The sequence below is a fragment of the Pipistrellus hanaki genome (genome assembly GCF_964339955.1).
Source record: "Pipistrellus hanaki genome assembly, chromosome: 12".
In the NCBI taxonomy this organism is placed as follows: Eukaryota; Metazoa; Chordata; class Mammalia; order Chiroptera; family Vespertilionidae; genus Pipistrellus; species Pipistrellus hanaki.
The window spans coordinates 58483535-58627713 of NC_140514.1; the positions used below are offsets into that span (position 1 = coordinate 58483535).

Here is a 144179-nt window from a genome sequence, read left to right on the forward strand (position 1 = left end):
AAAGAGGCCTCTTGCCAAATAGTGACGTCAGTATCTGGGGTACAGAGGCACACCTGTGTGTGCGTACAGTAAGATTGCTGTGTCCTTGCTTTTGCACCTACGTGTGGCCACTTGGCCTTGAACGTCCAGCATACTCTGATTAGGGTTCCCACACATGAAATACCCAAAATGAACCTAATGCAGTAAATGCGTTCTGCTGCAGACCAGGCCTGGCCCTGTGGGTCCGCGTTGGGCTTGCTCTGTGCTTGGGGCGGAGGCCCAGGCCAATGTGTCCTGGAGGCCGACTTCGGGCAGTGCCAGGTGCTGATGTCAGGGTCAGGGTGAGCATTTTCTCCTGCCCCACCCCCACCCCAAAGCACATTCATGTGCCATTCCTGCCACAGGACTTAGCTAGGTGTCTGAGAGGCAGATACAGTAAATGGTTGTGATCAGGCGACCCTAAAGATTGGTGGGTTGGCACACAGCTCCGCATGATCTTAAAACTCATCAGCAGGACAGTGTGGGCATTATCCTGCCTTTTGTGGTTGGCTAGAGAAGGCAGCGTTAGCCCTTCAGAGCACACATTATCTTCCACCCAAGCGTTCCCCTACCTGTGGAGAAGTTAGGGCCAGTTGTAATTTTTATGCCTCTGATGAGGTTTTCTAACACAGTAATAGTGTCAACCTCATTTTAGATGTGAGTATTTGAGATGAAAAGAATAAAAATGTATAATTCTTTTCAAGTCTTACCTTTCACTTCCAGCCATCATGACTCCATGAGAGTGGTTTTGATGCATAACTAAAAAATTGGAATTTCTGGGACTGTCCTGGTTTCATGTTACATATTATTTTCTCCAAAAGTTATCAATTGCATATCCCCATGTGAGTAAGATTTGAACTTTTGTACATTTCACAAGAACCAGGAAAAACCCTTGTCAGTGTAAATACATGAAATCCACTTGGCAAGCTGAACCGCCGTGTGTGGGGTCAGGGAGCCTCGTGCACATTTTGAATGTAGTGACCACTTGCAACCAAGATGCAACTGGACCCAACTCAGTAAAAAAAAGAGGGAACTTTTGAATGTTTAGTTCAAGTTATTTTGTTACAAGAGTGAAAGTCAGAAAGATCATCTGGTGAGCTGGGCTCTGTCCGCTGAGCTTCTCCTGAGGAGACATGGCTGGGAGGGTCACGGCCCTCCGTGAGGGACGTACTGAGTCCTGGCTGGGCTCGGGAATTCCGATAACAGGCTCTCTCTCTGAAAAGTCGATAACCTGTTCATATGCCACGTGTGAACTCTGCACAGAAAACCCAGTCTCTGACCATGCAGGTGAGAGACTGACTCACAAATTATTGTTTACACTTAAAGGCAGTAAAATACAATTTTATTTGAATAAAAGAAAAAAATTAGAAAATGAAACAAAAGGGATCAGGAAACTGTGCCCATGAAACATTTAAGACTTTGGAAATGAACCACGTGGGGTTTGTCTGCCCCATGGAGGCCGGCCCTCTGAGGACGGCAGCCACAGCCATGGGAGCGGGTGGCGTTGGAAAGGCATTTGCAGGGAAGCGTCATTTCTCTGGGCAGAGTTAACCAGATGAAGCCTCCTTGTCTGACCAGTGAGCTGAGGAAAGGGCCTGGTTAAAATGTGGGGAATAAAGTTCCAGCAAGCTACATGTTTTGTCCCCAAAAAATAACCCATTCCCCCAGAACACCAGGCTCCTGAGCCTGACCTTTCTTTTTCAGGTTAAGGAACAGAACATTAGTGCTCACTGTCCGGCTAGCGTAAGTCAGTGGTTGAGCATCGACCCATGAACCCCAGTCAGGGCACAAGCCCAGGATGTGGGCTCAATCCCCAGTGCAGAAGGCAGCCAATCAATGATTCTCTTTTATCATTGATATTTCTATCTCTTTCCCTCTCCCTCTCTCTGAAATCAATAAAACATTTTTTTAAATCAGTGTTCAGGCCTCAGCAGTTCATGCCAACAGCTCCTTCAACTGCACACAAAAATCTCTTCAATCACTCACTTAAGAACAGTCAAGTGTATACAGTGAAGTAACAATACTACAGATCTCACAATTAACTATGAAATGCTAGTTTTCACGTAAGTATAATTTGGGCAGTGCAAGAAATGCAGGCCACACTGAGACACATAATAAGTAGCTGTACTTCTTTAGGCTTTTTACATACATACACACACATACCACACACACACACACACACACACACACACACACACCACACACACACACACACACCACACACACACACCACACACACACACACACACACACACCACACACACACACACCACACACACCACACACACACACACACACACACACCACACACACACACACACACACACCACACACACACACACACACACACAACAGGCAGAATGGCGTGCCCCTACTACAAAGTTTAGCAAAAACCAAAGGAAATTTCAGCCAAGTATCAGGTTCCGCAGGTCAATTTCTAGTTGTTTGCTAACTGGCTTAACTGTTTCCAATCGTTGGCCCTTAGAATTATACATGAAGAAATAAGTCCTGAGTTTTCACTCATAGGCAGTAAAAATCAAATTTGTTGCAAAAATCACAGACTCATGACCATTCTATAGTCACATTGAACTTCGGTTGGACCAAGTGTTCCAACAAAGGGAGTTATTATCAAAGGCTGAGGCTCTCTCTGTATTACAAAAATGTAGGTTATCATATTTAAATGGTTTCAACTCCATACTCTCCCCGTCATTAGTATATAGACTTCAACAATTTTATTAAAAAGAAGAAAGTATATAAAAAAAGCTAAATGAAGTCAAATTTATTTTTCATTGATTTAATCAACAAAAGAAAAATATACTGAGAATAAAGATAAAATGATGTATCCCTTTGTCAAAACTTACACAATGTCATGAAATTTCTTTATCTGATTTTTAATACAGGAAAACTGAATTTGGTCTACCTACTTAAGAAGTAGTGTTACTAAGAAATTTCATTTCTCCTTCAGTTTCAGATTAAAAATTATTAATTAACACCAGGAAAAATCAAGAAATTTCTAAGGCCATTTTTCATTTCAGCTCTCCTTTCCAAATATCATAAACTAACTTCTTAAAATTTACTCTTGGAAGTCTCAAAAACATACATCACATCTCTTGAATCATATTCCTATAATGAAATTCCAAAGTAAATCAGTTTTACAACACAAAAAGGTATGCTGCTATTTAAGTGCTCAGAACTGAACGTTTCTGCAGATCTTGTGGTATAGGCATAAAGGTGAAATTTAGACAGGTTTCTTTCTGTTAATCTAATCAAGCGTGCTGGTAGCTGTGCATTACCAGTATGAAAGCTACTATAGACCTGACCTACACGGAGGCTTGCCCAGGGCACGGGACCGGTAAGGAAAGGGTGGTGTGAACACAGCCTTCTCCTCCAAGCCCGGGCCTGGCACCTCCCCAGGGAGCTGGTGAGGGCAGCATGAGGCGTCGGCGTGCGGGAGTGCGGGGATACAGGTGTGCTTGCTCTCTGTCTGGCTGGGGATTTCTCTCATTGAAATTTTCACCCTTCCGATGTCAGGTTGTCCAAGGCAGAGACAGTGCTCCTTCATTGCCAGTTGCCTCATGGGACTTTGAGTCACCTGTCACTCTTCGCCCGCTGCATGATTTGCTCCTTCCCAAGTCCTCTGCCCAGGTTCCTGTCCTGCGGCCAGCTTTCTCCAGCCTGGAGTCTCCAGGCACTTGCCCCTTGGCTGAACGTGGGATCTCCATAATGCAGTTCCCCAAACACCCTGATATGTAAAGGGAAGAAACATAGGTGTCTTATTGGAAGTCAATGGTTTACATAGGCCTTCTCTGTCCTGTACACAAGCATGTCAAACTCACGGCCCATGTGCTGCATGCGGCCCACAATGAATATTTTTGTGGCCCAGCCAATGTAACGGATGTAAGAAATGTTTTAAAAAAAAATATTTGTAACTTAATTTTCACAATATCCTGTTACACATAATTATTAATAATGAACCACAATGTTCGCTAATGCTGATTACTATAACCGTGTTTCCTTCATTTCCCTTACGCGCAGGCGCACCATTTCTCTCCACTAACACCAGTAGCGAATATTTTAACAGCCGATGGCCACATCATTAGTCTGGGACTGACTTGTTTGGTGTGCGCAACAGGAAATATTTCCGCTTTGGGAGAACAACAAAAATAAGTTTATTTGCATTACGCTAATTTGTGCAGTTATTATTAAGTGTCTGGTAAGTTAATGTTTAAGAAAAAATATTAATTTTTATTAAAATGTCCTATTATTTAATGTTAACGATGACTCATTCATTTCAGCCCTTTGTAGTCAGCATGTCTCTATGGAAATAAACATCCTTTTCTATGAAAATTGAGGCTTTTGTTTTTTTGAGACCCACGTAAACTTCAACCTTGTTTCTTTGGCCCGTGTTAGCCTTTGAGTTGGCCAAGCTCATCCTAGCTCCTCTGGGACCCACTGTCCACATGTTTCCAGAGCAGGTCCTATGCCTCCCCCTAGTGGAGGCTGGAATTAACCCCGGCATTTGGGCGGCGCAGGGCAGGACAGGTGGATCCATCACAGCCTCCCCAGGTCAGGTGCGTCTGGAGGACTCAGCCTCATACCCACATCAGAACAATGTCCCCTAAGCCTGAGGCTCGGTGGTTACAATAGACAACCTACGGAAGCCAGGCCTGTAAAAAACACTCCCATATTAGGAGTGGAAAAGCAAATGGTGAATGGAGGCTAGTTCGGGATTTACAACTAGTAAATGAAGGGGTGATGCCCATTCACCCAGGTGCCCCTAGCCCTTACACTTTGCTGACTCGGATTCTGGAGGACACAGAGTGGTTCACTGTACTAGACCGCAAGGATGCCTCTCTCTGTGTCCCCCTGTTTCCTGGTTCACAGCCTATGTGCCTTTGAGGACCCCAGTAACCAAGCAGTCAGCTGGCATGGAGAGGGCTGCCCCGGGTTCTGGGATAGCCCTCCTTTATTCGGGGGGTCTTATCGAAAGGCCTCGGGCAGTTTGCTTTCCCAGCACTAAGGGCCTCCGATATGGAGGTGACCTCTTACTTTGTGCCCCATCGGAGGAAATCTCCGAGAAAGGAACTAAGGCTTTACCAAACTTCCTGGCAGAAAGGCTATAAGGTCTCCAAAGTTAAGGCCCAGTTGAGTTTCCGCTCCCATTCCCGTTAAATACCTAGGCCTTAGTCATTCAAAGGGAGCATGAGCTTTAGGAGGGACGGGATAGGCCCTACTCCCAGCTTCCCTCAGCCCTGGACCCCACAGCAACTGAGAGCTCCCTGGCATCACTGGACCCTGCAGGCTCTGGACCAGCGATGGAGAATGGGCACGCCAGCTAGTTAAAGGGGCACAGAGGACGGCCTCTCCATTTTAGTCTGGGAGCCTGATGCCAGACAGGCCTTTAACAACTCAGAAAGGCCTTTACAGGCACGGGTTTATGCCTCCCTACAGGCCAGGAATTCAACCTCTATATAACAGAAAGGGGGGAGCCGTGGGAGTCCTGACCCAACCCAGAGGACAGAGCCCCAGCCAGTAGGATGTCTGAGAAGGAAGCTGATGCAGTGGCTCAGGGCTGGCCCGTGGGCATTGGCAGGGCCGCTCTCCTGACCCTGAGGCAGTCAGCTACCGTGGAACAGGACTGGGCAGTGTGCACTCCCCTCCTGTGAACACCAGGGGAAGCCAGGGCTTTAGGTAACCGACTGTGAAGAGACCAGGCCCTCCTGCTTGAGGCCTGGCTGTTCAGATCGTGACCGGCGCTGCCTTGAACCCTGCCTCGCCTTTCTCTGAGGAGAGTCGGAGCCTCTGCATGATTGTGAGCAGACTCTAAAGGATCCTGACCTGGTTCTGTGCACTGATGGCAGCTCTTCTGCTGAGGAGGAGTCAGAAAAGCCGGACATGCATTCATTTCTTTGAATGACAGTGTTGAGAGCCAGCTGCTCCCCTGGGACTAGGCACAACTGGCCGAATTAGTTGCTTTCACCAGAGCCCTAGAGTTAAGCCAGGGAAACGAGTTAACCTCTCCACTGATTCCAAATATGCCTTCCTAGTGCTCTGTGCCATGCAGCCAACTGGAAGGAGAGGAGTGATTAGCCATCTGGAGGGAGGGACTGCTAATGGTAAGGAAATTAGCCGCCTCCTATCGACCATTTTTCAGCTGGCAGAGGTCGTGGTCATACATTCAGGGGCCATCAAAAAGGAGCAGATGGAATACAGCAGGAAATCATCCGGCAGATGTGGCAGCCACGACTGCTGGCCCAGAGCCTGGAAAACGGCAGGAGTCCCCTGGTCCGGGAGACACCCTGTGGGATGTAAGCCTTACTGCGCCCAGAAGGAAAGGAATGGCTGACTCCCAAGGGTGCAGTACACCCCTTCCTAAAGCCAACCAGTGGAAGGTTATTGGGGCACTGCACCAGCATTTCATTAGGGGAGAACAGACCTATCGAATGACAATTATTTACAGGAAAGGCTCTCATGAAGACCACCCAGCAAGCACTCAGATCTGTGAGGCCTGCCAAAGGAACAATCTAGCAACCAGGACTTGGTATTACCCGGTCTTCAAGGGGAAGACTGGCAGATAGGCTTTACCCACATGCCCACTGCTAAAGGACTTCTCCGCCTCTTCCCGAGGGTAGACACCTTCCCTAATTGCGTGGAGGCCTTCCTCTGTAAGACTGAGAAGGCACAGACACAGTCAGAGCTCTAATTTCAGAAATTATTCTCCACTTGGGATTGCCACGCTCTCTTCATTCCGGGCCCCGGTCTCTCAAGGGGTCTCAGGGCCCTAGGAATAAAATACCGCCTCCATTGTGCCTGGAGGCCTCAATCCTCAGGAAAGTAGAAAAGTGACAGCCTAAAAAGACACCTTCACAAGCTAGTCCAGGAGGCTCACCTCTCCTAGTGTTGCCTATAGAACTAGAAATTCTCCCCGAAATTCAGGCTTAGCCCCTGCGAGATGTTATATGGCCAACCTTTCCTTACTAAGGACTTCCTCGTAGACAAGGAAACCACACATTAGTACAGATATTACAGTACTGGCCCAATTCCAGCAATCAGCCAAGCCCAGGGCTCCCCAAGTTCCATCCCTAGCACCAGGGGATCTAGTACCCACTAAGGCTCTACCTGCCTCTCTGCCACTAGGAGACCACGATGGGAGGGTTCCTATCCCATAATGTTATCCACCCCTACTGCGATCAAGATCATTGGAGTCAACTCCTAGATCCATTTATCTCGAAAGCCCTGGATGCCAGCACAGGAGGAGAATGAAGCTGCGTTGCCACATCTGACTCACCGGACTCCTACTCCTGTGAACCTTTCCAGGACCTGAAACTTCTCTTTCAAAAGGATCCTGGAGGGTCGACAAGTGCCAGCTAAGTAACATGCTCTGGTATTTCTGGATACTCGTTTTTATCTTCCTGATAGTACTTATTCTGTATTTTTTTTTATGAGCATCACCAAAACTATAGGCTAGTACCTGGGGAGACTATTTCTTCCCTTATTGGGGCACAGAAACACCATAAAATGTTCCTGCTTATTGCCCTTCTCTGTATCGCCTGCACAACAGAGGACTGAGGTGGAGATCTTTTAGTGAACTTCTCTCCCCACAGCCTTAAGGCCCTCACCTAATACTAACGGGAGCCGATTACTCTTATCTTCTCAGTTATGGCTATTTGCAGGGTTAACTGTAGGAGTCACCTATAATGCTGTCACTACCACCAACATGACCAGAGCTGTCTCTCACGTCTCTGAGGACTCTGGCCAAAACTTTAGGGACATTCAAAAGTCTATGGGTTCCCTAGCTCATATGGTCCTCACTCACAGAGAAGCCCTAGGTCATCTGCTAGCTGAACAAGGAGGAGTCTGTGCCATGAGCCATCTATAGAAACAGCTCTGAGGAGGGAGAGGAGCAAACCACTCAACTCCTCTAACAGGCAGCCTGGCTAAAAGACAGGGCCTCCCCACCTCTCCCCAGAGGGTTGGGAGCAGATTAGGGGAATGGCGCCATCCCTAAGAAGCTGGGGGGGGGGCCCTTCCCTTGGCCCTCAGTGTGTACTATTCTTATTACCCATCCTTGGCCCTTGCCTGTCTGGCCTTTTGGTATGTTTCCTATCCTCTCACTTAGAAACCCTGAAGCTACAAATGATCCTGCAAATGGAACCGCAGATGGAAACCACGGGTTCCTTCTTCTGTGGACCCCTAGATCGCCCACCTCCAATGGAACCCTGGCTGCTGCCCCAATTACTGTCCCTGTCCAGCAGGACGTAGCCAGATGATCAATGCCCCTGTCCCAATGGCAGAGAGGTTTCCTAATCAGAGGGGGGCCTCATAAGGACTAGTTAGCGACTTTAACTAGGTGGACAGGAAGTGGGGGCGGGTCCAGAGAGGATAGAGGCATCTCTGGCCTGAGCAATTAAAACAGCCATAAACCAAGGATAGAAGTGTCTGTGGCCTGAGCAATTACAGTGACCATAAGTTAGATCAGAAGCAGCCCTGACATGCACAGCTGGGAGAGAACCGTATGGAATAATAAAACATTTTCGGCCAGGACAACTAGGAGCAAGCCATCAACAGCAATGCCAACCTGAACAGATAAGATGATCAAAAGCAGGAGAAGTGTGAATGTGAGGGAGGGAGGAACTGATTACAAGGCTAAGGTCCCACAGTAGAAAAGACACAATAAGGCAGAGGGGGATCTCCAGGCAGTATAATACCTCAGACAAAGCGAGCAGTGGCCACTTCCTTAGGCAGTCCCTCTGTCTCTCCGTGCCAGGAGAGAAAGAGTCGTAGGGTTAGAAACTTAATTAGAAGTTTTAGAGGCAGTGTCTGCTTGCAGCAAAGCTTCTGTATTTCTCACCTTCCACCTCTTGTCCATGGCTTCATTCTTTGAATCCGTCTGGACAAGAACCCGGGAAGAAGTACCCTTGCACTAAGAGATTCAATCAGAAATGTTCTCACCACAAAAAAAGAAGTTATGATCATGTGACATGGTAGAGGTATGAGATGATGCTACAGTGGTAACCATATTGCATTATATAAATGAATCAAATCAACACCTTAAATTTACATACAGTTCTATGTCAATAATTAGGTCACAGTAAAAAAAAAAACAAAAAACAACGTATCTTAGCTACATGCAAAACACATATATTAGCTTTGACTACAACAAGTTTTTCAGTTAAAGCTCTCAACTTAATAAAACCAGGGTACAAATCAAATATTAAGTCAGTCAGCAAAGGACCAGACACTATTTCCTATTTTAAGATGGAGACAGGCACCACATAGTGCAGGCCATCCTAAGCCATATTAAATATTTTATTTTTCTTCATGAAAGAGTTTAAATTATTGAATCCCAGGATCTGATTTGGCGTTTGAAAGATTACTTCAGCTACTGGATTCAGGATAAATTCAAGGTGATAAAGAATAGATTATGAATATTAGTTGGGGCAGCTGTAGTGTGTGTTCTCAGATAAATAATAATTGAATATGTGAAAACTCTTACACATATCTATCAATTTTTTATCTATCTATCTATCTATCTATCTATCATCTATTCATCTACCTGTCTGCTTTTTAAACAACTAGAGGCCTGGTCCATAAAATTTGTGCACAGGGGTGTGTGTCCCTCAGCCCAGCCTGCACCCTTTCCAATCTGGAACCCTCAAGGGATGTCTGACTGCCTGTTTAGGCCTGATCCCAGTAGGATCTGGCCAAAACGGGCAGTTGGACATCCCTCTCACAATCCAGGACTGCTGGCTCCCAACTGCTTGCCTGCCTGCCTTCCTGATTGCCCCTAATCACTTCTGCCTGCCAGCCTGATCACCCCCTGACAGCCTGATTTATGCCTAACTGCTCCCCTGCCACTCTGTTTGCCCCTAACTGCCATCCCCTGCAGGCCTGGTCCCCCCCAACTGTCCTTCCCTGCAGGCCCTATTGCCCCCAACTTCCCTCCTCTGCCAGCCTGGTCATCCCTAACTCCTCTCCCCTGCAGGCCTAAATAACCACAGCTGCCCTCCCTTGTGGACCTGGCCCCTCCCAACTGTCCTCCCATACTTGTCATCTTGTAGCAGCCATCTTGTGTCCACATGGGGACAGCCATCTTTGACCACATGGGAGTAGCCATCTTGTGTGTTGGAGTGATGGTCAATTTGCATATTACTCTTTTATTAGATAGGATAGAGGCCTGGTGCATGGGTGGGGGCCAGCTGGTTTGCCCAGAAGGGTGCCCCAGATCAGGGTGGGGGGTTCCCTTGGAGCTTGGGGCTGTCTGGATGAGGGGCCTGTGGTTGTTTGCAGGCAAGCCACGTCCCCTGGCAACCCAAGCAGAGCCCCTGGGATCTGGGATTTATTTATCTTCTATAATTGAAACTTTGTAGCCTGGAGTGGAGGCCTGGGCTGGCCAGGGTGTGTAGAAAGCTTGGCTTCCTCCATTGCCAGGGAAACCCAAGCCTCCTGCTCACTCCATGGCTACAGCCATCTTGGTAGGGTTTATTTGCATACTTGTTTCTGATTGGGTGGTGGGCGTGGCTTGTGTATGTAGCAGACTGGGGTTAATTTACATATTACTCTTTTATTAGATATTATATGTATTATATATACAACTGTCTTGTATGCCAAATGAAGCTCTGAAAATGCAGAGGCCAGGCCAGTCCAGTCCACTCCTGCAGTCTACTGACTTGCATTCCTCGCCTGTTGGGCCTGAATGGTGCTTGGCCCTTGTTTGTGGGAGGGCTTCCTTCTCCTGGACTGTGTCCTCATGTAGGTGCTGGTCAGTGCAGGTCCAGCCTGGCATTCTCCCTGATGCCTTCATGCTCTGGCCAGAGCAGCTCCTGCTTGGCTTGTTTGCTCAGGGCACTGGCGTTGGCCCATCTTTGACTGGTTCAGTCTCTATACTCAGCATTCTCAGGACTCTGGAGGGGAAACACAACATATAACGATGAACTTGGGATGTGAACCTCACACAGGTGAGTCCACGTGGGCTTCAGCGGCTCGTGGAAACTGGTGGGCTGTGGGGTGATCACAAGCCCCATGGTCTGGGAATCTGTGCTTTGATGCTTACTGAGGCTACACTTCATTGCGTAGCTATTTAAGTTATATTTTAATGCTTCAGAAGCTTAAACAGTGCAATGGCTCGGCAGTTCTGAGAAGTAGAGTTTTATAGGAGGAGCTACACATTGGGGTACCACTGAGTGGTGACTCATCCCTCCTCTTCCAGACCCGAGTGACAAGTGTTCTGAGACACTGTTGCCTCGCCCACGCTGGTCACTTGGGCAGAAGCTGCCTCATTGGGCTGCCCAGCATGCTGCACAGATGTCTGTCGTTGCTGTGTGTGGCCACAAAGACAGTCTGCACACATGGCTTCACGGTTCCACCAGCAGGTGCGCTCTGGGCTCTGGATGCACAGGCCCAGCATGACGGCTGCTTCTGGGATGCCTGGGGTGAGAGAATCTCAGATGTTTAGAGAGGCATCCTGGGAATATCCTTCCAGTCACGGCAAGTTCGACTGGCCAAGAACAGGGGAAAAAGCCCATGAAAAAGGAAACATTCCTTTTCTCCTCTTACAATTCCCACTAAGGAGTGGGGTCAGTTGAACCATCTGCAGCCTGAGTTTCATTGTCAGTGTCCCAAGGGTAAGTGACAGTGTCTGACCCACTCTGCGTCCCACAGCGCATTGTCACTCTGATTACAACCACTTCCTTCTCAGAGAACTAATAGGTGTGTTTGCTTGACATGTTTTTCATGCTTTGCGTAAAAAATAACAGAATTTTGAGGCTGGGATAAATCTTATCTAATTTTCTAAAGTGTCACATCCTTTTATAGGTGAGGCAACTGAGGATCAAGAGACTCGCCTGAGGCTCCCTGCTGCATTTGCTGCTCCTGTGTGTGTGTGAAGTGGGGGAGGAGAGATGGGGAGACATTTGCAGCCCCCAAAACCAGCTTGGAGTAGATGCTTCTGGCAGGATTTGATGTCAAGCTCCACATTTTAAATTCAGACGAAGGCGTTGAATCAATGTTCCATTTGAGCTTAAGTGTCTTTTCTTTTAGACAGTTTTTGAGAAAGTGTATTAAAGGAGTCCAGGTCTTTATTGCACACGGCTCTCTCTGGGGGGGTGGGGAGACATTAATTTGAAAACAATAAATAGACTATGCTACATGTGCCTCGAGAAAACTACCATGACTCTTCCCTCCCCAACCTCCCCCCATCCTGGTCCCTCTTTTCTGATAAGAGCTGCCAATTATCCCCCTGGTATTGTAAATATCCCAGACACTTTGTAAATATTCCCAACTCTCATTATAACAATGATAATAATAAACAAGCCTCTTTAACATGGAAATGGAGCTGCCATTCCACAGAAAATGGCTTGAACGTCTTACACGTCTTACTTCTCCAATCTTTGGAATGATAGTCAGAGGAAACGCACCTTGGGTGGACCTATGTGAAGCACACCGCATCCCTGAGAACTGTGTGCGAAGGTGAGAAGAAAGCGAACAGTGCGACTACAGCACAGGAGATGGAGACCAGGGGCTGACAGTCACAGTCGCTACTGAGAATCAGTATCACTCGTTCCTGCACCAATAGAAGTGCCTTCCCTCTTGGAAATGCCACCACCGCCTTGGTCTCCTCATCAGAACTCTATTTGGAATGAATCAGCGCATCTGAACGGCTCTTCTTAATGATCTCAATAGTACTTTTTGCCTCTCACTTTGAAAGTCCTTTTTATTTTTAGGTTAAAACCCCCAATAACCCTATGAGGTAGAAATTATTCTCGTTTTACAGGTAAGAAAACAAAGGGGGGAAAATCACAGTGACTGGTGGCATTTACTGATCTGACTCCAAGGGCATCTGTGCTTCCCACTTCGCGTTGCTGAAGACACCAACATCTCAGGATCTCAGGGCCCTCAAGTTACTGAGCCCACTACCCCTCCCATCCCCTGACCCCTGCCCAGCCTCTCTGCTTTATGCAGAGGACCTGTGTGGGGGCGGCCAAACCCCTGTCTACCTGCAGAACTCTCCTGGGATTCCTGCAGCAGGAGCGATGCCGTGGGGTTCTCCCTCAGATCGGCCCTGCAGAGTCCATAGGTGTCAGGTACAAGAAAGGAATGCCAGTGCTGTTGGTCAAGGGGCCACCACAGAAGGGCAGGCAGCCCCCACATGGCAGTCCTGGCATCTACCAAACACCGGGAAATGGCTTTGTCGGTGCAGGCTGTGGACTGCCCTGAGCTGGGAGCTCAGCTCGTGTCTCTGACTGGGAACTGCAGTGCTGAGATGTGAAGACCATGGCGTCACCAGGGCTCTGACAGGGGTACTTAAGGCACAGTGGCCCCATTCTGCCCATTTACTCAGTGAAGCCTCCTCGTTTCCATAGAGGAGCTTCGCAGTGACCATTTGGTTGGGAGAGATGGCTAGGAGCTTAGTCTTACGCTGTGAGTACATAGCACTTTATCAAATCTGAAGGTACCAGGATTTGGGGAAGGAAATGAAATTTATGAAGGGCTATTAACACCTCTCCCACAGCCCCCTGGAATCTCACTGGCTTCACTGCTTCCCCAAGTTTTAGACAACGTTGGGGACAGGATTTAAATTTTAACTTTGCATCTTACCTAGTCTTTGGACTCCGTGCACTTTCTATTATTGTTTCTTTTCAGGGCCACACCACTTTCTCTTGGATTAGTCATATTTTAGTTTTAATCAATAATACTTCATTGCCCTGGCAGGTTGCTCAGTTGGTTAAATATCGTCCTGATGCGCCAAGGTTTCAGGTTCAATCCCCAGTCAGGGCACAGACAAGAAGCAACCAATGAATGAATGAATAAGTCAAACAACAAATAGATCTTTCTCTCTCTCTCTCAAATCAATTTTTAAAATGTCATTATATAATTCAACAACTTATGGGAAATTGGTTCCTCATCCTTTTAGCTTAAAGGAAGTCACGGCCCTGAGCTGTGCCAGTCTTTGCTCACGGTCTCGGAGAGAGGGAACTGCTCAGACGCACGTCAATGTTTCTCGGTCCTCTCGAGCCTGCCAGGCCCAGCCCCCCCCGGAGCTTCTCCTGTGCAGTGTTCCTCAGTGTGACTGAGCTCGGAACTCAGGGGCTGTCTCTGCCTCTGACAATATTGTGCAGAATTGTGATAAGGGATGGCTTGAATCTTTAAGAAAACAAAATGTTAGAATCCTTCGAAACAGCAATGTCAGTTCACTCACAGATTCTGTTTTTCAGCTCGTTACAAATTGCCTAGCGTGTGCTAGCACACATGGCAGGCACTCGGTAAGTGTTCTGTTAATTCACTGAGTTTGGATTAAATGTCAATATGGGAAGGGGAACTACTAAGGGAGCTAAAGAAAGGGATGACAAAAGTCAAAATATCTTTAATACATTAATACCGAATGTAACTGCTTGAAACCGTCTGTGCTGCAACCGAAGATCAGCTTCCTATTGAAGCCTCCTGTCTTCTTCCTAAGGTGTGTCTAGGAGCCTGAGGTCACTGTCAGACACCGCCTGGTGCCGGGAGAGAGGGGAGAGCATGGCCATAATCAGAACGAGGCTGCCACTGGGTAACATTTTAAGCTACACAGGGCCTGCACACTACCCAGTCAGCCATGTGAATTCCTAGACAAGGACAGCCCAGTGGAGAAGCCGGTGATCTGGCCAGGCTCAGAGCCGGTGAGACCCATGCCTGGGGCAAGAACCTGCTCCCTGGAAATGCTTGGACATCCATACAATAACTTTTTGTCATGAAGTAATAGTTCACATTACTATCCTGTAGAAAACCCCTTCCATCTATCTTAACAGCCATACAGCCCTTTCCGGAGGATGTATGCCTGGGGATGGTAAGCCCACCTCCTTATCCATGCATTTCAGCTTCACGTGGAATCAGGCCTAACAGGTGAGTAAGACAGTTGTGAACTGAACAATAACATCTGCAGTGGATAACAGAGCACTCCAGCATCTACACATTTTGCACATTAAGCGTCCTTTCAGGAAAAAATCCTTGAGTCCCATTTTCTTCTTCTTTTTTTAATGTAAATTGCCGCCAACGCCCAGCCCCCAATGTGGTTCTGTGTAAGTGCCAGGGAAGGTCTGGTGTGTTGGCAGGCCCAGTGAGCGGGGAGGGCTGACAGCCACTGCTCTGTGAGTGAGGCTGTGGTTTCAGGTCTCCGGTCAGGCGCTGGTTAACTGTAACTGGGTCTCTATGCCTATCTCCTGGCTGCGCTTCAGTCCTTATCCGCCCCTTCCCGCCTGCCCCTTTGCCAGGTGAAGGGAAGCACAATCGGGTTCCGGTTCCTACAGGCCAATCCCGCCCCTGGGCACACCTGTAAACCTGGTCCCAGCACTGAGTGGTTGCTAGCATCTCCCTGACCCCTGGGTGCTCCGCCTGAGTGCCAGGCCACTGAGAGGCAGGCACCCTCCAGGGCCTCCTGAGAGCTGGCTCACCTTCTCCTGCGCCTCCGCGGAGGCCGGACAACCTGGCGCTGGCCTGGCCAGGCCGCGGGGGTGCCGGGCACCCAGAGCCGCTCTCGGGCAGGCGGATGGAGAGCATGTAGGGGCGCGGAAGGCGCCCAGGCGGACGGTGCCCACGGGGAGCGGCGGTGCGGGTCTTCCTTGGGCGCCCAGGTCGGTGGAAACTTTGAGTCCTCCAGCAGCGGGGCATCGCCGCCTCAGTGGAGGCGGTCCAGCTCCTCGTCCATCGGGCTGGCGGCGGCCTGGGCACGGGGCTCGGGATCACGGAGCAGCGGCGGTGCCAGCAGGGCCCTGCACCCAGCAGCCAGCGGGAGGGCCCGGGCCGCGTGGCCACTGGCCTGGGCGCACCGACCTCTCGCAGGCGGGGCCCAGCCCTGACCGAGCCGCTCCAGCGCTGGCCAGGGCTGCAGCTCCGGGGTGGCGGGTGCCGGAGCTGGAGCTCGCATAGCCTCCCCGCAGGACTCCTCCGCTGCGGGGATGCCTCCCTAGAAGCCACAGCCACCTGGAGAGATCGAGGCTCATGGAAGACCGGACTGCGCCCCAAAGCTGCAGGCACTGCAGTGGCCACAGCAGAACCCCATCGCGCCAGGTCTGGGATGGGCTCTGGTCCCGCTGTGGGGTTCAGGGGCTGCAGCCAGACAAGTCCTGACTCACTCACCCCTCCACTCTCCTTCCAGTCACTGGGTCTCAGAGAAATACAGCATTTAACTCACAGGGGTGATGGATGGGAGGGTTAAAGGAGTTATATTTGGAGAGGCTTACACCAGCGGTGGCATGGTGCGAGTATTGTATTTTGATAGGACAAAGGTAGAGATTACTATTATTTTATAGAGGAGGAAACTGAGTACAGTGACTGTAAATTAGCACCAAGTGTGTCTGGTGCCAAAGCTCATTCGCTTGCCCGGTAACATCAAGGACCAGCTCACACTTTGCTGGGACAGATGCATTGCGGAATGGTCATCTAAAAGCAAAACGTTGTGTGTGTGTGTTTTTTTTTTCTTTGTCTTTTTAATGTTTTTCCCATGCAAACTGAAATAAAGGCAACCCAGTGCCAGAGAGAATGTGACTAGGACCAAATGGGCAGAGAACTGTGAAAATCCACCACAATTTTTAGTCTCATACTGATGGAAATTGAGGCTGTTTCCAATAGTAAAATTTTATATTATTAATTTTAAATTATTTATGCTTTTAACCTCTGCTTACCCTATATAATAAAGAGCTAATATGCAAATGGTCCTCATGCCCTCACGCCTTCAGCCAAAATGGCTCAGACACTCAACACTAGGGAAAAAGAAATGGGGATCGGCCAGGCTGCAGCCCGGGATAGGAACAAGCCACCTGTCTGGCAGTCACAGGCACCAGTGCCTTCAGCGAAGGCAGGGGATCAGTTAGGGGCCATCAGGCAGGCAGGCAGGCAGAGGTGGTTAGGGGCGATCAGGTAGGCAGGCAGGCAAGAGGTTAGGAGCCAGTGGTCCCAGATTGTGAGAGGCAGTCAGACATCCCCAAGGGATCTCAGATTAGAGAGGGTGCAGGCTGGACTGAGGGACCCCGCGAGGGACCCCGCCCCCCTGCACAAATTTCATACACCAGGCCTCTCATAAGTGTACAAGTTTTTTTCTCTCTCTTCTTGTCCCCCCAATCACACATCAAAGTAGGTCAGTCTGTTCCGTACCTTCAGGTCTTATTTTGTTGCTCAATTCATTTTGTTCATTAGATTCCACAAATAAGTGAGATCACATGATATCTGTCTTTCTCAGTTTGGCTTACTTCACTTAGCATAATAGTCTCCAGGTCCATCCACGCGGTCCCAAAGGGTAATAGACCCCTCATTTTTACAGCTGCATAGTGTTCCATGGTATAAATGTCCCACAGCTTTTTTTATCCAGTTCTGCTGATGGTCACTGGGCTGTTTCCAAACCTTAGCCTTTGTAAATTGTGCTGCTATGAACATAGGGGTGCATGTATCCTTTCTCATTGGTGTTTCTGTTTTCTTGGGATACCGTATTTTCTGGCATATAAGACGACCCCCTAATTTTACAGTTAAAACATAGGTTTAGGCCTATATTCGCTGTATAAGACTACCCCCCACTTCCGAGGCAACACCAGTTCTTTTTTTAATAGACCCAAAGCTACACTGTGTTCTAGTAAAAAGCCTGCTCAGATTGGCCAGAGTCAGAGAGGTGGTCTATTAAAAAAAGAACTGGTGTTGCCTTGGAAGTAGGGGGTAGTCTTATACAGTGAATATAGGCCTAAACCTATGTTTTAACTGTAAAATTTGGGGGTCGTCTTATACGGCGGAAAATACGGTATATTACTAGAAGTGGGTCAAATGGGAGTTCCATTTTTAATTTTTTGAGGAAACTCCATACTGTTTTCCACAGTGGCTGCATAGTCTGTATTCCCACCAGCAGTGAACTAGTGTTCCCTTATCTCCACATCCTTGCCAGCCCTTGTTTGTGGATTTTTTCTTTTTAATGATATACATTCTAACAGATGTGAGGTGTTATCTCATTGTGATTTTCATTTGCATCTCTGTGATGATTGGTGACTTTGAGCATTTTTTCAGGTGTCTCTTGGCCATCTGTATGTCCTTTTTGGAGAAATGACTATTCAGGTCTTTTGCTCATTTTTAATTGGGTTGTCTTTCTTTTGTTGAGTTGTATGAGTGTTTTATATATTTTGGATCTTAACCCTTATCAGATGTATCATTGGCAAATATGTTCTTCCATTCAGTGGGTTTCATTCTCATTTTGATGGTGGTTTCTTCTGCTGTGCAGAAGCTTTTTATTTTGATGTAGTTCCATTTTTTTATTTTCTCCTTAGTTTCTTTGCCCTAAGAGATGTATATGTAAACATATTGCTATGTGAAATGTCTGAGATTTTACTGCCAATGATCTCCTCTAAGATTTTTATGATTTCATTTAAGTCTTTTAGCCACCTTGAGTTTATCCTTGTATATAGTGTAAGGCAGTGGTCTCATTTCATCTTTTGCATGCACCTGACAGCTTTCCCAGCACCATTTGTTGAAGAGACCATCTTTACTCCATTGTATGTTCTTGCCTCCCATGTCAAATATTAATTGACCATAATGGTTTGGGTTAATTTCTGGGTTCTCTGTTCTGATCCATTGGTCTATATGTCTGTTCTTGTGCCAGTACCAGGCTGTTTTGGTTACAATGGCTTTGTAGTATAGATTGATATTTGGTATTGTGATCCCTCCTACTTAATTCTTCTTTTTCAAGATTGCTGCAGTTATTCGGGGTCTTTTATAGTTCCATATAAATTTTGGAGTATTTGTTCTGGTTCTGTGAAGTATACCATTGGTATTTTAATAGGGATTGCATTGAATTTGTAGATTGCTTTGGATAGAAAAGACATTTTAATTAGGTTAATTCTTCCAATCTATGAACATGGTATACACTTCCATTTGGTGTCTTCTTCTCTTTCTTTCCTTTCTTTCTTTCTTTCCTTTTTACTTTCTTTCTTTCTTTTCTTTTCTTTTTTTCTTTTTTTTTTCTTTTTAAAAATGTCCTATAGTTTTTCAAGTACAGGTCTTTTAACTCCTTGGTGCGGGGGCCTGATGTGGCGGGGATCTCCTTTTTCCGCATCCCACATGGAAAGAGAGATGAACGAACCGGTTCTAAGTGGAGGTGGCCAGGGATTGAGAAATAATAGAAATAAAGAGAGAAGACATAGAGATAGATTTTAAGCTGGGAGCTGGGAGGGCCACTGACCTCCTCTGCTGGAGAGACAGACTGACAACCTCCTGAGCCAGGCAGCACATCTATTTATACAATCCAACAAGGGGGTTTCACAGGAAAACAAGGAACCTGGGAGAGCCCAGGTTCCACCCACTCCTTCCTCCTGGACAAACACAAACCAGGAACTAAGAACATCTCTGCACTCCCAGGGCGGGAGTGCAACTGACATGATTCTGCCAATATCCCGGGCCCAGTCAGCAACAATCTAAAGAATGTCCAGGTGTCCTTCCATTTGGCCCTCTACACCTTGGTTAAGTTTATTCCTTTTTTATTGTTGTTGTTGCAATGATAAATGTGATTGCGTTTTTAGTTTCTCTTCCTGAGAGTCAATTTTTGGTATATAAAAATGCCTTGATTTATGGATATTGATTGCTACCTTGCTGAATTCATTTATTAAGTCTAGTAGTTTCCTGGTGGAGTCTTTAGGGATTTCTATGTACAATATCATGCCATCTGCAAATAATGACAATCTTACTTCTTCCTTTCCAATTTGGATGCCTTTTATCTCTTCTTCTTGTCTGATTGATGTGGATAGGACTTCCAGTGCTATGTTGAATAAGAGTGGTGAAAGCAGATATCATTGCCTTGTTCCTGTTCTTAAAAGAAACACTTTTAGCTTTTGTCCATTGACTACTATATTGGCTGTATTTTTGTCATATATGGCCTTTATTATGTTGATATATTATCCCTCTATTCTCACTTTACTGAGAGTTTTTATATAAAAAAAAATGCTGCTTTTTGTCAACTGTTATTTCTGTATATATTGATATGACTGTGTGGTTTTTATCTTTCAAATTACTTATGTGATATATCACATTTATTGATTTGCATATCTTGTACCAGCCTGTATCCCTGGCATAAATCATACTTGATCATGATGTATGATCTTTTAAATATATTGCTGGATCTGATTTGCTAATATTTTGTTGAGGATTTTAGCATCTGTGTTCATCAGGGTTATTGGCCTGTGATTTTCTTTCTTTGTAGTATCTATATCTGGTTTTGTAATTAGGATAATCTGAGTTCATAAAAAGAACTTGGAAGTGTTCTATCCTCTTGAATTTTTTGGAATAGTTTGTGGAGGATAGGTGTTAGTTCCTCTTTGAATGTTTGGTAAATTTTACCAAAAAATCTATCTGGTCCAGGACTTTTGTTTGCTGGAAGTTTTTAAATTACTACTTCAATTTCATAAGTTGTTATTGGTCTACTCAGGTTTTCTGATTCTTCCTGATTCAGTTTTGGAAGATTGTATGTTTCTAGGAATTTGTTCATTTCATCCAGGTTGTCCAGTTTGTTGGCATACAGTTGTTCATAGTATTTGCTTACAATCATTTGTATTTCTGAAATGTCCATTACTATATTGCCTCTTTCATTTCTAATTTTATTTATTTGGGTCCCCTCTTTTTGTTTCTTGATGAGTCTGGCTAGGGGTTCATCGATCTTATTTATCTTTTCAAAGAACTGGCTCTTGGATTTATTGATTTTCGTACTGTTTTTTTAGTCTTCGTGTCATTTATTTAAACTCTGATCATTATTATTCCCTTTCTTCTTCTTCCCCTGGGATTTTGCTGTTCTCTTTATAGTTCATTTAGTGTTAGGGTTAGATGGTTGACTAGCCCTTTTTCTTGTTTCTTGGGGTGGGCCTGTAGTGCTATGAACTTCCCTCTCAGGACTGCTTTCATGATATCTCATAGGTCTTGTGTAGTTGTGTTTTCATTTTCATTTATTTCCATGAAGTTTTTAATTTCTTGCTTAATCTCATTGATAACCCATTCATTGTTTAATAACATGCTATTTAGCCTCCAGGTATTTGAGTGTTTTTGAGTTTTTTATTGTAGTTGATTTCTAACTTCATGCCATTATGATCTGAAAAGATGCTTGGTATTATATCAATCTTTTTGAATTTATATAGAATTGTCTTGTGCCCTAACATGTAGTCTATCTTTGAGAATGTTCCATGTGCAGTTGAGAGAAATGTATATTTTGTTGCTTTGGGGTGAAATGTTTTTTGGTTAGATCCATCTGATGTAGTGTATTTAAGGCCTCTGTTTCCTGGTTAATCTTTTGTCTGGATTGTGTGGATCACAGGGGGGTGTGATATCAGTGGGGTGTTAAAGTCTCCTACTATGACTGTATTGCTGTCAATCTCTCCCTTAAAGTCCATCAAGAGGATTTTTCCCTGATGTAAATATAAAATGGTGCAGCCACCTTGGAAAACAATTTGGCAAATTTTGAAAATGTTAAACATAGAGTTACCATATGAACCAGCAACTTCATTCCTAGGTGTATATATCCTAGAGAATTGAAAACATACATCCACACAAACCTTGTCACAATGTTTATATAGATACCACTCAAGTGGAAATGACAATAGTCATTTTTCCCATTATGTGAAAGCAACCTAATGGTCCATCAAATGATGAATGAATGAATAAATAGTGGTATACCTGTGAAATAGACCATCATTTGTCAGCAACAGAAGTGGATGCCAGGGCCTGGGAGAAAAGGAGCGGAGACAGTGACAGTTATCCTCCTCTGATGTGCTCAGCAACTTCCTAATTCCTGGGGGTCGGGAGGGCAGGAACACCTTACCTCTGACTCACCCTTACTGAAATGTTCAGCCCTTTGGTTGTTCCAATTTATGAAGTCTGCCCCACCCTGGATGGATCCAGTATTTGACTTTTGCCCTAACATTAAGAAAGTCATCAAGCTTGAAGCTCAAAATTGTATGAATCAAAAAGATAGCCTTGGTGCTTAGTTTAGCTGGTTATATTAGATTTTGACCTGGAGATTTTTCTATCTTTTCAGCTTTTTGATGCTTTTATTAAGACATTTTATATATATATTTTTTAAAGATGTATAGTTGTTTTCACCTGATGAATTGGTTCAAATAAATGAGCTTGCCACATTCCTGAAAACCAGGGATTTTAAGGCCCTTAATCATTTAAAAGTCATGGCCATTAACGTCAAGTGGTCATGGGGCTGCCTGGTAGTGCTGCTCACTTCTCTAATTTGCTCTCCCATCTTCTCATTTTTTTCAGATCTCTCTTCAAATTGTGCCTTGTGAGAGAGACCTTGCTTTAAAGCCAGCATCACCCTCACTTTCTATCTCCCTCATTATGTTATTATTATTATTATTATTATTATTATTTTTTACTATTACACTTAGTAATTAACACCTAAGATATTAGGCTTTTATTTGTCAATTGGTTCAGTGTCAGCCTTCCAATTGGAATATAAACTGCCAAAGGGCATGGATTTGCCCAACTGTTCATTGAAGATCCTTAGTGCTTTAAGACTATTCAATAAATGAATAAATACATGACAAATAGTTTTGGAACATTATATTGAGTTGAACTTGATTAGTTGGATTGAAATCAGTGACTGCAGTTGTTTGACATCTCCATCCCATTTACTATGTCCACACCCTCTCTGCTTTGCTTTGGCCAATGGGACAGGAACACACTGTCACAAGCACAAGCATGAGAATGTGCTTGTGTGTTTCCATTTTCACTCTCTTGGGTCCCACCTCTGCCATAGGAGTATGCACGGGCCAGCCTGCTGGAGGGATGTGGGGGTAACACAGGGAAGAGCCAGGTCATTCTAGTGGAGGCCCAAGCTTGTCAGGGGCAGCAGATGGTTGAGCAATCCCAGACGAGGTTAACCAAGTCCACTCCCGATCACCAGAACTGTCCAAGCAACCCATGGGCTGATAAGAAATAATAATAAATTGTGGCTGTTTTAAGTCATTAAAGTGAATTTGTAATGCCACAACAGTGAACTGATAGACGGTACAAACAGACCTGCTCTCTGTGTTATTTATAGCTCTTGGCTAAAAATTCAAGTTTGGGGGAGGGGCTAGAGGAAGTTCCTATTCACATTAATGTTCACTTTTAAATAATAGAAGACTACCAGCTACTTTCAATCATAAAATCTGTCTCTATCAGTAATTAGAATCTCCAGCCCAGTGTAATAATAAAAATGTCAAACTTTATTGAAAATGAATTCTTCTCTCTTCTCTTGGGTGGAAAGTGTGCCAGGGCTTGAGACCTGTGTTTGCTAGGCCTCCCACCTCTAGTCATGAGATGGGAGGGAAAACAAAACACAGGTGACAGTGCTAGTTTCACACCAATGCTTGTTGGCCCTGGCAGCCTATCAACCCAGCTCACTCTCTCTTGGAATCTGTGTGTTTTCTAGCCCTTCTCCCACCAGCAGCCTCCAATACAACCCCATGATGTGTGCAGTGCTTTTCACTTTACAAAATACATCTTAAATTCATAACATATGCAGGAAGGCAATCAAATCATATTGTCAGCTTTGTAACACATTTTCACAAGATGAGCACACTGTCTGACCACCCCTAGATAAGAGCTGGAACCGGGAGGGTCCCAGAAGCCCACCATCTCCTGTTACTGCACAGCTTCACCTCCTCTCCCAACTTCTAACCCCACAATAAACAATTACATTTTCTTTGATAAACCTAGTTGGCTTTTCAAGGATAGAGTGCCTTCTGCTAGCTCTCAGGTAATCAGTTTGCCCCAAAATGTGCCCCCCAAAAAATATGTCACTGTTCCCAGATCGATAATTCTTGTTGTCTTTGTTCCTTGCCTCAGTCCACCACCTGTCTACTTACATGTGAGCAATCAATAATATGCAAATAAACGAACAGTGAGCAAAGGAATATCTCTGAGTTATTCTTTGACAGATAACTCCTCCCAGAGAGCTTATGAAATGAAATAGCATATTAAATGCAGTGGTGAAAGGCCTACAATACTACTTTTAAAACCATAAAGACAAATCATTCTTAATGATTCTAGTGACATATAGTTCTATGTTTCTTTAGAATTTCCAGGCATTTAGGGAAATTTAATTTGTTATGGAATATGAGCTCAGTAAAATATTTTCTCCTTATTTTTATTTATACCAATAACCATGTTAAGCATGAATTGTTAAATTTCTTTTAAATATTATAACCAGTTACATAAAAATGAATCTGGTTTAATAATGGTCTGTTCTTAGTTTCAACATTTTTAGGATTTTGTTACAAAGAGATGAATTAAAAGTGATTCAAAGCAGGATATCCTCATTTGTTGCAGATGTTATTAGATTCAAAATTGTATCTCTTTAAGGAAGCTGTGATGGTGAACCAAAGAAAGTTGGGATGGGTTAATGGACTAGTGAGTAAGTCTAACAGTACTATCACATTTTGTTTTATTCTTCACTGCCTAAGGAGATCTTTCTACAAATTCTGTTTCAATTGCGGCAGGAAAATAATATCACCATTGGCCATTCACTGCTTGTACCAGTTTACATTCTTCAAACTTTACCTTTCTCCGGAAATGTATCTGTGGTAGCAGTTAAACAGAAATGAGCAGAGCAAGGATGCTGGGCCAGATACAGAAGGTCATCAGGGCAGACAGCCACAGGTGCCTAGCAGACAATGTAGGGTGGGACCTCATCCCCAGGGTGAGCTTTCCTCCCCAGCATATCATTGGCCTTACAGTTTGGACCCCTGAACTTCCTCCCAGAGGTAACATCTGGGCCTCAGTTGCAGTTCAGCTCCAGGCCCAGAAGAGCAGCAAAACCAGACAAGTGACTCCTGCCCTGTGCTGACCCCTGCCCTGGTGCTGACCCCTGCCCTGGTGCTGACCCTGCCCTGGTGCTGACCCCTGCCCTGGTGATGACCCCTGCCCTGGTGATGACCCTGCCCTGGTGTTGACCCTGCCCTGGTGCTGACCCCTGCCCTGGTGTTGACCCTGACCTGGTGATGACCATGGTGGAGACCATGACCCTGAAAGGACACACCAGGAAAGCTGCTGACTGTCCTACTGAGATCTTCCCTGGGACCTCCCCAAAGTCTGCTCCCTAAAGCCCTTGGGACGGAGGACCCAGCGCCTCCCTCCAGGGAGCAGGACCCTGCCTCTTCCTCTGCTTCCCCTGGCACTTTCCCCTCCCTTCTCTCCATAGGCGAGTTCACTCTCAAGCTTCTAGAGCCCTTCCTTTGCCTCTATGGCTTATTTCCTCAGCCCATTTTTTCTAAGAACTGTTTTTTCCATCTCTATTATTTTCTAAATAAATGTTGTCTTATAGTTTGAGTCTTGGCTCTGAATTCTTTCCTAGACAGAACCTAAATACCGAGGTTGCCGAACCCAGGCCAGTCTGACCCCCCCCCCCCCCACCACCACCAATGTAACCCCTGGTGCCCTTCCAATGGGCCCACATTATATCAATTTCTGTACTCCCAGCAAGATTTCTCTTCTGTGAAGTCCCCAAATAGAAATGCTTGGAAAGCCTGAAGGAGAAGCAAACAGCTACCAATATTATTCTCCAAATCAGTTTATATGTTTCATCAAAACCAACTCCTTGAAATACACATAAACATAAAATAGACAATACTACACTCTATTATGTACATAAAATCTTTTTTCTTATCAATACAAAGGTTTTAGCATTTCTTATATTTTTAAGAATGAAAATATATGTTTTTCCCCTGTACTATCCAAATAAATACTCTTATTAGCACTGCTTTCCCTGAAGTGAATGTTCCTGGAGCTTTAGGGCACATCTGATATGTGAATCATAAACTTCTGTCCATCATTTAGGGTGATGAGGGCCTCTTGTCCCACAGGGAGGCTGAGTTTGATGGTGCTTTCAGTGGCCATGTCTTCCAACAATACCTGGACCAGCTGCAAGAGGAAAATGTTTAAAAGCAAAAGATTTAAAAAAATGAATTTGAATTCTTCTACCACACCCTCACCCCCACGTTGGGAAGCTTGTGGAATTATTTCTGCCTCAGGAGATCCTAATTTCCCAGGGGAATGCTCAGGATCTGGTGAGGACTTAATGGAAGGAAGGTATCTCCACCCGGATGCTGCCAGAGAGGCCAGGGGAGTGGGAGCAGGTGGGCTCTCTTTAGGAGAAGGAATGGGGCTGCCTGCCATTGTTGGTGAGACACTGGTTAAAAACAACACTCTACAATTAAAGATGTGGGAGAACGAGACTCAAGAGGAAGCTGTGAAATACCCATGGGCTTCCCTGTGGCTGTAGCGCACATCCCTTCGGCTGCCTTCCAGATGGGTACCAATACTGCATTCTTGTCAGTTCTGGGATAACATAATTGGGTCAAGTTCTCACATAGACCCTCCCTCCACCACCTATCAAATATACCAGTAGATATGGAGGAAAAGATCTGTGAGAACAACCATTGGGGAAACTGGCACTCATGGTGCAGTAATAGATTTGAGAGGTTCATGGACTCTGATAGGAACCGAAGTGCCAGCTCTCACATAAGCCATCTGACTTGCCTGAGAGGGTCTTCCCATCAGAAGGAATAGGATAACATGCCATCCTTCCCTTAGCTCATAGGGAGGACAGGCAAATCCTGCACAGGATTACTTTAGAAACCAGCAGTGATATAGTTTCTTGGTCGGATTCCATTAATAAGCCCCCAACAAGCTACTATATTTTGACAAAGTTGTGTACAAGATAACTTTAAATGCAAGGTTCTCACCCTTCCTCTGTAAATTTGATAATAACCATCATCACCCAATGCAAAGATGTTTTCCTTTTCTAAAAAAAATATTGTCTTCACCTTTACCCTACAGCTGAAGTGTCATTTATCATTTTTAATTCTTTGCTATGCTTTAATCCTTGAGTCACAGGACCTACAGTAAAAACTATAAGAATTTTCAAAAGGATATTATGAATACCATATAATAACAGTGTAATTTTTACAGTATTCTTAAAACACCTTCGTGTTTTATTGTTTTGAACATTGCTAGAAGAGTGACAGATGGTGATGGCAATCTGAGTGCTGACCCGGGTTCTCACCACAGGTGCAGGGCAATGCTAATTGTTTAATGAATGCAGCTGACACAGATGTGCAACTGAAAGGGCGTTAGTCATGGCAGATGAGTGCAAACGGGGCACTTTGCTGATGGTGAGTGCAATGCTGAATAATGAATGCAATGAAAATTAAGTGAGCATAACTTTTTGGTATTAAATTAAGTCACTATCACTAATTCAGTGAGCATTCACCAAGAGAAGCAGGTTTAATTAATTTCTAATGCATATTACCTTGGATTATGTGACATTCATCTGCTTTTTAATGTTTTAATACCTTCTTTATTGTTTCTGCCAATTAAATATACAGTCATGCACCTCTTAACTATAGGGATACATTCTGAGAAATTTGTCATTGGGCAATTTCATCATTGTGTGAACCTCATAAAGTGCACCTAGATGGGATAGCCTACTACACAACTAGGTTGTACGGTTAGCTTATTGCTCCTAGGGATAGCTGTACAACATGTTAATGTACAAAACAACACGAGATTAAATAAAATACAAGAGAAAATGGTGCAATAAAGACTGTCTGAGACTGTAGCCAGCGTGACACGGCATGCCGTTGTAGAGCAAATGTTCTTTTAAAGTAGAAAGAGAACACTCCAAAGTAGTGATAAAAGATATAGCATGATAAATACATAAGCCAATAGCAATTGTTAATCATCGCTATCAAGTATTATGTACTATGCATAATGCACATGCTATGCTTTTCTACTACTGGAGGGGCAGTAGGTTTGTTTACACCAGTATCACCACAAACACGTGAGTAATGCATATGTTGTGCTTTGATGTTACCAGGTGATAGTAGTTTTTCCACTTCATTCTAATCTTATAGGACCACTGTTGTACACATGGTACATTGTTGACCAAAATGTTATGTGGCACATGACTGTAGGTAAAACCCCAATACAATGAATTTCAGAATTGCTAGTGGGTTGGGTAGAGAGTGTTAGGAGGTTTTGTTGAAGAAATAATAACAATGATAATTACTATGATCTAGGAGTTTTTTATGTTTTAAGAATGATTAAATTATTTAAACCTCATTCTGGCACCATGGACTTAGAAATTATTATTACTCTTTTGTAGATGAGGAGACTCAGGCCCAGATAGATGAGGCGACTTTTCCAAGATACTCAGTGGAGGATGTAGAGTTTAAACACGGGAAGTTATGTACCAGAAATGCCTACTTATTTCCCCAAATCATCAGACTCATTGATTTTGGAATGAAAACACATGAACATACCCTTTAAGAGAGAGAAAGTGCTAGAAAAGGATAGTCTCAGAAGATTTATTGGGGTTTGAATCCCTGCTCTGCCAATATATTATTGGTGAAGTTACCTTGAGAGCATTACTCATCCCCGTAGGGGCTTCAGTTTTGCTATCTGAGAAATGGGAGCAATGATAACACCATCTTGTTGAGTTGCATTGAAATACCCAATACAGAGAGCCCTTCAGTATCTGATCTCCAGCCACTTCCAACTCTTCCCCAGAGGTGAAAGTTTATTCCCAGTTACCTTGGTGACTAAATTGTCTACCATCCGAGCTCTTGCTCCAGCCAGTGATGAGAGAGATCAGCGCTGTTGGAGCAGAATGCCCAGCACAATGCTTGTCTTGTTAGGGCTGTATGGAATGCTTCAGTGTATTTAGTTGAGCTTCTCACTGGCCAGCCGTGCAGGGCCCTTTGCCAGGTTGGGATATATTCTCTATAGATGGTACAAGGGCCAGGGAGCAGGGAGACATTCTCCTGGGCACAGCACAGCCAACTAGTCCCTTCTTAAGCTTTGACTGGGCCTTTTCTCTGCCAAGAGTCCTGAAACATCAACTGCCTGCTCCAGCTGTTACTCTTCTAAAGAGGAACAGTTACTCCCATCCCCATTCCTTTGCCACTGGGTCCATGATCAAATACCTCATTAGTATGTCTGCTTTATACACATACTCACAAAAGAGGTGAGTTTCTTATTTACAGACACATGTCTGAATCTACTGTACCTAGGTCAGTAGACAGCTGGATACATGAATTAGCCATTGGGAAAGAAGACCAAATACAGACAGAGAATTAATAAAACCGAGAGATGCATTTCCTTCTCTCTGATCATAGTGTTTTTGTAGAGTCCCTTTTGAGCAGTGCTCCATGGCAGCTTGTACAGTTTATTTGCACTCTGGAGAACTTTTGAAGAGGCTTTGTGCTGGAAGGAGAGGGCTCTGGAAGGTTCCAGTTATTTTGGGGATTGTAGGGCATGCACACTTTCAGGCTGTGACTTATCCCTTAGCCAGGACCACAGTTAAACCAGGTCAAGGGCAATGCCCTGCCTATAATGATCTCCTACTAAGCCCTCTCATCTACTCAAAAGAGGAACTCATGGGTGAAGAAGCGATACTATGTAACTGGCTAAATTTCAGAATGTAGGTACAGAAGTTTTAGAAATTAGTACCAAGACAATTGTCAGGATTTTGTAAACTAGCCACTCCCCTCAATCATTGGAAGTGTTTCAGTTGCTTCCTGCATCAGTATGGCTCCTCATTTTGGTTTCCAGCCAGATCTCTGACCTTGATAACCCGTGTTCTACACTTCTCAGGGCATGAATCATGCTCCTAGTGTTGTAGAAGAAGAATGAACTTGAGATCATGCAGGCCAGGGCTCCAATCTCTGTGTCTCAATTTGTTTACCGTATGACTTTGTGCAAGTCACCTAGCTTTTCTGAACCTCCGTTTTCTCATCTATGACATGAAAGTGGTCATAATAGACACTCTGTAGTATTGTATGGCTTCAAGATAATGTATAAAAAGAGTGTACAGTAAGTGTTGGATAAATAACAATCATTAATTTTATGTCTTTCAATTCCATCTTTTCAAATCCTTTCTGTTTAGACCACCCAACTTTTTCTTCCTTGATGCCAGAGGCATTTTCAGTGCATACCACTCAGTGCAGTGTCCAATGGCGATCTATTTTTCAGTTAGCCTGACCATGTCAGGGAAACTCCTGGAAGGCAAGACCCTGTTTTAAAAAGATTTTCTTTAAGAAGAGAGAATAAATTTCTTATATTACTCCAGGCCTTTGGAGCTTTCCAAGAATCATCTCTGTTAAGGCCTTGAAATTTTTACATGGAAAAAAACATCAAACAAATATCTATATACGATTTAAATATTATAATATCTGTTATTATCTATTATTATCTTAAGATATCAATTAGATTTAGACTAGTTTTTGCATAGAAAATTTTTGGTTGAGATCACAGAATTAATCCTCTTTTTTAATTAGACCAATAATAAGCAACTGATTTTGAATTCCTAATCATTAGAGAAAACACATTTTAACTATATAATTTCTCCCCATTTAATTTGCACTTTTAACTTTTAAAGCTGGCAAGTCAAATATATTTTGCATGTCCTAGATTAATAACACTTTACATTTCTAAGAAAAATACAAGACATAATCAATTAAGAGCTTCCATTCTGTCCTTTAGATTTTTTATGAGGCAAATTTAAACTTTATATTTTTATTTATATAATTAAGCCAACTTCCAAAAAATTGTTGTCACAGAAGTTTGGAGGAAGTTTATAGCCATTCAAACGCAAAATACCACATTCCTCAGCTTACTGGGAGAGTGGGCTTCCTGATTGGATCTCCCAAATCCTCCTTGCTCTGGGGGAAGTTTCAGCAGCAATTCTGGCCACATTTTTTCATGCTTAAAAGATAAAGACAGGTCTTAAATTTTTTCTTTCTTTTTTGCTTTCTGAAGTAATAACTGGCACCCAATTTGGCCAAGATCAGCATTTCCCTGCAAATTCTTTTATAACTTTTAAAGAAAACTTTAAGTAATCTCATTGCAGGAGAGCAGATAGCCTTGCCCTCTCCTGCCACCTTTGAATTTCTCCACACCAGAGGCTGTTTCAGCAGTGGAGTTTCACTTCTTATTACAGATTTTAAATTCCAAATACAAACTAATATTTTAACAAGAAAGCACATTCTTTAAGCATACAAACCAAAATTCTATAATAAAATTTACTTTATATTTATAACCTAATTCTTCCCCATTAGCCTGACTAAAAAAGACGTTCCCACCCTACTTATAGTTCTCAACTCTGCAGCTGGCCATGGGCTTTGAGTGCGGTGAATTTCCCTCACCTTTTTCCGGTGAATCTTCCACACCTTTTTCCAGTGAATTTTCTACACCTTTTCTCGGTGAAATTATTTCCTTCCTTCGCTCTTAGGCGAAAACTACCTTCTCCTCCAGAAGTCCCTGTTCGGGCACCAGATATAGGACTCTCTTTCACAGCCCTCGTAGAAAGAGTTCCAATTCAGGGTTCAGCTTCTACTACTCCCTGCTCTGGCCCTGCCATCCCCTTTTATTGAGTTTTGAGTGTTTGTCTCATTCCCATGACATTGCGGAATGATGAGCATTTCTAATGTTATCAGTTGATACAGGGTACAGAGTTGTAAAATAACTAACGATGAAAGATGGGGACACTCAGAAGGGGTGCTAAACCTTTTTGCTCATTTCAAAACCCTTCACTGCAGAGGTCGCCAATCGGTGGTCTGAGGCCACTGGTGGCCCATGAGGTCTGAAAGGTTGGCGACTGCTGCCTTACTTCATATTACTCCTGGATGGCCCTGTGGTGAGGATACTGGTGAGGTGGGATGGCCTGGTCTGATCTGGAATGAGCCTGACTAACCTGTTTAACTTAGAACCTCGGTCCATGTGATGATGAAAAGCCACTGGTGCTAACACTTTGCTCCATGGGGAGGTCCAGAGAAGGTAGTGAGGGCAAAGCAACAAACACAGACTGGTTTTTCCCCATGACTGCACAGGAATCACTGGCACAAAGCAGAGTCCTGTTGAGCACCACTGAAAGGAAGGGCCTCACACAAACGGTTGTCACCTACATGGCAGCTTACAGCGCCGCCCTGGACAGAGCTCAGAGTGTTTGCAAGACTGATCCAGAGTAGCGCCGGCCTGGCCTCCCTGCTGCCCCTGCCCCTGGGAGGCATCGGCAGCCTGCGGAGCGGGCTCCAACCTGCTGAGTGTGCGAGCTCCCAGGGCGAAGACCACCTGGCTGCCACTGCTCTCTGCCCCGTGCCCAGCAAGGTGCCCGGGACTTTGGGGGGCACAATAAGTGTCTATTGAGATGAATGATCCTTTTGTGGACCAAAGGCCACATGCTATCCTGACAAGCTCAGGCGAGGCCTGCGTGGCAGCCTCACAAACTTAAAGACCTACAGTAACCACAGAGGGCAGTCTGAAATTAAACATTAAAGGTAGGTAGTCATGTCCTAGGCCGGTTTTTCCCTGACAAGGTTAATTTTTACCTTACCTGAGCCTATTGTCTTTTTTCATCTACGATAGCATACCTATGAAATGTCAGAGCAAACTTGTAACTTCCCTTCCCCCGCCCCAACCCCTGGGGCACAAGGGCACAACCAAATGAGCCTGGGCACCGAAAGGGAGAGCGTAGATTCTTTCATTATTATTGTTATCCTGTTAATTGTTGACTGTTAACTATCCTGTGTCTACTTAAGTAATGTGTCTATCATTTTACTTCTTACCCAATCCCAGAGCCCCCCTCCCTCCACCACCACCACTTTGCGTTCTCCCGCCTCCCTAATCTATAGACAGTGGATTTCATGTAACCCACTTACGTCCCCTCCCTTGATGTAAAGTATAAAACAAGGTGAACAACCACCATTCTCCTGAGCATTATTCCAATCCAATCCGTTGAGATTCTGCTTCTGGGCAGTTGTTGACAGTTTGGCTCAAATAAACTCACAAAAAATTCTTTTCAGCTCTGAATGCTTTCACGTTAACACTTTTCATGGGACTGGAGGGCTCTATGGTGAGGTTCTGCATCTGAGCCATGGAGGTGACCAATGTGAGCTCTGACAGAGAATGGTCATCTATCCGACCAGAAGGTTTGCAAAATAGATACTACTTCACTCTTCCCACCACCTGCAAACATCGGTGACTTTACCAATTGTTACTTCTTAAAGTTAAATGCCCCAACCACTAATTTTTTCTCCATCTCACTGGCCTGCTTGGGTGCTTTTCTCAAAATGTCCCAAAGCACACTCGTCAAAGCAAGGGCGTGCTTCCTACCCGCCCAACAATGAGGAATGGGAAGCAAAGCGTGGCCAGACTGCTTGGTGGGAACTATTCTCATGTTGCTATTTTCAAAAGTTGCTGAAGTTTTGTACAGCTTTCTGTGTCTGTGTTGTATTTTACATAAAAAGAAAATGGCAATATGAAACATTCTTAAAGGCAGAACAATGTTTTGCATCCTCTGACTCACCAAAGCTGTCCCTGTGGTGGAGAGTCATGGCTTTGCTCACCGTGGTGAGGACGAAGTTCCAGCGCAGCTGGAAGCCGGCAGCCAGTCTGAGGAACTCCTCTTTGCTTCTGGATGGCTATTACATTTTTGCAAGAAAAAAATTCAAGGTTTTATGACAAAATGAAAGAGGATACGTTTTGAAATGCACACAGTTGCCAGATACTTATGTTCAAGGGGTCCGATGGGAAGAGAAAGAAGAAATAAGGTGAGAAGGGAGCAGTGACCCACCAACCTTTTTCTCATTTTGATCCATCTCCTCAGAAATGGTTCCAGGGCAGAACCCCTGGTGTTGGTGGAGAGAAGGAAGGAGGTGGAAAGCTGGCCTTTTTTTCTTTCTTAAAAGTTATACACAAGGTTTAGAATGAGCTCACTTGTGAATCCTGTCAAAGAAGTCTTTCAGGGACAGCCTCACCAAACCCGTTTGGCAGTTGCTATCCAGAGGGTCGGTGGGACATTTAGTCCTTGCCAGGTCTGCTACTGTGAAAAAGTGGCCGCATCCCATGACCACAAGCAGCATGGTGCTGACTTTGGGAAGCACAGAACTGACTGCTGCACTATGTGAATTATCTGAGGAGGGGAAGGTCCCACCGGTGTGTCTGGTGGAGCGGAGGCCATCTGACAGCCCAAGTGTCACTAAACTGGCAGCGGTGAGATGCTTCTGCATGCAGACAGAGACTCTTCATGTAGATGGAGAGTAGCCTTGGGCCACACTTTAAATGTGCAAGCAACGGAGTCCTGTTAATCTCACAGGCACATATTGGGATGGATGGCCCTGAAGGCCCCCTGAGTCTTATCATATGAATGTGAACTACCCATGGCTCAACCCAAGTCTCTAAAGAGAGGACAGAGAGACTGGTTAGACATGAGGACACCCCCTTTCTCATCTTCCCATCAGCCCCCTCGGGACCCTCCCCGCCCCCGCCAGGTACTGAATGAAGGGTTGTCCTGGGCTTTGGATGCGCGTGGATTTCCTTCAGTAGCAGCACCCTCCCACATGACTGACCGCCTGGGCTGGCGTGTCTCACCGCCTGGTACAGGGCTCCTGGAAGGAACCGTGGGCTCAGCAGGTACAAGGACACTTTACAAAGCACCGCGAGGAGGAGTCTGGCGGTTGGCCCGCTCTGCACTGAGCACTCCTCTGCCAGCACCGGTGTAGCACCTCAGGGTCCTACTGATTCTCTTGGGCCCGACTGCGTGAGATCCAGGAGGAGGAACACGTGACACAGTGACCTTCCCTCTAGCAGGCTGCCAGATGGGAATGGCTGGAGCCATCGGTCACCTCTGCCAAGCCCAAAGATTTACATTTCAGCCGTTTCAGTATTTCATTGGCAGTAGTGTTTTGTTTTGTTTTATCAGCCAAGCTGTTTTACAAGAACAAGCTCTTCGAAGGCAAGTAGGTACCAAATACCATCTTGCTAACATGCCTCATTTGTGAAGATGAATATGTGATGACGACTTGGGAGACACGTGGTGTTACAAGGTTTAGATGGAGCCCGAGCCCGCCCGGGGGCTGCTGGGAGGTAGGGTTGCTCTTAAGGGGCTCAGGGGCACAGCTCGGTGTGTTAGAGGCTGAGCAAGAGGAATGGAAGGTTTGATCAGTGACAACCTTGCCAATGAGTGAACACCTCGGCAGCAGTGCAGCTCCAGACACGTTACCGCTGCTACCAAGAAGCTCTGCCAGAGATCGCCAAGGACCATGCATACCGCTCAGAATCTGCATGGTGGCTTCCAAAAAGCAAAGCAGACACAGACACAGGCCCAGAGTGTGAGCCAGCTTTCCCAGAGAGCGTTCTGGTTCATCTCAATGAGGTTTTCACCCAGTGCCCCTACAGTCTTTATGAATGTGCCAGTCATCGCCTCTGCCCTTTCTCATGGGCTGGGCAGACAGGCATACGGGCAAGGCCAGATGGGGAGGGGCGGGAGAGAAAGAAATGTGACCGAGGCTTAAAGGAGGGAGCTCCCAAGCCCAGCTCCCAGGGCCGCGCCTCCAGGCTTGTCTGCTCCCGGATGTCCTCTTCTTCGCCACACAGGCCTCCGCGCTCCGCACGCTCACTGCCCCGGCGCATGGCCTCCTCTCGGGGATGGCGTCTTGTTATGTTAGTTTCACCCTGTCTGCTTTTCTTGTCCCAATTTAAACCGCCTCCTCATCAGGCCCTTCTAACTGCTCAGCCTGCAGAGGGCACTGCTCAGGCGGGAGGCCTGCTGCCTTGGTTTGGTCTCCAATCAATGCACAGTCCCAGCCCCACCCCCCTAACCCCATGCGCCCACAGGCCAGGGGTGCTGTGGCTTTCTCTGATGCACTTTCAACTCTGCAAGTGTGATTGCTGATGATTGAGCCCAACAAGGACCCTGTTGAAGTAATTCCCAACTTGGTCACCCAGCAGGGCCCAACTCACCCACACTCAGCACCAATTCTCCTATCCTGCAAAACCAAGCCTGATGCTCTACTGGGATATTTCTGCAAAATACACAGACCAGTACTGTTCTCCCCAAACAGAGGAAAACACTCCTCCTATACGTTCACTCACACTCACCCGTGGCCATGCACACACACTCATTTACTTCCCCTGCACATACAGGCCCATCGCACACATACAGTGCACACTGAGCCAGCACGTGTACACACCTGCACACACACCTGCCGGACATACCAGCTTCTAACTAATGCCTGCCGCAAGAGGGAACACTGTTTTCTGTCCTCGGCACCCACACCACACAGGCCAGAGAAACATCCTTTTCATGCCACTAGGCCGTGGGCACTTGGTGCTGTTATGTAGCTAGAGTGATCAACACCCACTTCTTCCCCTAAAAACATGGCTTTGTACGTGGAAGACAAATGTTTGGAGATTCGAAGACAGACAGTTCAGGAATACATAGAGATCTGTGGATGTTCCCAACAGAGAAATTAAACTGCTCAGACCTGTAAAGACACAAATAATCAGAAAGCTTGCCAGCCTCCCGGAGGGCAGCCACTGAGTCTGTGACGCTGCCCCAGGAGCCCCCGCTGTTGCATCCCCCCTTTCCCACTCCCCACTGACACCGATAAAGGCCGTTCAGACTGTTGTGAAATTTTTAAAAGATAAAAAAGACTGCTAGCAACGCAACAGAATTCTGCTGTCGGTATTTGTAGGCTGGGTAACCCAGGGACACCATCTGAGCAATAGTTCAAAAGCACCCCCTGGGCTTCGCACCCAATTTGAACACAAAGGACACATTCTAAGACAGATGTGTCACACCTGTGGTCATTCAGTTCAGAGTTATATGGTCTTGCCTCCTAGGAGGCCGCTGCCACTTGCTGAATTGGAAAGAAATATTTAGAAATAATAACTACACCTTGCAATTAATTCCGCAGACTGGCTCCAGGTGAGCTCATTGCATGATGCAGACATGACCTCGCCTCTTCGTGTCATTTCCATTAAAGTGGTAGTTTACCCGTGTCCCTCACTGAGGGATGCTCAGCGCCTTGCTGGGCTGCAGGCTCCGTGCGGACATGAGGGGCGGAGCCTGAGCACGTATGACGTGGGGACTGGAGTCCGTCAGCTGTGTGGGCAGCACTGAGCGCGATGAGCCAGCCTTGCCCTCCCGCCTCCTGGGTGCTGTTGAGTGCCACACGGAGTTTAGGAAACCTGCTCGGTTGCCTTGGCCCTGGCTGAGGCTGGTCAGGGTGCACCCGACAGACCTTCCAGGCATACTGGGAGCATGTGCCTGCTGGTGGCTACCAGCATGCCAGGTCCCTGCTGGCTCTGTGTCCTCGTGGAAGGACCCCTAGGATGCCAGCAGGCACACAGGAGCCCCGGGCAGGCCCAGGCATCCCGGCAGGCACCGGGGAGAGACCTCATGTCTTCCTGGGGCTCCCTGGAGGCAAGAACAGGGTTTGAGCAACCCCCTGAGATTTTGGGGGGAGCCAGTGCCCAAGAGGGGGCCCTTTGAGTTCCTACAGTCAGCCCTGCTCTCAACAGCTTCACAGCTGCTGGCTTAGGTGCTCACTTTATTTATTTATTTGTTTGTTTGTTTATTTATTTATTTATTTTTAGAGAGAGAGTGGATTGGAAAGGGAGAGATAGAAAGAAACATCAATGTGAGAGAGACACATCTATTGGTTATCTCCCACACATGCCCCAACCAGGGCTAGGGATCAAACCTACAACTGAGGCACATGCCCTTGACCAGAATGAAACTCATGACCCCTCAGTGCGTGGGCTGATCTCTAACCACTGGTGTTCACCATTTGGTTACTGGTGTGGTCCATAGAGGGATCCCTAGGGAGGAGCTAGGATTTGGGATAGTGACAGAGCAGGGAGATGATCGAGGGAGCGGAGGCTGGGGATGATCGAGGGAGCGGAGGCTGGGGTGCGTGAGCAGAGGCTGCTCACCAACAGGCATGGGCCTATTTCAGTGTTTCACTAACTGGTACAACCGACCAAAGTCAGCCCTATGTCAAGGTCAAAGAGGACAGGAGAAGCTGTGCTCTGCACCCTTGCTGAATCCCTGTCCATCAGCTCATGCAATGCTGAAGAGCAGCCATGTGCTGGTGGACAAAGATGAGAAAGACAGCACTGAGCCCTGAGGGCGCGCAGGGAGGGAGGCAGCTTATGCAGGGCTGCATGCACGGTGAGGTTCCGCCCACTGGGAAGAAGCTGCTAGACCTTCCATGGCATCGGGCAGGGTATCTGCAAAGGGCAGAAGAGGGAGCGGAGTGCCCACAGCGTCCTGCAGCGCCCTCCGAAAAAGGCCTAGAGACAGAGACGGGCCTGGAGGCTGGGGAATGGGCACAGGGCCCTGCAGCTCCCAGTGCCCCCCAGCCCCTGGGGGGCAGTGGGGAGAGCCCCTTCTCTGGTCCAGGCTCCTCCAGGACGACTGTCAGCAGCTCGCAGAGCTCTTTGTGGAAGAAATGTTTTTGTTGAAAAATAATTACAATTATCAGATAATAAAAGCAGTGCGATACAGTGAAGGCACATGGTGCGCATTAAGTGACCCTAACGGCTGTGCACAGAACCCGCCGGGCAGAGCTGATGCAGCCCATTCAGACCAGAGAGCAGAGGCGTGTACGGTACCAGTCTGAGCGACCTTCCCCCCGAATGACGCTCCAGGGTGATTTCCAGAAACAGTCTGGACTAGCAGCACTGCTCATCCGCTCATGTATTCACTCAGCAAACACGTGCCAGCACCGACTCTGGGGCCGGCCTCGAAGAGCACTCTGGGGCATTCCCTGCCCCTGCAGGGGAGATGAATTACACAGCAATGCCGGGCCTGTGTTTCTCCTCTCCTCTCCAGAGAAACTGCTGACTGAGCGCAGGCTCTGCGGCCCCATCTCCGCACGGTCCACAGAGGGGGCAGAACGCCACATTTCACGGCCACGCTCTCTGGGCCACCCCTGCTGCTCCGGTGACAGGCCAGGGCTTTTGTGGAAACCGCAGGGATGCCCTGCAGGTCCGACTTCAGGAGGCTGACTCATCTGTTGTTCTCCAATAGCGTCCTCATGGTCTAAGCAGAACTGAAGCAAACTTCACTGGATCCTGTCATTTCACTTCCCTAGGCCCCCATCCCAATCAGCAAGAGGTATTGTTATTGAAAATAAAATTAAGTGAACTAAATTAGAATCCTCAGTGACAGCGAAAAGGCTCCAATTCACATATCCTCTAGCTGCTTTTCTGAAAAATAGCACTTAGAGTGCTACTCCTCATGGTTAAGGCTCTGAGGACTCTGAACTCTTCCTCTCCCTGATCTCCGCACCTCTCCTGGCTCTCCTCTCCTCTCCATACTTTCCTCTCACTGCTCTCCTCTCCTCTCCGCTCCCTGCTCTCCTCCACTCTCCCTGCTCTCCTCTCCCTGCTCTCCTCTCCTCTCCCTGCTTTCCTCCCCTCTCCTCTTCTTCCCTCCCCCTGCCCTCCTCTCCCCTCCCTGCTCTCCTCCTCTCTCCCTCCTCTTCTCTCCTCTTCCTGCTCCCCTTCCCCTCCTCTCCTCCCCTCTCCCTCCTCTCCTCTCCTCTCCCCTCCCCCTCCTCTCCTCTCCCTGCTCTCCTTCCCTCCCCTCACCCTGCTCTCCTTTCCTCTCCATGTTCTCCCTTCTCCCTGCTCTGCTCTCCTCTCCTCCCTTCTCCCTGCTCTCTTCCCCTCTCCTCACTCTGCACTCCTCCCCTTTTCCTGCACTCCTCTCCTCTTAGTGCTCTCCTCTCCTCTCCCTGCTCTCCTCTCCTCTCCTCTCCCTGCTTTCCGCCCCTCTCCTCTTCTTCCCTCCCCCTGCCCTCCTCTCCCCTCCCTGCTCTCCTCCTCTCCCCTCCCCCTCCTCTCCTCTCCTCTCCCCTCCACCTCCTCTCCTCTCCTCTCCCCTCCACCTCCTCTTCTCTCCCTGCTCTCCTCCCCTCCCCCTCCTCTCCCTGCTCTCCTCCCCTCTCTTCTCCCTGCTCTCCTTCATCACCTCACCATGCTCTCCTCTCCCTGCTCTCCTCCCATCCTTCTCTTCTCCTCCCCTCTCCTCTTCTTGCCTCACCCTGCTCTCCTCTCCCTGCTCTCCTTCCCTCTCCCCCTCTCCTCTCCCTGCTCTCCTTCCCTCCCCTCACCCTGCTCTCCTTTCCTCTCCATGTTCTCCTCCCCTCTCCCTGCTCTCCTCTCCCTGCTCTCCTCTCCTCCCTTCTCCCTGCTCTCTTCCCCTCTCCTCACTCTGCACTCCTCCCCTTTTCCTGCACTCCTCTCCTCTTAGTGCTCTCCTCTCCTCTCCCTGCTCTCCTTCCCTCACCTCACCCTGCTCTCCTCTCCCAGCTCTCCTCCCATCCTTCTCCTCTCCTCCCCTCTCCTCTTCTCTCCTCACCCCACTCTCCTCTCCCTGCTCTCCTCCCCTCTTTCTTCTCTCCTCTCCTCACCCTGCACTCCTCTCCTCACTCTGCTCTCCTCCCCCTCCCTCCTCTCCTCTCCTCTCCTCTCCCTGCTCTCCTCCACTCTCCCTCCTCTCCCCTTCTCTCCCTGCTCTCCTCTCCTCTCCCTGTTCTCCTCTCTTCTCCTTGCTCTCCTCCCCTCTCCCTGCTCTCCTCCCTTCTCCCTCCTCTCCTATCCCTGCTCTCCTCTCCTCTCCTTTCCTCTTCTCCCTTCTCTCCTCTCCAGTCTCAATGCATTTAGACCCTGGGAGCTGGTTTCCACAGCTGTCCAATGGGAACAATCCAGTCCCCTACATTTTAGGGCCTGTAGGTTGTCCTCACACCCCTAGATTCCCCTCATCTTGCAGAGGAGAAAGGAAGGGTGCTTGCGGGCATGCAGTAAATCTCCGCAGGTAACAGGCAGTATAAGATGGACCCGAGTTGGCCAGTGAAGGTGCTGCTGCAGAGCCGTCAGCAGCCCAGTGGTTCAGGACTGGAGACAGTGATCCAGAGGCCCAGCTGAGCACCCTGAGCTGAGACCAAGTGGCCATCCTTGGCTCTGTCCTGATGGCACCCATAGGGTTTCCAGCAGATTCCTGAGGCCCACTTCCAGCATCGGTAGCCTTCTCCTCACCTCCCTCTAACACCACGCAACATCATCACTCAGGAGAGGAGGTGGGAGCCCAGGCGCCTGGCAGCCAGGACACACCATGCCCACGGGCCACGTGCAGGAGAAGGGGCTCCATCCGCATCCCAGGCTCTGCCACAGGGCCCATCACCCAGACCGCTGCCGGGTCGACCCCTCCCCCGGTCTCCCCGTGCCTGCTTCTGTCCAATGGGAACAATCCAGTCCCCTACATTTTAGGGCCTGTAGGTTGTCCTCACACCCCTAGAGTCCCCTCATCTTGCAGAGGAGAAAGGAAGGGTGCTCTCTGCCCGGGCAGAGAGCTGGTGAGGGGCCCTCTGAGGAGGGGCGGCGAGCCGGGGCTTCTGTGGCCCAGCAGGCCTGCCAGTCAGGGGCCAGAAGGCCCTCCGGTCTGCCCTCTGGGTGGAGGGAGCACCCGTGCCGTGGACAGACTTGCAGCGTTCACTGCAGAAAGCCGCTCTGTGCCCTCCTGCCTGGCTGGCAGGACCCTACCTTTGCCATGTTGGTTTGTCTTTCTTCTTAGTCTTTTGACAAACACGGTAACTTCTGCTAAGAACAATACATGACCATTACTGATACTGCAGCGCCAGGTTCCCTGTAGGACAGCGGGGATACAGGGCTGCCTCCCTCCCAGGGACGCCTCCACGCAGCCTGGCTCCCCTGCGCCCGGGCTCTCTCCCAAAGGCTGGGAGGTCTTGGCAGGGCGACGTGACTAAAATGCTCCCCATCCACCCCAGAAATATCATGTCATCCCAGCATCTGTCACCCTGCTTAAAGGAGTTCAGGATTTTTGCCTGGAAACCCCGAGTCCCCAAACTTTCTCATTTCCACAGGGCACCTCAGAAAACAGCCAAAGGAAAGCAAAGGATACAAACAGAGAGGAGCATGCTCCCCTCTTAACTTATTCAGTGTTTGCCCTGAGGTGCTGGCCAGCTGTTGGCTGAGTTGTTGGATGAGAGGAGGGCAGCTTCCACCCTCAGGGGCTGAGCCTCTGAAGATGGGTCGCCGGATATGCAGTGACCTGCTCCCTGGCACTCTGCGGGCAGAGAGGAAGACGGTGAGGGGTGAGGGGCGAGGGGCGGGGTGGCCTTGTCTGAGGATGGCATCAGAGATGAATTCACTTAGAAGGTGACACTCAGCAGGGTTTGAACAGGTAAGTTGGAGTTACCCGGGAATGGGGTGGGAGAGGTAGTCCCCCAGGAAAGGCCTTGCTGGGGAGGGCCAGTCTTGTGCTGCTGGAGAGCACCAGCAGGCTTTCTTGGGGAATGGGGACCAGAGGCCAAGCACTGACTGACTTTGCCCAGTGAGTGTGAAACAGTGGACCCTTCAGGGGGCGGGGCCTATGGAAGGCATTTCATTGGTCAAATCGCTGTTTTAGAATAATCATTGGGTCCAGAGAGGAGGTGACTGAGTTGGAGGCAGGATGGTGAACTCACTGGGAAGTTCTGAGTGGGGGAGAGGAGGGAGGAGTGGCACCGAGGGGAGTTAGGTATGTGGTCACGTGGCCCCAGGAAAGGAGCAGGCTTCTTTTGCCTTTCACAGCAAGACTGCACTTCTCTCCTCAGCGCCCCACCTGCTGCCTTGAGGCTGGCACCAGCTTGGCCAGGTGAAAGTTTCCAAGTGGGTCAGCCTGGGATTAAGGTTGCCAGTGTGAGTGCTGAACACAGCCAGGTGCAGGCCTGGTGGGTAACCATTAGACACGGTCCTTTTCTGTGGCCCCTGAGAGGCCAGCACACAATGTGCAGAGTTAGAAAGAGGAGTGCAGTAACTGGGGGGGCGGGTGATGGCATGGCCCGAGGTGGCCCAGGAACTATAGGACTGGGCGGGGACAGGCCAGAGTCCTGCTGAGAGTCCTGCCCCATCTCAAAGATTTTGAATCTACTCTCTCAGAATCTACTTTTCCCACTGAGACCTACCTCTGAGTTTGGAGATGGAGAGAACTCTAGGCAAAGATGGAAAAGGGTCACAGGAGGGGGACGTGGCTGTTTCCAGGACCATAAACATGGCACCCACACAGCAGGCGTGTGCTAGTGTTTAAAGGGAGCCGAGGCTGGCCTTGAACAGACAGGCAGCCTGGTGGAAGGTTACCAGAGACCATACCTGGCAGCCAGACAGAAAGAGAGTATTCTAGAAAGTCAGCAGGGAGAGGAGACCTCAAAGCTGTGAATGCCTTGGTGGTCCATCGTGTGAGGAACTTAGGGATAGGGGGTGCTCTAGGGAGAATCTATGCTCTCTGAAGCCTCTCCGAGAGGTCACGAAGCACAGAGAGGTGGGAGGATGTGGGCCTGAGCCCCAGCCAGCCCTGCCCGAGGGACCAAGGTGAGGATTGCGGTTGCCCAAGTGCCAACACAGGGAAGGTGTGCTGCGGCTGCTGGAGGCAGCAGCCAGGTTCTCTCTCCCCCACTCCCCCCTCCCCCCCCTCGCTGTGACAGGCAGGCAGCTTCTCCACACCTCCAGCCCCTTGCCCTGTCCGAATTCCATGCTATTATTCATTAGGGGAACTGGTAAAAGGGTGTGAGTGGGTCAGCACAGGAATACACACTGGCACTAAAATGCAATCCGGAAGGTCTGAACGGAGGGGCGCGCGGGGTGTAGATGGGAGAGGGAGAGGGGGAGCATTGCATAGCTGAGAGTCCTGCCCCATCTCAAAGATTTTGAATTTACTCTCACAGAATCTACTTTTCCCACTGAGACCTACCTCTGAGTTTGGAGATCTGTAAGAGGGCTGGAAAACCATCCAAAGCATCAAGTAGCCACAGCTTAAATGTCTTACTAAATAGCTGGACAGACTTCAGGTGCTGAATAGAAACGTCTTCCAGAAAGTCACTGAGGAGGACATCCTCAATTCCCTGCAGCGGAGTGGAGACAGCGTGCGGCAGTGCAGGCGTCCTCCAGGCACAAGCGGGCTGAGGCCCGAGGCACAGACCCGGAGAGGAGACCCCCTGTCCGAGGGGCCGCCACGCAGCCCTCGCCCAGCTCACTGTGCGGGAGCAGAATCTGAATTTTTTCAAAGAGCTTAAAATACTGATAACTGATCCAAAATTTTAAGAAACACTGCACAGGCCATACTAGATGGGTCAGACTAGAGTGTTTTCATGGCTGAATCCAGTGCTGGCTTTCATCCTTTGTGTAAAAAACTTAGAAGCACAAAACTGTTTCCCAGAAAGTAAAAAGTAGCCCCAGCCAGGTGGTTCGGTTGGTTGGAGCATTGTCCCATACACCAAAGGGTTGTGGGTCCATCCCCAGCTGGGGTGTATATGGGAGGCAACCGATCAATGTTTCTCACATTGATGTTTCTCTCTCTCTCTCTAAAAATTAATAAAAACATATCCTCAGGTGAAGATTAAAAAAGAAAGAGGCTCATGACTAGCTTAAAAAACAACAACATATTTTCACCACAGAAACTGTAGTGAAAATATAACTGACCTCCAAATTACAATAATCAGTCCAGAGATAAAATATTTTGACTTGGTCTGAAGTTCCCTGGTCACTGAAGCCATAGGTTACCATATACACTGGCTTTTTCTTTACATGAGGCAACTCAGACTGTCACTGAATCCAAAAGAAAAGCTGAGCACTGTTCGCTCCTCAGAGGCCTGAAGCCGGGAACTACGGAGAGGAGGCTGTGGCCCACCGCAGGCTTTGTACAGCCACAAGCCCAGCGTCTTCCTACCTTGTACATCTGTATGTCATAGCATTTACAGAGCTGGCACACCTCCGGCAACGCCATGAGCACCACTGTATCCCGTGGCAGAGCTTTCCAGAAGGAAGTGAGCAAGTCCTGCGCCTGAAGTAAGGAATGGAACAGATCTCCAAAACCTCACTTTGTGCCTGGCGAGACCAGCCCCATATATACTTAACCAGCCCCAGGTGATAACGGGATGAATTTCATTCCAATTAGTGTAAAGCCTAACCGATCAGCTTTTCCAAGTGGATGGAATAACGTGGAACATACTTTCACGGGAGTTTTCTGGAAGGAAAGATGGTTACAGTAGGATGAAGAAATGGCCAGAGGGCACAAACCAGAGTTTAGCATAAATGTTCATTGGTGATTGGCCTTCAGTGCGTCTCAGCTCTGAGAGAGGATATTGGTACAAACCAGAGAGGCGTCCTCCTTGACACCGAATTATAGTTCATCTAGGATTGTCCGGGCAAAAGAGGCCTGGAGTCTGTCTACACAGGAACCTTCTTCACGGAGGAGATGGCAGCTTCCTTCCTCTTCTTTAGTTTCCACCGTGTTGACTTTTCAGATCCCATGATTGGCCAGCCTGAGCTGCCAGTTAATACTCTTGACTACTAGTGATTTCTTCAGGTTCAAGTGTGTGAGGGCACCGCAGCCCTGACACAGACCGACCAGGGACCTCAGTCAAGGAAGTTAGGGCCAACTTCCGAGCCGCCTGCTGAGGAACTCCTGCTGTCAGGTGCATGAATTCTAGAGAAGACTCATAGACAGTCAACAAAAACACAGTAATGGGAGGAGCAGGATATATTAATCCTTTTCTTCTCAGGTGACTAAGTTTGAAGCAGGTCCTTTCAGAGTTAGTGGGTTTGAATGAGATAGCAGCCACGGTCTCATCTTTGCTAATTCTCTTACACACTAAAGAACTGGTGTTGCCTCGGAAGTGGGGGGCGGTAGTCTTATACAGCGAATATAGGCCTAAACCTATGTTTTAACTGTAAAATTAGGGGGGTCGTCTTATACGCCGGGAAAAACGGTAGACTCCCCAATGAGCCACATATATACTCAAGTTGAGAATATCAGCTCTAGGCAGACTGTTCTTTTTCCAACTCTGCTTAAATCTCTACATTGGAACATGGCAAATGCATCATAGTTTCACCTGGTCTGAAGAAGTTATCTGAAAATACAGTATTGTAGTATTAATAATTTAAGAAGCTATTATAAGGATAATATAAAAGTAAGCTATTACAAAATACAATAATAAAAGTAAATTTATGTGTTTCTGAAGTCAATTCCCTCAGTCCTTTTCCTGTGAAAACAACTGGTATTGCAGAAAAAAAATGTTTAAATCATGAGCTGAAAGCTATTCTTCACAACATAAACAATCAGAAATCTAAAAAGGTATGGTACAGAACTCAAGTTTGAATTCTGCAGGAGAAGGCATTCAGGTAAGAACCAGAGGGATTCTCATTCTGGAGGTCATTCAGCATTAAAAAAAGGAAAAAGTGAGAAATTGTATTTATTGTAGATTCTGTAGGTGTATTAAATGCAATTTGGAATTTTCAACAGATCCAAGAAATATTATTAGAAGTAGGCATTCAATTATTCCACCAGCCTTCAGTGCACACCTTCCAGGTGGCAACCCCTAGAGATTTAATGGGGGAGACTTCCTTCCTGTCACGGCTCATCCCTCTCAGTACCATCTGCCTCCCCTGAGTTACTCCATCAATTCTCCTCAATGTCTTTATTCCTCCGGCATCCTTGAAGACACTACTTCCAGAATTATCACTCCCAAAGTTAATGCGTCCTGTCACTCTCCTTCTGAAAATGCCTCGCTGGTTTCCTACAGTCTCTTGAGCGAAATCCAAATTACTCAGCCTGGCATTGACAAGCCATCCACCATCTGGACCTCACCCATAGTCTCCTGCTCACCAACATTCTCACCTCTGGCTCCTCACTTTCCACAGACATCTCAGCACAAATGCAAGTTATACCCTTAAGATAAATGTCTCCTAAAGAAAGATCCAGCTCAAGGGCAATGTGGCAAGCAGAATTGGCCCCAAAAGATGTCTATATCCTAATCCCTGGAACCCTACCTGGCAAAAGGGACTTTGTGATTAAGGCTAAGGACCTTGAGATGGGGAGCTTATCCTGGATCATCCAGATGACCCTTAATGTAATCAAAAGGGTCCTTAAAAGCAAATAATCTTTTCCAGGTGCAGAGAATCATAGAGAGGGCAGCATGGAGAAGGACTCAGCCTGCCTTTGCTAACTTTAAAGACTTGGGAAGAGCCACAAGCCAAGGAATAGGACAACCCAAAGCTGGAAAAGTCAAGTAATGGGTTCTCTGCTAAGTCCCCCAGAATGAACACAGCCCTGTGAACCCTGTGATCTTAGCTTAAACAAGAGGAGAAACTGTGTTGGACTTGTGACCTGTAGAACTGTAAGATAATAAGTTTGTGTTGTTTTAAGCCACCAAATTTGTGCTAATTTATTACAGCAGCAATGAGAAATGAACACAGGCTACTTTTTACAGGAAAGCCCACCACATCTTTTCCTCCCTCCCACTTTGGAATTCTCAACCAACTGATGGCTTGCACTGCCTATTGTACACAGTTATTTCATGTCTATCTCAGCTCCCCAACTAAAAATCTGTGTGGGCTGTATGCAGGCTTTTGTTGACCCTTGATTGCTACTGGTGTATCTGGGAGGAATTGACCTCCAGGCCAAGTGGCTGTGAAGACCAGCTGTGGGAGAGCTGCTATGCAGGGGACACCCCTATGGAGGAGGACTTGCTTCAGTGGGGCTTTGGTGCTCAATGAGTCTTCCACTTCAGTGTCATTTGTGGATGCATAGAGTTGTAATCTGATATGGTCTGATGCTATTCACCAGGTGCACTGGCTCTAGGGCTTCCCAGGAGGTACAAAGTCAGCCACTAACTGGTGCCACCTGGCAGGAGCTGTAAATAGTTGATACTTCTATTGGGCTAGGAAGTGCCAAAGTGAGGCCCAGCTGTGAAGCAAGGCAGGCTGGTGCTAGTTCTGGATTTGGGGCCTTTTATTGATAGGTTTGGGGCATGCTGTCACCAGCTGCAGCTTGTTTGAGATATTTTAGCAAACTATGAAACCAGAGCCAGGACATGCCATTCATATGTAAAAGCAGCTGCCAACAGCTTGGGTGGGGTTGCAAATTTTATGGGGAAAGATCTCAGGAAATCACCAGGGTGCAGTGAACAGTGTGGGCCACTCTGATGGAAACTCAGAAATGGCTGCCAGTGAGCTCTACAGTGGAGGAGGTCCCAGTACAGGAACAATGACCCCCCAGAGCACCCTGTCTGGGACAAAGCTGCCCCTGAATTTATGCCCCAATTCCAGGGAGTATAGCTCCTCCTCAAATGTCCATGGATTGCCCCAAAGCCACTGCCCAGCACCATAGCTCAGAGGAAGAAAGGCTGTGTAAGTTCATGTGTGGGCCCTTTAAGAGGAACACCTGGGACTACAGCAGTCTCCATGTCACTCAGCCACAATCTTTGCTGGTTTTTACCAGCTCAAAGTTGTGGGGACTTCTCTTCCCAGCTCTGAAACCCTGGGCTGTGGATCTGGTGTAAGGCTGGGATTCTCTGATTCTCATGGGAGGCCTTGCAGATATCTTTCCCAATTAAAAAAACAACAATGCACGTGGGTGCTAAACAGCCTGTTCAGTGCCTCCTCCCCTTCTACCAGTATCAATGTGCTTTCTTATTCTCTAGTTGTAGAATTCCTTTCACCAGATTTCAGACAGTTCTTATTGATGGTTGTTCTGTATTATAGTTGTACTTTTTATTTGCATGTGGGAGGCAGTGAGTACAGGCATTTGTTTACCTATGCTGCCATCTTAGTTTTTTCTGTTTTTTTTGTTTTGTCTTTTTGTTGTTGTTTTTTATAATCCAGATGACTTATTTGATTTTTAGCATCATCTATTCTACTTTTGATTCCTGGTAAATTATTCTTTATTTCCATTAGTATGTCCTTCATTTCTGTCTGGTTCTTTTTTGTGGTTTCTACGTTCTTTTTCATGCTATTAAAGTTCTCACTAAGTTTTTTGAACATCCTTATAACTATTCTTGTGAACTCTATCTCATAGTTTGCTTGCCTCCTCTGTTCACAGAATAGTTATAAGGATGTTATTTAGTTATTTTTCTGAAGATTTCTCCTGTTCTTTCCTTTGGAACTAGTTTATTTGTCTCTGCACTTTGGTTGCTTTCCTGTGTTTATTTCTATGTATTAGATAAAGCTGCTACATTTCCCTGACTTGGTAGTCTCCTTGTGTAAGAGATGTCCTGCAGGGCCTAGTGGTACAGCCTCCCCAGTCATGGTAGCTGGGGACTGCAGTTGTGCTCCTGTGTGGACTGTGTGCACAGTCTTATTATAGTTGATTGCTGTTGGCATCACTGAAAGGGATTGACCCTCAGGCCAATTGGCTGTGAGGACTGGCTGAGCCTACAGCAGAGGAGCTTCCATGTAGAAGTCAATGCAGTCTCAGTGTGACTTCTTTAAATCCCAGTTGTAGAACTTCCATTCAGCTATATTTCAAGTGGTTCTGAATGGTGTTTGTTTTATAAATTAGTTGTAATTTTGATGTGGTTGTGGAGGAATTTGAGTACCACATTTACCTATGCTGCTATCTTGACCAGAAGTATCCAAAACTTTATTCTATTCAAATATAGAGAGTATAGTTTTTGTAGGGGTTTTTTTTTTTGTATGTGTGTTTTGTTTTCTTTCATATCTCAATTAGCTCTGAAGAGCACTAGTCACAGAATATGTTTTCTAAAGGTAGTCCATTCAATGATAATTGTCAACAAGATAACATCAGAGAGCTATCACATTGTTTTGGACAACTAAAGTGAAATTCAACTTGTGATGTCATAGCTACTAATAGCTCTGGTGTCCCAATTTAAAGAGCTATCATTGTAATATAGAAGCACATCAACACAGATTTAACACTCACAAAATTACCACCTTTTAATTATAGTGAAAGAAACATATTAAACAGCTGATGGGCAGCCACACAGTATGGTCCTTGAAGACAGGACCTCATCTGTCCCCATATAATGTGTGACACACAGTGCATGCTCAATAATCCAGTCAAATTGGTGAGTGGTTAGGACTACACATAAGAACATTACACACAGGAAAATAGTTGTATCTAATTAAGAAATTACTGAATATTTCTGGGTCTATTATAGTAAATCTATTTTATTCAGAACTTACTGTTCCATCTTGTTGGATAATATTGCCATAGTTAGTAGATTCTTCAAAGGCAATGACATCTCCACTGTGACAGAACAAATAACAGAGTAATATTTTTAGTAAGACACTTATTTATGAGCATAGGAATAAAGTTTCTTTTCAGTGAGGTAATTTATATGGGGAATAACTTTTATTTAAAAACCATTCTTGAAGTTTATATCCAAAACTAGTGAATATCTCCTAATTTCATTTATAAAAAAAATAATCAATTTATAAAACTAGGAGAACTACATATTAATATTAAAGGTTTATTCACTACAGAAGGAAGATATTATGTCATTATAGGTAGAGCTCACTCTTATGAGAAAAGAAAAAATATTACGAACATGAAGTCTTATACTTTCTGACATGGTGTTTAAAATGATCAATTCAGAAACAGTGATATCCTCTGAATTGATGGATATAGCAGAATGTCTTCACAGAACAAGAAAAATGAGAATGTAAGTTCCATTTCACCATGCCTCTTAGATTCATATATTATACTGGAGACATGTAAATGTCATGGAGAACAAACTCAGTTTTACCCATGTGGTATGGTACATTTTCCCTTTAATAGTGGGCATTTGAGAAACTGGGAGCACAGGAACCCAAATTTTTCACAGGGAGTGTTCATTCTTCAGATGCCAGAAGATAGTTTCCTCACTATCTTCACAGCTTTGGCATCTCTGTCCACTCCAACACATTTCCTCCCACTTGATTGTTCTGACTCTACTGAAACACACAAAGAGGAAGCCACCGGACTACTACTACTTTTGGAAGCAATGTCTTCAAGGTAGAGATGGCCTGGGAGGGGGGTGGGAGTGAGAGGAGGTGAAAGGAAACAGCTGTTATCTCACATAGAAAGTTGCTACATACCCTCCCAGTTTCTCTAAAGCCCCAGGAACTCGCTCCTAAAGGTTTATGTTACATAATTCTCCAACTCAACTCATGGAACACTGGGCTGAATACGTGACATCCATCTGGTCAATGTTTCCATGTAACACTCTATTTAAAAGAGGGCAGATAGGTTCAAGTTCTGGAATCAAATCCACTAAAAAGTCACTCAACTGAAAAATCTACATATAAATGAATCCACACAGTTGAAACCCATATAGCTTGAATCAACCATATATCTATTCATAAGATGATGCGTGGAGAGACAAAGATTAAGAATTAAAAGGTTTTTAGAATTCTACTTGTCATTCTTTCAGTGGTATCTTCTTGGGTAAGTATGGACAATGGTGAATTTTCTCCAGAAAAAAATTATAAACAGCCCATTGCTGCACAGGACATTATATCAATAAGAACAACAACAATAAAACAATTAATAAAATCTGGAATGAAATAAGACAAAAGATAACATCAGAAATGAAAGTTCACCGAATAATGGGTAGTCATCAACCTTTAAGAGACATTTTAAAAATCACTTGAGATTTTCTTCAACTAAATTGGAGGTAGGGCAATTTTTCTATCATTCCACTGTCAACATGCTATTCCTAATATGTTTTCTTTGTAAAATGAATATATTCAATTACATCCATACACCCATCCATCCATCTAATTGTCCATCCAACTGTCCATTTCTTATTCATTCATCAAATGGTTATTGCATGTTCACTCTATTGTGGGCATTGTTCTAGGCCCTACTGGATATAGCTGTGGCAGATAAGGTCTTTTCTCTCAAAAGTTATAGCCTAAGAGGAGGAAAGATGTTACACAAATAATTCAAAGAGATTGGGGGTAGGTTTTGACAAATAAAATATAGGTTTTTGGGTAGCATATATATGTTAAAGGGCCATCCCATTTTCTTGTTAGTTTGACAGTTTACATCCCTGTAAACTAGCAGCTGGATAAGCTCAAGAGAGCTTCACTTGTGATTAATTAGTGTACTTTGGTTGGCACATTACACAACACCATCTTTGGACAGCACTTATTAAACTCTTTCCCTAATGACAATAATCTTCATGAGACATACCTTTGTACCCAGAAACAGGAATCTGAAAGCTAGAAGGTCTAGTTTTTGATAAAATAAATGACATGGAAAGACTTCACCTATCACTTCCTTCTCCCTCCCAACCCTGACCCTGGTAGCTTTGGAGGCCAATCGCATGGGTGATGCTATCACATATTTTGGGGTTTTAAATGAAACTCACACATTTCTGTCATGTGTTCAATGCAGAATGAGTATAATTCAATAGCCACCGAAAGGAGAATGGTGTCAACCTTTTACTGTTATAAGGAGAACGGAGAGGGCAATTAGGCCTATGTGTGGCAGACAAGGGGGCACAATCCTAATATAGTCACTGGGGAGCTATATCATTTTTGTAGTTTCAATAATCATTTCAATGCTACATAGGGATTTTATGCATTGAAACAACTATAATGGGAAAAAGAATATTTATCAACCCCATGGAGAATTGAGACCTGTAAAATGGTCCCCATCACTACTTGCCCAGGCCAAGACATCTGGAATGCCCTAATTAAAAATGAATGGATTATCACATGGTCAACATATAGGTTTGGTGATAGCCTATTTATTTATTTTAAAAATTATCTGGTCTTACAGAACATATGCAAGCAAAGATCCACGAAGATATGCCTGGTTAAAAGGTGATGAGAGGCAATACTAGAGAATGGCAACAAAGCAGTTGAGCAGAGAATCAGTGACTCAGTGCTGGAGACCAGCCTCCGGTAAGAGGGTGATGGTGAAGGGTCAAGTTAAAGGCATTACTCTTAGAGGTTCTGACCAACGAGGTCGAATGAACACTTCAGGCGATGGCGGAGCTTCAATCTTGCAGGCAAGGCATGGCTGGGCGAGGAAGTGAGACCATGCAGACAGTGTGCCCCCTTCTGCAAGCTGGGGACTGCCCCCCAAGAGGAGGGTCAACGAGGGTGAGGAGGCCAAAGCAGTATTGGAGGTGACGGTTTCAGCTCTCAGGGTACCAGCCAGGATGGCCTCATGTTCTGGGGTCACTGCCTCTGTGTCATTTCCGTATGTGGTTCTGATTCAGTCCTATGGAACATTTATTCAGTTACGATCAAAAACAGTCATTACTAAAATATGCCTTTAATAAAACCACAGCAAACATCCAGAGTTGGCCTTGCTGTGAACAAAGGACTTCCAGTCCAAAGAGAAATCTTCCTCCATGGTCCTCCGGGGCCTGAGACGCTTTAAGGTGCCAAATCGTAATGACAGAGAAGGGGCCCAGGGCAGGGGGGAGCGATCTGAGGTGAATCCGTGCGGAAGGTTCCTTGGGTTCCTTGTGAGCTGCCCCTCAGCATCTGCACAGAGCCCCAGCCAGGCAGGCACAGGCTGTTAAGATTCAATCACTGGGAGGAAGGGAAAGAGCTCAGAAGTTCCAGAAAGGGCCAGGGGAATGAAGGGGGAGAGGGCAGAGGCAGAGTAGCCCCAGGGGAGAAGGAAGGCCCAGAACAGAGCAGGCTTCCTTGTCCAGCTATGCCACTACCTTGCTATGTGGCCTTACACGCATTGCCTGGGCTTTGAGGACCCCAGTTTTCCATCCCTCTAAAGAGAGGGAGTGGGATTTAAGGACTCCTGAGACCCTTTCTAACGTTCAGAGCCTGTCCCCTGGGAACAGGTGGCCTCCAGTGCCCTGCAGGGCTTACACGACCGTTGGAAGATGCTTTCTGGGCTTTGCACAGGCGGGTGCAGAGACCTTCCTACTGGAGTCTTGCAAATGGTCCTTCACTCAGCACAGTGCTGACAACCTGACAGCCACATCTCACTTTAATTAGTGTTATGATCAATTGGGCTAAAAAGGTCCAGTGTAAAGAGAATTAAGAAATGATTTTATGGCACACAAATTATCTTTTCATCCAATAAAATATTTTTTATTTTATTTTTTAATTGATTTCAGGGAGGAATGGAGAGGAAGAGCTAGAAACATCAATGATGAGAGAGAATAATTGATTGGCTGCCTCCTGCACACCTATGCTAGGGATCAAGCCTGCAACCCGGGAATCCAACCCTGACCTTCTGGTTCATAGTTTGACGCTCAACCACTGAGCCACGCCAGCCAGGCCCCATAAAATCCTCTAAATGTAGTGTTAGGTTGATATGCTTTTTGGCATTTAACTTTGTTTTAGTCTAACTACAATTTGCATTCACATTCTCAGGTTTTGACATCATTTGTCATTAATCCAGACTTTCATTTACATCATTTTGGCATTGCAATTTGCCCTCTGAAAGCACTCTAACAACAGTGAAACAACTTGAAGCAATTATAAAGGTAAGAGGATAAAAATGTAATAAAATCTAGTTCATAGACTAGGCTTGTTTAAAGTGTCAGACTGCAGGACAAAGGTGCTTCATCTTCTAATCATTAAAGAATCTCATTTTAACATTTAGTCAAATCACACTAATTATTTTGGTTTTGAATAGAAGAAGATTTCCTTAATTTAATGAATATTTTTATAACTGAAGTTAAAATAGTAAATATACATATGTATTGCAAAACACTGTGTTTAATATCATCTTGATTTTACTAGTACTAATCACTAAAATATATTGAGCACTAACTCATTGCTGAGTGTTTTACTTGCATTACCTTAGTTCTCACAATAACCCATTAAGTACGTAGGTAGTAATTAACCCCATCTATCTATAATAATAAAAGGGTAATATGCTAATTAGATCAGACATCCTTCCGGATGAAGCCGGGGCCTGAGGGAAGCTTGGGTTTGGGTACCTGCCAGTGGCCAGAGGGAAGCCCGGGTCCCAGGTGCCTGCCAGTGGCTGGAGGGAAGCCTGGGTCTTAGGTGCCAGAGGGAAGCTGGGGGAAGGAAGGCCTACTCTTGCACGAATTTCGTGAATTGGGCCTCTAGTATATATATAAAAAGCTAAGTGACCATCCAACCGTCCAGTCATCTGGTACATATGACACACACTGACCACCAGGGGGCAGACACTCAACACAGGAGCTGCCAAGCTGTGGTGACTTGACAGCAGCAGTTCTCAAGTGAAACACCCCAGACCAGAGAGGCAGGAGGCTGATTCCTCGAGGGGCCGCACGATTCCACCTTCAGCTGTGGGTTATGTTGTTGCTGGGGCACTGTCGGCCCTGAATCTGGTTTACTGCTCACTTGTTTTTGCATTCCACACCCTGTACAGCACCAATTTTGCAGGGTGCCCTCTTGCACTCTGGGACACCCATCCTAATATATAAAATTCACGGGTCCATAACAAATGACCAAAGGTTTGACCTAACACTGGAAGTCAGTCTTGCAGTCAGTGGTGGGTTGCCATGGAGACCCAGCACTGACTGTCACCAATGTTGGAGCAGTGACCCAGCACTGACTGCTAAGGGGTCTGTGGATCAGGCCCAGAGAGAGGCCCGAAGAGAGAGGCAGGGTCTGATCTGCAGCCTCCATGGCAGCTGTTGATCAGCTGTTGCCTCTCTCTTTCTCTCCAGACTTCACCAGCAGCCACACCTGTTTCTCTCCAGGCCTCCACAGGGGTTGCGGATCAGCCCTGCCTCTCTGATCAGGTCCAGAGATAGGCCCAGAGATGCTGACTGGCATAAAAACCAACCAATCAGAACCAAATCTGAGTGAACTGGAAGAGAAAATAGCTGCCTAGGAGGCGGAGTTTTTTATGCTGACTGGCATAGAAACTAACCAATCAGAACCAAATTGGCCAACAGGGGAGGGCAGTTGGGGGCAACCAGGTCATCAGGAAAGGACAGTTAGGGGCAAGATCAGGCTGGCAGGGGAAGGCAGTTAGGGGCAATTAGGCAGGCAGGCAGGCAGAGGCAGTTAGGGGTGATCAGGCAGGCAGGCAGAGAGGTTAGGAGCTATCCAGGCAGGCAAGCAGGTGAGAGGTTAAGAGCCAGCGGTCCCAGATTGCAAGAGAGATATCCCACTGCTGGTTAAGGCCCGATTGGACAGTCGGACATCCCCCAAGGGATCCCCGATTGGAGGGGGAGCAGGCTGGCCTGAGAGAAGCCACCCTCCATGCACAAGTTTTGTGCACTGGGCCACTAGTCTAACTATATATATACATAAAAGACTAAGTGACCAGCAGTACATCCGACATGCACTGGTAGTTTAAAAATAAATGTTGACTTGCCCATGCACAATACATGTAAAGCTCTTGAGGGTACCAATTGCACGTGTGTGTTTCGGTCTGTCATTGTGGTATACAAGGAGATATTAGAATAAGGTTAATCAATTTATCAGTCATTGTCTTTATCAATGTTGTTTTTATACCATGTTTTTATATCATGTCTTTGTTGTTGTTCTATCATGTTGTTATTGTTTATTAATAAATTTATATATTATTTTCATATACATTTTACTAATTTCCTTTCACCTCTGACACTTCTAATAGAAAAAGGGGAAGTAGCAATATTAAAATATTTATTCTAATTAATTTCCTTTCAATTTGCACGAATCCGTGAACCAGACCACTTGTTTCATTATAAGGAAAGAACAACAGAATCTGTGGATCAAGAAACCCAGTCCTGACTCCACGGCTGGATCACTAGTAACTACTCTAATTTGTCCTGTGAAATACACGCATGTGATAAAAGGTAATAAATAAAAGAAGGGCAAAGGAAGACAGTTTTGAATCTTAGAATAGAAAAAAACAACCTTATTTTTAAATCTGGCTTGCTAGGAATTGAGGATTAGTCATTTTCTGCATTGTGGCGGGTGCTTTAATACTGTTTAATTCTATCCTAACCCTTTCAATTTTATGAACAACTTAACTGCAAAATGACAGCTACAGGGACACCTTTGGCAATGATGAAATTCAAACTCATTCACATTCACCTTCCTGAGGCAAAACTCAGCAGCTGGGAGGCAGGGCTCACTGCAGACCGCAAACAGCAGTGGGCGTCTCTGGCCAGCAACGGGCAGAGACCTTAAACAAATGCAAAGGTCCCCTGTTAGGGAGCTTTGGAACTCTAAACCTTTCCCAAGCGAGGGAGCAGTCCAGGGGGTAATGCTCCACACATGTGCTTTTTGAGCTGCTAGAAAACAACCAAGTAATGCATATTTTTTAACCTAAACAAGTTCTAACAAGCCTTGAAAACCATAGGGTGGACCGCCAAAAAGTGGGTTGCAACTTGGACATCTGACTAATACCTGAGAGTTAGGCCCCCCGGGTTCATCTGGGCCTTTGCAGGGGTCCAAGACCCAAGAAGGAGCAGATGCCGAGGCTGCACAAACAGAAGAAAAAGCAGCTCTTTCCTGGCTCCCTGGCCAGGAACTCTTTGGGGCCACTCACCCTGGGGAGGGAAAGCGCCTCTGAAGGAACCGCTGGTGCTCTCCTGACATCAGGAGGCCTGGGTGGCCACTCAGCCAGGCTGACACTCCCGTGGCCTTCCTCTTCTCTCCCCCCCCCCCACCCCCCAGTCTGGCGGCCGGCAGGTGAACCCTTTGCCTTTCTGTTGGCACAACCAGCCAGCTGGACTCCCCCAGGGGCTCGGGAAGCCCCCTGAGCTCATGAGCTGGCAAAAGAGCAAAGAAGTAGAAGAACAAAGCACGGAATGTTCAAGGCACAATTTTAGAAGCTTTTAAAAGCCTTTACTATGCTAAGTTGATAAAGCCGTGTGTGTGTGTGTGTGTGTGTGTGTGTGTGTGTGTGTGTGTGTGTGTGTTGAGGGGGGTAGGAATGAAGGCAAGGGTTACTTTCCTTGTATCCCGAGAGAAACATGAGACTGTACAATTGATCAAAATTTATGTTAGAAAGACCGGGAATTCATCTACATGGAAAATGACAAACTAGTTTTCTTTGAAACATATTAATCAGGGATTTTGCCTAAAAGGTAGAGAATAAAAAGGTAGAAAAAGTGAGCAGAACTACTTTAGATGTCACACACACACACACACACACACACACACACACTCCATTCCCCCTTCTCCCCAGACAATAATAAAGCACTCTCTACTTTGGCCTCAATTCCTCAGTGAGTTTCTAGGTCAGCAGTTATACCGGGGTCCAAACCTCCATCTGGCTGCCAGCTAAACAAGACTGGAATCCGGGGAGGTCTGTTCCCGTGAAGCCATGCTACCTGGGGAGCGGAGCGGGGAGGCAGAATGTTCTAGATTTCGTAAAGGAGCCCTTTTTATTTGGCGCACACTGCATAGAGTTCTTTTCTATTTTCTATTTTTTTTTTTTTTTTTTACACCTAAAGCTTTACATTTGTTTTAAAAATCAAGCCTTGGTTTCTCCTTGGTTTAGGCAGGCATGGCCTCAGCACTTTTTAGTGAGACTCACCACCAGCCCCACCCCATCCCAGTGGAAGGGAAGCGGTCAACAGCAGGACGCCCCGTCATCTCCATGGCCCCCTGTGCAGGTGTCCAGTTAAGGAGATCGTTAGTACCTCGGTGCCTGGCTCAGGACCATGTCCTCCTGCTGCTGCTGTTGGCATGAGATAGGGTGGTGGTGCAGATGGTGCTGGAGACCTAAGCACAGAAATTCTACACTAATGGGCAGAGGAGGGGCACTCTGGGGGCTGTAGGAGAGAGGCACCCCTGAGTCTTCCCAGATCTCTGCACCCCAGCCCAGACAGCTGCCTCCTTCATGAGGCAAGAGTGCCCAAGTGGGGAGCAGGGAGTCCATTGGGTGGGGCTGTGGCAGTCGCCCAGGCTGTGCCCCATACAAGAAAGATGGCATCTGCAGGGTGGGAGAGAGATTCAGCACAGGGGTCCTAGGGATTGTCCCTTCACCTCTCCCTCAGGAGCCACAAACCCCAGGCTCTTTTCACACGACTTTGGTCAGCTCCATTCTCCCTCCACCAGAGCTCAAGCGAGTGACTACAAACGAGTTCTTGTGTGCTTGCTAGGTCTCTAACAGACTCCTATCTCTTCCGCCACCACCACCACAAGGGTCTGCAGATACCTGGTGGGTGGCAGCTAGGCTTGGTGTATCCTGGAACTTTTGCTGAGTGGCCTCAGACCCAGCACTGTCACCGAGTTTGAACCTGTATTAGTCAAGTAAGCACCACCCACCCCACCTGGTGACTCACTGGAACGTGCCTCTTACCACTCCAGTACAGCCAGAGGCTCTTCCAGTGACTTAGACAGACATCAGCCAGCAAGTGACAGCTGACCAGGGAGCCTTGGCCTGTGCTGACCTGCCCCTGAGCTGTGCTGGTGGGAGCCAGCCTTGCTGCACAGTTAGGTCCGACCCAGGCACACCCAGGCCAGCAGAGGCAGGCACAAACTGCGGTTCCCCAGGGTGGTCACAGGCAGCATTTGACATTGACTTGCACCAGAGTCTCTCACGAAGCCCCGCAACAGACGCTCCCAGTGGAGAGCTTCAGACATCAGAGTAAGATCCAATGAGCTCCGCAGTGGCCCATACAGAGGGAGATGTTAGCAGGTTCCAGACGCTGAGGAGGCGAACTCCACTTTGGCTCAGCACCTGCACAGCAGCTGATACACTGCGGTCAGGCTGAGCTTCACAGTCAGCCAGCCTGAGGGTTGGACCCGTACACGAATCGGCCAATAGCAACCAGAACTCAGTTACAAGAGGGAAGTAACAGCTGGCACTGCAGAAATACAATGGACTACAAGAAAATATTATGAACATCTGTATGCCAACAAATGGTACACTATGGAATAAATTTATAAATTCCTAGAAAAAAAAAACCTTCCAAAACTGAATCAAGAAAAAACAGAAAATCTAAGCAGACAAATTACAACTAATAAAATTGAAGCAGTAATTTAAAAACTTCCAACAAACAAAAGTCCTGGACTAAATGGCTTCACAGATGAATTTTACCAAACATTCAAAGGAGAAATAACAACTATCCTTCTCAAACTATGCCAAGAAATTCAAGAGGAGGGAATATTTTCAAGTTCATTTTATGAGGCCAACATTCTCCTGATTTCAAAACCAGATAAAGACACTAGAAAGAAAAATATATAGGCCAATTATATATCCCCCATGAATATAGATGCAGAAATCATCAACAAAATATTAGCAAACTGGTCCTAGCTGTTTTGATTCAGTGGTTAGAGGGTTGGCCTGCAGACTGATCACAGGTTTGATTCTGGTTAAGGGCACATACCTTGATTGCAGGCTAGATCCCTGTCTCTGGTCAGAGAAGCAACCAATCACTGTGTCTCTTTCACATAGATGTTTCTCTCTGTATGCCAGTGTCCCCTTCACTTCCACTCTCTCTAAAAATCAATGGGGAAAAAATATCCTCAGGTGAGGATTAACAATAACAACAAAAATATTAGCAAACTGAATTGAGCAATACATTAAAAATATATCATACCATGATTATAGTGGGATTTATTCCTGGTTGGTACAATACTTGGAAATCAATTAATGTGGTACGCTGCATAAGTAAAATGAAGAATAAAAATAATATGATTGTATCAATGGATGCAGAAAAATCTTTTGACAAAATCCAACATTCATTTATGATAAAAACTTTCAGAGGGAACATAATGAAGGCCATATATGATAAACCCAAGCTAACATCATACTCAATGGGGAAAAAGTAAAAACATTTCCCTTAAGATCAGGATCAAGATAGGGATGTCCACTTTCACCACTCTCATTCAACATAGCACTGGAAGTCCTAGCCACAGTGATCAGACAAGAAGAAGAAATAAAAGGCATCCATGTTGAAAAGGAGGAAGTAAAATTATCATTATTTTGCAGATGGCATGATACTACTGTATATAGAGAACCCTATGGATTCCACCAAAAAATAACTAGAACCAATAAATAATTTCAAAAAAGTAGCAGGATACAAAATAAATATCCCAAAATAATTTGCATTTTTATGCACCAATAATGAACCATCAGAAAGGGAAACTAAAAAACAATCTTTACGATTGCATTAAAACATTTAAGAATAAGTTTAACCAAGGATGAAAAAGACCTGTGCTCAGAAAATTATAAGATGCTAAAAAAAAAAAAAAAGAAGAAAAGAAAAGAAAGAAAGAAACAAGAAGATACAAATAAGTAGAACCATATATCATGCTCATGGATAGAATGAATTAATATTATTAAGATGTCCATACTACACAAAGCAATCTATAGATTCAACACAATTCCTGTCAAAATACCAATGGCATATTTCCCAAACTAGCACAAATAATCCAATAATTTATATGGAACCAAAAAGACCCCAAATATCCAAAGCAATCTTGAGAAAGAAGAGTGAGTATATTCCTAGATTCTCTACTCAGCTTCATCAATGTATGTGTCTATCCTCCACAAAAGCACACTGCCTCGATTACTGCAGCTACACAGTGAGACTTCCTGTCAGATAGAGTTTCTTCCCACTTAATTCCTCTTTGTCAAGATTGTTTGAGCTATTTAAGGCCTTGCCTTTCACCTAAATTTTTTAAAAATATATTTTTATTGATTTTTTACAGAGAGGAAAGGAGAGAGATAGAGAGCTAGAAACGTCGATGAGAGAGAAACATCGACCAGCTGCCTCTTGCACACCCCCTACTGAGGATGTGCCCACAACCAAGGTACATGCCCTTGACCGGAATCGAACCTGGGACCTTTCAGTCTGCAGACCGATGCTCTACCACTGAGCCAAACCGGTTTCGGCTCACCTAACTTTTATAATAAGCTTACCTATATCTAAAAAAACAACAAAAAACAACACCTTGTTGTGATTTTTTTTTTTAACATAATTGGGAGACAATTCACATACCACACAATTCACCCATTTAAAGAGTGCAATTCAATGTTTTCTTACTGTATTCCCGGGTTTGTGCAACTATGTAGAGAAGAGATGACAGAGCAGTGCTGAGACGGGCTGTGAGCAGACAGGCCTGCTTGCAGACTGGCCTTGGCTGGCCTCTGGGAACTCAGTTCCCACAATATTCTCTAGTAAGAGAGGGTCACTGCCCCTAGAGTGTTTGTGCCAACAGTGCAGTGGCTGGTGCTGAACAGCCTGCTTTCTTGGGGGAAATCTACAGTTTTGGCGCATGCTAGAGCTTATGTGTCCAGCTCCCAATAAAAACTTTGAAAGTGGAGTCTCTAATGGGGCTTCCGTGGGCAGAGACCTCACACTCCTGCTGCTGCCAGGTCTGGTGGTGCCGGGTGGCCCTCGAGAAAGTGGAGGGCATGGGGAACCTGCACACGGATTCTTCCAGGCTCTATGTTTTCTCCCCTTATGATCCAACCGTGCCCCCTTACACATCTCGTTGGGAAATGTTAGTCATGGGTCTGCAGCTATTATTTGGGTCTGCCTGATTTATCTGGGGCTCTTTCCTGATGCTGCCTCGGGGACTAGAGGACTGTCCACTCTGTCAGGGAGGGTCCCTCTGCGGGTGCCCCTCTGCTGGTGCCCTCCGCTGCCTTTAGCTGGGGAGGGGACACAACGAAGCTCCTTGGACCAGGTTACTCACTGTAGCTGGGTCTCACTTGACTGATAGCTGACACTCAGGATCTCTGGGGAAAAGGAGTCTCTTAGACCCAGCAAGGAAGAAGAGTTCTGCTGTTTATTTTTGACCAAGTCCCCACGGAGTTCCCTCGCTGAGCATGCTGAAGGAAGAATGAAACCACCTGCGATGCCTTCTCCTGCTGCGTCAGGGAGGGGAGACACTGGGTCTGGGCGGGTGGGTGGCTGCAGGGTGCCAGTGTTGGTTGTGCCATCCTGCGCCCAACAGCTCTGTTTCCTTGTACAACCTTTCATAGTTTTCCATTGGTTGTCTTTTGTATTATCTTCAGAGCTTACAGTTGTGCATAGCAGAGAGGAGCAGAAAGAAGTGGGTCTATGTCATCATGTCACAAACAAAAGTCACCACCATCATAGTTTAATTCATCATATTTCAATTTATTGGACACCATCATATAATAAAGCATTTCACTCCCTGGTAACACTGATTTATAGTAAATGTATGATCTGATTTCAAAAGTTTCTGAGGTAGTTTGAATTAGGTACAGGGAACAAAATGGTATAGACACACTTTTCCTTGCTCCTGCTTTCTAACACAAATAAGTGGCTCAGTGGATGGAGCGTTGGTCTGCAGACTGATGGGTCCTGAGGTTTAATCCTGGTCAAGGGCATATACCTTAGTTGCAGGCTCCTCCCCAGACCCAGCCTTGGTCAGGGCTCATGCAGGAGGCAACCAATTGATGTGTTTCTCTCACATCGATGTTTCTCTCTGTCTTTCTCTATCTCTTTCACTCTCTCTAAAAATCAATGGAAAAATATCCTCAGTTGAGGATTTTTTTAAATTAAACTTAAATGGTTCAAATGCTCCAAATAAAAAACATAGGGTAGCTGAATGGATAAGAAAATAAGACCCATATATATGTTGTCTTCAAGAGACACACCTCAAAAGGAAAGATACTCCACACCTCTGCCTCCTCAGTCCTTCATCCTGCTCACACTCCTCCCTCTGCCTGGACATCTTCTGCATTCCCGCCCTCTCTCCCATCCACCCTCCCACCTGTCAACATTCTAAACTGCCCTTTATGGCTTAGCTCAAAGCATGACTCACGTAGGCCCTTCATGACCCCCTGCCCAGGACGGCTGCTCTGTGAGTTCCATGGGGCCTTTTGTATACTTCTATATCCATCATGTTGCCCTGTAGTATCAGGTTCAATGTGTGTCCATCTCTGCTATTAAGCGACCAGAGAAAAGGGCCCATGTCTTACCTATGTTGGTGGCTCCACCTCAGCAGCTGTGCACACATAGGCACCTTCTACAAAAGGTGACATGTAGTTTGTTATAATTTATTGTCCAAACTAGAGCCACTTTGAGAGTGAAGGGGGCACTCTTAACCCTACCAGACTGCTGTACCAATTTTTCGGTAATTTCCGAATCTGCCACTATACCGTTGGACCTAATTTTCGGTACTTTGCTTAGACCTATTTTCTACAATGTCTCCAAGTTCCATCTTATTCTAACCACTTGTTTGCATGTAACTAACATTTTCTATATCATGTTGATTTTTTTCTCTTTAGTACTCAGGAGCCCGGGTACAGGGGACAGTTAGGCTCGGGGCCTCAGGTCTGGCAGGGTTAATAATTATGCTGGGCTGCAAGTAAAGCTAAGCATGTCCCTGGCTGCTGGGTCACATGTGGTCTATTTATGGCAAATGCAGGTTCAGGAGGTGGTTTCTGAATTAAGAGACCATGCTTACAGTCACCAGTGGACATGTGAAAGGGTGAAGGAGGGCACCTTTCCTGGAGCTGGTATTGCTGGGGTGGTTCCCCTGAGCAGGGAGTCCCTGGGGTATGTCTGAGGGAAGGAACAGGATTCAGGAGGGTCCAGTTAGACAGAGGGAAGAAGGAAGGACATCATGGAAGGATAGGATGATGGAAGCAGACAGCACCACATTTGGTCTAGTCAGAGAGAGATTTTAGGGCTGAAACTGATGGCTTCTATTGATAGAAATAGGCAGCAGCATGCTGGGAGCGTAGCAGGAAGAAACAGCACTAGCACCAGGTGTGTGCATAGAGGGCTGTGGTCTTTATAGCAGAAGATCAGTGAGGCCAGCACCTGTGCATTTTGGTTATGTTTAGAGAGAGGTGAGGCTGAGGAGAGGAAGGCCACAGGGGATCCATGGAAATAATATCGATGTAAGGTGACAGGAATTTAAAGGAAATATCGGTAACCAAAATGAGTCAGTCAGAACTGAAAAGGTAGAGTTGACAGCACTGTGTGACCCAAGGGAGCTGGCCTAGTTTGGGGGCAGCACTCTGTACCATCTACCTGTCGGTACCAGGCACTGAGATGTGGAAGCAAGAGGCAGAGATTATTTGGACAGAGCTGATAAGTTTAGATTGTTACACACCGAGGACGAGGCGCCGGTGTGCCATCTGAATAGAAGTGTCCAACAGACTGTAAGAGAGAAAGCCCAGGGCCGGGAGGGCCGAGACTGGGGAGAATCATTTAGAGGAGCCATCCATGGGGGCGAGCAATAGGTGAGCGATAACAGGATGAGATGTCTGGTGGCCAATCAGAAGAAAAGCCATTGGTTGTCATGGGTTGGACATGGGTAAAACGCCTGCACTGAGTGGCTGATAGAGAGACAAGGAGACCCAGAAAAGAGGCACAAGAGGCCAGGATCCGGTGACTGAGATAAGGAGTAAGATGAAAAACAGCTAAGGAAGTGAATTTCTCTGGCCCATTATATTAGTAGACACTGATTCTCTGCCCATGTCAAAGGCATGCTGGTGTGTCTTTCCATCCTGGAAGAGGATAAATGGCAGATAAGCCAAAAAGCCACTTAGAGTCAACGAAAATATGAATGGTTCTAATATTAATAAAGCTGTGACTGATGAACAAAATCCTTAAAGGATAGAAACCAACCTGTGATACCTTTTTTCATACAGAAGGTAGCAATACTGAGCATACGAGAAAGAACTTTTCTTAATACAGATTCCATCATAATTGTACCTAAAAAAATAAAGGTTGTCTTTAAAGATTATGTCAAACCACTGACATGCGTTATCATTGACTCAGTGTATGAGGGCAAGCTAATGGACACTCAGCCTGTCGAGCTCTGCTAGGTAGACGATTTCATACCATTTCAAGCCCATGAGCTGTGAAGCGGGCTTGTGAATGTTCTTCTCTGCTTTTCCAGTTTAGGGTCCTCTGATCTTAGGGATGCAACAGGGAAAGCCTCCTGCTGCTGCGGGGCCTTAACCTCTGGAAAGCGCATGAAGCCCACCAAGGCGCCCCCTGGGGCGGGGCTCTGGCTCTCAGCAGGCCCGCCAGGAAGCTGCTCTCTGTGGCCCGGGCTGCTCTGTGGAGCCGAGCCTACAGCAGCACCACCAGGCCCCTAACTCAACACAGTTTTTCCAAATGGACCACGGCTAAGTGTTGTTTGGCAAACTCTTCCACTGTCTCCCACGCCTTTCCTAGCATGGCTTCCATTTCTTCCCACGGATTTCCTGGTCTCTACTGATTTTTCTTAATAAATAAAAACTGTAAAATAATAATAACTGAGTGACAATCATAACAACATGTACCATGGAACACTGTGATTTCTTGTGGCGTTAAAAATAGAGAGTGGGTACCTAGTTTCCTAAGTATAATTCAAATCCACTAATTTAGCTCAAACAGTAATGAATGCAGTTCTGTTATTCTGTGTGTGTAATTATTTAAATATTTCAACAATTGTCCTGGGCAGACACAGAGCATAAATATTTCAACAATTGGACATTTACATATCCAAATATTTAAGGTTTAAGACACAAAGATATATTGTGACTTTTGTGTCTGAACAAAATTCCTGAAAAACTGACATTGATACTTGGTTCTAGAATTACCTGTGTTATTCTAGGCACTAGGGTTCCCATTTGAATTATGGGAACTCTCTGATAAGAGTTGATATTTATAGTTTGTTTAGTTTTATATTATTTTGGTCAACTTATTTTGTGATCCCCTCCACCACCACCCCCAATGTTTGTTTCCAACATTTAAAAGAAAACCAAATGGATAACCCTCCCTGGCACTTCCTCTCCTGCCCAGCCCCTGGGCCAAGACCAGGAAAAAGCAAGTGCAGGAGCTGAAAGGACAAGGATGATTAAAAGAAACAGAAATGAAACTTCCGCTGTCTCCTCTCACGCTGTTTAAATTATATTTCCTCTTTTCCGGTGATAAAGAAAATGTGTGTAAATAAAATTTGAAAAAAGATGAGAAGTATAAAGAAGAAAACATAACACTTGAAGGAAACTACCATTTAAACTTAAATGCAGTCCCTTCCAGTCTTTTACCAAAGTCTCGCAGGCCTGTATTCTATGGGGTAACGTGAAGTAGTTCACATCACACAACTAGCATGTCTGCGTTCTTGCTTTCCACTGTCTTCCCTGCACATTGAGCAATAAATATCTGCCTCCATCATTATGAATTCTCTGAAAACAGGAATTTTAATAGCTGCATTATAGTGCATCATGTGAGTGTCCCATATTTCGCCTTCTGAAAGGGCACCTATGTGCTGTATCCCCATACAAAACCATTTCTGGTTGGGGGTGCTTAATTTTACTCAGTCCTTACCATTACCCACTTTCCTTGTGTGCACCGGGTGCCTTCAGACAATAGACATATCTATACTGATAAAAGCCTAGGTGGCCCTAGCATGCGATGTTATCACAAGATGGCCACCACAAGATGGCCATGCACACAGTGGAGGTGAGGCCTGGGGGTCCTGCTGCTCCACACAGCATGGAGGAGGTGGGTCCTTGTGTCTCTGCTGCCTTGCACAGACGAGGTGGGTCACAGCAGGGGAGAGCAGTTGTGGGAGATCAGGCTGGCAGGGGAGGCCATTTGGGGGTGATTGGGCTGGCAGGGGAGTGGTTAGGGGGCAATCAGGCAGGCAGGCAGGTGAGCAGTTAGGAGCCAGTGGTCCCGAATTGTAAGGGTGATGTCCCAGATTGCAGAGGGTACAGGCCACGCTGAGGGACATCCCCCCCCCCCCAATACAGAGATAGTTTTCAAATAAAGCTAATGAGTGTAATGCATTCAGCTGAGAATGGAGAATGTAGTTATCATTCACCAGAGCATTAAAGAGGGCAGATTTACAATTTATAACATTACAATGGAAGTGTATGTTCAATTTTCGTCTGAAGAGCCCCTGAAATCATTGGGCTCTTAACCAATAGCTATGGAGACTTTCAAACTCATTGGAGAGATTCCAAATGGCTGTCACATGTTAAGGTTTTCCTGGGTCTGCATTCACCTCTGAGCGTCTGGCTCCTGCTCCAGGTGAAATGGGTGGGAACATCCCACCGGCTCCCCGCAGAGCATATCTCTGCCATTTCTGGGTCTGAGATCCTGGGTTTGGAGCCTCCGAAGACATGGCCTTCCTGTGGAGATTGCTTCCCACGCCACAAGCTTCCTTTTCTCTTTCGCACGGGTCACACGAAAGGCTGCCACGTGTGGTGTAACACAGAGTATTTTTAAAATACATTAAAGCAGCATTTATTAAAATAGTACAAAATCAATTTTCATTTCATTAAAAATTACTCACGTGAGCATTGTTACTGAATATGCCTCAAATACATGATCTTAAATTCAGTTTTTATACTTGATTTTAATGGAAGTTATACTTAGAAAAAAATCACAAAAACATATAAATCCAAATGAAAGAGCAACCAGTATGATCTGCAGAGGGACTGAAAATGTGGGGAATGGGAAGAAATTCTCATCTCAGGATCCTGTAAACTGTTACTTGTAGAGTCGCAAGTTTGAACTCTTGTTCCATTAAAAGCAAGGTTTTCTGGAAGTGATGGAAAACTAAACCAAACAAAAAATGAAATGTGATTTCTCCTTTTCTGCAAAGAAAGAGTAGGAATTAAATGTCACTTTATTAGCGCTGTCACAGAACCTCTAAAGGCACTTTCCAAATAACGACAGTATGTAAATTGATAAATCACACCCTGCTTCATTTAATAATGTTTCAGGAGAATGGGCAAAGGCACGCTAAAGCAATCACTGTGTTTATGTAAATACCATTTTAAGGGTTTTTATGAGTGTGGAGGCATCTTTTAAAAGCAGGTTGTTTGTTTTTTAATGTTTTATTGATTTTTTTATAGAAAGAGGAAAGGAGAGGGATAGAGAGAAACATTGATGAGAGAGAAACATCATTGATTGGCTGCCTCCTGCATTCTACCCCCCCACCCCCACCCCGGGATCAAGCTTGCAACCTGGGCGTGCACCCTGACCAGGAATCTAACCAGTGACCTCTTGATTCCTGGGTCAATGCTCAACCACTGAGCTATACCAGCCAGGCAAAAGCAGTTTTTAAATAGTAACTTTTGGTGTGGTTCATATCCTTCTTTGGTAAAAACATTCCCAAACTGATGCAAAGCAATGTTCCCCACTGTTCTGAGAAAATTATCTCATGATGTCATTCCTACCATGAAATGATTTTCACTAAAGCATCCCCAAACCAAATATGTGTTTGAAACAATTTCTGACAGCAGCTAAAGAATGAGTGTGGGCCCTTTTCTGCTGATTAGTAGTTGGAATTCCTTGGCAGAGAGAGGCCACAAACATCTGTCTATATGCTCTGTGGCAGTACAAAAGTAGATATATCCCAATAGATGCTCAAAGATAAAGTAAAGCATGTTTTATGAAAAGAATAATGTCTTTACCTAGGTTAAAACCACTAATATTAAAGCCCCAACAAGCCAGTTCATGGCACACAGCTGTCCAGGTTGTCTTTTTCAAATATAATTCTCATATGTCATCACTGTGCATAGCCTAGGTTCTTCCCAGTGCCTCACACCCACACCTACGTGAGCTAAGCAATCTAGCTTGTACTTCTTCCACTTGCCTCAGCTCCCTGGCCAGACCCTCAATGTGGCAACACATTTTAGAACCTAGTAGAGGAAGCAGAAGAGACAAGAGAAACTTAGGTGAGAGGCCACGGAGCTCCGGTGGGGAGAGTTGGAGAGGGGAGATGCCTGATCTCCTTGAGCTCCCACGTGGCGTGGCTGTCCCTCCACATGGAGAGCAGCTACAGCGTTTGGACAGGCTCGAGCCTCAGAATAACGAGAGGGTACAGTCCTCTCGTGGCAAAGCAATGTGCAAGTCCTAGCTTGGAGGGCAAAGTCCTTATGGTCTGAACCTGTGGTCCCAGGAGGCTAAGTGTTATAAGTTGCAGGAGGTACAGTGAGTGCTGCCAAAACAAAGCTTTATAGAGTCCAGGTGCATGTAATTGAGTAGATTTGAAACCCACAAGAACATTATAAACATCTTGACCATGCCCTTACTTTACCTTAGGGGTGTCGAACTCAATCAGAGAAGGGGCCAAAATCTAAAATCCAGCCTAAATCGCGGGCCGAATGGTTTACTGAACAGTCATAAACTGACAATGTCATAAACTGACAGCAGAGTACAGTGATGACAGCGCGGTGTGGGCCACATTGCAAGGCCTGGCTGGCTGGATTTGGCCCTCGGGCCTTGTGTTTGACACATGTGCTTTACCTCGTGGATTCTGGCTATAAAAGAAAGACGGCTTGCAGGCTGTGGCACTGTCTCTCCACCGGAGAGCAGCATCTCACCTAGCCCCAGCTTTATTCTCTTGTCTGTCTTCTTTAATCTTTCACCATCACCCTCTCTGCCCCCTGCACCTCAAGTATACTCCTGGCCGTGCTAAGCACTGTGCACCTACAGAAGTTGAGTTCTGTGAGATTCCTCTATGTGCTTCAACAAACCTTCTACTGGAGCTAGTTTGAGCAGATTTTTTTTTCTTGATAACAAACTAATGGCCCGGTGCACAAAATTTGTACACATTAAAAGGAAATTAATTAGAGGAAATATGTTAATATCGCTATTTGCCTTTTCTTTATAATAGAAAAGTCAGGATGAAAGAAAATTAGTAAAATATATATGAAAATCTCCCTCCTGTCAAAGTCTGGGGTGCACTATGGGACCCAAATTCAAGTCCCTGCCCACCCACACGTGCCTTAAAATCACACCAAACTGAAACCCAGCTGGCCACACACCCATTGGAAGAGACCCAGACCTGGCCAGCCCCACCCCCATCAAGCCTTGCAGGGGCAGGTGATATGGCCTCAGGTCCCCCATTCAGGCGCCAGGGCAGAGGTGTGGCCTCAGGTCCCCCGTCAAGCCCTGCCAGGGCAGGGAGCATGGCCTCAGGTCCCTGCTGATTGGTCATTACAGCATCATGGTGTGATGACCATTTGCATACTAACCTTTTATTATTATGACTAGCGGCCCAGTACACAAAACTCATGCATGGGGATTGGAGGAGGGGTGTCCCTCAGCCCAGCCTGCACCCTCTCCAATCTGAGACCCCTCTGGGGATGTCCGACTACCAATTTAGACCCAATCTAAATGGGCAGGCTGGCTCCAAACTGCTCGCCTGCCTGCCTTCCTGATTGCCCCTAACTGCTTCTGCCTGCCAGCCTGATTACTCTTAACCATTCCCATGCCAGCCTGATTGATATCTAACTGCTCCCCTGCCAGCCTGTTTGCCCCCAACTTCCCTCCTCTGCCAGTCTAGTCACCCCTAACTGCCCTCCCTTGCAGGCCTAGTCCCTCCCAACAACCCTCTCCTGCTGGACATCTTGTGGTGGCCATCTTGTGTCCACATGGGGGCAGTCATCTTTGACCACATGGGGGCAGCCATCGTGTGTGCTGGAGTGATGATCAGTCTGCATATTACTCTTTTATTAGATAAGATAGAGATCTAGTGCATGGGTGGGAGCCTGCTGGTTTTCCCTGAAGGGTGTCCCGGATCAGGGTGGGGGTTCCCTTGGGGAGTGAGGTGGCCTGAGAGAGGGGCCTGTGGTGGTTTGAACCTAGTAGAGGAACCCAAATGGAGGCCTTGGTATCTGGAATTTATTTACCTTCTATAATTGAAACTTTGTAACCTGAAGTGGAGCCAAGCCTTCTGCTTGATCTGTGGCTGCCGCCATTTCTGTTTGGATTTGTTTACCTTCTACAAATAAAACTTTATAGCCTTGAGTGGAGGCCTAGACCAGCTAGTACAGGCGGAAAGCTTGGCTTCCGCCATTGCCTGGGAAACCCAAGCCTCCCTCTTGCTCTTTGTGGCTGTAGCCATCTTGGTTGAGTTTATTTGCATACTCACTCTGATTGGCTTGTGGGCATGGCTTGTTAGTGTAGTGGAGTAATGGATAATTTGCATATTACTCTTTTATTATATAGGATAAATGTGTTTCTAATACTTGTCATTTATCTTCTCAGTGAGGATTCTGGAAGAAGCAGGTTGCTCCCACACCAACATAGAAGTAACTGTTTAGAGGTATGCTGGTGATCCATGGCTAAGCAGAAAGAGGGCTGTATTTGAGCCTTCATTCGACAAATATTTAGGAAGCACTTACATGAGCCATATGCATACAAAGGGTTGGGCAAACATCAGTAAGGACACGTTGCAATGTTACCTGTCCCTTCTCCTGCCGTCACCCACAGCAAAGACAGAGGAATGAAAATAGGCATACCCCAAAAGATTCTGCAAAATAGAACACATTAGATTGTGATTGAAGGTTTAGCTAGGGACCTTGTCAGAACAGTCACGTAGCTCTGGGCCACAAGGTGGGCCTCTTGGCAGGGAACATGGGGTGGGGGAGACACAGCCAGACCTCAGGGGCCCAAAGAGCCACCAAGAAGGTTGACTAAACCACCAGAGGGAATGGCATGATGAGGACAAGGACATTGCCTTTGAGTGCCAAGGCCAGGGAAGATATCCGTCTAGGTGGGGTTGGCTCGGAACAGTGCCAGTTTATACCTGTTGCCCTTGTGCATGTGTTTCTGGCTCTCCTGTGCGTTCTTCAGAGTGCCCTGGTTTAACCCATGACTTCTGTGGGCCTTCTACACCGCAAGCCACCCCTATTCCCATGTGGCCTGGGGCTCTCTTTGGGGAAGACAGGAGGAAAATGAAAGAGATAAATGCCTTTACCTAGGGAGACTGGGCATGATCTCAGATGACTGATTCAACTATTACATTGGGCTAACTCCACTAGATCAGACTAAAATTTAAATGTTTCTCCCTGGTACCCAGCCCATGCAGAAGGGAGTAGTACCCCTCAGGGTCTTACACATGGATTTGTGTTTAATAGAATTGTTTGCCTCATTAACATGGAGAAAAGGGAGACTAATGAGACTTGAAGTGACCTTGTCCCCAAGTCAGACAGCCAGTTAAGTCGCAGAGCACAGAGGGCCTGCGTTAACCATTCTGCCAGAGATGTCTGAGTGGCAGTTTCCTTGCTTGTGAAATGGGGCACTAAAGCAGCTACTGCTGAGTGAGACTGTGAGGCAGAAAGTCAGTAAGCTCTTGGCCCAGTGCCTGGCACATAGTAAGTGTTCAATATGCTTCTGAGTGTTGTCTGTTTTTTAACTTTCCTTGAAAAGAAATCGTGAAAGTAATTTCAGTTATTTCAAAACTTTTGGAGTAATGATAATATTATGGCTATGTTTTTAGAGAATTCTTATCCACTTTAGAGACACACAGCCAAATATTAACAGGTGAAATGAGATGTCTGAGGCCTTCTTCAAAGTTGGTAGGGAGGGGGAGAGGAAAGAGAGAGTAGGATAGACGAAATAAAGTTGGCAGGTACTGGGGATCGCCAAGCTGGGTGTCTGTCTCAGGGAATCATTTACTCCACTCCCCAACTTTGTGTGTGTTTTAAATTGTCCATAATAAAAAGCATATATACGTACGTGTGTGTGTGTGTGTGTGTGTGTGTGTGTGTGTGTGTGTGTGTGATTTTTGAAACTTTATTCTGGGGGTGATGCATAAAAAATATGTATACAAACATAGACAAACACTAGTTTCAGATCTGCCTAAAAACCTTCTTAAACATGTAGACTACCCAAAGTATGATACTAACAGTGTAATTAGGACTAGTGTTTTATCAATATGGCATTATTCGTTTTCTGCTTTGGTGTTCGGCAGAACATTGTTGCAACTTGTGTCCTGAAAAAGAAAAGGTTTCTATTTGGAAACTTTCAAATACTAGATCTTTGTCTTGATGAGTCACATGTATATCCTCATGTTAAAGGATCTGAGTGGGCCTGCAGTAAAAAAGCCTGTTGAGCTCCATGTAAGTTGATGTTGCAAAGTTTAATTGTCTACAGAATCTCACCCCTCCCACTTGTTTGCCTTTTTGTCTATTTTTGCATAACATTGCTCATCGCTGATAAGCAGCTTGAAGGATACTGGATTCCATGGAAAACACTGGCATGGGATATACACCCTAGAATAAATCAGATCTCATGGGCTGTCCTGGGACTGTCAGGTGCTGTTAAACAAAATGGTCCTAGGGATTTGACTGAAAGGAAGCTTAGTGTCCTTGTCTTGTGCTTCCTTTGTCCACGTCTCTCTTCCTTCCTTCTTAATGGTCCAACCGCCAATGGCCACATCCTGGAGAAGAGAGGTGTGGCCTCATGCACACATCTCACTCGTCTCTCCAGGGGAGAACATCCGTGACTCTGCATGGACAGGAGGCTCCAGAAGCATTTCTGTTCCTTGGAGATGGGGTGAAGCTCCCGCTCGCCCCTCCACACAGCTGCACACAGCTAGGGCTTCTCCGGTGGGCAGTATTTCTGTCAGTGCTTGGCTTTCTGCAAGGAGTGGTATCACGTGAAGTTAAAAATGCATGCAGCCCAGTTAGCATGGCTCAGTGGTTGGGTGTGGAGCTGGGAGCCAGAAGGTCGCTGTTCAATTCCCGGTCAGGGCACACGCCTAGGTTGCACTCGGTCCCCTGTGGGGCCGTGCAGGAGGAAGCCAAAGAATGTTTCTCTCTCATTATTGATGCTTCTATCTCTCTCCTTTCCTTTCTAAAATCAATAATCATATATTTAAAAATAAAATTTTTAAAAAATAGAAAAGGCACATGCAGTCATGTTGTATACATGTAGCATTCTGATAGGACGTCATACATCATCTCTGATCTCTCTCTTGAACTCATGGTTTTGCTGTGTATTGTAAAGCACTATGAAAATTGAGTAGGCTGATCAATTTAGGATTTCTTTGCTCTGGCAGTTTTCTTAAAGAACAAAATGAGTGTGATCATAACTACTAAGGAAATACACTGAGAGTCATAGAATGTTAATTCACAGACTTAATTTTTCTCTTATCCTCACCCAAGGATATACATTGGAGAGAGAGAGAGAGAGAGAGAGAGAGAGAGAGAGAGAGAGAGAGAGAGAGAGAGAGAGAGAGAACCATGTTTGGTGTACAGGACAAGGCTCCAACCAACTGAGCCATCCATCCAGGGCCACAGACTCTTCCTTCCTTCCTTCCTTCCTTCTTTCCTTCCTTCCTTCCTTCCTTCCTTCTTTCTTTCTTTCTTTCTTTCTTTCTTTCTTTCTTTCTTTCTTTCTTTCTTTCTTTCCTTCTTCTTCTCCTTCTTTTCCTCCTTCTCCTTCTTCTTCTCCTCCTTCTTCTTCTCCTTCTCCTTCTTTCCTTCTTCTCCTTCTCCTCTTTCTCTTCATCCTCCTCCTCATCATCATTGTCCTCTTGTTTTTGTTTATCCTCACCTGAGGATATTTTTTCCCATTGATTTTTTTTTTAGAGACAGTGGAAGAGTGGGGGATAGACAGAGAGAGACAAAAGCATCGACATGAGAAGCACACATTGATTGGTTGGTTGCCTCTCGTTCAGGCTGACCAGGGCTGGGGACTGAGCTTGAAACCTATATAAATATGTGCTCTTGACTGGAATCAAACCCAAGACTCTCAGTCCTCAGGCTGACACTCTAACCACTGAGCAAACCAGCTAGGGCCAGACCCACCTTTTTACTTACCTGTCCACCACACAATTAGCACTTCCCCTCCCACACCTTCTGCAGCCAGCCCAAGGCCTGTTTGCACCTCTTCCTCCTTCAGGCAGGATTTCCTGTCAGCAGCCCCCAGGGTGTCCAGATCCGGAAGTGCTCCTCTTCCCTCCCTTTATCTTCTTTATTCTTCTTTTCTTTCCATCCGTTATGTGGAGGGCTGGGACAAGTTATTAACCTTGTGGTAATGACGAGGAAGATTCTGATAAGAATAATAATACTAATGCTAATACAGTGTTCCTTAACATAGTTGGTTTTACCATTGTATCACATTTGCTCCTAAAATTCAACAACACTTTTGTGCCTCTCCACCTATGGAGTAGATATTTTTATTGTTTTTCAGGTAAGGAAACTGAGTCCTTAGATAAACTAAGCAGTTTGTTTAAGATCATACAGTTTTCATTTTGTTGCAGCTAAATCTGTGACCTGCCTAAATTTTATTGTCACATTTTCGTTGTACTCTGGATCCTCAGCTTACCAAAAAATGCCTGCAGTGACATGGCCCCACTCTGGAGGGTTTCTTCTCTCCTTCACAGCTGTAGACCTACAGTTTCAAATATTCATTAAGACTTGAACATCTGCTTCTCTAGCCTCATCACTCACATCCTGAAGCACAGACCTTGCACTTTCCTGAGGAGCTGTGTGCTTGCATGCCTCAGTGCCTTTGCACAAGCTCCTCTGACTGCTGGAATCTGTAGACTTCTGCTGGCTGACTACTGTCCAGCCTACTTCACATCAACCTCCCCTGTGCCGGAAGCCTTTCCAGACTCCCTTCTTCAATCCAAACCCCTTACTTTGGGGGTTCCCAGTCTCTTCTATACAAGCTTGGGCTCAACTCCATCCTAGCATTGCTCACAGTCTGTGTGCTTGGCTGTCCTTTCTTTATTAAATAAGCCCCTTCCTTAAGGCAGGGACTGACCAGCATGGTGCTAGACAGATGCTGGTAGGTGCTAAAAAGATGTTTTTTAATCACTCTACTAATGAGAAATTTTCTCCAAGAAGAGATGATAGAAACTGGAATTTGTGTTTCTTAAAAGAACCATGTCTTGCATAATCATTTCTATTTCATAAGATCAGGTGGTGTTTTTGTTTGGACCCATCCGAGGACCCATCACTTGAACTTCCTGACTTTGTTGCCTTTGCCACATCAGATACAGCTCACCATAGAGAGCCTGCTGCACTTGATTTCCTCTGTAAGGAAGAAAAACAAAACAAAACAAAAGTCTCAATTTATCAGAAAACCCAGCACAGGAAAGCTTAAACAATGGCTCCCAAACTCAGCTCTCAGTTCCTCAAATCCAACAAAGGCAACTCTTCTTCCTGGAGAAGCAGCTTTGCCAGAATGAGAGGAACAATCACAACGCAGGAGGACGGACCAGTGACTTGCCAACCTGCGAGTTGGTCGGGGGAGGAGGGACCCTTTAGTTTTGAGGGTGAGATGGACAATAGCAGCTTTGGACAGTACATATGTTTAACAACACACCAAGAATAGTAATTTTAAATCTTGCTACTTTGCTGAATTCATTTATTAGATCAATTTCTGTGGAGTGTTTAGGGTTTTCTATGTATAATATCACATCATCTGTGAATAATGGCAGTTTTACTTCCTCCTTCCCAATTCGGGTGCCTTTTATTCCGTCTCATCTGACTGCTGTGGCTAAGACTTCTAGCACTATGGTGAATAAGGGTGGTGAAAGTGGGCATCCCTTCTTGTTCTTGATCTTAAGGGATACAAGGGCATGGGTTTATTTCTGGGCTCTCTGTTCCCTTCCATTAATCTATATGCCTGTTCTTATGCTGGTACCCAGCTCTTTTATTTCAATAGCTTTGTAGGATAGTTTTATATCAAGTATACCTCCAACTTGTTCTTCTTTCTCAAGATTGCTGATGCTATTTGGGGTCTTTTGTAGTTTCATGTAAATTTTTGAAATATTTATTCTAGATCTGTGAAATACACCATTGATATTTTAATAGGAATTGCATTGAATCTATAGATTGCTTGGGTCATATGTACATTTTAATGATGTTGATTATTCCAATTCATGAACATGGTGTATGCTTCCACTTATTTGTATCTTCCTTAATTTCCTTTTTCAATGTCCTATAGTTTTCTAAGTATAGGTCTTTTACCTCCTTGGTTAAATTTATTCATAAGAACCTTTTTTTGTTGTTGTTGTTTCAGTAGTAAGTGGGGTTGTTTTCTTAATTTCTCTTTCTGATAGTTTATCATTGAAGTAAATTCATGCCTTATGCTCAATTAATATTTGACAAAGGAGGCAAGAGCATACAATGGAGTAAACTCACATGAGGAAATCATTAAATGTTCGGGAGGGAGCTGGGAGCCCACTGAGTCCTAAATGGTTGATAGATGGTGAAAGAGCAATCATGTCTCTGTTCTCATCTTGTACCTTCCTCTGATAAGCGCTGAAGATGGATGCCTGCTTTTGTATGATTTAATAGAGACCTCCTACCATGATGTCTGTTGCTAGTTGAACACCCTCTGATTTCATGATAAATTTTTAAAAAATTTTATCTCTTATTTTTATTTCTTTTAGATTAATTTAGTATTTTTAGCATTCTATTGTTATTCTCTAATATTTGGGGAGCAACATCCTATGTCTATTTTTTAAAATTACTTTAGAAATTATAACATAAATATTTAACTTCTCAAAGCCTAAGTTAATTAATACAGTTAACTTACCCCCAGACAATAGAAGAATCTTAAAAATACTTAACTCCATTTAGGTTTCTACATACTTATATAAATGTTGTAACTTAATTTATTTCTATCTTTTCACCACTTTCCAGCAATATTAGTTTGTGTAATACAAGCAATATGTCTGGTTTAGCCATATGTTCTTCATTTTCTTTTGCATTTTGTGTTGTTCCTTCTTTTATCACAGTATTCCTATCTGGCATTACTTTCCTTCTACCTATAGATTATCCTTTAGAATTATCATTATTGAATATTTGCTCTTGGAAAACTCTCTCAGATTTTCTTACTAAAAATATCTCTATTTCACTTTCCTTCCAGAAAGGTGTTTACACTGGTTTTAAAACCTTTTTGACACTTACTGCCCTCAGCATTTTGAAGGTATTATTCCATGGTCTTCTAGTTTCTGTCACTGATGTTGAATAGCTAGTTGCAAATCCATTCTTTCTTTGAAGGCAATATGTCTTTTTTCTCTACCTTCTTTTAATTTCCCTTTGATTTTAGTGTTCATCAGGTTCACTGGGATGGGTTTAGTAATGGATTTCTTATACCTTATTTTGCTTGGGATTTGTTTGATTTCCCAAATCTATGGATTAGCGTTTCCCATTGGTTGAGAAATTTTTTTTTAGCCATTATCTCTTTAAATATTGCTTCTATCTCATTCTCCTTCTCTCCTTTTGGAAATCCGAGTAAATGGATGTTAGACTTTTTCTCTCTTTCCAAGTCTTTAAATATTTCTTCATATATTTTTTTTCTCTTTTAATTTGATGATTGAGATTCTTAATATCAGTCATCTTATATTTCATCTTATATTTCAAGTTCTATTTGGTTAATATTCAAATCTGTTATATCACATATTATAGTTTCTTATTTTCCTCAGATATATGTTTTGTAGTTTTTATTAGCTTTTCTTTTTTAAAAATACACAAGTATTTGTTTTACATTGTCAGGTAATTATCATAAGTCTTTGCAATTCAGTTTTTCCAATTTACTATTTTACCTGTTCTCACTCATGGGGTGCATTACTTTGCACTTTTGTTTGCTTTGGCTATGTGTTGGCCACTGTCCTTCAAAAAGAATCTTTGGAGATTTATCGACAGGTTAAGCTGCTTTCTTCCAGAGAGAATTTGTGTATATTTTTCCAGTATTTTTTGAACACTGCTAGTCCATGAGAAGTTTAAACTAACCTCAACACTTGAGTGTTATTGACCCACCAGGTGGAAGTGGTTATGGACTGCAAATCAACAAAAGGGCTGACTTGTGGTTATGACATTAGGGAAATTTTTATTTGCAATATTCTGCTCAATATTGATTCAATTTCCCCTAGGTCCTTTGTGGATATTCTTTATTGATTTCAGAGAGGAAGGGAGAGGAAGGGAAATAGAAACATCAATGATGAGAGAAGATCCACAACCTAGGCATTCAAACCCATAACCCATGCATTCGAATCCAGGAATCGAACCCAGGACCCTTCAGTCCACATGCCGACACTCTATCCTCTGAGCCAAACTAGCTGGGGCAGGAATATCCTTTTTTGATCCCAGCTTTATGGAGGAAGGATTTCCGGTAAGACCAGCTCCACCTTGGCCATGCCCTAGGTATTGGTTTTCCTCCCACTCTCTCAGGAGACCAGAAAAACACAAGCTCAATTTTGACCAGATTGGCAGATGCACCTAGGACAGATTGGAACTTCACTTGACTGTTTAGGTTTCCATTTAGATGTTTGGCTTGGTAATTCCTTGTTATTGTGTCAGATCTTTGATGTTATTAATATAGTGAAAATGAACTTGAGAAAAGTGGGCTCAAGTTCAAGTTTAGGGCTGAAACAATCTCAACCCATTCTCAAACTTTAACTGGGTAAGAAGCCTGGCTCCTGGCAGAGGGCCAGGCGTGGAACGCGAGCCTCGTGGGCTGGGGCTGTGGGATGAACCAGACGCCGCTACGGCGCTCGATGCCATCACCGTCAGACCTCACAGGGTCTGGATAAAATGAGTGTGTTGAAAAGTATATTAAAATATTTCACATATTATCACATATTTTTCATTGCTTTTAGCAGGAGTATTAGTCTGAGTAACCTAAACCACCATATTCTTAAAAGTAGAAGTCTATTATTTTTGTAAGACTGATTCTTACCCATTAAGACATATTCAGGCTTTGATTCCCCAAATATTTCCTTATCCTACTAGCCCTTCTCTTGTAACCCCAAACCTGTCCGCCTGGGTATGCTGCCATCTTATCACACCACATTGTTTTTTAATTTTTTTTTTACTGCGAAATTTAATGTACTACATAAGTACAAAAACAGAAGTTGGCAAAATTTTTGTAAGGGGTAAAATAGTGTATTTTAGGCTTTGTGGTTGTTAGGATCTATTGTACTAACTTTGGCCTCTCCTGTCTAGATATGTTTTACGAAATATATTGTTATAAGTTTTTTCATAGCTTGAAACATACAGCTTACACCTGCAGAATTTAAGATACGCTCCCCAGCCCACTCAGGCACTCCCTTCCGCCTGGCTGAGCTGTGTGCTATCTTCCAAAGACGTCCTGTGGTTCAGGCAGCCCTGCCCAGCCACCCACCCCCCCCCCCCCCGACCCTATAAGAGAACATAGCCACCCCTCGGGGCTGACACCAACACACTGGTCTCAGCCTGTGGTGAGGAAATGCAATAAATTTCTTAGATTCTCACTAGTCTCTGGGCCTGGCTCCCATTGGAGCGGACATAAGAGTGGTCATATGGTCTCTGTCACAACCTTTCAACTCTGCCATTACAGTGCAGCCCTAAGCAATATGTAAATAATGAGCTTGGCTGTATGCCAATAAAGCTTTATTTACTAAAACAGTGGCAAACAGGATTTAGTCCATAGACCATAGTTTGCTGACTCTATAGTAACTTATACTAATTAATAAGCATTCTGAGTTAAGAAATGGATATTGCAATTTTCTGTCCCTTCTCAATCACAATCATTATGCTGACTTCTAGGATAATCCCATCTTTGCTTTTCTTTAGTCTGACCCAGTAATGCTGCTAAACTTGGTTTTTAGTTCTAATACTTCCTCTAGATGGTTTTGTATTTTCTATGATGAAATTACAGTATATCAATTAAGGATAATGATAGCTTTTGTTTCTTCATTTACTGCCTTTATATATTTATTTCCTGCCTGACATCACTGTTACCTCAGTCCAATCCTATATAATAAAAGACTAATATGCAAATAAACCAAACAGCAGAATGACTGGTTGCTATGATGCACTGACCACCAGGAGGCAGACGCTCAATGCAGGAGCTGCCCCCTGGTGGTCAGTGCGCTCCCACAGTGGGAGCACCACTCAGCTGGAAGCTCATGGCTGGTGAGCACAGCAGAGGTGGCAGGAGCCTCACCCATCTCCACATCAGATATTCCCAGAGGGCTTCCGGACTATGAGAGGGTGCAGGCTGAGTCGAGGGACCCCCTGGATGCATGAATTTCATGCACCAAGCCTCTAATATTGAATAAAAGAGGTGATAGCAAGAACCTTTATTTTGTCCCCATCTCAAAGAAGAAGCTTTTGGTTTAAAACAGATAACACATCAGATTATAGAAGTTTCTTCCTATACATAACTTGCTAAAAAATTTTTTTATCATGAGCTAATGCAATTTATCAAATACTTTTTCTACATTTATTGATATAATTATATGATGTTTCTTTTTTAAAACTGGTTAATGTAGCAAATTATGATTGTTATTCTTAGAATAAACCCAGGGTCAGATAGCAAAATACCTATGCAAGAAATACCTAAGCCAAGCAAATGAAAAAAAAATTTTTTTAATTAAATTCTGAGCCAAACGAAGAAAGCATGGGCTGTAACATAATAGGTAGGAACATTCATTATCCTTCAGCTTTCAATAAACATGGTTTTGTTGGTTATGATTTTTTTTTAATGCTACGTATCATTGTTTCAATAGTGCTTATGTGATAAATAAAATGGTTAAGGTAAATGCAATAGCTAAGGAAAGTGCTCATTGATGCCAGGCTACACATAATTGATTTTATGACTCACTTTGGACCCACTGGTGACCATGTGGCCTAACAGAGCATGAACTTCGGAGTTGATTAAACCAGGGTTCAGAATTTAGTGCCCAGGCTGGCCACTGAGAAAGCCGTTGAGTAGAAGTGAGTCAGTGGCCACTGTGTGGTTATGAGCAAACTTCTGAACATGGTGAGCTTCATTCCCTGGCCTGCAATGGGGATGAGACTAGCTTCTCTTTGCAGCTGCTTGGGAAGGTGAAATGATCTAAGAGTCAGCCGAGTCTGGCAGAGCAGGTGCTCACTGAGCAGTGTCCAGTCTTGTCCTCCCCTCCAGTGAGCTCATCGATGACCTGGACAGGCTATTGCCATCCTCGTGAAAGGTAGCACAACACCTTCCAGACACAGGCATTTAAATGTTCGTGTTTAATCTTGGAAGTGAAAGAAAAGGCCCCCAGAGCCTCTTCTTTTGGGGCCAGGGTCCCTAGCCTTCAAACTGATTTCTATTCTCCACATTCCTTCTCCAGCCAGAAGGCACTCTGCCTCCAATTATGCCCATTAATTATTTTTATCTGTGTAACTTAAACAAATTTTTTAATCAAATAACTAATTAATTATTCTAAATATAGTGGCATCATTCTTTGCAATGGGCTAAATGCTTCCTTGTCAGCTCCTAGTGCTTTTAATATGCTAATATATGTAGAGAAACATATATTACTTAATATTTTCCAAAATAAAAATGGCTACCTTCCTCCTCTTAGAAAGATTAAGCCTATTCTCTGTCTTTAGTAAATTGAAGCCATTCGATTTCCCAGGGGTGATGTGGAAGAGCTGTTTTAGTCACATAAATAGGGATGCCAGATTCTGACAGGTGAGATCAAAGATAAGATCCCAGATGAATTGAAAAGGGTTCTATTAGATTTCATGTCTGCTGACATCACTGAATGATGCTGACACAGACATCCAATGTCATGATTCCTGCAGAGCAGCCCCACGGATGGGCAGACTGACTCACTCTACTCAAAGGCCTCAGTTTCCCTGCCTGCCTGCTCTCTTTAAGCATAGCCACAGACACAGACAGCAGTGTGGTGATGGCCTGAGGGAAGGAGGGCATGTTGGGGAGGAGATAGGCAAAGTGTGTGTGTAGGGGGGGCGGGGGGGAGAGTGGGCGGCATCTGTAATAGTGTAAGCCATAAAAATAAGGTAAGTAAAAAATAAAAAGCCTTTCAGGGCTTGGCCCTTCAGTGGCAAATATCTGTCGGTTCCCTTTGACCTAAAGTATCACAAAGAAGGAAGGAGGGTTATCAGAATGATCTGGAAGGAGGTTGGCTACAGGGCACTGAAGTCCCAATGGGATGCCAAGGACAGAAACATCGACTCACAGCTGATGAGAACATTGGCTCACAACATACTGGTTGACATCAATATGTTATCAGATGTCAAAAGAGTTAACTATGGGCCCTAACTGGTTTGGCTCAGTGGATAGAGCATCGGCCTGCAGACTCAAGGGTCCCATGTTTGATTCCAGTCAAGGACATGTACCTTAGTTTCGGGCACATACCCAGTGGGGAGTGTGCAGGAGGCAGCTGATCAATGTTTCTAACTCTCTGTCCCTCTCCCTTCCTCTCTGTAAAAAATCAATAAAATATATATATTTTTTAAAAGAGTTAATTACGGAACATTTGGAAATGAGTACTCAGATGGACTGAATATCATATAGGAAAATGAGATAATTTTATGGGTTTTTACAAAATTTATGTCAAAGTATAATGTTTAAAATTTTAGAAACATGACTTTCATACAAATATAGAAGGTTTATTTAGCACATTAGTGAGAGACTCAGCAGGACAGTAAGGCTGTTTTAAAAAAGAATTCAGTAACTTAGTCAGGAAAGACATGATGAGATGACTTTGCTGAGTGTGCTAATTTACAAAGACTAACAAGATCCCCCAGCCTGGGGGCTTAAACAACAGCACTTATTTCCTCTCAATGCTGGGGTGAGAAGTCAGAGGTCAAGGCGTTGTTAACCATTTCAGTTGGATATTTTACAAATATTTCCCTCTGCCTTTCCTTTAACTAATTAATTAGCTTGGTGAACTTTTGCCATGTGCAAGTCCTACATTTTAAGGTGTCCCTTTGAAAATGTAATTTGTGATCCTAATATCAAGATAAAATATTTTATACATATTCGCAGCTTATATTAAAAAAAATAATATCTTAGGTGGTAGGACTAATATTTATATTCTGGATATTGTGGAAATTGGGTAATTATTAAGCAGTAACAAATAAGTATGTAAGAAAAAATTAATTACATAGTAATAACTAATGGCACAATGAGAAAAAAAAATGACCTTAGCAGAGAAACAAAAGCCTGAATAGCTTCTAGCCGAGTCTTCAGAGGAGATCTGCATGTGACGCAATGGGTAATGGAAGTCACAGTTATTTACAGCCTGGGTTTTCCCACAGGTGTAGTTGATTTTCAAGAAGTTGAATTCCCTGGGGAAAAAAATGAAAAGGTCTGGAAAATAAGATAATTTTGTTTTAAAATGCATGAAGCTGAATCTCGTTGATGTTGTAGCATGGTTGGAAAGTGCCGGGAACTGAGATCCAGCTTTAGAATTATCTTATGTCATGAAGTGAAATAAAAAATGTAAAAGGAGACTTTCAGCAACTTCACGCTCTTTTCCAGGAGATCAGTTACGACCAGAGGCCGCAGCTGTGACCAGAAATCGTCTGGTTCCCCGTCACGGGAGGAGAAAACAAGGAGCACTCCGAGGCACACACCCACGTCCGCAGCCTCAGCTGTAACAGACCAGCTCCCTGCCTGTGGGAGCGTGTGAAACGGAGTGTGTGCAGTCTCTTTAAAGCGCACCCCTCCTGCAGGGGTGAAATGTATGCTGCTGCTCTTGCCAGGTTGCCCAGAGCCTGTGAACGTTCTGCAGGCAGCTCCTGTCCGTCCCACCAAACCTCCTCCGAAGTCCTGGCCAGCCTGGCTTGCCTGCCCTGAGAGCCACACCAGAAGGCCTCGGATGGCCTCGGCTTTCTCCCTTTTTCGTCCACTGCCTTATCCAGATGGGGGGAGATGGCATTCCTTCTTCCCAGGAGTGTTCCCGACCCCCCCCCCAACCCCCACCCCCGTGGAAAAGCTCTCGCTGCGCTTCCACAGGAAGGGCTTGCACCGCTGCTCTGTGCTGCCCGGGACATGACAGGTGCTCACAACGTTTTCCTGGGTGAGATGAAACCCGAGTGCCAGCCGCCCATGTGACTCTATGGCCCAGATGAGTCTCACTGCTGTTAGCACTGCTGCTCCTTGGTCCTCTCCATTTCCATCATTGTTATGACAACTCTTCTGCCCAGGACTCACCAGGACCTTTGCGGCTGTTAGTACCGGCCTGCACATTCTAGACTGCACCTCAGGCCTGAATTAGTCTCTGTAAACTCAGAGGCCACTGTGCTCACTTTTTATTTCCAAACTAAGGAGCCACATACGATGCCAGGCATTTGTGACCTTTGGAAAAATATTTCTGTAAGACATTCTCATGCATCTCATGAGTGGCAAAATAAGACATATATGCTTTTTTTTAAAAAAATAATTCTTCTTTTCAGTCTATTTGCAGAGGTAGCTTTCCTATTATTTTACAAGGTGCATTTTAAATACTTCTGTGCTAGGTACACTGAAACAATGTTACTTGAGGTAAGTTTGAAAACAAGCTGGTGGAGCCCGGAGACTAACCTCCTCTGAAGAAAACGCGTTAGCTCAGCCTCAGAACCAGCCATTGCCGGTGCCGTCGGTGGGCAGTCGCAGTGACAGGAACTGGCTAGAGGGCCGGGATGCGAGATCATGGCCCAGCTCATGCCTGGGTCCGGAGGCAGGGACTGATGCCAGCACCATTTTATTCCAGAGCGCTCCCACAGGGCCCGGGAAGCGGCGTGCTGTTTTTGAGATGTACACAAGCTCCCTTCAAAGGCTCTTCTGTGCTCATGGTCTTGGAGATGAGCAAGACTGCTCAGTAGGCAGCAAAAGGGTTTCCTGGCTTCAGGCTCAGGCTAAGTATCTGGGAAGAATATCAAGAACAAGAATAGATTTTCATTAATGCAAATTAAAATCACAATGAGATATAACCTCATGCCTTTCAGATGGTTATTATCAAAAAGTCAATAGTGGAAGGGGGCAGAAACAGAATGTTGGGGAACCAGCTAGATTTGTAAGGAATATCAATCAGGCTCTGCTAACCGTGACTGTTTGATTCTGATTAAGAAGGCACATTGCCCCCGGCTGGAGCTGCCCTGGAGATGCAGCCCTTCCTCCCGTTTGGAGCTGCCTGTCCTCATGGAAAGATGAGCAAAGATTTGTTACAGGAACCGCATCGCCAGCCCTTTGAGGGTCCCCGCCCTTTCTGCACACCTGCAGGCCTTGCAGACCTCCAGCCTGCTCACCTGCTGATTCTGGCACTCCCTTCAGCTGTTTCCCGGTAACCCCAGCCTGCATGTCACCAAGCCCTTTGAGGACCCCTTGTCCTTTTCACATCTGTAAACTGCCCTTTGCTATACAAGCAGCTGGCTTATGGGGAGGGGGAGGGGCAGAGCAGATGTTTGTGGATGGCCTGCTGCTCTCCCATGCTGCCGGCAGGATTGGAATAAATGCTCATATATGACTCAACCCTGCCTCTGCTTAATTGGCTCGCGTAGTGACAGGTAGCACGAAGCCTTGTTTGTCCGGTTACAATAGATCACAAGTGTTGGTGAGGATGTGCAGAAAAGAAAATCCTTATACACCATTGTTAGGATTGTATATTGGTGCATTTACTATGGAAAACAGTATAGAGGCTGTCAACAACTTAAAAATAAAATTACCATACTACCCAGCAATTCCACTTATGGGTATGTAACTGAAGAAATTCAAAACACTAATTAGGAAAGATATATGCACCCCTATGTTCAATTTAGCATCATTTACAATAGCCAAGATATGGAAGCAACCCACATGCCCATCAATAAATAAGTGAATACAGAGTGGTAACATATGTTCAGTGGAATACTACTCAGCAATAAAGAAGAATGAAATCTCACTATTTGCAACAACATAGATGGACCTAGAGGGTATTATGCTGCGTGAAACACTAAGAGACAAATTCCATATGATTTCCTGTTTATTTGGTAGTTTCCCATATATATCTCTGTAGAGAGAGCAGAGGGTAGATTAGGGCTTGTGAAGGTCTGGGGTCAGGGAATGGGGAGGGACTGATGATGGGTAGGGAATTCTACTATTAAAAATATTTGTGCTGAAACCGGTTTGGCTCAGTGGATAGAGTGTCGGCCTGCGAACTGAAAGGTCCCGGGTTCGATTCTGGTCACGGGCATGTACCTTGGTTGCAAGCACATCCCCAGTAGGGGTTGTGCAAGAGGCAGCTGATCGATGATTCTCTCTCTCATTGATATTTCTAACTCTCCTATCCCTCTCTCTTCCTCTCTGTAAAAAAATCAATAAAACATATTTTTTTAAAAAAATATTTGTAACCAGATAGAGGTGGTTATTGCATAATATTGTGAATGTGCTAAATGCCAATGAATACACTTTAAAATTAATTAAAATTGTACATTTATGTTTTATCTTCTTACAGTAAGAAATTTAAGTCACTGATGGTTTAAATCGTCAGCATTTAACGTAAACCATATAACACTGTGATGGGCCGCTGTGATGGGCACCTGCCCAAGTTTGATTTTGAATAAAAAGAAACAGCCCTTCTTTCTTTTTTTTTTTTTAAGTTACAAAATTTTTATTAAACATTTCTTACATATCGATATATGTTTTTTAAATGCACTTTTTTAAAAAATATATTTTATTGATCTTTCACAGAGAGGAAGAGAGAGGGACAGAGAGCCCTTCTTTTGAACACTGGCCATAAGCACTGAGAGCGTCTCATCAGGTGAGGAAATGGGACCACGTAGAGTCTGGTGGCAAAAGCAGGCACCACACACTGTAAGGGCTGGTGGGGAGGACACGGTTCAGGGTGGGTTCCCAGGTCAGGGCATCAGGATCTCCAGAGGAACCTACTAGACATGAGCTCTCTCAGGCCCACCGCACACCCTAAGTTTAGGCTTGGAGGTTGGGTTGGCAAAGTGAGCTTTAACAGCCCTACAGGTGACCGTGACGCACACTCAAGTCTGAGAGCCACTGGCATCACCGGAGGAAGGCCAGCTTGGCTAACAAGGAATGTAGCCAGCCCTGCGCTGGCCCATTTGCCAGGACCAGGTCTCCGCCCCTTTTGGAAGCAGGCCACCACCCTCGTCCCTTCTCCCTTTTCTCTCTTCCTCCCATGGGCCCTTTTTCTCCCAAACTCTCCTCCTACCTCTCTGCCTCCTTTCAATCTGAGGAAAAGGCTTCACATTCCCTTTTCTTGTTGCCTTTCATTTCCTTCCTTCTACTCTACCCCCAAACAGACCGGAAGGAGTCTCTCTTCTCCCAGCTGAATCTTCGCACCCTCCCAGGAGCCAGCAGGACACCGGCCAGGTCCGTCCTTCTAAGGCAACCAGGCAGCCTCGGGGCCAGCCTGACGCAGGGCACTGACCCTGCAGACAGTCCTTCACCAGCCTCCCTTCAGAGGACCTCAACTAGCCACTCACTGTTCTCTCCAGCAATATGAGGCGAAGCCGTTATAATCCTTATATCCTTTTTAAAATTTTTTTTTAATTTTTTTTTTTTTTTTTTTTTTTTTTTTTTACCATTCTCTGGAGATCTATTGAGATTTGCTTCTTGGCAATGTTGTTAGTTTGGCTCAACTCCTATATAATATAAGCCTAATATGCAAATGAGCCAAACAGTGGGATGACCAGCGGAATGACTGGTCACTATTATGTGCACTGACCATCAGAGGGCAGACACTCAACGCAGGAGCCATCCTCAATATTTGTTATTGTTTAAAGTATTACCTATATTAGTACATATATCTCCTTTTTTTCCCCATAGACCTTCCCCCAGCCTCCCATACCCCTTGTCACATGCCCTCATCCCACCCCCCCAAGTGTCTTGAATCCATTCTTTTTTTTTTTTTTTTAATTTTTTTTTTTTTCAATTACAGTTGACATATTATACAGTGGAACCTAGGGCTCGAACTTAATTCATTGCAGAAGTCTATTTGAGAAGTTATTTGTTCTGAAACTGAACCATTTTCCCTTAGAAATAATGTAATGGAATTAATCCATCCCAGGCCCCCAAATGATCCCGTGTTCACCCTCCCCATGCACAGCACGTGTCTAATGCGCTGTTTACTATAAACACACACTTCTTCTCTGACATACACCGAACCGCCTTCCGCTGAGCTTAAAGGAACCACGCCCCGCACTGGCCCAGGTGTCCGTCAGGCAGCCTGGGGCATCTTCGCTTGTTCACGGGGCACTGCCCGGAAATGCTGCCACGGCTAACGGCTCTTCCTTCACCAAATCAGCCAGTTTTCCCAGCTCTCCGTGCCTGAGCTCACTGCTGCTTTCACACCCTAGCAACAGTAGCACACTTGATGTCTCTTTATGTTTTAAAGATTTCACCAGCAACGATAGTATTCTCTTCTGTGTTGCTTGAAAGACCCTTTAAGTCATGCTGAGGTGTCAGCATGAAAGGGTTGCCAGGATGAAAACCAAAGTTTGGCTTGACAACAAGACATTTTTTCTGTGAACAACTTGGTCGAGAATGAAATTGTTCAAGATGGTAGATTTTCAAGGAACAGATTTGACTGTATTAGTTTCAGGTGTACAGATCAATGACTAAATATTATATAACTTACTTAGTAATTAGCCCAATAAATCTAGTACCCACCTGACAATATGCATAGTTATTATAATTTATGCAAGAGTGGTCCTTCCTTCCCCCAGCTGCTGGCACCGCTTCCCTCTGGCATCTGGTGCCCGGGTTCTTGTTTCCGCATTAAGAAGAGTTCAGTGATCTAGAGAAAGGCTGTGTGTAACTTAAGAGTCCGGAAAGAAAAGATAATTTTCAAAGGCATTTGGGGTCAGAGACCCTGGCTAAAGAAACTAAGTTCTCCTTGACTCAGGACCCCTTGCTTTTTATTAACACAAAGTGTCCTAAGGCAAGGTGGAGATAAACACTTCAAAGGGTAGGTACAGAAGCATTGTCAGATTGGGGAATTGACTGCAGCTATTCAGGTGTTTGGTCAACAGGAGGCAATAACATGTAGATTAATATGCCCTGAGCTGTCTGGCAGCAAACAATCAATTTAATGCATCCTTTCAGCCATTCCAGCAGGAGATAACATATGTGATTCAGCCCTTGTTGAGTTCCCAAGTTCCATCAACCTTTTGATGAAACTCTTGCAATTACGACATGCTGGAACTGGCTTCCGGCAACCCAGGACCTGGGCTTCCCTCACAGCCCCAGCTTTGTCCAGAAGGTCGTCCAGAAGGATGTCTAGAAATTGGTCCAGTCCAATTAACATACTTGCTTTTATTATTACTGACTATACACCCTATGCTGTACTTTACACCCCATGACTATTCTGTAACTACCAATTTGTACTTATTAATCCTTTCAACTTTTTTCACCCAGTCCCCAACCCCCTTCTCTCTGGTATCAATCAGTCTGATTTCTGTATCTATAAGTCAGTCTCTCTTCTTGCTTGTTTGTTTTTTAGATTCCACATATAAGTGTAATCACATGGCATTTGTCTTCCTTCTTTCACTCAGCCCTCTAGGTCCACCCATGCTGTTGCAGAAGCAGGATTTCAATCTTATTGTGGCTGAGTCATATTCCATTGTATATATGCACCACTTCTTTATCTGTGTATTTATTGATGAGCACTTAGGTTGTGTCCATATTTTGGCTATTATAAATAATGCTGCAGTGAACATATGGGTGTAGTGTTTGAGTTTCTTTGGATATCCCAGAAGTGGAATTGCTGGGTCCTTCTTTGTCTCTTGTTACATAGCCTTTGTTTTAAAATCTGTTTTGCCTGGTATAAGTATTGCTACTCCATCTCTTTATTTTCAGTCTGTGTGTTTCTTTCTATCAGAAGTCAGTCTTTTGTAGATAGCATATGCAAGGGTCTTGTTTTGTTATTCATTTAGCCTCCATACTGGTATGTCTTTTGATTGGATCATTTAACCATTTGCATTTAAAGCAATTGTTGTTATATATGTACTAATTTATTAACATTTTACTTATATTTTTATCTTTTTTTTTTTCTTCTTCTTAAAATAATGACAGAAAACTGACATTTCTTGTAATATTCATTTGATGGTGATGAACTCCTTTAGCTTTTTCTTGTCTGGGAAACTGTTTATTTGTCATTGGATTCTAATGATAGTTTTGCTGGATAGAGTAATCTTGATTATAGGTCCTTGTTTTTCATCACTTTGAATATTTATTGCCACCACTCCCTTCTGACCTACAAAGTTTCTGTTGAGAAATCAGCTAACAGTTGTATGGGAGCTCCCTTATAGGTAACTATTTTTCTCTTGCTTTTAAGTCTCTCTTTGTTTTTAATTTTCGGCATTTTAATTATGGTGTGTCTTGGTGTGTGACTCTTTGGGTTCAACTACTTGGGTACTCGTTGAGCTTCCTGGATTTATATATCTATTTCCTTCACAGGAAAGTTTTCTGTCATTATATTTTCCCAAAGGTTTGCAATCTCTTGCTAGCTCTCCCTTGTTCTTCCAGCACTGACATTATGTGAATGTTGGTACATTAAAATTGTCCCAAAGGCTCCTTAAATTGTCCTCATTATTTTTGGATACTTTTCCTTTTTCTGACCTTATTGTGTGTTTTATGCTTCCTTATCTTCCAAATATTTGATTTGATCCTCTACTTCATCTAGTCCACTGTTGATTCCCTATAATGTAGTCTTCATTTCAGTCAATATATTCTTTGTTTCTGACTTGTTCTTTTTATGTTTCTAATTTTGTTTTTGTTTCCTATCTCTGTTGAAGTTCTCTCTAAATTAATCTATTATTTCCCTAAGTTCATTGAGCATCCTTATAACCAATGTTTTGAACTCTGGTGCCCACTGAGTCTGTCCCTTGAGTATGTTGCTTGTGAAGATGTTTGGCTAGTGCTTTGACATGATCTGAAGCTATACACCAGGTGCACTGGCTCTGGCACCTCATGGGAGGTGCAGGCCAAGGAGGTGCAGTTGGCTGGGGCCAACTGGCATGAGCTACAAAGTGATCTGCAGATGGCAGTTACTTGTGCTGGGTTAGAGGTGCCCAGGGAAGGCCAACCTGTGAACCAAGACTGGTTGCTGCTAGTGCCAGGCCTGGGGCACTTCATGACAGCACAGAGTTTGCCAAGACCAGATGCTGCTTGTTTGAGAGATTTCAGGAAATCTGAAGCATGAGTGACATATGCTGTTTGTATGGGAAAGCCAATGGAAACAGCTTGGGTGGGTCCAAAAGTTGAGTGAAGAAAGATCTCAGGGACTCACTAGGGCAGCATGAAGAGTATGAGCCAGGTTGTTAGAGGCTCTGGTATGGGGCCACCTGCCACCTCTGTGGACAGAGGGCTCATCAAAGAAAAAATGGCCTCTGCCAGCCTGCTGTCTGGGAGAAAGCTGCTCCTCCAGTTCTTTCCCTGATTCTAGACAATTGAGTTCCTCCCCTCATATGTCCCTGGAGCCTTTCAAGCTGTTTCCCCAGAGCTGGAACTCAAAGGGAGTGAGTCTAAGTAAATCTGTGCATGGACCCTTTAAGAAGAACTGTCTGGGGACTCTAGCAGCCTCTGTCTCCCTCAGCTGCAATCTTCACTGGTTTTTATAGCCAGAAGTTATGGTAACTTCTCTTCCTAACATTGAAACCCTGGGCTGGGGGGCCTATTATGGGCCTGGCACCCCTCAGGGGGATCTCCACAGCCAATTTTTATCTGCCACATGGCGGGGTGAGACCAGCCCATTCCCAGTCTCTTCTCTTCTTATCAATCTTTATGTGGCTTCTTTAAATCCCTAATGTCAGACTTCTATTCAGCTAGATTTTAGGCAGTTCTGAAAGTTGGCTATTCTGTAGTTTATTTTATTTTATTTTATTAAATTATTATCATTGTACATATACCATTGCCCACCCCCTCCCATACATTCCCTCCCTCCCCAGAGTTTTGTGTCCATTGCTTGTACTTATATGCATGTATATAAGTCCTTCGGTTGATCTATTATCTCCCCCAGATCTCCCTACCCTCCCTGCTGCAATTTGACAGTCTGCTTGTTGCTTTACTGTCTCTATATCTATCTTTTGGTTCTTCAGTTTATAATGTTCTTTATCATCCATAAATAAGTGAGGTCATGTGATGTTTCTCTTTCATTGACTGGCTTGTTTCACTCAGGATGATGTTCTCCAATTCCATCCAGGTTGCTGCAAATGATGAGAATTTCTTCTTCTTTATGGCAGCATAATATTCCATTGTGTAGATGTACCATAGTTGGATACCAGATGGATCCAATCATCTGCTGATGGGCACCTAGGCTGTTTCCAAATCCTAGCTATTGTAAATTGTGCTGCTATGAACATAGGGGGTGCATATATCCTTTCTGATTGGTGTTTCTAGCTTCTTGGGATATATTCCTAGGAGTGGGATTACTGGGTCAAATGGGAGTTCCATTTTCAGTTTCTTGAGGAAGCTCCATACTGTTCTCCACAGTGGTTGCACCAGTCTATATTCCACCAGCAGTGCACGAGGGTTCCTTTTTCTCGGCAACCTAGCCAACACTTGTCGTTTGTTGATTTGTTGATGTTGGCCATTCTGACAGGTGTAAGATGGTACCGCATTGTTGTTTTGATTTGCATCTCTCGGATAATTAGTGACTTTGAGCATGTTTTCATGTGCCTCTTGGCCTTCCTTCTGTCTTCTTTTGAGAAGATTCTATTTAGATCTATTGCCAATTTTTTAATTGGGTCATTTATCTTCCTTTTATTAAGTTGTATAAGCTGTCTGTAGATGTTGGAGATTAAATCTTTATCAGTGATAACATTTGCAAATGTGTTCTCCCATACAGTGGGCTTTCTTGTTGTTTTGTTGATGGTTTCTTTTGCTGTAAAAAAGCTTTTTATTTTGATGTAGTCCCAATTTGTTTATTTTCTCTTTAGTTTCCATTGCCCTAAGGGCAGTATCAGTGAAGAAGTTCTTTTGGCATATGTCTGAGATTTTGCTGCCTGTGGATGCCTCTAGTATTTTATGGTTTCCCGTCTTATGTTTAAGTCTTGTATCCATTTTGAGTTTATTTTTGTGTATGGTGTAAGTTGGTGATCTAGTTTCATTCTTTTGCATGTATCTGTCCAATTTTCCCAACACCATTTATTGAAGAGACTGTCTTGACTCCATTGTATGTTCATGCCTCCTTTGTCAAATATTAACTGAGCATAGTGATTTGGGTTGATATCTGGGTTCTCAATTCTATTCCATTGATCTATATGTCTGTTCTTGTGCCAGTACCAGGCTGTTTTGAGAACAGTGGCTTTGTAAAACAGCTTGAAATCTGGTATTGAGATCCCTCCTACTTTACTCTTCTTTCTCAGGATTGCTGTGGCTATTCGGGGTCTTTTGTTGTTCCAAATGAACTTTTGAAGAGTTTTTTTCTAGGTCAGTAAAATATGCCATTGGTATTTTAATGGGGAGTGCATTGAACCTATAGATTGCTTTGGGAAGTATGGACATTTTGATGATGTTGATTCTACCAATCCATGAACATGGTATGTTCTTCCATCTGTTTACATCTTCCTCTATCTCTTTTTTCAGTGTCGTGTAGTTTTCCGCAATAGGTCCTTTACTTCCTTAGTTAAGTTTATTCCTAGGTATCTTAATTTTTTTGGTGCGATGGTAAATGGAATTGCTTTTTTAGTCTCTGTTTCTGTAAGTTCACTGTTGGTGTATAGAAATGCCATAGAAATGCCATAGATTTCTTGGTGTGAATTTTGTATCCTGCTACATTGCCAAATTCATTTATTAAGTCAATTAGTTTTTTAATGGAGTCTTTTGGGTTTTTTATGTACAATATCATGTATCTGCAAATAAGGATAACTTTACTTCTTCTTTTCCAATTTGGATGCCTTTTATTTCCTCTTCATGTCTAATTGCAATGGCTAGTACTTCCAGTACTATGTAAAGAAGAGTGGAGATAGTGGGCATCACTGTCTTGTTCCTGTTCTTAGAGGGAATGGTTTTAGTTTTTGCCCATTGAATATGATGTTGGCTGTGGGTTTATCATATATAGCTTTTATTATGTTGAGGTATGATCCTTGTACTCCCACCTTGTTGAGAGTTTTTATCACGAAAGGGTGTTGGATTTTATCAAATTCTTTTTCTGTATCAATTGATATGACTATATGATTTTTATCTTTTAATTTGTTTATGTGACGTATCACATTTATTGATTTGCAGATATTGTACCATCCTTGCATTCCCGTAATAAATCCTACTTGGTCATGGTGTATGATCTTTCTGATGTTCTGCTGGAGCCGATTTGCTAGAATTTTATTGAGGATTTTGGCATCTAAGTTCATGAGGGATATTGGCCTGTAATTCTCTTTCATTGAGTTGTCCTTATCTGGTTTTGGTATTTGGGTGATGCTGGCTTCATAGAAGGAGTTTGGAAGTGTTCCTTCCTCTTGAATTTTTTGGAATAGTCTGAGGAGGATAGGTTTTAGTTCTTCCTTGAATGTTTGGTAAAACTCTTCTGTGAATCCATCTAGTCCTGGGCTTTTGTTTGCTGGAAGTTTTTTGATGACTGTTTCAATTTCTTCCCAAGTCACTGGTCTATTGAGGTTTTTAGATTCTTCCTGATTGAATTTTGGAAGGTTGTATTTTTCTAGGAATCTGTCCATTTCCTCCAGGTTGTCCAGTTTGTTGGAATAGAGTTGTTCGTAGTATTTTGTTACAATCCTTTGTATTTCGGCGGGGTCTGTTGTTATTTCACCTCTTTCATTTCTGATTCTGTTTATTTGGGTCCTCTCTCTTTGTTTCTTGGTTAGCCTGGCTAGAGGTTCATCAATTTTGTTTATCCTTTCAAAGAACCAACTCTTGGTTTTGTTGATCTTATGTATTGTTTTTTTGGTCTCTATGTCGTTTATCTCCGCTCTAATTTTTATTATTTCCTTCTTTCTGCTTACACTGGGCTTTTCTTGTTGCTCTTTTTCTAACTCTTTCAGTTGTAGAGTTAGATAATTTGTTACCATTTTTTCTTGTTTTTTGCAAGTTTTGTATCAATTGATATCTTGTAGAGATATGAACTTCCCTCTCAAAACTGCTTTTGCTGTGTCCCATAGATTTTGGATTGTTTGTTTTCATTGTCGTTTGTTGCCAGGATGTTTTTAATTTCTTCCTTGATTTCTCTGTTAACCCAGTTCTTGTTTAATAGCATGCTGTTTAATCTCCATGTGTTTGATTTCTTTGGATTATTTTTATTGTAGTTAATTTCCAGTTTTATGCCACTATGATCTGAGAAGATGCTTGATATGATTTCTATCTTCTTGAATTTGAAGAGATTTTGTCTATGTCCCAACATGTGGTCTATCTTTGAGAATGTCCCATGTGCATTTGAGAAGAATGTATATTCTGTGGCTTTGGGGTGGAATGTTCTGAAGATGTCGATTAATTCCATCTGGTCTAGTGAGTCATTTAGGATTGATATTTCTTTGCTGATTTTTTGTTTAGATGATCCAAAGGTGACAGTGGAGTATTAAAATCTCCTACTATGATTGTATTGCTATTAATCTCTCCCTTAATGTCATCCAGCAGGGTTTTTTTATTTTATTTTATGTATTTGGGTGCTCCCGTGTTGGGTAATTTATTCTTGTTGGACTGCTCCCTTTAGTATTATGAAGTGGCCTTCATTATCTCTTGTTATGTCCTTCACTTTGAGGTCTAATTTGTGAGATATAAGTATTGCTACCCCAGCTTTTTTTTTCATTTCCATTCGCCTGGAAAACCTTTTTCTATCCCTTCACCCCAGTCTGTGTGCATCTTTTTTCTGAAGTGGGTTTCTTGTAGACAACATATATAGCGGTCTTGTTTTCTTATCCAATCTGTTACCCTATGTCTTTTGATTGGAGCATTTAATATATTTACATTTAAAGTTATTATTGATAGGTATTTATTTGATGCCATTTTTATTCTATACCCCTATGTTCCTTCTTTGCTTCCTATTTCTTTATTTTAGCATTTCTTGCATTGCTGATTTGGTGGAAATAAATTTCTTTAGTCTTTTTTTGTCTGTGAAGCTTCTGATTTCACCTTCAATTTTGATTGATAGCTTTGCTGGGTACAGTATTTTTGGATTCAGACCCTTCCTTTGCATGACTTTGTATATTTCATCCCATTCCCTTCTGGCCTGATAAGTTTCTGTGGAGAAATCAGTTGCTAGTCTGATAGGGGTTCCTTAATATGTAACTTTCTGTCTCTCTCTGGCTGCTTTTAAGATTCTTATTTTGTCATTGGTGTTTGCCAGTTTAATTATAATGTGCCTTGGCATCGGTGTTCTGGGATTCATTTTGCTTGGGACTCTGGAAGCATCTTGGATTTGGGTGGGTTTTTTCTTTATCTCAGGAAAGTTTTCTTGAAATACATTTTCCATGTCTTCCTCAATTTCCTTTCCTTCTGGTACCCCTATTACTCTAATATTGTTTTGTTTTGTATTGTCCCAAAGTTCCCTTAGGCTCTCCTCCTGCTTTTCAAATTTTTTTTTTCTAGAAGCTGCTCTAATTGGGTATTTTTTTTTTCCATCTTGTCTTCTAGCTCACTGTAGTTTAATTGTAATTTTGATGTGGTTATGAGTACTACATTTACTTACATTGTCATCTTGCCTGGAACAACTCATATTATTTTAATGTAATAAAAAGACACAGAAATGTGTAGGGAAATGTAAAATAGGTAGTACACACTAATATAAGGTAATAAGTATAAGTAGATAAGTTTGAAAATAAACCTACCTTCAAACTCATTTGACAGTTATATCTACAGCTATCCAATAAAAGCCAGCAAATAACTAACTAAATACAACCATGGTTGATTGTGACCATTCAGACCTACAGGGAAGGAGGCCCAGGAACTATCATTTATCATCGGAAGCCTCCATGTGATCATTCTCTGACACTTGCTCTCTACTTTGGTGAAGGTGGGATCAGAGTTGTGAGCCTCTGACATAGGTGGGTTGTGGTTGTGGATCACAGAGTGAGAATGAAAGGAGGTCCAGTTAATTGGAGATGGGGATAAGGAGAGTGGTACTGGATAGAGACAGAGCTCATGTCTCTCATTTGCAGGGACCACCCAAACTTGGATTTGGGGGGGTACTTTTACAGTTGGGAAAGCAGGAGGAGGAAGGCAGTTGTGAGAGGGAGGAAGAAAGGATTTGGAAGCGGAGCTGAGCCTTGTCCAGGCCCCTGTTCCCCCCAAGCTGTGACATACAGAAGTGAGGAGGCAGCACCAACTTCCTCAGGCCTCTGCTGAGGGAGGCCCTGTGTGAAGGCACGTGTGGAAGTGCCACATCTGTGCGGCCCTGCGGGAACTGTGTAAAACGAGCCTGCACCCATTTCCCGATGTCCGACCCTCCAGGGTGTTTCACCCCTCCCACCTCTCTGTTCTCTGGCTCAAGGGACTATCATTTAACTCCCTTTCTTCTGTGTTTCTTAGATACTGATGATGCTTTCTGCATCATATCTGCTCAGCTCCTTACCAGACACTCCCTCCTTAGGGAAAGATAGTTATAAGGAGTTTGGCAAGGCAAGGATGGGGACAGGCAGATTTTTTTCTCCATTAAAAAGGCATTCTTACCTTGTATACATATATACATAGCTCTTGGACACAGACAATAGGGAACTGAAGGCCTGGGCAGGGGTGAGGAAGGGAAGGGGGAAGCAGGCTGGATAAGATCAATGGGGGGTGAAAGGTAAATATATGTAATACTTTCAACAATAAAGAATTATAAAAAATAAATAAATACATAAATAAAGAAAAATTAAAAGGCTTTCTTTGCTTGCAACTAAACTAACAGCACATTTGACATGATTTCAGCACAGAGGATAAGAACTGTAATGTTGGGCAGACCCCAGTGGAAAGCTAAGCAGCCCTTGATGAACTATCAGGCTCTGTTGATACCAAGGCTGAGACCTCGGGGATGCGGCTGTTTTTCTCCTAACTCAGTGCCTGCCACGTGCTGGGCACTGGTGTGTGGGTACAAGGGTAAGGAACACAGAGTCTTCAGACTCAAAAGGCTGAATGGGGGCCCAGACAAGAAAAGAAGCAAAGAACCATAAAGGAAAAGCCCTCTTTATATAATGTTTGCTTACACATTCATTCATTCATTCATTCATTCATTCAATATTTATGAAATGTGGATAAGGACACAGGCCTGAGGGTCAGCCCAGCAGCTGGTGGTGGGAGCAGCAGAGAGAATGTGAAGCAGCTGCACACAGGGCTCCACAGGCCACAGACAGGGACGGCCAGAAAGGAGTGTTCATTATCAATGGAAACGCCTTAGAGCTTAGCCTTTGACAGAGAGAAAACTGAGGATGTTGTTCTCTCCTTTCTCTCCCCTATGAGAATTTGATTTTTGCCTGCATAGTTTCTCTTTGTGTGTTCTTTCTTCTAAAAAAAAAAAAAATAATTGCTTTTTTTTAAAAACCTAAGTCCTGGATGTTTTGTGATGCAGAATGGGAGGTAAGGGAAGGAGATAGGACTGAACAGGAGGCATGCTCTGGCTCCCCTTTGTTGCACTCAGGGCTTCCTCTCTCCCGGAAGCAAGTGTGGATAAGTGATCCTTGCCTGACCAATTAGATGATGATTTAAATAGATTAAAAAAAAAAAAACCTGCTGAAAGAGCGTGTGCTCAGAGCTGGGATGTAAGATCTCTAAGGTTTGTTCCAGCTGTGCAATTCTGGATAATATGTCCTTCAAAGGATCTGAAATCACCACAGAGGCCTCTGATGGTGTTACCAACCGACTGCTTATGTTCCCCCAAACGCATATGTTGAAATCCTAACCCCCACTGTGGTAGTATTTGGAGGGTTAGATGTGGTCATGAGGATGGGGCCTCTGTGATGGGATTAGAGGCCCTATAAGAAGAAGAAGAAAGACTAGAGTTCCCTTCTCTCTGCCACAAGAAGACAGCAAGAAGGTGGCCATCTGCAAGTCAGGAAGAGAGCTCTCCCCGGGAACAGAATTGACGACTTCCTGATCTTGGACTCCCAGAGCTGAGAGAAATCCATGTCTGTTGTTATGCCCATTAGTCTACGGCACTTTGTTACAGCAGCCTGAACAACTAGGCAGATGGCAACCTGAGCTGCACTGCTTATACTTTAACTATTGGTATTAGTAGTTTTGAATTAATTAGGTGTTTATTTTCAACAAAACTTTGCATTCTTTTGTTGGTAATTACCTTACTTAGAATGTACCAGAAAACTTACAGAAGACTTGGCACAACCCTGCCCAGCACAGTTTCAGCTTTAATTTAGTAAAGGGCCCTTCATAAAGGAAAGGGGTGGGAGTCATGGGGCTGGGACCAGGTTTCTGCTTACTGCAGGAGCCACCTGGTCCAGGGGGTCTTCCTCCCGGGCTCCGGGCTTTCAGGGGCTTCCCGGAGCAGAGCCCAGGGAGCACTGCTGCAGCTGCAGGCAGCAGAGAGGTTGCCCATCTGCAGAGAATTGTAAAATGGGAATGAAACTTACTAAACGTCTGTCTGTTTTTATCACTGCACTTCAGTGGTTCTAAACAAAGTCAGTGATAAAATGCTCCTCCCCCCCAAAAAAAAATGTTTTTTTGTTCAAGTTCTAAATAATTGTTGCAATTGCTATAGATTTTTAATAACATTTATTTGAACTTTAGCATATTTGCATTTCCTACTCATTTGTTGTTGTTGTTTTATTGCTACATAATAGGCTACTACAAATTTAGTGGCTTAAAACAACACTCATTTCTGGGTGTTTAGCCAAAGGAAATGAAATCAGAATCTTGAAGACGAATCTGTATTTCCCTGTTTACCGCAGCACTATTCACAACAGCTAAGATATGGAAACAACCTGAGCTCCTTTGACAGATGAATGGGTAGAGAAAATGTTATATTATTCAGCCATAAAAAGAAGGAAATCCTGACATTAGTGACATGATGAACTAGGAGGATAAGATGCTAAGTGAGAGAAGCCAGACACTAAATGACAAATAGACATGAGCTCACTTATATGTGGAACCTAAAAATATCCAGCAGAAGCGGAGGGTAGAATGGTGGTTGCCAGGGTTTGGAGGGTGGGGGTAAGGGAGGTGCTGGTCAAAAGGCACAAAGTTTTTGCTGAGCAGAATGAGTGAGTGCTGAAGATCTAATGGACAGGCAGCTCGGTAACAATAGTTAACTGTGTGTATTGTATACTTGGAATTTGCTAAGCCTTGTGTTTACTCCACAAAAAAGTAACTATCTGTGAAGTGACACTTGCATGTGGTGACCATATCACAATGCGTGCTGGTATGTCAAAACATCAAGGAGTTCACCCGAAATGTGCACAGTTAATTCTTGATCTGCACAAGCACATTTACACGTCTATTTTTTTTGTCAATAACATGCAATATTGTAAATGTATTTTCTCCTATGATTTTTAAGTAACATTTTCTTTTCTCTAACTGACTTTATTTGTAAGAATTTAGTGTTAATACATATAATATACAAAATATGTGTTAATCAGCTGTTTATGTTAGTAGTAAGACTTTTGGTCAACAGTAAACTAATAGCTAGTAGGTTAAGTTTTGGGGAAGTTAAAAGTTCTACTTAGATTTTCTACTGTGCAGGGGATGGTGCCCCTAACATCCAGGTTGCTTAGGGTCAACTGAACAATTTTTACCTCAATAAAGCTAAAAATCAAACAAAAAGCTTAGCACTTATTTAACAGCCCGTGGATGGGTAGGCCACAGTTTCATGCCGTGTCTCGGAGTATTCTTCGTTCCAGGTCACGGTTAAAGTCCAGTGGCCAGTCTGCGTCCTGCCCTGGAGCCTCTGGGAAAACTCATTCTGGGCTCACTCTTGCTGTTGGCAGGATTCAGTTCCTTGTTGTGCTGGACTGAGATGCCCCTTTTTTTGCTAGCCCTCAACCAGGGGCTGCTCTTGCCACCCAAGGCCACCCACATTCTTTGCCGGGGGCAACAAAGCATCAAACCTTTCTTGTGCTTTGAATCCCCGATTTCCTGTGTCTCTTACCTCTGCGCCCAGATTACAGGGCTCATGTGATTAGGTCAAGGACACCTGGAAAACCTCCCTGAAAGGCCTTAGTTACCTCTGCGAGGCCCTCGCAGTAGGGCCTAGATCAGAGTTTGGCTGTGCAACGGGAGAGGGTGCCCGCACAGCAGGGGCGGAAATCTTGGCGGCCACTTGAGATCTGCCCACCAGTCCTTCGTGAGCTCTGCACCCCGGGGAGAGTTCGCCAGAGCGTCCCAGTCATGCAGCCGGCTGGGCTCAGCTGCACCCATTTCTTTTGAGAGCAAACTGGCCTTGTGTTTCTCCTGAGTAAGTTCATAGCAAGTTCATGTCTAATCCTCTGTGAAATGATATATTCCTTCACTCAATTAGAAGATATAAAATTAGCAATGATAGAATGACAAGGCCACCCACATTCCTTGCCGGGGGCAACAGTGCCTCAAGTAGAGTGACTTCTGTTCTGGCATCTAGATAGTCACTGGAGTTGATGAAACAATGCAAACTGCAAGGTGCAAAGTTTCCCTACATGAAATATGTAATTTAAACAATATTTGAAAATGTGAGTGTTTAAAATTCAAATTTGTTTTTTCTATTTATTTCCCTTTTTATTCAATTGTTATTAAACTACACTATTGTTCATTCCCATGTCAGACCCAGGTGAGGTGCTCATCTTCTCCTTCATTAAAAAAACACACTCACGGAATTAAAAAGCACTAATTCCCCGCTTTTTTGTTGTTGCTGCACTGGAAATTTACTTCCTTTGTTGTATTGGGTATTTATTTTATATTTTATGTTTTATTGTCATGATTATATCAATATATAGAAAGATCAATAAAAGGAAAATGTTACTGCATGCTTTCTGACCATCACTGTTCTTTATTCCATGTAATGATGATGGCTGAAACGCGTTTTGCTGTGAATAAGGGAGGGGATTAAACGCTGATCACGCGGATGTCAGGCACACGGGTGCCCACCGCAGGTGCTCCGTGTTTCGGTCCGTTAGCTCCAGCAGCATGGCCTGCCTCTCCCAGCTAGCGGCCTGTGCACAGTGCTTTCTGTACCTGCCTCCTTTCGTCCTCACAGAGATGTCACTTCACAGACGATGGAACAGCCTGGAGTCAAACTATGGTAAGTAGTGGAGCAGCTGAGACTCAAACAAATGCCCAGACCCATGGTTGGCAAACTGCAGCTCGCGAGTCACATGCGGCTCTTTGGCCCCTTGAATGTGGCTCTTCCACAAAATACCACCGCCTGGGCGAGTCTATTCTGAAGAAGTAGTGTTAGAAGAAGTTTAAGTTTAAAAGATTTGGCTCTCAAAAGCAATTTCAATCATTGTACTGTTGATATTTGGCTCTGTTGACTAATGAGTTTGCCGACCACTGGCCCAGACCATTAGCCAAGTCACTAACTGGCAACTCATAGGAAAGTTCTGGTTTGCTAAGAGCAAGTTCTGCTGCTGTTTTTCCTGTGTCCTGCCTCAGGGTGGTCAGCCCCACAGAGCCTGGCACAGCTTCTCAGCTGTAAGAACAAAGGGGCCAACCCTCTCGTTGCACCGTTTTGTCCTGAGCAGACGGACCCTGCAGACACGGACCCAGCAGAGCCTCCAGGCCTCCTGCCAGCTCAGTACCCTTGGCATGTACATGCACTTAGGGGAGGTTTGCGGCACTTGCTTGCGGGGCTGAATGAAAAGTACTGGCGAAGAAGGCGTTCGGAAACTCGGGGGGAAATTGCTTAATAGGAGGATTCTGATCTCCTGTGAATGACCGTCAGTTTCTTTCTCTGCAGGAAGAGTGGCCTGGCTTCCTCTGCCATTCTGGGCGAATTGAAACAGAAAGAGCAAGCAAAGCGAGTGTCCGGGAGGACGGTCAAGGTCAGCATGGCTGGCAGAGAAGTGCAATCACATTGTCAATAAAAGTACAGCCACTGAAGCCATGCACAGATATTCCTGCTCCCTTTCCTTCTGGGGCCGATGGAATTGTACTTCTCTGCACCCAGTGGAATTAGGCATGGCCATGTGACTTGCTATGGCCAATGAAATGTGAGCTTCTGTGCAATTCACCATGTAGTCTTCTTCACGCCTCAGGGATCATGGAATTGTGTGTGGAGAGAAAACTCAATCAACTTCGGTCCCTAAATGATTGTAATGAGCAGGAGTCCTCCTCCAACCCACAGTGCACTTGTAGCGTGAGCAGGAACTAAACTCTTATTGATTAATGATCCTGTGAGGGGCACTAACAGGAAGAGAGCCGTAGCTGTCTAACAATTACTCACCCATTGACCACAGATGGGAAGTTTTCTTACAGACCCCGGGGCACTGGAGGAGGGAATGAGGCTGTAAAGAGATAAGATGCCTCCATGAGTCCAAGACTCAAAGAGCAGACCCAGGGCAGGACACGCTCTCATTTGGTGGCTATGCCCAGACCCTGACCCCTCTGGGGGTTACCTCAGGACACTGACCGTCCTCCAGTCCCAGGAACGGCTGAGCGTTTGTAACATCATACACTAGCTGCCTGGTTATCAGACTCTGAGCTCTTGAAGGCCGACTGCGGACACTCCTCCCCTTTCCCTGCGGCTCCGGCGCTGCACTAGCTGTCTCCCCTCGTGTGTGAACAGCCGCTGGCCAGGGGGTCAGAGCAGAATGTCAGGGTGACCTGCTGCTTCCCGTGCTGCCAGCAGGACTGAAACACTCAGATAGGATTCAACCCTGTCTCTGCTTGATTTGGCTCAGGAGGCTTCAGATCGTGGTGTCCACTTTCACGAAGAGTGATTATTACTGTAGCAGCACTTAGTGTTTTCTGATTGGCACAGAGGATCTGGGCTGAGGACATCCCAGACTGAAAAGGTAAGAAAAAGAGAAACAGGAAACTGGGTCAAGAGGCCAGGTGGCAAGGGGTCCGGGCAGACACTGAAGCTGAGACCATGGCCTGTGGCATCACACTCTGTGGAGTGGCTGGCTTCCTTTGAGGGTCCAGGGTGGGGAAGGTAACCTCAGGCCACGGGTGACACCATCCAAGAGACATGCAGTGCTTATTCTGTGACATGTGCTGACACTTGGTCACCACTGACTGGGGAGGATGTGTGTCATGCACAGAGAAGTTTGATCCGGGAAGTTCTAACTCCTCAGGGATGAGTAAATTGGGATTTTCACCAAGTGGGCATAACTCAGACTTCCTGTGTGGGAAGCAGTGCTGTGCTGTTGGTGAGTGATCGCTCTATCACACATGTCCAATGGCTAGGACACTCACTCTGTGGCCACTCCTATAATAAAGAATTTCTTATGGGCCATTGATCATTATTCATACACTCATTCTGCAAGTATTTGAGACCCGAGGCATTGAGCTTACCTCAGGAAGCAGACAACCTTCATGGATATTAGGGTCTGCTTTCAGCCAAGAAATTAATAGCAATTTACAACATGGATTCAGTGCAGGTTGTCCAGAAGAAAGGCACATAAACAAGTCCAGGGTCCATAGAAAGGAGGCTGCTGGCCACGGAATGGGGTGAAGACCCAGCTGCTGCACAGCAGACACCCCCACACGTGCAGGTGAGTGCAAACCTTCCTTTCCAGGGCCAGCGAGAACAGGAAAAAAAGATGGAGTTATCCAAGGATTTTAACGCAGCATTAAAAGTTCTGAAATTTGAAAGTCTTGAAGAGAACATACATGAAGGCTTATGATTCATACTCTTGGGTTCACTTTGTGGTCAAATAAACAAAACAAAAAAATCTGGGGAATTTGAAGAAAGCCAAGTATCTGGAATGAATTAACTAGTCTCTCTCTCTCTCTCTCTCTCTCTCTCTCTCTCTCTCTCTCTCTCTCTCTCTCTCTCTCTCTCTCGTTATGAGCAACATGGGACCTGAGACTCTAGAAAATAAGAACAATAATGGGGCTGCATGCCCAACTACAGTTAACTCTTCCTATTCCAGAGTCTCACCACATCCTCCCTCTCCATCCTGTTCCACTGACCAAATATTTTCATCCTTTAAGGCCCAGTTTAAAATCAACCTCCTGGAATCACACTGTATTAGACAGTGTGACCTGCTGAGAATGAAAGTGTATGGGGAGTGAGAGGATGGGCCATCTTTTTGCTCCTTAAAAATCTTATAAGCATGTGTTATTTTTGTTTAATTAAACTAAAAATAAGCATATAAGGAAAAAATGTCCATCCCCCATAGAAGGTTATATGAATCTATTGCATAGTGACCTCCTGGTCCTTGAGTCTTATTGCCTTCCACAATTAACCACCATCTCATAGCCAGTCTTTTTTTTTAATTTTTATTGGTGAAAGTATTACATATGTCCCCTTTTTTCTCCCATTCATCTCTCCTAGCCTGCCCCACCCCTGCCTCATGCACTCACTACCCTATTTTCTGTATCCAGGGGTTATGTAGATAATATACGCATACAAGTTTTTTGTTGACAACTTTCCACCCACCCACCTTCTCATGCCTTCTCTCTGAGATTCCACAGTCTGCTCCATGCGTCTATGTGTCTAGATCTGTTTTGTTCATCGGTTTATTTCGTTCATTAGATTCCACATATGCATGAGATCATGTGATACTTGTTTTTCTCTGACTGGCTTATTTCACTTAGCATAATGCTGTCCAGGTCCATTCATGCTGTCACAAAAGAGGTCCTTCTTTTTTATGGCCACACAGTCTGTTGTACCACAGCTTTTTTATCCACTCATCTACTAAAGGACAAGGGCTATTTCCAGATCTTAGCTTTTTTAAATTGTGCTGCTATGAACACAAGGATGCATATATTCTTTCTGATTGGTGGTTCTGGTTTCTTAGAACATATTCCTAGAAGTGGGGTCACTGGGTCAAATGACAGTTTCATATTTAATTTTTGGGGGGAAACTCCATACTGTTTTTCATAATGACTGTACCAGTCTGCAATCACACCAGCAGTGCACTAGGGTTCCCTTTTTTCCACATACTCTCAAGCACTTGTCATTTGTAGATTTGTTGATGGTAGCCATTCTGACCGGTGCCAGGTGATACCTCATTGTTGTTTTTATTTGCATCTCTCTGTTGATCAGTGACTTTATTTTTTCATATTTCTCTTGGCTATCTATATGTCACCTTAGGAGAAGTGTCTATTTAGGTCCTTTCCCTATTTTTTAATTGGATTTTTGTCTTCCTTTTTAAAAAAAATATTTTTATTGATTTTTTTACAGAAGGGAAGGGAGAGAGAGAGAGAGAGAGCTAGAAACGTCGATGAGACGATGAGAGAGAAACATCGACCAGCTGCCTCCTGCACACCCCCCACCGGGGATGTGCCCGCAACCAATGTACATGCCCCTGACCGGAATCGAACCTGGGACCCTTCAGTCCGCAGACCGATGCTCTACCACTGAGCCAAACCGGTTTCAGCTTTGTCTTCCTTTTGTTAACTTGTATGAGTTCCTTATGTATTTTGAATATTAACCCTTTATCAGATGCATCATTGGCAAATATGTTCTCTCAAGCAGTGGGCTGCCTTTTCAATTTGCTGATGTTTTCTTTTGGTATGCAGAAACTTTTTATTTTGATTTAGTCCGATTTATTTTCTCCTTAGTTTCCTTTGCCCTAGGACCGTGGTGGGCAAACTGCGGCTTACGAGCCACATGCAGCTCTTTGGTCCCTTGAGTGTGGCTCTTCCACAAAATACCATGGCCTGAGTGAGTCTATTTTGAAGAAGTGGTGTTAGAAGAAGTTTAAGTTACAAAAATTTGTCTCTAAAAAGAAATTTCAATCATTTACCGTTGATATTTGGCCCTGTTGACTGAGTTTGCCGACCACTGCCCTAGGATATGTATCCGTAAACATATTGCTACAAAAGATGTCTCAGATTTTACTGCTTATGGTTTCTTCTAGCATTTTTTATGGTTTTGTGACTTACACTTAAGTCTTTTATTCACTTTGAGTTATTTTTGTGTATTATGTAAGTTGGTGTTCTAGTTTAAATTTTTTTTTTTGCATGTATCCATCCAATTTTCCCAACAGCATTTATTGAAGAAATATCTTGACTCCATTGTATGTTCTTGCCTCTTTTGTCAAATATTAATTGAGCATAATGAGTTGGGTCAATTGCTGGGGTCTATGTTCTGTTCCATTGATCTATATGCATGTTCTTGTGCCAGTAAAATTTGTTTTGATTATGGTGGCTTTGTAGTATAACTTGATACCCGGTATTGTGATTTCTCCAATTTTTGTTTTGTTTTGTTTTGTTTTTCTCAAGATTCCTTCAGATCTTGGCGTCTATTTTGGTTCAATATAGACTTTTTGGAAGATTATTCTTGATGTGTGGGATATACTGTTAGTATATTAGGGATTGCATTGAATCTGTAGATTGCCTTGGGTGGTATGTGGGTAGTATGGATATTTTAATGATGTTGATTGTACCAATCCATGAGCATTGTATATTCTTCCATTTGTTTATATCTTTATCTCTTTTTTCAAAGTCCTGTAGTTTTTCAAGTCAAGTCTTTTCATTTATTTTGAAATGTCAAGTTTATTCCTAAGTATCTTAATTTTTGTGTTGCAATGGTAAATAGGATTGTTTACTTAGTTCTCTTTCTGATGATTCATTATTGGTGTCTAAAAAAGCCATCAGTTTTTTGGGGGTGTTAATTTTGTATCCTGCTACATTGCCAAATTCATTTGTTAAATCTAGTAGTTTTTTGGTGAAGTCTTTAGGGTTTCCTGTGTACAATATCATGTCACCTGTGAATAATGAGAGTTTCCTCCATTCAAATTTGGATGTCTTTTATTTCTTCTCATCTGATCAATGTGGCTAGGACTTCCAGTACTATGTTGAATAAGAGTAGTGAAAGTGGACATCCTGTATTGTTCCTTTTCTTAGGGGAAATGGTTTTAGTATTTTCCCATTGAGTATGATATTGGCTGAAGATTTGTCATATATGGCCTTTATTATGTTGAGATATATTCCCTCTATTCTCACTTTGCTGAGAGTTTTTATAAAAAAATGGGTGTTGGATTTTGTTGAATGCTTTTCCTGAATCTATTGGTATGATCATGTGATTTTTGTCTTTCAATTTGTTTATGTGATATATCACATTGATTTATTTGTGAAGATTGTATCAGCCTTGCATTCCTGGAATAAATTCCACTTGGTCATAGTGTATGATCTTTTTAATGTATTGCTGGATCTGATTTGCTAATATTTTATGAAACCAAAAGCTGGTTCTTTAAAAAAAAAAAATAAATAAGACTGATGAACCATTAGCCAGACTTATCAAGAAACAAAGAGAGAGGACCCAAATAAATAAAATCAGAAACAAAAGCAGTGAAGTAACAACTGACACCACAAAAATACAAAGGACTGTAAGAAAATAGGATTTTAGCATCTATGTTCACTAGGGATATTGGCCTATAATTCTTTCTTTGTAGTGACTTTATCTAATTTTGGAATTAGGATAATGCTGGACTCATAAAAAGAGGTTAAAAGTGTTCCTTCTCCTTGGATTTTTTGAATAGTTTGAGTATACTTGTTAGTTCTTTGAATGTTTGGTAAAACTCCCCTATGTTATCATCTGGACCAAGGCTTTTATTTGCTAGGAGTTTTTGATTACTGTTTCTATTTCCTCAGTTGTTATTGGCCTATTCAGATTTTTTATTCTTCCTGATTTAGTTTGGGAGGTTGTATTTTTTTAGGAATTGGTCCATTTTATCAACACTGTCCAACTAGTTAGTATATATTTGTTATTAATATTTTCTTACAGTCCTTTGTATTTTTGTGGTGTCAGTTGTTACTTCACTGCTTTTGTTTCTGATTTTATTTATTTGGGTCCTCTCTCTTTGTTTCTTGATAAGTCTGGCTAATGGCTCATCAGTCTTATTTTTTTTTTTTTTCAAAGAACCAGCTTTTGGTTTCATTGATTTTTTTGTTTTGTTTTTATTTTTTACTCTTTATGTTATTTATTTCTCCTTTAATCTTACTATTTTCTTCCTTCCAGTTACTCTGGGCATTTCTTGTTGTTCTCTTTCTAATTCTTCAAGTTATTATTGGGTTAAATAGTTTATTATTGAGTTTTCTTATTTTTTGAGGTAAGCCTGTAATGCTATGAACTTCCCTCTCAGGACTGCTTTTGCTGTGTCCCCGAATTTTGGATTGTTGTGTGTTCATTTTAATTTGTTTCCAGGAAGTATTTATTTATTTATTATTTATTTCTTGATCTCATCAGTAATCCATTCATTGTTTAGTAACATGCTCTATTTAGCTTCTATGTGGTTGAATGTTTTTTAGTGTTTTTACTATAGTTGATTTCTAATTTTATTCCACTGTGAACTGAGAAGATGCTTGATACTATTTCAATCTTCCTGAACTTGTAGAGATTTGTTTTGTATCTTAACATGTGATCTATCTTTGTGAATGACCCATATGCACTGGAGAAGAATGTATATTTTGCAGCTTTTGGGTGAAATGTTCTATAAATGTCAATTAAATCCATCTGATTCAGTGTGTCCTTTGGAGTAACTGTTTCCTTGTTAAATTTTGTCTGGAAGATGTATCCAGTGAAGTCAGCGGTTGTTAAAATTTTATACTATCACTCTATTGCTGGTAATCTCTCCCTTAAAGTCCTCCAGAGGTATTTTTATATAGTTAGCTGCTCCTATATTTGGTGCATGTATGTTTGCCAGGGTTATATTCTCTTGTTGAATTGATTAGTATTAGCTAGTGACCTATGTTGTCTCTTGTGATGGTTTTCATTTTGAAGTCTATTTTTTCCGTAATGAGTATCGCTACTCCAGCTGGGTTTTGTTTCCATTTCCATAGAAAGAAGTTTCCATCCCTTCACTCTCATCCTGTGTGAGTCTTTTGTTCTGAGGTGAGTTTCTTGTAGACAGCATATATTTGCAACATGTTTCATTATCCATTCAGCTACCCTATGTCTTTTGATTGGAGCATTTAATCCATTTATGTTTAATATTGTTGTTGATAGGTACTTATTTATTGCCATTTTAATTCTGTGTGCCTAGGTTTCTCTCTCTCATTCTTCTCATTACAGCAGTCCCATTAGCAGTTCTTATAGTGCTAGTATGGTGGTAATAAATTCCTTTAATCTTTTTTTGTCTGGGAAACTCTTTATTTCACCATCTATTTTGAATGATAGCCTTGCTGAATAGAGTAAGCTTGTTTCAGATGATGGCTGTCCATTATCTTGACTAATTCATGCCATTCCCTTCTGGCCTACAAATTTTTTTATGAGAAATCAGCTGACAGCCATATGGGAGTTTCTTTGTAGGTAACAATTTTTTGTTTTTCTTGCTACCTTTAAGATTCTCTCTTTGTCTTTAATTTTTGGCATTTTGACTATTAGGTATGGCAAAGACTCAAAGCCTCCAGAAACCCACCTCTGCCTACAAACTGATTGGATTTAGTCTTTATAAGTTTAAGAAAATTGTCCACAGTTGTGCAAGAGTTTTCAACAGAGTTTGGAATTGCTTCTGCCTGGAGGCTAATTGTTATTTTCAATCTCTTAATGGGCCTCAGAAACTCCACATGGTGGGGCAAGTGGTTTTCCAATAGGGTGGGGTAACTGTCTTCCTCCAAAGCAAAAGCCATCTGGATAGCAAGGGCTTGCCTGAGCAAGAGGGAACAACTCAGCACAAGAAACTGGGGTGTATACCCTCTGAGCTCTAACCTCAGAGCCCCCAACTATGGCTTCTGCTCCCATAGCTCCAGTCCACTCTTCCCTCCCTTCGCAGGAGCTCAAAATGAGTGGCTGTGCAGGAAATTTTGTGCATTGGTCCTTTAAGAGGGTGCCTGCATTTTCAGCCATCTCTCCCATGCAGATAGCAACCCTGCTACTTTTCACAGCCAGATGTTATGTGAGCACCTTTCTCAGTTCTGGTGCTCTCTGCTGGGGGCCCAGCTTGGGGTTTAGATCTCAGAGTTCTCAGTGGCAACCCACCATAGCTGAGATATCTCTCTGGAACTTCAACTGATGTCTTTGTGTGTCTGGACAGCTCTTTCATGCCTCCATCTTTCCTACCAGACTCTATGAGGTCTCCACTTTCCATCCTTGGCTATCAGGCTTCTCTCCAGCTAGTTTTCAGTTTATTATTCAGAATGGTTTCTTTGTATTTTAGTTGTAATTCCAGTTTGGTCCTGGGAGCATGTCTGTGTAGCCTCCACTTCTGTCACCATTTCCATAGCTAAGTTTTTTCCTTCCTTAGGTCCCAACTAAAGCCATCTGTAGAGAGATCATGATATTTCTTATAAACTGGCAACTTAATTAATATTTGGTTAATGATGACCTCCCAATGTTAGCACCCCAGTTTATGAGTGTATATATACACACTAAAAATTCATACCTTTAACTGAGTCCCCAAATATATACAGTTTAGTAGATGTAACAAGTATTTCTTCATTCTGTTCTGGTTTCCACATACTCATATCAGGAAGAGCCCAGCCCACCATCTCCCCCAAGAAATATGAAATGAGAGTACATAGGAGTTGATTGGAGTTGAGAAAATATACAGCTTTTCCTCCTGTGAGATAAAGTGACTCTGATCCAGTCCTAATCTGTGTGCCTGGGAAAAATGCCTCCCTCCCACACAGCTGTGCATTTTTTTTCCTTAGGGATCCACTAGATGGCCTGCAATGAACACAGTGACTTTGAGGAAGCACGTGTTGGGAAAATAAATATTTCCTTGCTTATCTGTTAATTTGTTAGCTTTTTCTTTCACCATTTGTACTCATAAATCCCTTGAAGTATAACTAACATTAAAAATGAATAAGTTGTGGGTTTGAGAATGGGAAAAGTCCTATGTCAGAGCTAAAACTATGGGTCTTCAAGCAGAGATTTCTGATTGTTGGGAGAACAATACTGATTTTCTTGAGTGTTGGCATTTTGTGAATCACAGCAAAATCAACTCTGAGTAGAAAGAAATAAAGTAGTAAAATAAATCTAAGGGCCACTAGGTATTTATTAAACTACAGAAATGGTAAGACCTAGCTCCAGAGGGTAAATGATAAAGCAGGCTCATTTGCACATTGCTAGTGCCCTACAAAAGTTGTGGCTTTTGTAAAGCAATATGGCTTTATATAAGATCCATAAAATAACTCTTACTCTTTAACCAGGAAACTTTACTCTGAGGAAAAATCTAAAAGTTAGAAAAAAGCCACCATAAAAATGTTCAGATAAGAAAATTTAGAAACAACTTGAGGGATTAACAATAGGGAATGACTGAGTTGACTGTGGTATATCATATATGATATATCATTATGTATATGTGGACATTAAAAGTGGCTGCCTCTACCAAGACCCCAGGAGGGAGTGGGCAGTCCTTAGATTGAAGACAGTATGGTACAGACCTATGAAAAGAGGGGGTTCAAGGTGGTCTGAGTCCATTTGAGCTTCTATCTTATACAATAAAAAGCTAATATGTAAATAGACTGAACAGTGGAACAATTGAACAACTGAACAACCAGTGCTTATGATGTGTGCCAACCACCAGTGGGCGCACGTGAAACATGGTGGGATTTGACAGCAGGCTGAAGAGTGCAGAACATGGAGAGCATCAGCCATGGCAGGATGGTGGAGCAGGTGAGTGGGGGCACCAGACCAAGGCAGGGTGCCGGTCATTGTCATCAGGGTAAGCCTCTGGTGGTTACTGAAAATTCTTTGCTCCTGTGCACCATGGTCCTGCCCGGCGTTCACACCTGCTGTGGGTGCCCACCCCACTTGTACCTACTGCCAGCACCAGAGCCACCACTCAGCATCATCAGCCGATGCAAATGGTGGCTGCTGGACCCATTCCTCAGGCTTCTCTACCTTCCCCTGCTCCTGAGGGGCAATCAGGCTGGCAGACGCTTCTTGCATCCATTGCTGATGATGGCCCAGCTCGCATCCACTGCCAGTGCTGGCCCCAATCGCTCCATGCCAGCAAGTGAGAGCAGGGCTAGTGCCATCAGCATGTAAGAGCAGTGGCAGTGGGAGTGGGGCTGCCAGCAGACAGGGAACCGGGGCCACGGTAGGAGGGGCCAGCAAGGGCATGGAGGATGGACCACAACCTGCCCCTGTGCCCACCGCAACCTCACAGCCCAGTTCTTTCAAGGTGCATGAATTCGTGCACTGCGCCCCTAGTAATAACATACTATAGACTTGGTAACTAAACAACAGAAATTTATTTTCTGGAAACTCAAAAGCCTAAGGTGCCAGCTCATTTAGTCCTCACCAGGGCTTTTTTCCTGGCTTATAGATGGCCATATTCTTGATATATCCTCATAGGAAAGAGAGGGGCTCTATCATGCGGGCCTCACCCTCATGACCTCCTTTGTACCTAATCACCTCCCAGAGGCTCCACCTTCAAATGCCATTTCATTGGGGCTTCAACATTTGAATTTTGATGGTACACAAAATTTAGTCCATGATGGGGGACAATTCCACCAGCAGATGGCAGCGCACAGAAATAGCGCAGACCAGAGGAATGCCTGGAAGTTGCTTCTGTGGGACTAACTTGGTGTAGTCCTTTAACGGATCTGGAGCTATCCCACATATGCACAGTTGAACTACCATCTGCTCAGATTGCATCACTAACATCAATCAAAAAGCTTTTCATTCAAACACTGCACAATTACACATTGCACCATTTTATATGTAATTCTGGGCCTAAGGCATAAAGTACTTTAAGGGACAGTCTGGTGATCAAAGGGAAGAAGCCATGGTAAAAGGCAGCATTTGATTGGATGCCCAGCTCCCACAAGGGATACTTTCCTGGCATCCTCTCCACTGTAGGAAAAATGGAAGAATATTAGCGCTGATTACTGCAACATACAAAAATAGATTTGAGCACTGACAAGGCCGCACCTCAGGGATGTCATTGGGGGGAACTGCTGTTTGTGGAGGACTGGTTCCCCAGAGAAAAGAGGTTTGGTGCTCATTTGGAGCATCTGTGACATGCAAAGATGGAAGAAACTGCCAGAAAGACAAAAACAAAACACATAATCATTTGGTAGATGCAAGGGCAGGACCCTGTCTAAAGACAACAGTGAAACTGAAGAAAGTGAAAACTCTGTCTGGAAACAAAATAAAAAGCAACCGGATCAGCAAACCGGTGGGAAGGCCACAGCCTGAAGCTCACAGAAGCGCCTCCCACACCGCCCCATCCCCCTGGGAGCAGCCCCTCAGAGGCTGGGCCAGAGCTGGCTTCCACTCAGATTTCACCTCCGGAGAAGACAGGAGATGTTGAGGGGCACCTGGGGGCGGTGCGTGCAGGGAAGTCCTCACAGACACAGACTGGGGCTTAGCCACTGGTGGGACAGCAGCTGAGAGGCGGGAGGCAGAGAGCCGGAGCCCGCCCAGCCCCGCAGGAGTGCAGACCGAGTTTCTGCAGAGGGAGCAGGAACCATTTCTACTGCAGGAAGCAAGCCCACAGCCACAGGACCTTCTGTTAGCCGATGCCTCTCTCCCTCCTGAGGAGCCGCAGGCCTGTGCTCCGAGGCCCTGCCCACCTTCCTAGCAGAAAAGGCGCAGCCATGAGCTTAAGATGCTGAGGATTCCCCAGGAGGCTGAACCTGCTGTAAAGCGCCCCTAAATCCTCCTGTTGAGCCCCTCCTAAGGAATGGAATGAGGGGTTCAGGGCGGGTGGGCATTGTATGCTAAAGTATGGGCTTCAGTCCTCTGAGATGCAGCAGTTAAAGACTCACCTGTTTTCCTTCGTGATGATAAATTTGTCATGACTCAATCACCTGGACTTGCCTAGAGGTAGCAGTTAATAATTTTGAAATATTACTACGGTCTTACCAAGGTTCTGGTGATTCCAGCCTGTGCTACTAATACCACGTAGGACAGATGAAGCTCCCTGGTGCACATGCCTTGAAGAAGTAATTCCCAAATATGCAAAGAGGTCAGTGGGCAGTGCACTCTGTATCCTGTGCCACCTCCCCCATAGTGACATTTGATGGAGATTTTAGTTCATGTGAGACTTCTAAAGCAGACTCAAGCCTCCTCTTGCGGAAACATCAAGCCTTTAGGATAAGAGAGTAGCAAGCTTCACCACCTGGCAGAGAACACACTCTATTAATATTAAAAGTGATAAATTACCTAAACACAAAATGCGAACGCCTCGGGTGGCATGAAACGCATCACAGCAAATGCGGCTGGGCGTCTCTGGAGCTTACAAGGTAATTGACTTGTCCGAGCGCCGTGACTGGTGACTTCCTTGAGAACTCGCAGCGCTGTTTCCGCTCTGGTGACTTTGCTGACCTCTGGCAAGGCTTTTTCCAAGTAGTTTGTTTGAACCTTTGGGGTTGGGTTGTTTTTTCACTATAGTAAAATAAAATTCTAATGAAAGGAAAGAGCTGTCTTCACGTTGAGTTGCTTGGTCTTGGTCTGGTTTTCTGAACATTGAGATGTTAGATGATTAAATCCTAAACATGTGGCCCTTCAGTTTTCAAATCTTTATTAAAAGCCTGTCACTTAAACTCGAACCAAAGAACTCTCATTGACTCTTTTCTTAAAGTTCAGAAAAATATTCCAGTTCACACTTTTCATAACGAGGGAGGACCAGTTGTCTAACTTATAATAAAATGAGCACGGCTCAGTGCTCATGTTTAAAGCCAGATAAATATGAGTGAGCCACTTTCAGTGGACGCTCTATGGTTCTGTAGTTCTTAATCTAAACTTAAAATGTTATATTCCTTTGGAGGAAACTGTGAGCCACCATATGTACAGACCATCCAGTGAGCAGGGGCAGCTCTCCCTTTAAGGTGGATCCAAGTGTCTCAGCCACTATCATCTTTCTGTTGAGTTATTTTGAAATGGTTCTTTGGTGTGTGTGCGTTGTGGCTGCAGCATTGGTGTAGACTATACTATAAAATAAATTATCACTTCTTTGGTATTTATTTATTTATTAGAGGCCTGGTACATGAAAACTCATGCACTGGAGGGGAGTCCCTCAGCCTGGCCTGCCCCCTTTCACAGTCCAGTAGCCCTCAGGGGCGGGAGGCAACCCAACAATCAGGGGAAGGCAATGCCCCATCACACCTCTGCTGCTGCCACTGCCGGCATTGTAAGCCTCAGCCAGCCCTGGTTACCTGAGCCATCCGAGACTTGCCTGTGCCTTGGGCCAGCCCTGAGCATCTGGGGGACTGAGGGTCCTGGACGCTACCATCTTGTGGCTGTGGGCACCACCATCTTTGAGGGCTGAGCATTCAATTAGCATAATCCCTCCTTATTGGCTGTGGTCACTGCCATCTTTGAGAAGGCATGAGGGTCAATTAGCATATTCCCTCTTTATTATATAGGATTGCTGGATCTCAGCCACAGTATGCTTTTCCCCTTCTCTCTCTCTCTCTCTCTCTTTCTCTCTCTCTCTCTCTCTCTCTCTCTCTCTCTCTCCCCCCCCCCTCTCTTTCTCTCTCTCTTACTGGAGGATGTATTGCATGTAGGCATGCATTTTGTATTAACATTAGAAACCTACAAATCTTTTTTGTACTTTTTTTTTAATTTAAAAGAGGAAGAAAGATGGAGATGGAGATAAAAACATCAATGGTGAGAGAGAATCATTGGTCAGCTGCCTCCTGCATGCCCCACACTGGGGATTAAACCCGCAACCCAGGTATGTGCCCTTGACTGGAATCGAACCTGGGACCCTCAGTCCTCAGACCGGCACTCTATCCACTGAACCAAATTGGCTAGGGCTGTTTTGTACTTTTTATACTATTGGATACATACAATAAAAACTTTTAATAGGTTATTGAATAAATTCAGTCTTATTTTTTTAATATATTTTTATTGATTTAAGAGAGGGAGAGAGAGATAGAAACATTAATAATGAGAGAATTATTGATTGGCTGCCTCCTACATGCCCCCCACTGGTGATCAAGCCCGCAACCTGGGCATGTTCCTCTGACTGAAGTCAAACCTGGGACCCTTCAGCCCGCAGGCCAATGCTGAATCCACTGAGCCAAACCAGCGAGGGCAAATTTAGTCTTATTAGAAAATAAAAAACAGCTACATTCCCAAGGTTTCCTTGCAACCTGTTTTCTGACAGTGACCTAGTCTCCACCAATGAGATGCTCCCAGCAGTGACTCAGTGCAGACCCAAGCTGAGGCCCAGAGGGTAAGACGTCACTTAGCCAGGATATGATTGCTGTGAAGCCAGTGAGTTCCTGGGGAGGTTTCTACAGTGTGGTGTTTCTGAGCCCAAGAACTACTCCTGAAACCTTCCCCTGGAATCAGCTTCTTCCAGTGACCCCTTCCTGCTCCTGCCCTTTCCTCAAACTCCTTCAGCTCACTACCTTCCATGCAGCAAACGCTGTACTGAAGGGTGGTGTGTCCTGAACCCATCACATCGCACTCTTGGCTTTCATCTCCATCACTTAACAGTGTGGTCTAGGCTAACTAATTTAACAGATGTAACCTCTCTGAGGGTCAGGATCCTAGTCTTTAAACTGGAGGACAATACATCACTCTCACTAGTGAATTTAAATGAAAGAAGACAATAACATGCATTTGCTTCAGCCTCATTTTGATGAGAATTGGAGGTACAGCCTCTATTGACATATTGTAGAACTTCAAAATTACCTTCCAGATAAAGCTGCTAAAATTTGAATTGGGGGCTCAGCTGGCATGGTTCAGTTGAGCATTGTCCTATGAAACAGGAGGTCACAGTTCAATCCCAATTCCCAGTCAGGGCACATACCTGGTGTACAGTGTGCAGGAAGCAGCCAATAAATGATTCTCTCTCATCATTGATGTTTATATCTCTCTATCTCTCTCCCTTCCTCTCTGAAATCAATAAAAATTTACTTTAAAAATTGAATTAGAGTCCAGATCATTTCAGGTTATGACATTAGCTCTCAATGTCACTCAGGAAAAGCGATCTTAGTGAAATCCTTCCAGGGCTAAACTTTAGGCTTATTTCAGATGTCTGGAAGGCCTGTTCCTTTGTGGATTCTGTTTAAAAGGATTCCCAGACTTCCTTCACACAAAGAACTAGTGCCAGGACCAGGGACACTCACACAGGTGCCTGACGGTGCCACAGGTTCGCACGTGCACATAATGACTTGCAGTTTCAGAAACAATCCCCAGTGTAGGCCCAGTTCCTTTCCCACTCTCTGATATATGCAAAGTTCTGGCTACTTTTATACTGAGTGAACACAAAGATAGGGTTCCATTTCCTCAACCCACAACCCAGAAGAAAGCAGCCTTGCAGAACATGGAGAAGGTGGTGGAGAAGAGTGGGTGGCAATAGAGCAGGAGGTGGTGCAGCAGGAGGTGGTGAAGCAGGAGATGGAGCAGGAGCAGGAGGCGGTGGAGCAGGAGGTGGTGGTGCAGCAGGAGGGGTTGAAGCAGGAGGCGGTGGAGCAGGAGGAGGTGGAGCAGGAGGCGGTGGAGCAGGAGCAGGAGGTGGTGGAGGAGGAGGTGGTGAAGCGGGAGGTGGTGGAGCTGGAGGCAGTGGAGTGAGAAGTGGTGGAGCAGGAGGTGGTGGAGCATGAGCAAGAGGCAGTGGAGCAGGAGGAGGTGGAGCAGGAGCCCGAGGTGGTAGAGCAGGAAGCAATGGGGCAGGAGGCAGTGGAGCAGGAGGTGGTAGAGCAGGAGGTGGTGGAGCAGGAGGAGGTGGAGCAGGAGGCGGTGGAGCAGGAGCAGGAGGTGGTGGAGCAGGAGGTGGTGGAGCGGGAAGTGGTGGATCAGGAGGCGGTGGAGCAGGAGCAGGAGGTGGTGGAGCAGGAGGCAATGGGGCAGGAGGCAGTGGAGCAGGAGGCGCTGGAGCAGGAGGCACTGGAGCAGGAGCAGGAGGTGGTGGAGCAGGAGGCAATGGGACAGGAGGCCGTGAAACAGGAGCTGGAGGCGTGCTGGAAAGCAGCAGCCCCATCGGGAGGCGGATGGTGGGCGGGCTGCTCCCCTGGACTTTCCTCGCCTGCAATCGTTGGACCGTTAGTATAATGGAAAGGATGCCAACCACTCATCTGTGGGGCAGTGCGGACTCCTCTCTGCCTTTGTGATTGATGAAAATAATTGTGTTAGGACATTTTCAAAATTAGCAGTAGGCATGGACTTGAATGGTTTATACCGAAGATCACAGGAAAACAGCCTCTGGCCTTCCTGGAGCAGTGTCTTTGCCCTTCAAGACCTGCAGTGCTCTCTGCTGACCAGAGGCCTCAGCGCACTTCAGTGTGAAAACTGAGTCAACAAACTTTGTGTTTCAAGTAGAACTGGCAGAATTGCCAAGTTCACAGCTGCCTTCCAGAATGCCTTATGTGGGTGGTGGTCAAGCAGGCTGACTAGCCATCTCAGATGGTGATTTAAGAAAATTGAATTTATTTAAGGAAAGAGGCTGAGGATGGGATACCCAAAGGGAAGGGCTGCACAGCCAAGGGGGCATGGGGTGATGATGGCAGCCCCAGGAGTGGGAGCTCCATCCTTACATGTGGTCACTGGCGGGAAGCTAGTCCTCAGTGGGTCTGGGGCGGAGGTGGGCGTGGAATCGGATGGGATGCGGGTGCATGGTCAAGTCTCTTCAGGACATTTCCATTCCTTGCATGGTCTGACTCTTGGTGTTCAGAAGTTTTTCCGGGTCTTTGTTCTGCGGTGGCAGTATGCTTACATGTGACCATTAAGGGTCATATTCCCTACATTCCTAACAACAGCAAAGAAGTGGGAATGGGAGGGTGGACTGTGTCTAGACAGTTGACAAACAAGAAGGACTCAGACACAGAGTGAAAGAGAAGTTCAGGTGGGAACTGGGAAGTTCGGAAGGACTAGGAAAAGATGTGTGTGGACGTTTGGGCTGGTTGGGCAGAAAGAACAATGGCTTTGGAACTCACTAGCTGTGTGACTGGCAAGTTTCTGAGCCTTGGGGAAGTACCAGAAACTATAAGACAACTAAGAAAAATAGTACCAGAACTGGGTTGTTATAGAGATCAAATGGCATATTGCAGGTCAAAAGCTTAGCATGTAATAAATGGAAATTATTATTTTTAAATGATACGTACATTGGTTTTGGGAGATAAATATTCAGAGAAAATGGATCTGTTTGGAAAGCCCTGAAGATACAGGCAGGAGGTGCTCTGTATTTCTTCCCCTCCCTTCATGTATACTAAATACATTAATTACTGGTTAATTTTTCATAATTTATATGAACAAGGCAAACCTATTTTTCTTATATTTTAGACACAGAGATTAACATAACTTACTAGAGTTGCCAGATAAAACACAGGCTGTCCCTATGGGACATATTTATATTAAAATGTATTTATCATAAAAAGTTATTTGTCATTTATCTTAAATTCAGTTTAACTGGGAATCTCTTTTTTACATCTTTGTGCTAAGTCTAGCAACCCTATAACAAACACCTATGCATCCAACATTCAGAGTTAACAAATATTAATATTTTGCTATGTTAATGTGAGCTATTTTTATGTTTTAAACTAGAGGCCTGGTGCACAAAATTCGTGCACAAAGGGGATGGTCCCTCAGCCTGGGCTGTACCCTCTCGAATTTTTAAATCCCTCTCACAATCCAGAACCACTGGCTCCTAACTGCTCACCTACCTGCCTGCCTGCCTAGTCACCCCTAACCACTCACCTACCTGCCAGCTTGTCTGTCTGATCACCCCAAACCACTCTGCCTGCCCAGTGCACGTCATAGTGACCAGTCATTCTGCTCGTTCTGCCATATGGTTGCTTAGGATTTTATATATATTAGATGAGAGGCCTGATGCACAATATTTGTGCAAGGGGCTGGGCCCTCACAGCAGCCCCAGCTGCCTCGCAGTCCCACCCCGCCCACTGGTCCTTCCAGAAGGTCGTCCCAGGATGTAGCCATGCCTTCTGGTCTAATTAGCATATTAGCTCTTTAATATATAGGATAGAAAGTTACAGATCACAATTGCAATCTCTTTGTAACCTTTGCCAAGTAACTCCCACCACCTGGCACTTGCTCCTTCACAGAAACTCACTAACTATTATATAAATGAGAATCTTTATGGGGTCTTTTTATGCTTTTACTATGTGTGTGTATTGAGAACAAAATATACTCTTGTTTTCTGTACTTTACAAATGTATGTAAATGGTATCATAAAGTACTTTTCTTTCTGCCACTTAATATTTTCATTCCTGGCCCTTTTGCATTCCTCTGTGCCTTGTGTATAACCTCACCGTTGCCAGGAGTGTGGCTAGCTTGGGTTGTCTCCAGCCTGTGCTGCACATGCACATAGACTCAGCTAGGGGAACGTTTGCCTCAAGCACAAATCAACATCAGGCTGACAGCACCACCACGGACCCGGACCCGAGAGTATCCCTGCCGACTGTGCAAATGGCTGTGGGTGTCAGCCACTGCTCCATGCTGCAAAGCTGATAGTGCTCATGGCCTGTCCAGGGAGGGATGGACGCAGACCAGACAAGGATGCCACTCTCTCAGCAGGCTCTCAGGCATAAGTGTTTCTTAGACTTTGCTATGACTTTGGTCACTTTCCAGTACACTTAACTAGTTTTTGTCCAATTCACCCTGCTGTATGGCTGCTTTTGGAAGGTAAGATCTGTTGATCTTTTCAGTGGCCAAGGCCAAGGTTATAAAAACATATGTCCTTCAGACAACCAGAAGTTGATATTGATCACTGCCTGTCAGATCCTGCTCTTACCTCATATCTTACACAATGCCAATCAATCTGCCAGCCTAAAATATGCCAGTTCAGTTATCAAAAAGGTAAAACATTATTGCCAGTTAATAGCAACCTTCGGAAGAGACTTGCAGGTGGTGTGCCAATGTATAAGGAGGATTTTTGTGTGTTTAATACTCATGAATTCAAGTTTTACAGCATCCCCTAAGTAGCACATAGAAGGTAGGATTTCTTATGGCCATTTTTCAACTGTCACAACTGTGTTATTAAAGATGACTGACAATAACATTTGAATGCACATGTACCTGGCACTGTGCTAATTGGTTCGCCTATATTAACTGCCAATTGGATATCATTACAAACAGGAGTCCCCGCTGATAACTGGGCTCTGAAGCAGGAGGCCAAGCGCCAGAGCCCGAGTCTTCATCTCCTCCACTTGGTGGCGTTGTGACAGCTCTTGAAACGTACAGGCCCCAAAGTGAGTCAATGTAACCTATTTCCACACTAAACACAGAAACAAGCCCAGCCCGTGGGGCTCAGTGGAGCATCAACCTTGGACCAGGTCAAGTTCAATTCCCAGTCAGGACACATGCCCTGGTTGCAGGCTCAATCCCTAGTAGGGGGTGTGCAGGAGGCAGCCAATCAATTATTCTCTTTTATCATTGATGTTTCTATCTCTGTCTCCCTCTCTCTTCCTCTCTGAAATTAATAATATATATATATATATATATATATATATATATATATATATATATATATATATATATATATATTTTAAAGAAAGAAATGAGGGGACGGTGTTTATGCCCCGGTCAGACATGGAAAGTATAACTAGCTTGATATACCTAATTCTTCCCTTAGTGTGCTGGCCACTCATGAGAGACTTCCAGCATGTCCAGCCCCTCCAGTGACCCACCCTGCACATGATGGCAGGGCTAGCGGAGGGCACCCTCTCCTAAGGACAGGACTCCTGCTCGCGGGCGGGTGACGCATCACTTACGGGGAAAATCCTTCTCAATGAGTCAAGCTAATAAGGAAATTGAGGCCACCCAGCTTCCTCATTTTAAAGATGAGGAAATTGAGGTTTAGAGAAGTGGCCCTTCAAAGGCCACTTCAAACATGATCTCTTCCCTGCGGCTCCCTTGTTAGGACACCAGTCCTTGCTGCATTCCTTCAGGAGGACCCGCTGCTACCTTCAGGGAGCCTCCTTCGGGCTGGCGAGTGGTTTGAACCTCATGGCGATGTCAGAGCCACAGCACAGAGTGGAGCCCAAACTGGGTAGTTACCTTGGCCCAGAGCACAAAAGCTCCCTACCTTGCACACCAGGGTGAGGGGCAGAGTGGCAGCCTCTTCTGTTTCTGAGGAAACTGGCTTTCTAATCGTGGCATCAGCCTCACTTAGGTCAGACTCACAGCTCGCAGCCCGCATGCGGCCCACAACAAATATTTTTGCAGCCCAGCCAATATAACAGATGTAAGAAACATTTTAATAAAAATTTCGTAACTTAATTTTTACAATATTAATAATGACTACAACATTCACTATGACTGATTACTATAATTGTGGTGCAGTTATTTCCCTCACCTTATGCGCAAGCGCATCATTTCTCTCCACTAATACTAGCAGCGAATATTTTAGCAGCCAATTGCCAGGTCATTTGTCTTGGACTGACTTGTTTGGTGTGCACAATAGGAAATATCTGACTTTCAGAGAACAAGAAAAATAGGTTTATTTTTGTTATGCTTATTTGTGCAGTTATTCAGTCTCTGTAATGTTCAAGAAGAAATATTACTTTTTATTAAAAGGTTCTGTTATTTTATGTTGATGATGACTCATTTATTTCATCCCTTTGATTTCAGCATGTCTCTATCAAAATAAACCTACATTTCTATGAACATTGAAGCTTTTGGTTTTTTGTGGCCCACGTAAACTTCAACCTGCTTATTTGGCCTGTGTTAGCCTGTGAGTTTGACATGCCTGACTTACATGGTCATGTTTATTGTTTCTCTCTCCCTCTCTCTTTCCTTTTGAAAATGGGAAGTCTTTCTCCAGCTCTTGAAAATATAGAGACAAATAGGATTTTGGGCTAATTCAGAAGTTTCCCAAAACTGAGCTTCATCTCCCTGTGGCATTGGAGTTAGAAAATTGTTCCCTTCCCAGCCCTCTTCCTCCTTACTCTCCAAATCAAAAATGGGCAAATAAATACATCGCAGGCATACTTACTCCAATGTCGGGGCCCTAGGAGACACAGACCACAAGAATCTATTAGTGAAAGTTTCCTAAAAGACAGATTTGCACCAAGTTGTCAAGTTATCTATGGTTAGTGAGCGCTGCCATTGCTACCTCAATTCATTCTTCCTTTTCTTTTCTTCATGTAGTTCTTAACTTAATGTGATGATGGATGGAGTGGAGAAGAGCCTTTTAAAATAAAGAACCACATTTCCTATGTGGTTCTAGAAAGACTTCTGCATTAATTATGTATAATACCATAGAATTAATAATGATGAGCCTATGCATTTGTATGACTGGGAAGGGCTCACAAGTGCACTATTTTCTGCACCAAGGGGATAGTTAGGTTGATTCCGTTGTAGTGGCTGTAACTACTTTGCAGCTGACTTTTGCATTATATGGACTGACACATGGATTAAACCTGAGCTCTGCTCTCTCAATGGTGCAAATCACCTTGGTTGACCTTCATGCCTTACAACACTCATGGGCGGACTGTGGACCCCTCTTCCACATTATGCACAATTTAAGAAAACGAGAAAAGTTCATGGAAAAAACTATTTCTCCCTTACCCTCTGCCTTTGCCTTTCCTCATTCCCTCAGGGGTATGGTAACTTCAAGCCAAAAGGTTACTTTGTCATAACCAGGAACATTTCTGTGTCCAGAGGAAGCATCCAGAATTTCCTAGGTACCCAAGTCTTCCCTTGCCATCTTGTCCCATCCTTGTATCTGTCTCCAACACTAGCTAGTACAGAATCTAGCCATGGGAGAGCTTTTAGCCCAAACAAAGCATTTTCTTCTAAGACTTACTTCAGAAAGTTAACTCTACTTATTGAACGTTTAGTAAGCAGGCCACTTCTGAGTCTTCTGGGATCATAAAATCTCTGTCTTGACCAACTCAGGGATGAACAGACACCACTCATTGAGCTGAGGAAAATGAATGTGTCCATGGCCTTTACATGTGTGTAGTCAAGGCTTTAGCTTAACAATAAGATAGATTGTTGTTTATTACTGAATTATATGAAGAGATATCAAGAAGAGCCAAACATTCTCCTAGAGCACCTTCCAGTGCTGGTGCTATGGCTTCTGGTGGTTTTAGGGAGACAAGAACACTGTGTGAAGTTCAGGTTGGTGCATGGCTGTTTCCTGTTTTCTCCAAGGCAATTATTCTCAGACACATGACTGAACAGTCCAAAGTGTTGGGCCACCTCAGCCTAAGCACATCACCTTATGGTTTAGTGCGACAGTATGAGAAAGACTGGGTGGGATTAGAGTCATGTTAAGCGCCATGGCAGTCATCAGTGACTACACTATACTTTCCATCCGGAAGACATAACAGGCTGGGCGCTGAACATGTTAAAGTGGGTTAGGTACTGGGAGGAGGTTCAGACCATCAGGCGGGAACACAACATTCAAAGGATAGAGCAACAGATGGTGGGGAGGCCCAGGCAAGTCACACATTGTCCTTTGCTGCTACTACTACTGGTGGCACCAGCAGAGGTAGAAGGGGGGCGGGGGGCACGGTATTGTTTATGTCAAGGATTGTCTAACACAAGCAAATAAATATTATTAGAGCTAGGGAGAGTGTGGTTACAAACCCAGCATCAGGAAATCCACTGGGCAAGAGTCTCCAATTATTTAGGGGCATCTGTTAAATCTGGGGCATACATTGTGAATTGCATTTCAGGAAGTTATGAGAAGTGCAGCACAAGGTCATGGCAAGGTGAGTAATGAGGGAAACTTAATGCCAGTACTGTGGTACACTTCCTTGGCTCTTGCAACAGGCAGTATCCCTTAGGCAGTCTCCTGGGCCATCCAATATGGCCTTAGCCTGGAGCAGTAGCAGCAACTGGAGCTGAAGGAAGATCAACAGACTGGCTCAAGCAGGTCTCAGTCCCACATCGCAGTGCTGCATTTGGACCCAACAGTCATGGCTTATATGGCTGAGAGAGAAGGCTCAGAAGAAAGAGGGCTGGCCACAGGGGTCAAAGGTCAATGGACGACACAGGGTGGGCAAAAACAGCTATCTGAAATGAAGCCTGAGTTTAGTGGGTCCGTACTGAGGAGTCACTGAAGAAGAAGAGACCTAAAGCAAAATATTGTGGCACAAAAGCGTCAGGACCAGAGGTTCACTGACTGGCAAAGGAGCTGCTGCAGAGAGAGAGGAAATAGGGAAGGATGCACTTGCCCAGGTGCCACAGGGACATGGCCGTTAAAGGCTGCCTCAGGGTGCAGAATAGCGTTTGAGTTTTTAAAAAATTTTTACTCTTTATCCAACATGAAAATGTTCATCTTTCTTATCATTTCATTATTTATTTTTTACTCTGAAATTGCTTTTATATTTATTTTATTTTTTAAATTTATCTTTATCGTTGAAAGTATTACACATAGTGCTCTCGGTGGTCCCGGGTCTGTCTCCTGCTTCAACAGTGTTTGGACGGAACAGACCCAGCATATCCAGCGTCTTATCCGGTCAGAACCACCTCCGAGACCAGCCAACACCCTGTGTGTTTATTTTCTACCTTCACTCCTTATTGCCGAACAACCATGAGCTCCCAAATTCGTCAGCATTATCCCACCAGGTGGAGGCTGCGGGCACTACCTGGCTCCCTGCCTCTGGGGCCTCCACACCCACCTCTCTCTGGGCTTCTATTTCCACCCCAGGACATGGCTTTGGAAGGCAGAAACGCGTGTCTCTTAAAGATGCGTGGTGGCCGCATTCTCTCCAGGATGTGCTGAAGCTTCCCCAAGGTGAATGGTAAAACTCAGGACGCTATGGAGGCCGCCTGGCCTTGGAGAGAACCTGGGCTTCTTTGGACTATCAGTTCCGTCTTTCCACATGGCTCCCTCCCCTGTGCTACATCAGGACGCTCTGCAGTAAAAACAAATTGTTTGCTTTCCCCCTCTAAGGGATCAATGACCTTCACTGCCTGATTCCAATGTCTTGAAAACATATTTTCTTCAGTGGTTTAATTGTTTCAAGTTCAAGGAGAAACCAAGGCCTTGCTACTTCATCATGGTCAGAAGCTGAAGTTGATTTTTGTTTCTGAATGTTTTCCATCTATGAGGCTTGTGGTTTAGGCTAGAAATATAAAATTCCTGAACCTCAATGCCCTCTGCTGAGCACGGTTCTCTGGGGAAAGGCCTAAAAACCTGTTTTATTATCTATTGCTAACATCAGTGATCTGTATGTTTCTCCAAGCCTAGACTAACTTACTTGGCTCTTGCTCTATATCTTGCTTTAGCCTCTGGTAACTAATATTCTTTAGCTTCTTCCTTCTATGTCTAGAGGGGGGAAAAAATCCCTTGATAAATCCAGTTTTCAGCTTCTCAACCAACAATAAGTATTCTATAACTACTGGTTTGACTTTCTTCCTTCCTTCCTTCCTTCCTTCCTTCCTTCCTTCCTTCCTTCCTTCCTTCCTTCCTTCCTTCCTTTCTTTCTCTCTCTCTTTCTTTTTCCCTTTCTTTCTTTCTTTCTTTCTTTCTTTCTTTCTTTCTTTCTTTCTTTCCACTCAGACATGTTTCTTTCTTTAAACACACACACACACACACACACACACACACACACACACACAAATATTTACATAGTGTCTATTGTGTACCAGGCATTCTGCTAGGTATCAGAAATATAATTGTAACCAAGAGTAGATATGATTGCTGCTTGAATAGAGTTATTCCAGATATTTTATGACCAAAGTAATCAATGAACATTGAAATTTACACATGTAGCCCTCTCTAATTATAGACAGAACCATGAGGGTTACAGTGCACAGCATTTCAGTTCTCCATGACTTGGCACCCACTGTTGGAATGAGACCATGAACATTTGCGTGAACTTTGTTGTTGTTGTTGTTTTTTGTTACATGATCCTCTTTGAGAGAGGGACATGGTTTATTTATTTTTATTTTTATTTTTTTATGTTTAATAAATTTTTACTGTTCAGATTATTGCAGTTGTTCCTCTTTTTCCCCCCATAGCTCCCCTCCACCCGGTTCCCACCCCACCCTCTACCCTTACACTCATCCACAGGTGTACAATTTTTGTCCAGTCTCATCCCACACCTTCCACACCCCTTCCCCTCTCCCTGAGAATTGTCATCCACTCCATTTCTATGCCCCTGATTCTATTATATTCACCACTTTATTTTGTCCATCAGATTTTTTATTCACTTGATTTTTGGATTCGATTCACTTGTTGATAGATATGTATTTGTTGTTCATAATTTTTATCTTTACCTTCTTCTTCTTCTCCTCTTCTTAAAGAATACCCTTCAGCATTTCATGTAATTCTGGTTTGGTGGTGATGAACTCCTTTAGCTTTTTCTTGCCTGTGAAGTTCTTTATCTGACCTTCAATTCTGAATGATAGCTTTGCTGGGTAGAGTAATATTGGTTGTAGGTTCTTGCTGTTCATCACTTTGAATATTTCTTGCCACTCTCTTCTGGCCTGCATAGTTTCTGTTGAGAAATCAGCTGATAATTGTATCAGTACTCTCTTGTAGATAACTGTTTTTCTCTTGCTGTTTTTAATATTATCTCTTTGTCTTTTGCACTTGGCATTTTAATTCTGATGTGTCTTGGTGTGGTCCTCTTTGGATTCCTTTTGTTTGGGGTTCTCTGTGCTTCCTGGACTTGTAAGCCTATTTCTTTCACCAGGTAGGGGAAGTTTTCTGTCATTATTTTTTCAACTAGGTTTTAAATATCTTGTTCTCTCTCTTCTTCTGGCACCCCCATAATTTGGATGTTGGTATGCTTGAAGTTGTCCAAGAGGCTCCTTACACTATCTTCATATTTTTGGATTCTTTTTTCTTTTTGGTTGGGTGTTTTTTGCTTCTTCATATTTCAAATCTTTGACTTGATTCTTGCAATCCTCTAGTCTGCTGTTAGATCTTTGTATATTATTCTTTATTTCAGTCAGTGTATGCTTAATTTCTAATTGGTCCTTTTTCCTATCCTCAAGGGTCTCACTAAATTTATCAGCAGTTTCTAGAAGTTTCTTGAATAACCTTATAACCATGGTTTTGAACTCTATATCCAGTAGTTTTCTTTCCTCCATTTCTGTCATTTCTGACCTATTTCTTTGTCTCCGCATTTTGGCTGCTTCCCTGTGTTGATATAGTAACTTTGTATACTAGGTGTCTTATAGGGCCCAGTGGCTCAGCCTCCCCAATCACCTGAGGTGAACACTCTTGGTGCACCCCTTTGTGGGCTGTGTGCACAGTCTTGTTGTAGTTAAGCCTTGATTGTTGTTGGTATCACTAGGAGGAATTGACCACCAGGCCAATTGGCTGTGAGGATCAGTTGTGTCTACAATGGGAGAACTTCTCTGCTGGAGGCATCCTTATGGGGTAAGACTTGCTTCAGTAGGGCTTTGGTTCTCACTGAGTCTGCCCCCTGAGTGTGTCCCTTATAGATCTGAGGAGTTGTAATCTGGATGGTCCCACTCTGACCACAGGGTACACTGGCTCTTGGATTTCCAAGGAGGTGCAAATTTAGCCTCTGACTGAGGCCACCCCACAGGAGCTACAGAGAGATCTGCAGATCCCTCTTCTTTGTTTGGGGTTTGGAAGTACCCAGAAGAGGCTCAGCTGTGAATCAATGCAAGCTGCTGTGGAGCGTTGGACCTTCATTTGGAAGTTCTGAGGTTCTCTGACCCAGCTGCAGTTTGTTAGGTAATTTTAGATTTCAAAGGGCCAGGCCACTTATATGCAAAACATTTGTGCACAGCTGGGGTGAGGTTGGAAATTGAGTGGGGCAGGGACTTAGGGAATCAACAGGGTGGAGCAAATAGCAATGGCTGACCATCAGCCCTACCCTAAGAGGCCCCTGGGTCTCAGTGTCCTGCAGTAATCGTTGCAAGCACCTCTAAGAGAAAGCCACCCTCAAATTCCACCCAATGCCAGATAGTCCAGTTTCCCCCATATGAGTCTGGGTCCTCAGAGTCCTGTCCAGAACTGGAGTTCAGAACAGTAAGGAGCTTGTGTCTCCCTCCTGATTGAAAAAGACAACCATGTCCTCAGTTTCCAGCCCCTTTCCCTGTGCACACACCTCCATACCTCTGAGTTTACTCCTGCACCTCCTGTGAGTCTCAGTGTGCTTTTCTCTTTCCTTCTAGTTGTAGAATTTCCACTCAGCCAGCCTTCCTGTAGTTCTGGATGATGTCCATTTTGTCTTTTAATTGTAATTTTGAAGTGGTTGTGTGAGGCAGCAATTTCAGGTGTTTACCTATGCTGCCATCTTGGTTTCCACATTTACATGAACTTTAAAAGCTGCTCAAAGCGGAGGAGGTAAGATGGTGGAAGAATAGATGGGCGGATTCTGAGCCCTCTCCCGAAGCAGAAAGAGAGAGCAACTGAGGGTCTTGTGCTGTGAGTGTTTATTGGCAAGCTGGGAGACAGCGAACACCAGAAGAAACTGCTGGGGGGCTGCTGACAGAGGTGCCCCTCACAGGGAAGCACCCACGCGGGCTGTGTCCCTGCCCGGAGCTACCTACCGGCTTGGACAGGGAAGCCTCGCCATCTTGAGAGGAAGATAGGATCGTGTCAGAGGCCTGAATATCCACAGCCGCAGCGACCACCAAGCATCTGTGACCCCCAGAACGCGGATCCCAGGCGGCGCGAACACCTGCCCTCACAGGATTGCCCCACTGCTCGGCGAAAAGGTCAGATTTCGCGGGGAGAGGGTGGAGAGTGCTCGCAGTGAAGATAAAAAGCCTGCGCACACAGAGCGCGCTCACGGAAGCTGGAGGACAAGGGCGGTGATTACAAGTAGAAGCCCCCGCTGTTGGGCGGTTGTCACCCTTGAAAGTGGACGGGGCTCCTAACAGGGGAGATATCTAAAGAGCAACACATTTGGATCCGGCTCGGAGGGATAACTGAGAGTTGCGGGAGATTGCAGTTGCTCGGACCTGCCCTCTCCCCCCCCTCCATAGTTCCAGCTTCAGAGAGGACTGAAAAAAAAAAAAAAAAAAAAAAAGCTGGAGAGGCTAGAGTCTGGAAGTCAACCTAGAAACACTGCCCCCAGAGGCTTATTCACAAATTGACTCTAGTGTAATAAAAACAAAGCAAAACCTGCCTAAAAATCAGGACTGGATCATAACAATAGAGGAAGCGAATGACCTTCATTACTGCAAATTTTAATTAAATTTTTTAAATTTTATTATTATTTTTTTTAATTTTTAAATTTTTGTTTTTTATTTTTGTTTTCATTATTTGCAACGTTTACTCAAGAAACTATTTTTTTTTCTTTTTCCTCACTTGATTTTATCTTGATAATTATTACATTGTATATATAATCAACATTATTACTACTACTAATTTACCTTTTTCATCTTATTTTCTTTTGTTTATTTTTATTATTTTTATTTCATTTGATTATATATATATATTTTTTTTAATTTCAGGATTACTGTTCTACAGTCTTTATCTATCCTTCTTTCTCCAACGCTTTATTCTTTTTTTTTTTGTTGTTGTTTGTTTGTTTTTTAATTTATTTTTTTTTAATATATTTTATTGATTTTTTTTTTACCCCCTCCCTCCCACACATCCCCTCCCTCCCCAGAGTTTTGTGTCCATTGGTTGCACTTATATGCATGTATACAAGTCCTTCGGTTGATCTATTATCTCCCCCAGATCTTCCTCCCGTCCCCACTGTAACTTGACAGTCTACTTGTTGATATACTGTCTCTATATCTATCTTATGGTTCACCAGTTTATAATGTTCTTTATTATCCACAAATGAGTGAGGTCATGTGGTGTTTCTCTTTCATTGATTGGCTTATTTCACTCAGCATGATGTTCTCCAATTCCATCCAGGATGCTGCAAATGATGAGAAATCCTTCTTTTTTATGGCAGCATAGTATTCCATTGTGTAGATGTACCATAGTTTTTGGATCCAATCATCTGCTGACGGACACTTAGGCTGTTTCCAAATTCTGGCTATTGTAGATTGTGCTGCTATGAACATAGGGGTGCATATATCCTTTCTGATTGGTGTTTCAAGTTTCTTGGGATATATTCCTAGAAGTGGGATTACTGGGTCAAATGGGAGTTCCATTTTCAGTTTTTTGAGGAAACTCCACACTGTTCTCCACAGTGGTTGCACCAGTCTACATTCCCACCAGCAGTGCGCGAGGGTTCCTTTTTCTCCGCAACCTCGCCAACACTTGTCGTTTGTTGATTTGTTGATGTTGGCCATTCTGACAGGTGTGAGATGGTACCGCATTGTTGTTTTGATTTGCATCTCTCGGATAATTAGTGACTTTGAGCATGTTTTCATGTGCTTTTTGGCCTTCCTTCTGTCTTCTTTTGAAAATATTCTATTTAGGTCCATTGCCCATTTTTTAATTGGATCATTCATCTTCCTTTTATTTAGTTGTATAAGCTGTTTGTAGATGTTGGAGATTAAACCTTTATCAGTGGTAACATTTGCAAATATGTTCTCCCACACAGTGGGCTTTCTTGTTGTTTTGTTGATGGTTTCTTTTGCTGTAAAAAAGCTTTTTATTTTGATGTAGTCCCATTTGTTTATTTTCTCTTTAGCTTCCATTGCACTAGGGGTAGTATCAGTGAAGAAGTTTTTTTGGCATACGTCTGAGATTTTGTTGCCTGTGGATGCTTCAAGTATTTTTATGGTTTCCCGTCTGATGTTTAAGTCCTGTATCCATTTTGAGTTTATTTTTGTGTATGGTGTAAGTTGGTGATCTAGTTTCATTCTTTTGCATGTATCTGTCCAATTTTCCCAACACCATTTATTGAAGAGACTGTCTTGACTCCATTGTATATTAGTGCCTCCTTTGTCCAACGCTTTATTCTATCTCAACCCTACCTTTATGCCTTCACCCTCTTTCCAATCTTTTCCTTTGATACCCTGTTTATCTTAACCCTTTCCTGCTCTAGATTTCCCCCATTCCTTCTGTCTACACCCTCCTAAAATTTCACCCTACTTGTATATATCTAATTTCCAACTACCTGCTCCAAACCCATTCACACCTCCCTCGCAGTTGTCCTAAAAACAAAACAAAACGAAAAAACAAAACAGTCTTTCTCTCTAACTCTTTGAAGTTGTATGTTGAATGTTAACTTTACTGAAGTTGTATGCTTTTCTTTTATAAGATTGATTTGCCTATGCTTTTTGTTTGATTGTATGTTTTTGTTAGCTGGGTTCTAGTCACCCTTATTGGTGGTTATTAATATTGCAAACACATTTCTATTCAGTGCCTTGAGTGTTGTACCTGGTTGTGCTGTATTTTGTGCCTTTAAATCAAAGCAGGAGAGAGAGAACTACACAACCAGATATCCTAGATCATGGGGAGACCAAAAAACAGCCCGCATATGAAAGAAAAGCAGGCTTCACCAGAAAAGGAAGTAAATGATATAGAGGCAAGCAACCTACCAGAGCAAGAATTCAGAGTAATGATCTTAAGATGGCTAAAAAGAATGGAAGACAAATTTGACAATATGAGTAAGACCCAAGAGGAAATGAAAAAACCCCAAAAGGAAATTAAGATGACCCAAGATGAAATGAAAAATGACATCGCTACTATGAAGAACTCAATAGAAAGCATCAAGAGCAGACTAGAAGAAGCAGAGGATCACATCAGTGAGCTAGAAGACAAGATGGAAAAAAATACCCAATTAGAGCAGCTTCTAGAAAAAAAAATTAAAAAGCAGGAGGAGAGCCTACGGGAGCTTTGGGACAATGCAAAACAAAACAATATTCGAATAATAGGGGTTCCGGAAGGAAAGAAAACCGAGGTAGACATGGAAAACGTATTTCAAGAAATAATGACAGAAAATTTTCCTGAGATAGAGAAGAAAAAACCCACACAAATCGAAGATGCTCGCAGAGTCCCAAGCAAAATGGATCCCAGAAGACCGACGCCAAGACATATTATAATTAAATTGGCAAACACCAATGACAAAGTTAGAATCTTAAAAGCAGCCAGAGAGAGACAGAAAGTTACATATAAAGGAACCCCCATCAGACTAACAACTGATTTCTCAACAGAAACTTATCAGGCCAGAAGGGAATGGGATGAAATATACAAAGTCATGCAAAGGAAGGGTCTGAATCCAAGAATACTGTACCCAGCAAGACTATCAATCAAAATTGAAGGGGAAATCAGGAGCTTCAAAGACAAAAAAAGACTAAAGGAATTTATCTCCACCAAACCAGCAATGCAAGAAATGCTAAAGGGTCTACTGTAAAAATAAAGAAATAGGAAGCGAAGAAGGAACACAGGGGTATAGAATAAAAATGGCATCAAATGAGTACCTATCATTAATAACATTAAATGTAAATTGTTTAAATGCTCCAATCAAAAGACATAGGGTAACAGATTGGATAAGAAAACAAGACCCATACATCTGTTGTCTACAAGAAACCCACCTCAGAAAAAGAGATGCACACAGACTGAGGGTGAAGGGATGGAAAAAGGTTTTCGAGGCAAATGGAAATGAAAAGAAAGCTGGGGTAGCAATACTTATATCTGACAAATTAGATCTCAGAGTGAAGGACATAACAAGAGATAATGAAGGCCACTTCATAATACTAAAGGGAGCAATCAAACAAGAAGAAATAACGCTGGTAAATATATATGCACCCAATACGGGAGCACCCAAATACATAAAAAAAAAAACTGCTGGAGGTCATTAAGGGAGAAATTAACAGCAATACAATCATAGTAGGAGATTTTAATACCCCACTGTCACCCTTCGACAAATCATCTAAACAAAAAATCAGCAAAGAAATATCAATCCTAAATGACTCACTAGACCAGATGGAATTAATTGACATCTTCAGAACATTCCACCCCAAAGCCACAGAATATACATTCTTCTCAAATGCACATGGGACATTCTCAAAGATAGACCACATTTTGGGACATAGGCAAAGTCTCTTCAAATTCAAGAAGATAGAAATCATATCAAGCATCTTCTCAGACCATAATGGCATAAAACTGGAAATTAACTACAATAAAAATAATCCAAAGAAATTAAACACATGGAGACTAAACAGAATGCTATTAAACACGGACTGGGTTACCAGAGAAATCAAGGAAGAAATTAAAAACATCCTGGAAACAAATGACAATGAAAACACAACAATCCAAAATCTATGGGACACAGCAAAAGCAGTTTTGAGAGGGAAGTTCATATCCTTACAAGCCTATTGCAAAAAACTAGAAAAAAGTGTACCAAATGATCTAACTCTACAACTCAAAGAGTTAGAAAAAGAGAAACAAGAAAAGCCCAGTGTAAGTAGAAGGAAGGAAATAACAAAAATCAGAGCACAGATAAACGACATAGAGACCAAAGAAACAATACATAAGATCAACAAAACCAAGAGCTGGTTCTTTGAAAGGATAAACAAGATAGATGGACCTCTAGCCAGACTAACCAAGAAACAAAGAGAGAGGACCCAAATAAACAAAATCAGAAATGAAAGAGGTGAAATAACAACAGACCCCACCGAAATACAACGGATTGTTACAAAATACTATGAACAACTCTACTCCAACAAACCCAACAACCTGGAGGAAATGGACATATTCCTAGAAAAATATAATCTTCCAAAACTCAATCAGGAAGAATCTAAAAATCTCAATAAACCAGTGACTTGGGAAGAAATTGAAACAGTCATCAAAAAGCTTCCAGCAAACAAAAGTCCAGGGCCAGATGGCTTCACAGGAGAGTTTTACCAAACATTCAAGGAAGAACTAAAAACTATCCTCCTCAGACTATTCCAAAAAATCCAAGAGGAAGGAACACTTCCAAATTCCTTCTATGAAGTCAGCATCACCCTAATACCAAAACCAGATAAAGACAACTCAACAAAAGAGAATTACAGGCCAATATCCCTCATGAACATAGATGCCAAAATCCTCAACAAAATTCTAGCAAATCGACTCCAGAAGAACATCACAAAGATCATACACCACGACCAAGTAGGATTTATTCCAGGAATGCAAGGATGGTACAATATCTGCAAATCAATAAACGTGATACATCACATAAACAAATTGAAAGATAAAAATCATATAGTCTTATCAATTGATGCAGAAAAAGCATTCGATAAAATCCAACACCCTTTTCTGATAAAAACTCTTAACAATGTGGGAGTACAAGGATCATACCTCAACATAATAAAAGCTATATATGATAAACCCACAGCCAACATTATACTCAATGGGCAAAAACTAAAACCATTCCCTCTAAGAACAGGAACAAGACAGGGATGCCCACTCTCGCCACTCCTGTTTGACATAGTACTCGAAGTACTAGCCATTGCAATTAGACAAGAGGAGGAAATAAAAGGCATCCAAATTGGAAAAGAAGAAGTAAAGTTATCCTTATTTGCAGATGACATGATATTGTACATAAAAAACCCAAAAGACTCCATTAAAAAACTAATTGACTTAATAAATGAATTTGGCAATGTAGCAGGATACAAAATTAATGCCAAGAAATCCATGGCTTTTCTATACACCAACAGAGAAACTGCAGAAACAGAGACTAAAAAAGCAATTCCATTTACCATCACACCAAAAAAATTAAGATATCTAGGAATAAATTTAACTAAGGAAGTAAAGGACCTATATGCGGAAAACTACACGACACTGAAAAAAGAGATAGAGGAAGATGTAAGGAGATGGAAGAACATACCATGTTCATGGATTGGTAGGATCAACATCATCAAAATGTCCATACTTCCTAAAGCAATCTATAGGTTAAATGCACTCCCCATTAAAATACCAACGACATATTTCACCGACCTAGAAAGAACTCTCCAAAAGTTCATTTGGAACAATAAAAGACCCCGAATAGCCACAGCAATCCTGAGAAAGAAGAGTAAAGTAGGAGGGATCTCAATACCAGACTTCAAACTATATTACAAAGCCACTGTTCTCAAAACAGCCTGGTACTGGCATAAGAACAGACATATAGATCAATGGAATAGAATCGAGAACCCAGATATCAACCCAAACCACTATGCTCAATTAATATTTGACAAAGGAGGCACGAATATACATTGGAGTCAAGACAGTTTCTTCAATAAATGGTGTTGGGAAAATTGGACAGACACATGCAAAAGAATGAAACTAGACCACCAACTTACACCATTCACAAAAATAAACTCAAAATGGATACAGGATTTAAACATCAGACGGGAAACCATAAAAATACTAGAAGCATCCACAGGCAGCAAAATCTCAGACATATGCCAAAAGAACTTCTTCACTGATACTACCCCTAGGGCAATGGAAGCTAAAGAGAAAATAAACAAATGGGACTACATCAAAATAAAAAGCTTTTTTACAGCAAAAGAAATCATCAACAAAACAACAAGAAAGCCCACAGTGTGGGAGAACATATTTGCAAATGATACCACTGATAAAGGTTTAATCTCCAACATCTATTGATACAAACAGCTTATACAACTAAATAAAAGGAAGATAAATAATCCAATTAAAAAATGGGCAATGGACCTAAATAGAACATTTTCAAAAGAAGACAGAAGGAAGGCCAAAAGGCACATGAAAACATGCTCAAAGTCACTAATTGTCCGAGAGATGCAAATCAAAACAACAATGCGGTACCATCTCACACCTGTCAGAATGGCCAACATCAACAAATCAACAAGCGACAAGTGTTGGCGAGGTTGCGGAGAAAAAGGAACCCTCGTGCACTGCTGGTGGGAATGCAGACTGGTGCAACCACTGTGGAGAACAGTGTGGAGTTTCCTCAAAAAACTGAAAATGGAACTCCCATTTGACCCAGTAATCCCAGTTCTAGGAATATATCCCAAGAAACTAGAAACACCAATCAGAAAGGATATATGCACCCCTATGTTTATAGCAGCACAATCTACAATAGCCAGAATTTGGAAACAGCCTAAGTGTCGTCAGCAGATGATTGGATCCAAAAACTATGGTACATCTACACAATGGAATACTATGCTGCCATAAAAAAAGAAGGAATTCTCATCATTTGCAGCAACCTGGATGGAATTGGAGAACATCATGCTGAGTGAAATAAGCCAATCAATGAAAGAGAAACACCACATGACCTCACTCATTTGTGGATAATAAGGAGCATTATAAACTGATGAACCAAAAGATAGATATAGAGACAGTATATCAACAAGTAGACTGTCAAATTACAGCGGGGAGGGGAGGAAGATCTGGGGGAGATAATAGATCAACCGAAGGACTTTTATACATGCATATAAGTACAACCAATGGACACAAAACTCTGGGGAGGGAGGGGATGTGTGGGAGGGAGGGAGGGGGGCAAAAAAAAATCAATAAAATATATTTTTTTAAAAAAATAAAAATAAATAAATAAATAGAAGCTGCTCAAAGCTATGTAATTTCCTGTGTGTATCAGCTTAATGCAAAAGCCATCTCAGGGTCACTTATCCAATTGTGCTCAGAGGGCCTGAACTAGAAATTGGGCTTCCTTTTTCTCATCTGGCCTCATGTTACAAATGAATTCCACTAAGCTTCAATTTCACCACTCGGGATCTTTTTAGGAATAGGTTCAGCATAGCTACTAATATAACTTACTAGTAAAAGGCCATCACTTAGTCATTTATTTGAAACAATAAGTAACACCGCTCACATCATTTCTTGGTCTTGTCCCTTCATTAGCTTGTGAGCCCTAGGATAAACAGTTTGACTACTAGTATTCTTTTTTTAATTTCTTTACCCTGAACCCTCATTACCACGTCTTACCCACTCTTCACCCCTAATACACATTCACATATTAGAAAGGAAACTAACACCTACTCTTCCCGTCACCTGTTGGGTGTTATTCTCTGTGGTCTCCCTCCTGGCCTGTTGCCCCACCCCTTACTCCTCCATAGTTCCTTAATTTATTGGCAACAAACATTGGTCTATGGGAGGACATAAGCTACTAATAAGTTCTAAGAACTGAGGGGCAATTTCTCTTCTTTCATCTCTCCCCAGACCAGTGTGAGACATGCTCTTATAAGGGCTTGCTTGCAAACCCATGCTTTCCCCACAGGACAAGCATGTCAAACTGAAAGGCTAACATAGACCAAATAAACAAGGTGTAAGTTTACGTGGCCACAGAAAAAAAAAAAAAAAAAAAAAAAAAAAAAAAAAAAAAAAAAAAGAAGCTTCACTTTTCATAGACACGTAGGTTTATTTCCACAGGGACATGCTGAATACAAAGAACTGAAATAAATGAGTAACTGTTAACATAAAATAATGGAACCCACAGTGGGTTGCTCACCTATACCATAGCCTTTGATCTAGCCATTATTTGGTAACAAAGCAAATGTCTGGTCACTACCTGCTGAGTCCTGCATCTATCATTGAATAGGCTCTACATGCAAGAGAGAAAGAAAATAGTATGAATAAGTATATGGTAACAAACTAGACAACCTGTGGGAAATGGGAAAATTCCTTAAAAATTAAAATCTTCCAAACTGAACCAGAAGAATCAGAAAATCTTAATAAGCCAATAACAACTAATGGAATTGAAGTGGTAATAGACAAATTTCCTAGCAAACAAAAGTCCTGTAGAGAATGGCTTCACAGGCAGGTTTTATGAAACATTCAAAGAAGAATTAACTCCTATCCTCCTCAAACTATTTCACAAATATTCAAGAGGAGAGAAGATTTCCAAGCTCTTTTTAGTAGGCCAGTATTATTCTAATTCCAAAACCAGATAAAGACATTACAAAGAAAGAGAATTGCAGCCAATATCCCTGATGAATATAAATGCTAAAATACTCAATAAAATATTAGCAAGTCAGATCCAGCAATACATTAAAAAGATGATACACTATGTCAAAGTGGAACTTATTCTTGTGATGCAAATCAATAAGTGTGATACATCTCATAAACAAAATGAAATACAAAGTCATATGGTTATATCAATAGACACAGAAAAAAGCATTTGACAAAATCTTGGTTATATCATATGGTTATATCAATAGACACAGAAAAAAGCATTTGACAAAATCCAGCACCATTTTTTATAACAAGCTCTCAGCAAAGTGGGAAAGAGGGATCATACCACAACATAATAAAGGCCATATATAACAACCTACAGCTAACAGCATACTCAATGGGCAAAGCATTTTCCTTAAGAACAGGAATAAGACAGGCATGTCCACTTTCTCCACTCTTATTCAACACGATACTGGAAGAAAAAATAAAAGAAATCCAAATTAGAAAGGAGGAAGTAAAACTATCATTATTTGCAGATAACATGACATTTTACACAGAAAATGCTAAATATTCCTCCAAAAACTACTAAATCTAATATGTGAATTCAGCAAAGTAACAGGATACAAAATTAACATACAGAAATTTGTGGCATTTTAATGGAACAATAATGAACTAGCAGAAAGAGAAAATAAAAAGTAAATTACCAAAGCAACAAAATAAGATACCTAGAAATAAACTTAACCAAGGAGATTAAAGACCTGTACTCAGAAAACTATAGGACTTTGAAAGAAGTAGTAGAGGAAGATACAAACAAGTGGATTGGAAAAATTAACAACATTAAAATGTCCATACTATCCAAAGAAACCTATAGACTCAATGCAACTCCTATTAAAATACAATCAAAAATTTTCACAGATATCAAACAAAGATTTCAAAAATTTATATGGAACCAAAGAAGACTCCAAATAGCCTCAGCAATCTTGAGAAAAAGCAAAGTTAGAGGGAATCACAATACCAGATATCAAACTGTACTATAAAGCAATTGTAATCAAAACAGCCTGGGAATGGCACTAAAAAAGAAACAAAACACCAAAATGGAGACCCTGGAAAACTGACCCATGCCATTATGGGAAAATAATATTTGAGAAAGAAGGTGAGAGCATAGAATGCAGTAAAGATCGTCTTTTCAATAAATGGTAATGAGAAAATTGGACAGGTATATGCAAAAAATGAAACTAGACCACTAATTACACCATACACAAGAATAAACTCAAAATGGATAACATTTTTAGTATAAAAATCTCCAGGTCCACCTTTGCTGTTGCAAAGGGTAAGAGATCTTTTTTTTACACTATATAGTATTCCACTGAGTAAATGTACTACAGCTTTTTTATCCACTCATCTACTCATGGGCACTTGAACTATACCCAAATCTTAGCTATTGTAAATAATGTTGCTATGAACATTATAAATATTCTAGAAGAAAACATAGGCAGTAAAATCACAGACATATCCCTAATCACCAATACATCTCCTAAGGCAAGAGAAACAAAGGAAAAATAAACAAATGGGACTAAATCAAATGAAACATCTTCTGCACAGCAAAATAAACCACCATCAAAATGAAAAGGGAACTCATTGTATGAAATAACATATTTGCCAATGATATATGCGATAAGACCTTAATTTCCAAGATATATAAAGAACTCATACAACTCAACAAAATAAAGACAAACAATCCAAAGAGGACATACAGATAGCCAAGAAAAAGAAAAAAGAAAAAATGTTCAATCTCACTAATCATCAGAAAGATGCAAATTAAAACTGCAATGAGGTATCACCTCACACCTGCCAGAATGTCTACCAAGAAAAAACAAGTGCTAGTGAGGATGTGCAAAAAGGGAATCCCAGTACACAGTTGGTGGTGCAGCCACTGTGGAGAACAGTATGGAGTTACCCCAAAAAATTAAAATGTGGAACTGCCATTTGACCAGGAATTCCACTTCTGGGAACATATTCTAAGAATCCCAAAACACCATTCAGAAAGAATATATGCACCCCTATGTTCATACCAGCACAATTTACACCCTATACAATTTACAACTTACATAATTTTATTAGCTTACTCCAATGTAGTCAATTAAAAAAGAAGAAAGCTGTGCTATATCCACAATGAAGTACTAGTCATTATACAGGTAATGTGTTATTGAATTGTAAAAAAAAAAAAAAAAAAAAAAAGAAGAAGAAGAAGAAGAAGAAGAAGAAGAAGAAGAAGAAGAAGAAGAAGGAGAAGAAGAAGAAACTGTTACCTTTTGTGACAGCATGGATGGACCTGGAGATTATTAAATATGCCATCAACAAATGAGTGGCTAAAAAAGTAGTGACATATCCATACAATGGAATACTACTCAGCAAAAAAAGAAGAAAAAAAAAATGAAATAATGCCCTCGCTGGTTTGGCTCAGCAATTAGAGCATGGCTTCGGCCTGCAGACTAAATGGTCTCGGCTTTTATTTCAGTCAAGAGCACGTACCTTGGTTTCAGACTCGATCCCTGGCACCAGTCAGGGCTGGTGTGGGAGGCAATCAATTGACGTTTCTCTCTCCGTCTCTCTCTCTCTCTCCCTTCCACTCTCTGTAAACATCAATGGTAATAATAATAATAATAATAATAATAATAATAATAATAGGGTGAGGATTAACAAAAATTAAAATAAATAAAAAAGAATGAAATCTTGCCATTTGTGATAGCAAAGCTGGATCTAGAGGATATGCTAAGTGAAATAAGCCAGTCAGAGGAGGACAAGTACCATGTGATCTCATTTATATGTGGAATCCAATGAACACAATAAGCTAACAAACAAACTAGAAAGAGTCATGGGTACAGAGAACAGACTGATGTTCTAGGAGGGGAGAGGGGTTGGTGGGCTAGGTAAAAAAAGTGAAGGGACTAAGCAAAAATAAATAAAAACAAATTTATAGACACAGGCAGCAGTATGGTTACCAGTGGGAAGGGGGGTGGAGTTAGAAGAGGGGATAAATGGTGATGAAAGGACACTTGACTTCGGGTTGTGAAAACACAGGACAACATATAGATAATGCATTATTGAATTGTACACCTGAAACCCATATAATTTTTCATACCAATGTCACCCCAATACGTTCAATAAAAATGCTTTTTAAATCCAGCTCCCCTAGCAATGGGAGGCAAAAACTCTCCCACAAAATTAACCCCTCTGCTCCTCACTGCACATGTTCTGGCGTGGACCAGTGTGCAGGGCAGTCGGAGGAGTCGGAGGACTGGCCAGAGCATTGGCGGGCTGTTGTCATCCAGGAAACCCTGATCCTGTGACCCCAGCCTCCCCGTTCCAGGGCTCTGCTTCCTGGCTGCAGCCCGGGGAATTTTGTGCGAAAAGCTAAATATAACCATTGATGTAGTGTTTCTGGACAGGAAATGTTTAGTGAGGAAGATGATAAACATATTGACAAAGGCGACACAAACATAGAATCTAGCCAAAGGGAAGAGAATGGCTTCATTTTGCAGAGCCAGGGGAGCCTGTGTGTGGTGGTTTTCTGCTTCTGCCTTTGTTTGGGGGAAGCCTGGAGCAGGATGTGATGCAAAACTGGAATAACTCACACTTCAGTTTCCTTTGGGGAAACCATCATCCTGAACTTAAGTATAAAACTTAGAACAGAGTAGTGAGAGTTGCTTATAAC

At 43.8% G+C, this 144179-nt stretch overlaps 1 protein-coding gene across 1 annotated transcript; it reads right to left on the minus strand.

The window, feature by feature from the left end:
• Positions 1-11209: 11209 nt before the first annotated feature.
• Positions 11210-67787, minus strand: RFX8 (regulatory factor X8; the record flags this gene model as incomplete). The annotated part of the gene is given in 12 exon segments (XM_084900988.1): positions 11210-11445; positions 25746-25788; positions 25792-25920; positions 31808-31926; positions 33365-33479; positions 36229-36323; positions 41392-41445; positions 43598-43748; positions 44573-44686; positions 49828-49891; positions 65118-65204; positions 67780-67787. Coding segments are annotated over 12 exon segments (1215 nt in total).
• Between the last annotated feature and the right edge of the window lie 76392 nt (positions 67788-144179).